Source organism: Hyaena hyaena, unplaced genomic scaffold (assembly GCF_003009895.1).
Source record: "Hyaena hyaena isolate Hyena2069 unplaced genomic scaffold, ASM300989v1 scaffold_0, whole genome shotgun sequence".
Taxonomy (NCBI): domain Eukaryota; kingdom Metazoa; phylum Chordata; class Mammalia; order Carnivora; family Hyaenidae; genus Hyaena; species Hyaena hyaena.
The window spans coordinates 8,535,036-8,667,779 of NW_024080632.1; the positions used below are offsets into that span (position 1 = coordinate 8,535,036).

The following is a 132,744-nucleotide window of genomic DNA, read 5'->3' on the forward strand; positions in this document are numbered from 1 at the left end:
ATATTACCCAAATCCATCGAGGTTTCTCTCGAGTCGCTTTCCCATTGAGAGCTTGATTCTGCTTTGAGAAAGAGGATGATGTCATTGTTCGGAATTAAAGGCATCAGAAGATACCCGCTGGCATACATTAATGTTTGGAGAGAAGCTAAGCTGTGTGCATGTAACAACGTTTCAACATGGAGTCACCCCGGCTGGTAAACTTCTGTGAGGGCTGAAGGTTCACAAAGACTTAGGTGCAATGCTGGTTTTTGAGGAGTAGGGCACAATACCACGGCAACACTGAGGGAAAAATCTTTTGGCAGAGGCCATGGGTCCCCCACCACCATCCTCCTGCCCTTCCTGAATTTCACTCAGGAGATAGATTACCAATGGGGCTGCAGGTCTCCCTCAGACCTTCTGAAAGACTTTAGTCCACAGCTTTGCCTTCTTCTGGTTTCCCACTTGGCACAATTTGTGGTGTTTGGGAAGGTCCATGGGAGAAAATTCCAGAGTAATTCTTTGTAAGTTCAAAAATGACGATGATGCTCATTTGACCTTTAGGGATGAGGCATTGTTCTAACCACACTCCAGGACTCATCCTTACTCCAGAAGACTGACCCAGGATGCCTTTTGCCTTTCCAATTCCATTGGGGAGCTCCTCATTGCCTTCCCTAAAGAAGAAAGCCAAAATGGCGCCCTAGCCACTCACACTAGTGTCCTGTGGTCCAATGAGTGGGTTCTGGAAGTAGGCAGCCTTGGGTCGAGTTCTGATTATGCTGACCACTGACCATACAAGCGTCGATCAGGTCACTTAGGTCTCAGAATCCGTTTCTACAACTCTGCAACAGGCATGATGATGACAATCGTACCCATATCCCCACGTCTGCTGTCAAGGTTAAGTGAGATACTGTACATCAGGGCTCATTCCCTGATTCACACATATCTGCCGTTATAACTGCTATTTTCCACCATCTGTTTCCTGCTTTCATGCTCCATATTGTGTTCTTCCCTTCTTTGCTTTCCTGCCCCAGCTCCCCAGCCCCACGCAGAACCCTTCCTCCCCATGGCTCCATTCCTATCCAGGAACTGTAGGCTTCTCATAGAGCACCTCCCATTCCGTAGACCCTTCCATACTCGCCAAGCCCAGTGCTGAGGTTGCCATGAGGAATAAGCAAAATGGCATTTGGTCTAGCACCTGGCATGTATTACCAGCTTAATAAATGGCTTGCTGAAGCTCCTGACTCTGACACAAATGTCTGACAAGAAATCTGTGGCTATAAAAGGCTGCATTTCCTGAGTCTTCCCACAGCACAACCTCTGTTCTGGAAATTCCGCAATTAAAGACGTGTTTCCCTAGGAGGGGTAACTATGGGATTAAAGGCAAATGCGGGTTTACGCTTGATTACTGATTGTGCAAAGCGGATCAAGCTATATTTAGTCACTGAACCCTTGTATACACAGAGTTTGTTTCTCCGTTCCTACTTACCCTGACGAGTAGCTAAGACTTGGCTTTTAAATCTGCGATAGGAGGAGGCATGGTTGGAGAGAATTGAGAAGTTGGTGACGTGCGAGGGAGAGAAATCATAAAGCAATACACATGTACCGAAAGAGGATGTGGAAACGCTCTAAGGACAGACTTTCCCATTTCACGGTATGGCTGACACTCAAGTGTTTGTTGAATGAACAACTGATTGCTCTCAGAATTATCTCTATACTTTCTCTTTGGCTTTGAACCCGGTGGCTAGATTCTTTCTCAGTGACCGCATTACTCTGTACTCTCCTAGATTTTCTATTCGGGTATTCATGTTTGTTTCCTCCAGATTTCCCCATGTGTTCTAGGCTCCCAAGAGCAAAGGAGACTGTGTGTCCTGTTTACTTCGGTGAACTCAGCCTGCTACACCATGATTATCATATATATAGTTGGGACTCATTCAACATTTGTCCAATAGAATATTCAACTTGTTCCGTCACCAACTTACGTCTGTTTTCTTCTCCCGTATGCCACCTTGGTACCAGACCTTCCAAATCCACCCTCCTTGCCTGCGACCTCTCAAGTCGAGAATGCATTGGCTTAAAAGTGAACAATGCTCCTCTGCAAAGGTTTCCAACGTCCTCTTTGAAAGATTCCGCTTGCTCTTATAACTCCATCTTTGGTCGTACACATAATCTCAAGAGTCTGCGATCCCGTTGCTGACTTAGATGTGTGATCTGCTTTGTTTCATGAGTTTATGATTTATGGGAAGCTTGCATCCACTTTCTCTCAAGAACAAGAAAAGAGGACGATAGCAGTTTCTTTGGAAATATATGTTTTCCCTGCCCAGATCTCCGGGGACTCCACGTCCCCACTCACCAACCCCCTCCTGTTTTGCTTGCTTGCTTGTTTGTTGTTTTTGCTTTTGTTTTGTTTTTTGGTACTTTATGCGAGTACTTTTCCTGCAAAGCCCTGACAACCTGACCAGGTGAGGGATTGCCCAGATGAGGCGCAACTTTGGCGAGGCTGCTGGTGGGAATCCGCTCATCACCAATCTGGAATTTACACATTCATCTGCTCATCCAGCAGATGTTGAGGGAGCATCCACTCTGGGCCAGGACTGGGTCACGGCCCCTGTCCTGTCACCGCTCACCGGCTGGGGGCGAAGGCAGACAGTGAAAGGAGTAATGACGACACATGGGACGGCACAAGGTCTGAGAGCTCGGCTGTTATACCGATGCCCCGCCATGCAGCACGTCTTACAGTTGTGTTGACTTGGGTTTTCTCTCCGGTGAAGTGGGAGCATCACAGGGCTTATTTGGCAGAGCCATCACGAGGAGTTTTAGAGTTTTCACTGGGAAAGCGCTCAGAAGAGCACCTGGCAGGTTCACCTGTGAGCTCACGTGGCATGTTTACACATCCCCATTTTACAGATGCAGACACTGAGGCTCAGAGCCCTTCAACCGTGGGCCTTGAGTTCCGAAGGCCTCAAAGAGCATGGAGGGGTCTGAGAGATAGATCTCCATGACCTGTCCTATGGGATACAAGCCTGAGAGCTTTAGGCTCCCAGATTGTGCCCCAACACCTGACCGCCCGGGGCCAGACGTGCGGAAGCTGCTTCAGGGCACCCTGGCCAGGAACTTTGGAAAAAGTCCAATCTGGCCCAAGAGGCAAAAAAGAACTACACAGAGGCTAAATTCAACACCAGCTATGGGGTTTTTCTTCTTCTTCTCCCTCCAACCCCCCTCCTGCTGAGCTCTCTTAACTCTGAAAAACCAGAAACCCCATTTGCTAATAATAGGTTTTCTTGTATGATTCCTGGATTCAAGGTAGGTAAGAAATAGGAGAGAGATAAATGATTCAGAGTCCCCAAACGCAGGCATTTGGCCTGCGGTTTGGAGAGGGTTTCACGCTGTGAGGGAGACCTCAGAGCCCAGCCAAACCTGAAGCCTTCATGCAGTCTGGCAAGACCGCAAGTGCCATTTATGTGAAAGCACGGGCAGAAGCCTCCCGTCTCCAGTGCCAGCTGGGACCCCAGCCGTGGAAATATTGAGAACAGGTCTCATCTTCCTGCTCGCTCGCTCACGCCTGCTGCGCCCTGGTGAAGCAACCAGGCACGCAGAGGGTCCAGTGCCTTCGGTCCCCTGTGACCCTTTCAGCTCTGAAGGGGAAGGTGGAGAAGAAGAAACAGAAGAAGGAAGGAAGGTAGGAAGGAAGGAAAAAAGAAAGGAAGGAAGGAGTAAGAAATGGGAGGAAGGGAGAAAGAAAGGAAGGAAGAAAAAAAGGAAGGAAGGAAGGAAGGAAGGAAGGAAGGAAGGGAGAAAGGAAGGAAGGAAGGAAGGAAAGAAGGAAGGAAGGAAAGAAGGAAAAAAGAAAGAAAAAGAAAAAAAGGAAGGAAGGAAACAAGAAAGAAAGAGAAAAGAACCCCGCCCCCAAACTCAACTCTATGATGACCCAGAAGCTCTCCTTCCAAATATTGAAATTTGAGGCAAAAATAAACACCCAGCTCAGGGACGGGCTGTCACGAATTAAAAGAGTACATGCATCTGGCAGATTATTGAGCTACTACTGAACTGATTGTTGAAATGTTTCCAGTATAATGTTGGGTTAAAAAACAAGAAGGCAGAACTTTGGGTGAGCTCAACCCCATAAAGAAAATAAATACAGGTGGGGAAACATGGCCCAAAGGAACTACCCGCAAGCCATCACTCAGGAACATATGCCTTTGGGGGTGAGGAGTCTTCGTGGTGGCTTTATTTACCACTGATTTGATGAAGCTCGAGGCCGGCCCTTCTCCTGGCAGAAACATTCTGGAAGTAGATCCCTGCAATGATGGAATTAACTCTAAGTCTTAGCAATACAGCAGTACGGATCGCAGCCCTGCGGGAGGGGTCTAGGTAAGAAGGACGTGCCTGTGGAGGCTCCCTTTTCTGTTTCGCACAGAAAGACGTGCCTGACGCAAATGAGCACAAATTCCTTTATCAAAGTACTTCCCAATACACGTTACACAGAATGCAAATTCTGGAGATGCTCCCTCCACAAGGGCAAATCCACACGAACATTTGGAAATCACCTGGACTCCCTGCTGTTTCCCACTCGTGAAGGCTCACCAGGTGCATTGGTGATTAAAGGCCCTGACAAGTCCTGCATGGAGGCATATTTACTTGGCCGAGCCCAACTTGTCACAGATTCTTGGATCACACGCCCCTTTATTTCCTGTCATCCCTATGATTCTTCTGTGGGACTGGGGTCCCAGGAAAGAGCCATGGGAAGTGAACTGTGTTCGACTGCAAAATGACCACAGTCTTTCCCCTTCTCCAGTACCCACGCACTGTGACTGCAGCCAAGCACCAGATTATGTCCCCATCCGTGAATCCAGGCAGGCCTTTTGACTTGCTTTGGCCAATAAAATAAAACAGAAGGGACCGGGTGGTCGTTCTGGGCCTAGGCGTCAGGAGACCTGGCATACTTTCACTTCCTCTTAGAACGAACATGACCGCCACCACCACGGGAGTGAGCTCGAGCTCTCTGCGGGCAAGGGTTCCCAGTGGGGGTCCCTTGGACAAGCCAGCGCCCAGCCAACGCCGCAGCTGACCGCAAGCACATTTGTGAGTCCCGCTTGGACCAGAAGAACTGCCCGGCTGAACCTGACTCACAAGTTCATTGGAAGGACAAGGAGCTAAGGAGGTGGTGGTTTTGATAGCCACTAAATCTGGGAGTAGCTTGTCCTGAGCAAGAGCTGGCACACGTGTGTGTGTGTGCGCACACACACGCGTATAACAGGGATCGCCTTGAATTAAGTATATTTTTCTAAAAGTTAACAATCTGCAACTTTTCGGTTTTACTGTTTGTAAGGAATAATGATTCTAATGCACCGGCGTATGTCACTCAGGCTGGGAGATGGAGAACCGCACCGACAGAAGGATTTGGGCCGGATCTTTGCTTTCTCAAGGAAGGAAAAAAAAAAAAAAAGCCCTGCTCTCTGTGCACACTGCCCATAACGCTGTCTTCCCAAATCTCATCTCATTCAACAGGCTTCTTTTCTGCTTCTGGCTTCACGGAAAACTACGCTGTCTGCCCAGATGGGAGATTCACTTTGCTTTGTCTGCGGTTGCAGGGAAAGACGGAAAGGTGCAGGCGCAGATGAAAGTGAGGGTTTGCTAAGAACAGGGACTGAGGCTGGGGGCAGGGGCTGGGGCAGGGGAGGGGCTGGGTGTGGGAAAAGAGGCTTTCCAGGGCTGTGCAGAGCTGGGGTGAGCAGCCCAGAGCCGGCCAGTTGCAGCAACTGAGATCTGGGAGGCACATATGTTAAGAGGCCAAGGGCCTTGCCAGTGACCTGGTTGTTGATGGAGCGGCTCTTGAGCACAGCCCTGCCATCTTGTAAAAACGGTTTTATTTGTTCTTTTTTGTGAGAGTCCTGGGAAGCGATCATTAAAGGCACAGAGCCCAGGCAGTCAGCGCAGGTCTGGGAGTGTGCGCCTGTGTGTGCGCCTGCCCGGCCTCCCTCTGGCATACCTCCCCCGCCCCCACTTTTACAAGGGCCAACTGAGTTGCAAGGTTAAAGTCAGAGGGGACCAATTGGTGTTGTGGGGCTTTTTTACAAAGTGCAAAGGATCAAAGTAATTAGCAAAGGGCGAGAGACCAGGCCCGTCAGAGAGAGAAGCCAGCCACCCAACGCCTTCCGCACACGGCGCTCCCCGTCCCCAGGCCCACAGCTAACGCCTCGTTTGAGGGCCAGGAAAGGGTACTTTGCGGGGTGTGGGGTGCTGGACGGGGTTCCTTTGCTCTCAGGCAGGAAGCGCACCCAGAAGGAGCCAAGTCGGAGCCTGGAGAGCTTTGGGGGATCTCTAGGCGGCCTAAGATATTTGTTTCGGGCGGAGTCACCCCTGGCTAGAGCCAGACTTGGAGAACAGGGTGAGAGTAATGGACTCTTCCAGAACACTTCCAAAGCTTATCCTCTGTGATGACGCCAGGCCAAGACTCCCCGGGTCGAGCAAGGCGTGGCCCAGGGGATTCTTTTAAGTCGTCTACATACAAGGCTTTAAATTATATAGAATTACTCAGTGAATCGCTCCCTTCCTCCCTGCCTTCCTGCCCACCTCCCTCCCCCTCTCTCTGTGATTCTGCCAAGAAGAGTCTCTTTTGGATGCTGGCGAGCTGCAGTAGACAGACGAATGACCCTGAAAGCTGTCCCCACCTGTGACTGTGTCCCCTCTCCTGGCAGAAAGGACTCTGCAGGTGTGATCAGGGCTAAGGTCCTTGAGAAGAGGTGGGGCCATTCTAGTCACAGGAGTCCTTGAAATCCCAGAAGCTGCCTTGGCTGCAGAGAAAGAACTAGGAAGATGGGAGTGTGACAAGGCTCCGGTGACCCTGTGGCCGGTCCCGAGAAGTAGGGGTGACACCTGTTGGGACAGGACAGAGGCCTCCTGGAGGTAAGAGCAGCCCCCAGTGACAGCCAGCAAGGAAACAGACACTTTGGTCCTGCAAGGGTCCGGAACTGAATTTTGCCAGCACCCAAATGAGGGATTTGGGATTCTCCCCAGGGCTTCTAGAAGGGAACACAATCCTGCTCCAGTGGGACCTCTGACCCGCAGATCTGTAACATAATATGTTGTTTTAAATGATTGTATTTGTGATAATTAACACTTACTCCCTTTTTTGACTTACACACACACACAAATTAGCGAGCGCGTGCAAGAAGCCCTCCCACTCAGCGCTTCCGGAAGGGCGTAAAGACTCCGTTAAGATGTAATAGCATTGCAAGGTGTCCGTCGCACTTATTTCTAGAAAATAAATAGGAAGGAAAAAAACGCGGTTGTCACAAGCAACCGGGTAAGGCTTTGCAGCGCGGGGATGACGGCCAGACTTTGGAACCAAGCAGAACTGATTTTCACCCTTGGCTCTGCCCCCTTCACGCGGTGGGCCCTGAGTGAAGTACCTTGACTTCTCTGAGCCTGTTTCCTCAGCTATGAAAAAGGAGCTCCTGGGAAAGCCGTCCCTGGGCCGCAGTGCAGATGGAAACACCGTATCATTTGTAGACAGCACAGCTAGTGAAGTGCAGGAAACAATATGGTCCATTATTGTTACTCTTAGCCGCCCTCCCAGCAGGCAGTCGGTTCGCTTATTATTGCCTGTGATCTCTGACTCTGGCACTGCAGGGCTGCCCTGAGGGGGCCTTCTGGGCAGGGCTGGGGCAGACAGTGTCCAGACTCACCAGGCCTGAGCTGGTCCCTGTCACCCTGACACACGGAGAAAAGCAGAGAGGAAGGAACCCGCAGGCTGGTATGAGGCTGGGCGGCCACGCCTGCACGCAGACCCTCTTCTCCACCTAAGAGGCTCTGGCCCTTTTCAAGGACGGGGACTGAAGACACAACATACCCAGGCTGGGAACAGAGTAGTGCAAGGCTTCTCAGCCCTGACCAGGGAGGTGGCGTGTTAGGGGCATTTGTGTCCCGGGGGGCAACTTGGGGGAAGGGAAAAAAAAAGGCAGAAAAAGAAAGGGCTTTGTTCTTCGCATTGTGGGCTGTGCTTAAACAAAGTGTGGCTTGGAGGGCAGACAGGCTGGGGTTAGGGTGCCCGGTTCTGCCAGTTCCTCGCTGTGTGGCCTTGGACAAGTGGCTTCCTGTCTCTAATGACAACCACAGAATGCTCATTGAACCCCGGCTTCGTGCCGGGCTCTGTTCTAAGCAGATACAAATATTAGATAATTTAATCCTCACGACAACTCACTGGAGTAGGTATGATTGTTATCACCATTTTACACATGACAAGACAGAGGCACAGAGAGATTCTGCACCTTGCCCAGAGTCACACAGCTACTACGGGGCAGATCCAGGATTCCATCCAAGGCAGTTTATACTTTGCTTGTATGTGGGGATATATTATTTTCAAGACTTGTGGATTTGCTGTTGACTGTTTAAATCTTTAATGGCTATGCTTTCTTTTTTCAAAATTCTTAAGTTTATTTCTTTATTTTGAGGCAGAGAAAGAGAGAGAGAGAGAGCATGAGTAGGGTAGGGACAGAGAGAGAGGGAGAGAGAATTCCCAGTAGGCTCCACCCCAACATTGCGCAGAGCCCGACGCGGGGCTCGAACTCACAACTGTAAGATCATGACCTGAGCCCAAATCAAGAGTCAGATGCTGAACCCACTGGGCCACCCAGGCGCCCCTAAGGGCTATGCCTTCTTACCTCAATTTTTTAGATTCCAAATGTACTCATAAGAGTCTGAGGTCACACAGGGGTGCTTCTATCATTACGAGACTGGCTACGGACCCAGGTATCCTGACTTGATAGAGAGCACATCTCTTCCTCTGTTCGTTAAGCCGGCACACACTTATTTGACGCCTACTGCATACCCCATTCCGCGCATATATGATGTGCCTGCTGTGGCACCTCTGCCCTGACCCAAGCCCCGATCCTCCGCCCCATCCCACGCCCACCCGTGTGCCCAGGAAGCCAGGCCCTTCGCGGAGGAGAACTGCCGGGAGGCTTCCCCCGCGTTCGGGGCCCGGTCCGCAAGCCGCGGCGCCGCTGGGAGCCGAGCTTTCCGCCGGAGCACCCTCCTCGTTCCCGGGCGCCCGCCAGACTTCGGGGTCTTCTGCTAAAAGGGCGGACCCCAGCCGGGCAAGGGTCCTGGGCTTACGTGCTGTCATAGAAGGAATCGTACAGACGTGGGGCGCTGGAGGCTCCGACTGCGCCTGCGCATGCGCGCGCGCGCGCGTGGTGGGGGGCGGTTCCCAGAGAAGATTCTGCCCAGGAACCTCCGAGAGGCGGGAGCGCCTGCAGGGCCGAGGGGCGTGGCTCCAAGCCCCAGACACTCCGGGACACGACGGTGACGTCACCGGCGGCTCTCGCCTCCGCTCCTGCTGCGCATGCCTCGCTCTACCCCTCCGCAGGTGAGACTCTCTGACTTCTGCTTCCGGGTCCCGCCTTGCCAAAGAAAGGCCATCGGTGGGTCGGAGCCAATACGGAGGGTGTCAAGGTTGACTCGCAGCTCGGCCACCTCACTCAGTGGGGGACTTCGGGCTTGTTCCTTGGTGCCCCCGAGCCTCAGTCTTTGCACCTGTGAAATGGGCATCCTGAGGGAGTTCTGTTCGCTGCTGAGTGTCTCTGAAGAAGATCCTATGCTCCTTGGGTTGCCTGACACTCTGAATCCTTCCCTTCCCTGGCTGTGGGTCCCCCGGACCACCTAATCCTCACCAGGCTGACTCTCCTCAGCCCTTCGTTCTCTTCCCCGATCCCTGTCCTTTTGTGCCACCTGCTTCTCCTGTGCCCCTGCTCGTGGCTTGCTCTGCCTCCCTGGGCCTTCCCCCACCACTCCCCTCAACATGTGGGGGCTCACGGTGTCCCCCACCGCCCTGCCTGCCCATCTTAGCGTGCATTGCCTCTCTCTGCCCAGAATATTTCCCTGCCCTAATCGCTGCCTCATGACCGAAATGCAAAATCTTGCCTAGCCTTCAAGGCCCCGATGAAATGATTTTTCTTTCGAGAAGATTTCCTGTGGTCCTGTCCCCGCTGTGGTTTTCGTGGCGTCTTCTAAGCACCTACGAAGGATAATCACGGCAGTGAGGACGACGGTAAGAGCAAGGGGGTGTGCTCGGCTGTGCCAGTGGCCTCCCCGGAGCCGTGTTCTTCGCCCGGCCACTCTGTCCTCCCCTCTGGGTCTAACGGCAGCCGTGGGACTCACTTTGACCAACGGAATAGTAGCAAATTCAATGAGTAGAAGCCTGAGAGAGCGCCCAGGCCTTTCTTCCCACGGACCGTCTGGGGCTCCTGTGATTGCTTGGGCTAGCCCGCTACAGGATAAGACAGGTCTGTCTCCTCTCTAAGGAGAGGAGTTAGTTATTCCAGCCCGGGGCACCCCCGATCGGCCAACGTGAGTCAACTACGAGACGTGTGGGTGCACCCCAGTTGAGGTCAGAAGAAGCACAGAGCATACCCAGCAGAAATACCCAGCTGACTCCAGGACGCAGGAGTAATCATAAATGATTATATCTTGGGGATGCTTTGTTACACAGCAATAGCTAACTGATACAATCATCACCACTCAGCCCTTCCTGTGTGCCAGAACACCCTCTGGAATACACTATAAACATGATCTGATTGGTCCTCACCTGAACTGGGCATGATTCCCATTTTCAAGATGAGGACACTGAGGCTCAGAGAGCTTGTCCCTTCTCTAAGCCAGTGGCCCTAGCACGTGGCTCCATACCTTTCCTGGGAGCCTGATCCTGGCTTCCCTACTTTCTGCTGATGTGGCTCAGGGCAAGTGTCTTTTGCTTTTTGGGCCTCCTGTTTCCTAATCTCGGAAGCAAATATGATTACAGTTATCACGGTTATGGCTTGGTGCAATGTTGCGATACCAAGATTGATACAATGTTTACAAATTACCAAGATTGATGCAATGTTTGCAAATTGTGGAGATGAGTCAAAGTATTAGATACTCTGTTTCTCTTTCTGTTCTTTTTTGTTGTTGTCTGATAACCTGATATTTTTAGAGCTGTCATCTCCTCCCAAAGCTTGGAGGTGAAGTCTCCTTCACCTCCTTGAAGACGGGGTCCATGTCTAACTCTTCCGGGTCCCCCACCACGGTGCCTTGCCCACAGATCTGCTTCCATAAATACATACTATAAGTCTATTTTAACTCCTTTCGCTGGAAAATTAATAGTGAACTTAGTGCCCTCCGAAGAGGACATGGGAAAATTATGAAACATAGCTTAGTGTGACGGCTTTGAGTTAGACTCTGATAAGAACTTCTAGGGATGGAGGGGAAGCCATGGGGTTTTTTTGTTTTTGTTTCGGTTTGGTTTGGTTTTTGCAAAGGAGGTGTCCCACCTAGAGCCCTCTGAGCAAGTCTGTAAGCTCTGGAGTAGGCATAATTTTGAATCTATTTAGAGACAAGGGGGTGGTACCCAGAACGTGACCCCTGCGTGCCCTTGCCTGCTTCAGGGATCCTTGTGAGACTCGGGGAGAAAGCAGACAGAGCTCCTGCCTGTTTCCTTGCACTATTTTTCTCTGCAGCTGTCTCTGCATTTCAGAGTTCACATCTCTGCCAGGGACTCTATTTTGGGATTTGTGGGAACAGGCGGGTTTCGGCAAATAGGAAGCTCTTGAAATCTCAGCGAGCCTGTTCCCCCGGGGGCCTCCCAGCCTACTCTGAGGGCAGGAGAGGTCCAGGGGGGGTGCCCGGGGGCCCCCCCGACATGTGCAGACTGGAGAGAGGACGGCCCTTTCCCAGCAAAGCCCCTCATCCGATGCAATCAGCGATCAGCGATCAGTGCTCCGTTGTGCTGGGAGGGCCAAGATGGGGCTCCCGGGCAGGGCGCCCGCAAGCCTGCAGACGCAGGGCCTCATTTAGGTGCAAACCGACACCGAATGCCCCCACATCCCCTCTGTCTTTGCACATGGAGAGGAGTGGCAGGTGGAGAGCTGCCCTCTGTCTGGCTCAGAGGAGCCCTGGGGCCTAGGCCTTAGCGTTGCGCAGGGGACTATGTGGCGGTAGGTAGGTGGGCGTGCACGTCCCTGTGTCCGTGTATTTGAAGATGTATCTTTGCAGGGGCTCAGAGCAGCGCATTCGCGTGGGCCGGCCTCGTGCGTATCTGCATTTTCCAAGCCCTGAGCGTGCGTCTGTTGATTTGTACATGTGTGTGCCTTGTGCCTGTGTGTCTGCCTGCATCATATTCTAGAAGCCCTCATCTTTAAATTTGGTTTACCTTTTACTTATTTTTGAGAGGCAGAGACAGAGCATGATGTGGAGAGGGGCAGAGACAGGGAGACACAGACTGGGAAGCAGGCTCCAGGCTCTGAGCTGTCAGCACAGAGCCCGACGTGGGACCCGAACCCATGATCCTGAGATCATGACCTGAGCCCAGCTGACGTCGGAGGCTTAACGACTGAGCCTCCACGCCTTCCTTATCTTTAAAATTTTAATTTGCCCGATTTGCATTTATAATATCTGTTCATTGTTTATGATAGCTAGACACTGCAGAGAAGCAACATATACACACATATATGTATATAAAAGCTACAAGTAGATCAGACAACACACACACATAAATTTGGTTATATATAACATAATATACAATAATTATATCTAATTCATATGTATGACAATACTATATAATTTATACAATGATGCATGAACCCGCCACCCAGAGAAAAACCCTGTTCATGAATTGTATATATATTTTTAGTCTTTTCCTATTCACATAGATGTCCTAAAGTGTAAGCTCCATGACAGCAAGAATGGTGTTAGTATTAGTTACCGCTGTATATTTTATATCTTTCAAATACACACACACGCATACATATATAGATACCACACATACAGAACGTATGCCAATATATTATCATGATTGACTCTATGACGGAAAGTTTACATACATATGTATTACACGCGAATGACTGTTTGGACATATTTCAAAATCTACCAAAGTAAATTTGCTAGAGTGATGTTCAAATATTCAATGTATAAAATTTCTCAAAGTAGAGCCATGATCGGCCAACAGTTCTATACTCTATTTTTAATCTTTAACATTTTTTTTAATGTTTATTTATTTCTGAGCGAGAGACAGAGAGAGACAGAGCACAGATGGGGAGGGGCGGAAAGACAGGGAGACGCAGAATCCGAAGCAGGCTCCAGGCTCCGAGCTGTCAGCACAGAGCCCGATGCGGGGCTCGAACTCAGGAGCCGTGAGATCACGACCTGAGCCGAAGTCGGAGGCTTTACTGACTGAGCCGCCCAGGCGCCCCGCCATAAATAGTTTTTGAATGAACAAACCGGCAATCCCATCAGCCCCGCTCTAGAGAGACAGACGGCCTCCGACTCAGAATCCACCTCCTTCTGGGTTGCAGAATCTCAGATGCACTCGCGAGGGTAGGAAGAGATGAGGAATGGAACGCCCCGCGGAGGACCCCTTGCTGCCGACGTGGGGGACAGAGTAGGTCTCCGGCACGAGCTCCCTGTCCAGGCATCTGCCCCTGGGCTGGTCCATCAGGGAGGGAGGGTGAGGAAGGGAGACTCCAGGTGCGACCTCCTAGCTCCTGCTGCCATCCATCAACGGCCTCCTAATGAGATAACAGCCCTAATGTGTGAACATTGATTTCTGGGGTGACAGCAAAGGGGGATGATTTACATTCAACGTCCCATCGGTGATGCACCATTGATCTCCATGGGCACTGAAACATTTACTAGGGAGCGCAGGACTCGAAGGTCCCCAGCCAGGAGGGAGGTGGCCAAGTGACCGGTGGCTTAGAGATTCAGGATGTGAAGCATCTTTCCTGAGGAAGAAAAGCCCAGAAAGCAGATGAGGCAGCCCAGGAATGTTCTGGAGCCAGGAACTCACCCTGAACTCCAGGCCAGAGAGGGTAATGCCAACCTGAGCCTGAGTGTGAGCCTCAGTTCTTGGAGCAGGCGCCATAGGACACCTCCTCAGCGAAGCCTTCCTGGACCACCCTAATTACAATAGCCACCGACACTCTGTGTCAGATCATCCTCCTAGCTCTCTCTCTTTTTAAAAATTTTACATAAATCAGGCTTTATTTTAAATAAATAAGACACCCCAGGCACCAGGCCATTGCCAGTCTGGTCTTTGTCAAGGGAGATTCGCTTTCTCTAGGATTTCATATAAATGGAATCACGTAGTGCATCCTGTTCTGTCTTTGACTCAGCACGACGTTTCGAGATGTCCCCGGGTTGTGAGGGTTTCGCGTTTGGCTTGGGTTCTGCGTTTGGTCCAGGTTATTGCTGAGTTTGGTCCATATTCTGTGGTGTGAATTAATGTGATCTCTTTATCCACTCACCACTTGATGGGCACTCGGGGACCACTATGAATAAAGCGGCCGTGAACCTCCATGTCCGGGCCCTTGTGCGGACACGCATTTTCCATTTCTCTTGGGTAGAAACCTGGGGAGAGCCTGCTGGCTTGTCTGGTAAACGCGCCTTTATAAGGAATTGCCAAGCTGGTTCGTAAAGTTAGCTTTCCCGTTGGACGTTCCTGATCTGCACCTGCTGACGGTCTCCATTACCTCGCCTCCTCGTCTACGCTGGCACCGCCGCGTGTTGGGCTCTCTGCAGAGCACTTACTCTGACTCCCTCATCTCTGGGTATGTGTGCATGCGCCTGCTTCCCTCCCTGGACTCCAAGCCCCCTGAGAGCAGGGACGTGCCTCCTGACTCTCGTCACTGCATCTGCACGTTCTGCTTGGTGCAGGGGAGGCACCTGCTGATTTTGTACAACGAGCGATAAACCCCTCCGGGCTGGCGTTCCTCGGAGCATCCGGAAGTGCCCTCAGCTCCAGAAGCCAAGGTGTCTCTCGTCGACTTTGCCAACACACTCTCCCCGGGGGGAGGAGATACTTCTTGCCCTGGGCGGTGGCCGTTTCACCCAGCGCTCCCTCCCGAGTCTCCAAATCCGGGATACAAAGGGCGCCCACCCCAGCCGAAAAAATCCCTTGGCTTCCCATCTCTTTCGCCTTGCAGCCCAGCCTCCTGAACCTGCCAATGGGGTTCTATGACCTTGATCTTTGCCCTTGACCTGTTGTATCTCGCCACTCTGCTCCCTTCCCTCGTGGAATCTACGCTTGTTAGAATGTGTCATGGTTTTCTTTTTCTCTGCATCTCTGGGCCTTTGTATAAATGGCTCCCTTCCCCTAAAACTCTGTCTGGCACTGAGAGGATCTGGAAAGGGAGAAAGAAAAAAATGGTATTAACAGCAACCAGTTGAAATTCAAAACACCAACTGAGCCCTGTTCTAGGTATTTACATGTACTGATAAGAGAAAAAAAATCATACATATAACAGTAACTATCATTTGCTTTACATATTTTCTTCCTTATCCAAATGCTCTTGACCCATTTTATAAATTAGGAAACAGACGCACAGAGAGGCAAAGACACTTTCTCAAAATCCACAGCTCACAAGGGAGAGAGCTGAACTTTGCACGCAGCTCTGTCTAGAACCGAGGCCGGACTGTGCCCAACAGATAGACATACTGTCCCCATGTTGCAGGTGAGGTCAGCAGGTTCAAGGGGAGGAGGCGTCCTCCCCAAGGTCACATAGCCCGTGAGTGGCAGTCAGAATCAGAGCCCTGGTTTGACCCTCCACCCCTCCTGGCCTCCCCACTTTCTAGTGTGCCCCATACTCTTCCAACCAATGGTTGGCCCCTGCCCTGGGTATCACCCTGCAGGCCTCTCCCCTCCTGAGAAGGAAGGAGTCGGCACCCTCAGGGTCTGTCCCGGAAGGACACGGTCCACCTACGTCCAGGCAAATGACAACCGAAGTCCCCTCAGCCCTACCTGAGAGGCTGGCTGCCCCGCCCCGGGCTCCACCCCCACAGGAGAGCACGGATCTCTTCACGGGAAAGTCCGCTCACCAAAGGGAAGGTCAGCTCTCAGCTGGGCCAGAGCCCTGGGAAGGCTGGTGGGTAACTTGTTTGCAGTTCATGGTCCCTCTGGGTCCTGAGGTCAGGCCCCTCCAGGTGTCTCAAAGCCAGACCTTCTGTCTCTGAATAAACAGAATGTGGAAAACCACACACACACACACACACACACACACACACACACACACACACAGGCACACACACACACATGCATGCTTGTGCCGAAGTATCCTCTCTGCCGCCCCTTTACATAAATGCAATACACAGACACACCTATAGATTCATATACTTCCCCCGGAGCTCCGTGTAATATACCTACAAGGGTATCTGCACACATACACTGTTCCGCATGACACAGCTTAAAGTGCACCTGCACGCCCGTGCACCAGATGCACGCTCTTACCTAATGCTCACTCACACGTAATGCACGCTCACACTCCTACCTAGTGCACACTCACACGCTCACACACTTGCACAGGTAATGGAGCAAGGCATAAAAGCATATGCGTATTTGCACAAACATTCCCAGACATGCATGCAAACTCACACTCATGCTCTCCACCTAGACATGCATGTTGCACACCTACATCCACATGTGTACAAATACTCCCACACATCTATGCTTGTACAATATGCATCTGAAAACCTTCATATACCCCACATAGGCGGACACACACATGTGTATCCACATGCACACACACGCACACACGTCTGTCCTCAGACACACATGCACGTTGGTCCCATGCAGATGTACACGTATGTCATCTACAGGACTGCACAGAGGCACAGCCCCCGCATACAGAAATGTGCGCATTTCTGCCCATGAACCCCAATATACAGAAACTTGCACACGTGTGCACACCCATATGCCATACGTACACACATATCTACACACGCACACGACTCGGAACCTTTCTGGACCTGATCCTTTCTACACACCATCGTCCTTGCCGAAACTCTCATTTCCTGCTTGGAACAGCCTACTGAAATGTCCCATCACGACACACTTCATTTTCAGAAGACACTTGATACCCTTTGGAGACGTGCAGAGGGGCCGGGGTAGGGGAGTGCGGGGCGTGGCCGGTATGCATTCAGCAGCCTCCAGTGAGTCGGGTAAATGCCTCATTTATTTGCAGGCCTAATCACACCTCCTCCCAGGGCTTTTCATCTCTTGCCCAGAAATTCTCTCTCCCTCTCTGTCCTTACACTGTACATTATTTATCTCTGTGCTTTAAAGGCCTTTAGGGGCGCCTGGGGGCTCAGTCGGTTATACAACCGACTTCAGCTCACGTCATGATCTCCCAGCTCGTGAGTTCAAGCCCCATGTCGGGCTCTGTGCTGACAGCTCAGAGCCTGGAGCCTTCTTCTCATTCTGTGTCTCCCTCTGTCTGCTCCTCCCCACCCCCCCCAAATAAATAAACATAAAAGAAATAAAGGCCAACACCTTTGCCCTGTATTAGAGTCTCCTGGAGACTGAGCTCCCAGAGGGCGGAAGCAGGTCTAAATTGCTTTGTCCTCCCTGTGGCCGGGCTGCGTGGTCCCCAGTACTGCAGGTGCTTAATACAAGCAAATTGAAATGACTGCTGTTTTGATGCTACCGTGTATGAGCATGGAGGATTGGTGTCCAGATGTCCATCAACCCTTAATCCAGCAAGCTGGCCAACCAGCATCTTCCCGGAGGTGGCAAGATACCTTATTTCGTGGACTCTAACATCCCACCACCAATGGATCTGCCATTACTTCATATCTCACTAGGGAAGGGGAGGCAACACTGTCATTCAATTTATTTATTTTGAGAGAGAGAGAGAGAGAGAGCATGAGCAGCGGAGGGGCAGAGAGAGAAAGAGGGAGGGAGAGAGAATCCCAAGTGGGTTCTGTGCTGCCAGCACAGACCCCGATGCAGGGCTCGATCCCATGAACAGTGAGATCATGACCTGAGCCGTAGTTGGACACTTAACTGACTGAGCCACCCAGGTGTCCCATCGGGTGCATTTTTTAAAGGCCCAGGTGGTTCTGTGGTGTGTCAGGGTTTAGGATTATGGAGGGATATCCAATGGGTACAAAATGCTTAGTAAAATTAGTAAAAATACACAATGTCGTTATTTGTTTCGCCAGTATTTTGCTTCTCCTCTTCCACCCCCCAAATTCCTGCACTCAGAACACGTTAGTGACAAACAGATTCAGCACGAGAACATGTTAATTAGAGCTGGGATCTGAACCCAGGCCTATCTGGCTCCCTTCTCTCCCCTCCCCTCCCTTCCACTCCTCTCCCTTCCCCTTCTCTTCTTTTCCTTTCCGAACTATTACAAGCGAATAAAATCATAGGGAAAAATGTAGGATACCATGTTTCCAACACTCAGCGTTTCCCAGTTCATTATTCATCCAATCAACAAATATTTATTAAGCACCTGCTCTGTGTAGACTCACAGAGCTGTAGATCGACCAGATAGTGTTGGCTTCACAGAACTTCCATTTTATCATATTTGCTTTAGATGTCCACCCCCCTGCCCCTAGAACGACATCACTACTAACATAACAACACAAAGCTCCTCATTAGCCCTCCCTTCTCCTCTTTCCCTCCTATCCAGCTGGGACATCAAAACTGCCCCAAATGTTGCGATTATTAACCCAAAGATTTATCACGCATTTATTCATTGATGCCTTAGAGCATTACTTTGTAGGTTTTCGAGCTTTTTATACATAGTGTCATTATATAAGTATATCTATAATACATACATTGTACAATGTATATATTTCACTCACTATTTTGTTCTGCCATCTTCCAGGTCAACGCATGTAGCTTTTTGGTTCCACTGTGTGGAACCTATTTAATTATAGGATGCCGTAACTGTGGGTTTAACCGTTCTCTTCCTGAGGGACTCCAACATTGTTTGCACGTTTCTAATATAAGCAACGCCACAGTAGATATCCTCGTATGCATCCACTGGTACCTGTGCATAGAGTCTCGTGGGTCAATGCTTAAGAGTATGATTGCTGAGTTGTGATCCGCAAACTTCGGCTTTACAGGCTAAATCTAGATTGCCCTTCACCTTGGGTGGAAATCAAGCTACTCTCCCAGTGGCAGACTACCTGTCGCTCACCCACACTTGTTTTTCGATTTCTGTCAAGCAGATGGGGGGGTGGCGGGCGGGAAGATCTGGAGGGAAGAAAGTCTCTCTGGTTATAATTAACACTTGCTTGATTATTAGTGAGAACAGCCATCTTTGCCAACCTTTATTGGCTATTTGGATTTCTTTTGCTGTGAAATGCTTGTGCTTATCCTAGTTCTTATCTAAAAAGCAGTTTATTTAATGTATCATTAGGTCAGAGCTCTTGACCATTCCACCGGCCAGCTTCTCCGACTGAGAAAAACAAATGCGTTGGAAAAAGGGAGGCAGAGGCAGAGAACTTCTTCCTCCAAGGGCTGAGAAAAAAGCTCTTATTGACTGGCTTCTATCACTCATCTGATTAAAGGTACCACTTACTTCCACATGCTTAGAGCTGGGGCCGGAGCCATTCATAAAACTCATATTGAACGATCGGCTTTCACAAAGTTTGCCTTAATGTTTTTGCACCGTATTGATCCGTGGGGGGAACTATAAAAATTGACACCAGAGTAAACTTTGAAAGATGGCTCTCGCTCAGCCGAACTGGGATCAATGCAGATCGACCGGGACGATGAGGGAGGCGAAGAAACAGCCCCTGCTCCATTAGCTGCTCCCCGCTCGACCAGCAAATCTCTTCTGGATCTTTCCCGGCTGTGCTTAGGGATGCAAACGCAGATGCAGTGCTGGTCGGGGGACGTGGAGGAGAAGGTCTTCATCCTGAGGGGAGCGATGCCTGTGTTCTTAGTCGTTGTCCCTTAGAAACCTCTTTCCCCCTGTGGTGGTAGTTATGCGTGAAGAAGCCATGGGGAGGAAGGAGGAAAATAAGCATTTACTGAGCACATGCTATGTCCCAGGTCTCTGCGGCGGACTCTTTGCAGACCCTAAGGAAGCAGTGAAGCTTAGCTCCATAACTGCCCTTGACAGGGGCTCCCAGGTGCCTCTGTCAGTTAAGTGTCTAACTCTCGATTTTGGCTCAGGTCATGATCTCACCGGTTGGTTTGTGGGTTCGAGCCCCACGTCCGGCTCTGCACTGACAGCGTGGAGCCTGCTTGGGATTCCTTCTCCCTTTGTCTCTCTTTGCCCCTCCCCACTTGCACACTTGCTCTCTCTCTCTCACTCTCTCTCTCTCAAAATAAATAAACTTAAAAAAATTGTTTTGCAACTGTCAGATGACCTCAGACAGATGCGCGTGGTCAGAGACACTAAGAACATCACGGGGCAAGAGAAGAGGGCAGTGGCTGCCTTGAGCCTATTTCTGGGCCACCGGCCAAGTATATGGCAAGGAATATTCCACCCTGGACATGGGCGGAGGTTTGGAGTAGGGGGGGTTCGAGGCGTGTGTGCAGGAGGGAGCTTCCTGGGTGCTAATGGATGCCACGTGAGCAGAAACACCCCACGGTTAAGAGAGCGTTTATTATCTCCATCTCTCCCACCAGAAAATTTATGACCCTTTCCAGTTCTGACTTGAAAGCTCACAGCCCAGGACCAGCAGCGATCACTTCCCGGCGCCTCCCTTTTCTAGTTCTTTATTTATTTTTTTCCCTTTCTCTAGGGGCCGGGGCATTTGCTTTCTTCAAATACCTTTGCTTCAGTGGAAACTGAGAGAACACCCCCACCTCGGGGGGCTGGGTGGGTCGTCACTTACTGGGGAGATTCCGGGGGCTGAAGGCTCCTCCCACCCCACACCGTAAATAACCTTACTCCCTCCCCACCCCACAAATCACTCCAGATTTTTGGAGTAAATAGTAATTGCTGTGTTTTCCCCCTGTGGGCATAGCTGAGGGTATATGTATGAGCGTCTGTGTGCTTCACTTAATTTTTTTTTTTTTTTGAGCCTTGTAAAAAGCATTTTCTGTCCCACCCACCAATTCTAAACACTCTTTTAAAGGGATTACCGCTCTTTGCCTCTGGAGTCAGGGGCTTGGAAAAGCACTTGTAGGTTGGAGATTTACTGCTGCTCCAGGGAGCCCAGAGATGGACTGGCTCAGTTCAGGGCTGGAGGAATGTTCTTCTATTGTTTTGCTTCGGGGACAGACCCTAGGACACTCTTAATGTCCTCTGTTCTCTGCCCATCCCCCCTGCCCCATCTCTGGCCTGGGTTATTCTTCAAGATGATGCTAGTAGCCTCCTCGCTGGTTCCCCTCACTGGTTGTTCAGCCCTGTTCCTTCTAATCTAATGACCTTTCTGAGCCTCTGGTCTGACCGTCGTACAATGCTAGTCATTACTTCTGGTTCCTGCCTTCAAGCCTTCTGGAGTTCTCCTGTCTCTGAGTTCCTCCTCCCAAGCAGATCTGGGGACAGGGGTTTGGATGCAGGTATTTTATCTGAGAGATGCTAGCAGGGAAGCGGAGGGGGCAGGATGGTGCATCAGAGAAAGGAAGGGAGGCAGAGGTGGTTACTCCTGTGGGCTCCTGGGGCTCAGTCCCCCCGGGGGAAGCTGGGGGGAGGAGGCGGTCTGTGTAGAACACGTCTCTGGCCACAGAATTTTCCTTTCCCTGATTTGTTTCGAGTCGTCTCCAAGGGCGTTCGCTCCTCTGCCCTTCTGGGTTGCGCCTGTGCCTGGCCGAGCTAGCCTTTGCAGCTTTGAAAGATGCACAGCACAGACAGGGCGATGCCTGGTGGACGCGGGGTGCAGAGGCTGGCTCCCCGGGCCAGGGGGTGGGGCAGGACCTCCACCTGCCGCATCTCGAGTCACTTTTACAATAAAGCCCAAACTCCTTAATGTGACTCAAAGCCTCTTCAAGATCTGACCCTGTCGGAAGTTTCAAGCCTCATTTCTTTCTCCAGCTTTCTTGCCATCTAGAACCTTCCATTCTGGCAGCATTGAGCTCTCCTTATACCCCAAACACTTATACCCCCAAGTGTTTGAGACCTCTGTGTTGTTCCTGCTGCCCCTTCTGTCTGGGCATCCTTCCCAATCGTCTCCACCTTCAGGAAGGCTCTCCTTGGGTCTGGATTCAGTCTGAACTCCAGGAAGCCCTTCCTGATCTCTCTGGGTTGGAGCTGCCTCTCTTTTGGTTTGCTCCACTATGCACTGTCCACACTTTTACCACAAGAATTGTTCGTTTAAAATGTACACAGGGGGTGCCTGGGGGGCTCAGTCGGTTGAGCGTCCGGCCCTTGATTTCAGCTCAGGTCATGATCTCAGGGTCATGGGATCAAGCCCCACATCAGGCTCTGCACTGAGCATGGAGCCTGCTTGGGGTTCTCCCTCTCTCTCTCTCTCTCTCTCCTCTGCCCTGCTCACACACACACTCTCTCTCTTTCTAAAATGAAATAAAGACATCAAATGTACACCAGTGCTTAATTGTCTGTCCCCTCCACCAGAGTCAAGTCCTAGGGGATGGGACTGGTGCTGTATGCAACAAAACTTAGTAGGTACTCAATAAATGTTGAATAAACGGATGGGCTGAAACGGGTCATTCTGCATAAAAGGCCCTTTGCGTGGGCTTTCCTCTTTCCCAGCCAGGACACAAATCCTTCACCCGTGGTCTCAATGCACCTCCTGTCTGGGTGGAGAATAACGCTGGGGTACAGTGGTAACGCTGGGGTACAGTGGTAACACTGGGGTACAGTGGCAAATGCAGGGAGGTTGGGGTCAGAAGGCCTGAGCCTCAGAACTTTCTGGAATGAGAACTTGCCACTTCCCCTTTGCAGTGGTCTGGAGGGGGCCAGTAGACTTGACTGGACCCTCATTCCACCATGGCTTTCCTTCTTCTCCGACAGCAGAAGCGAGAGCTGCTGGGTGATTACTCGGTCCCATGTGTCCCCACCATGTTTCCCTCCTCGGGAACACTGACCTGCACGGCCCCCACTGATGGCTCCCGTGCCCTGCGGGCTCCGGGCGGGCTCAACCAAAGGAGAGCATTGGCGGGACATCAGAAATGGATGCCGTTAGGGTGTGTGTTCCCCTGACTCCGCTGTGGCGGGATTGCTGTGGGGGTGGGGATCATGGCTCCTATTAACTGCCCCTTCCCAGAGCCACGCCCCTCCTGCCTTGTGACAACCTCTCTTCTGGCCCCAGAGTGATAACGGCACCCCACTTTGCTAGCCTTATGGGACGGCAGCATTCCTTGTGAGCTCCTCAGCCTTTCTCCACCCCTGTAAATAGCCCTTTATTTACCTGTGCTCAAATTACCCCAGGTGAGGGTCCCATCTCCTTCCCACCACGATCCAGCCAGTGGTCCAGGTGGTAACTGTTGAGTACGTAGGAATGACCCACGAGAGGGAGGCCGCTTGCCATCACACGGACTCCCGGGCCCGCTCTAGCACTGAAATACTCCCGGGGAACCGACACGTCTCCCGGGGGAAGACGGAGGAGACGAGGGCACACAGAGCAGTGTGGTGCGCCGGTGAGGAGCTTGGGCTCGGAGTCAGACAGACTGCGGTTTCCACATCTGTGCGGGGTGGATAACTATCTCAGTGGCAGGGCTCCGGGGAGGACAGCGTGTGCGTGCAACACACGCAGCGTATCTTCAGGTGGAAGAGACTCATTATGAGACACACAGGACGGCCGCTCCGCTCCCTGCGCCATCTGCCACGTTATGGTTGTAGATGTCCTTGCATGTCTGTCTGCCAGTCTTTCCAATGAAAAGCTCCATGAAGGTGGGGTTTCTGCCTTATAAACTTCCTTTTTAAAAGTGTTTATTTATTTATCTTGGGAGACTGAGAGAGTGCGTGAGCAGGGGGGTGGTGGGCAGAGAGAGAGGGAGAAAGAGAATCCCAAGCAGGCTCTGCACTGTCAGCACAGAGCCCGACACGGGGCTTGATCTCACCAACCGTGAGATCATGACCTGAGCCATGATCAAGAGTTGAACGGTCAACCCACTGAGCTGCCTCGGTGCACCACCTGCCGTGTATACTTCTATAATGTCCTCAATGCCAAGCTCAGGGCTGGGCAAACCAGAGACGATGGCTGGAAGGAAACCAACTTGTACTGGGAATCGGTATTATTCTCATTTTGAAGATAAAATATAGAGACTTGAATGATCGGTGAGCTTAACGGGGCCACACAGCTTGAATTCAGAGCTGATTTGAATGGATGGACCCCGCCGTCTTCCTGTGCTGCTTCACACGGAGGTGATGCTTTGTCCTTGCTGACGCTTTGTTCCCTCTGTTAAGGACAGAGACACCAGTGATAAAAGTCTTCATCAGGTTATGTGATACTGTAAGCAACAGAAACCCATTCTGGCTCCCATGTGCACAGAAATGGTTTTAGCGTTAAGAGAAACAAGTCTTGCCCAAAGGAGCAGAACCAGATGTCAGAAGGGACAGAGCTTATCAAGGGCAGGATCTGACTAGTAGGGAGCAATGGACAGTGTTCCCAGGAGCTGCTTTGAAAGTAAAAAAACTCCACTAGGATCTAGTCTGTGAGTAACTCTGCAGAAAATTCGGATTCTGGGGAGGAAATGTCTGATTGGCTCAGCTGGTGTCACATGGCCTCTTGGCCGAAGACAGGGAGGGATTGATGGACTTTGAGACCACATGCAATGGAGGTGGGTAGGGGTGGTTTCCAGAAGGGAAAACCAGGGAGGGGCCGGAGATGAGAAGGAAAGGAAATAGATACGAGATTAGCCCCAAACAGCTGATGCCCACTGCAGCGATAGTATCAGTTGTTTTCCCACAATGGTTACAATTTACTGGGTCTTTCCATGTGTTACAGGGATGCTGTGTACAGTTGTGCAGCCTGTGTCCTGCTCAAGGCCATTTGGCCTAGGCAGCACAGGGCTGCTAAGTCCCAGCCTAGTCTCTGCTAGCCAAATGGCTGCGTCTACCCAGAGGAAAGGATCTCTTTCGTAATGTGCAAAAATACACCAGGCACTTTGTATAAAACATCACATTTAATCCTCTTAACGACTCTAAAAGGCAGATTAAAGTTGGTAACAAATCCTTTGCTTCTCCTCCCACCGAGGAGCTGGTCTAATCCTTGGAGAACGGGATTCATACTCTTTGCATCATTGAGGTCTCTTTCCCCACCCCTTGAATCTGGAATCGCCCCAGTGACTTGCTGATCAACAAAGTGGTGGAGATAAATGTCCTAGGATTTCTAAGACTAGACCAGAGGACCCTTGCTGCCTTTTTTCTGGGTTTCTTGGACCCCTGCGCCACTGTACACAGGGTCCGACGATCACATTCTCTTGATCAGTTGCAGAGCTCGGATTCAGGGGAGGGAGGAAAGCCATGACCGCTTCCTGGGAAGAGGGTCAAACCGTGTGTGTGCTTCTCCAAAATACCAAAACATGAGATGAATTCATTCAACCAATATTTATCTGTTGAGCACCTGCTCTGTACCAGACCCTCACAGAAGCCCTGGGGAATATGGTGATGAGCAAAACAGAAAAGGTTTCCTCATACCGGTCAGAGTCTGCATTCTGGCTTGGATAAATGGATTCGTGAACTGGAAAGAAAAGTTAAAAAATGTCTGGTCTACACCTTTCAACCTGATGCATATGCCCCATAAAATCATCTCGCTGTGATATAAGATCTGATTCACCCTTTCTGGGTTAATTACTTAATCATTCATCCTCTGCATTCATCCTTGATAACATTTGAGAAATTTCGAAGTCGCAAGAGGTAGTTTTCTGTTTCCTTCTTTCCGTGAGATGCCCTGCACGTTGCCTGGCTTAGGAGCAGAGTGCTGCCTGTAGCTCTCACAGTTGACTCAGGTCCCCTGTCACCTCACTGTGGACCGAGGAACCTGCTTAGTGGGCCTGTCGGAGAAGGAGGACATGAGTGGGGATGAGTCAGATGGAGTTGCATCATCGTGACTCAGGCCAGCCAGCGTCCACACTGGGACTGAGCTGCAAGCTTCAGGATTCGTATGGGGAGGTTACTTCAGGCCCGAGGGCTGGGGCTGGGTAGCCCTGAGGAATTTCACACGTGGTGCAACCACAGCCCGGGTTCTGTTCTGGAATAACACATGTAAGTGGCGAGGTAAACTCCTGAGTCACAGAGCTGATCTGAGCTCTTTCTTCCCGGGTGCCTAAGAGAGGAGCAAAGCCCAGACTTCAGCGCCATCAACAAGGTTACATGACAAAGTCAACAGTTTGAACTGGGAGCCAAAGGCTGATTCACGCAGGCGGCTGCCTTTCCTTGCCTGAGTCAGGCGTAAAGGATTAAGTGTGCTATTTTGGGGAGTTCTTAAGTGCTCCCGCGGAGGGTTTCCAGCAGAAGTGTGTGGGTTCCCATTAACTCCCCGACACACCTTTCAAGATAGAGTCCATTTATTTTTTATTTCCATTATTGGGCAACCAAGCAATTACTATTTATTGCGATCTAACTCTGAGCCCCCCCAGATGCATTTTGTATTTATCACTTAGGTTTATTTTTCTCCAGATGTGTTCTGCAGAACACGAACTTTCTAGCATGCTTCATAGGTGGGCGGGGCGAGGAGGTGGGGAGGGGTGGTGATGTGCCTAAAAATAGAAAATTCCCATCAGTACATGCAAAGTACAGGGGTAGGGGAATACTTGGTTACATTTTCTTTGACAGATTCCTGTACTCTAGAACTTTTAAGGTTTCCAAGATGCTCATATGCATTTAAAATCTCTAAAAGGAATGTAGATGATAAATTCCCCCCCAAACTCGTTTTGGGCCACAAGACCCCCCCTCTTGTAGAGCAAAGGAATTGTGTTTTGACAAAGGTGCTTTGAGAATGACTGTCCTTGAATTACCAACTTAGAAAAATTCTTTCAAATTATGGGTGAACGATTCACCAGAGAGCTTGTTAAAAATGCAAATTCCCACCCCAGATGTTAAAATTGGGTAGGTCTTGGGTGAGGCTCGGAAATATTCATTTAATAAACTGCTCAGGCGATTCTGATATGGGTGATTCATGACGCCCACTGGGCGCTGAGAAGTGACTTGTCGCAAAACGCGTTTTTGTAGAGTTGGAGACTGGCCTGGAGTCCCTGTTGCGAAAAAAGAAATTTGCCCATCATCTGTTGAGGCACGCCGGGCCTCATATGCATCAGAGATTTCCATAACTAGCGATTAAGTGTTCAGTGGTGGTATCGAATTCATGGATAGATAAGGAAAAAAAATAGATGCATAAATTAATGAATATATGCCCCTTATTCTAGGCCCTTATACCTCTTTTGATGCAACCCAAGAGCATCAAATTTGCTTTGGTCAGTTCCTCTGATGACAAAGAAAACTGAGATCCTGAGAAGTTCAGTAATGTGTTCAAGGCCACACAGTGAGTTAAGGTAGAATCATCGTTGTAAGTCGGCTGTTTCCCATCACAGATGCCAGGATCCCCATTCCAGAGCCAACCTTGGACTCCAGAGCCAGATTGGATTATGTTTCTTGGATCTTTTGCTTATTAACTGGGCGGTATTGATCCACCCCCAAGACGTCTCTGGGCCTCAAGTGAAAAGTGAAGAAAATAATAAGTCGCTTTGTCACATTGTTGAAAGTAGTAAATGAGATAAAGTATGTATACCCTTGGCATGGTGCCCAGCATGTGGTAAGCCCTTTATAAGTATTGACTACTACCAGTAATAATATTGATAACCACGAATGGTATGTAAAAGAGGCAACCAATACATGTTGAGAAGGAAAACGAATCCCTTTTGTGAGATAACAATGCAACGCTGAGAAATTCGTAAGGTTTGGCTTTTCTTGTGTGTCCAGATATGCATCTAGACACAGAACTCACTGGAATTCACCTTATCCAGCATCCAACCCTCGGTAGAGATGCACTGTGAGAAAGCCCCGGCAGCCCCATCTACTCTCAGCTTATCACCTCTGCTGACGGTGAACTCACCACCTCATGAACCAGCCCAGTCACTTCCTAGAAAAATAACAGTGCTTTTGAGTGTTGACCAAGCGTCAGAGCTTCCAGAAGCTGTTCCTCCAGAAAAGAGCTCTGCAATCAGATGAGCCTGGGTGATGTCATACGTTCTACCCGCTTCCCTTCCTTATAGATACGTATAATGCCTATTGTCATGTCCAAAGCTCTGAGAAGTCCTGCAGTTGAAAAAAAAATTTTTTTTGTGGACCCCAAGGCTCTCTCCCTATCCATTTGACCAAAAAAACCCTACAGACAGCCTGTTGAGCTTTGATTTTTCGCCCCTGTGGAATCACTTTGAGGACTTCTTCTATGTTAGAAAGCAGTTCCTAAGTGATTTTTTTTCTTTTTTCTTTCTTTTCTTTTTTTTTTTTTTTTTTTGTAATCATGCTGATATTAGTCCAGGATCATTGGAGTCGAAATACTACTGTTGTCCCTTCTGAACACATACCTCCCACACCCAGGGCGGCAGCTGGCACACACAGGTGTAGGTGGACTGGTGGGTCACAGCTGGTGTGGATTCCCACCGGCTTGTGTCTGAATGATACTGCTTGCGAAATGTCGTGACTATCGCTTCTGCCAACCGCTCCTTATTTCCCGAGCCAGGCCGCTCTCAAAACCCACCACACCCCTTCCCTTGTTGCCGTAGATCAGCGTCGCAGTGCCTGAGCCCTCCTCTTCTCCACGGGCCCCTCCACTCAGCTCAGATCCTGGATCTTCTGCTCTCCCCTTGCTTCTCAGGCTGGCCAGTGACTTCAGTTTCTCTCTCCTGTCCCCTGAAAAAAAAAAAAAAAAAAACGTGCCTGGCAGGAGAGGTTGGTGGTAAGCCAGAAGGCCGGGCATGGGGCTGATGCTCCCACGTTACTATTTGACCTTGAGATTCAAGCCTGCGTGAGCGCATACACAGGCACGCACACCCTGGCCAAACTCCCCCCAAAGCAGATACCCAACCCTCTCGCCCCTTCCCTGTTGCAGCGGGGGACTCCCTCGCCCACACGAGGCGAAGCCACTTAGAGAATTTCCAGAGCCCTTGCTTGGGGAGGGGAGGAAGGTTAAAAGTGTACATGTAGCATTCTTTCTGGGCTCCACTCAGAAGCCGTCGGGGCAAAGGGAGTGGGGTTTCTGGTTTCAAAGGGAGCCCGGGAAAAGCTGCTGCTTCTCCTTGCAGCCCCTCTTAGGAAAATGGAGAGCTTTATTTTTTTTCTTGGGCAAAGCAGAGCCGTAAATCACCAGTGCTCCTCCGATGCGGGAGCGAGGGCGGGATTAGGGCTGTTGGGTTGGATTTGTTTGAGTGTCTTTTGGTCTTCATCGCCCTCCCCCTTCGAGAACATCAGCCTGTAAGTTCCCATCCCCTAGAGAACACAGCGAAGGCATCACGTTAAATATTTAGAACAGGAAAACCACCTCACGCTGCTGGATGGGAAAAGCAATCTCCGGAAACGGCGCTCGTGTGGCCCCCCCTTCTCTCCCTGGACCCCATATGTGAGAAGACACCCTTTTGATACCCAGCGTGTCACCCCAAACTCCTCCTGAGAAAAGAGAGAGACTTGGCAGGCTCGCTGGTGAAGGCTTGGCTGGGAGAGGGTTTCTCTTTGGAGCAAGGTTTTGTAGGCCAGGGATAATCGATAAAATACATTTTTAATAGCCTTTTTTCTTGTGAGTAAGGTGGTTATGGGGCGCATTGAAGGGAGAAGAACACGGTCTGCCAAGTCATCTGCGAAAGCACCACCCACGTCCAGGTGCCTGTTTGTGTTGAAATGCAACCCTGTTTGTGTTGAAATGCAACCCAGGGTACCCCCCTATGCAGAATCTTCTGTGGCTCCCTATTGCCTCGGGAAGAAAGGTCAGGTGGCCGCACAGGGAACAGAAGACACCTCAGAACTTGGCTCGAGTTTGTGTCTCCCTTTTTCCTCATCAAAATTCTCATCCCTTCCCTTACTATCCATGCATTTTCATATCTTGCTTCCTTTTTTATACTTGCCGTTCTCTGTGGCTAGAGCGATATGTGCTTCGTCATCCCTTCGTATTCCTGGAAGGGTCTGGCCTGACTGGTATTAGTTTAGAATACTTTAGCAGTAAATAGCAATAACCAGTAAAGAAGACGCCTCACCTTGTGTAACTGAGATGTCGAGTTACACAGGGGCTTCAAGTAAGGCTGGATCCAGCAGCTCAAGCAAAGGCAGGAAGGGCTCAGTTTCTCCCCACTCGGTGTGGGAGACACCACATGACAACCTCGCAGTCACTCTTAGATCTCCCTTAACTGCAGTAGAGCAAGTCTAGACCTCATATATTCCTCCCTTCCCCCATACCCCTCAAGAGAAAAGAGTTTCCCTCTAGGTAACTCCTGTACAAGTCTTCGGACTCATTCTTTCAGTGGCCCAGACTAGTTCTTGTGTCCATCTCTGAACCAATGACTGGGACTGAGGGCATCATATCTACTTGCCTTTATACATGTCATTCTCTCTATATGAAATTCTTTTTGTGGAACTCCTATTCAACCCTCAAAACCTGGCTCAGATGTCCCATAACGCTGTTAGGCTTCGCATTCCATTCCAACCTCTCCCGGGTGAGTGAGTGGCTCTTTTTACCGTGTTGCCAACTCACTCTGTTTCTTTTTCTTTGTGCACCCATCCCATTGCCTTGTGGTTGTGTGTTAAAAATTTGTGACTTCCCCTGTGAGTTCTTCTAGGATCTGACCACACGGTATCTATCAATAGCCCGTATGTTGACTCACATGCTGTCAGGCCTACAGAAGGTCTAGAAATACCTGTTGAATGAACGTATGTACAATGTGCATGGACATCTGCTGTCATCACATGTTGCTTTCGTGTCACCAGGCAAGGTAGAGGTTCTTGAACTCTGAGAATCAGCTTTGGCTCGGAGCTTGAGTTGATCTTAAGATATGACACTTCCCTGTCAAGCCCCACCTCATTTTTGCAACACACACACATACACACGCACACACACACACGCCCATCCGCACACATACACACGCACACACACCCCTCTCCAGGATCATCTTAGGATACACTCAGTCCTGAAAACATAATCCCAGGCAGGTTCTAAACATGGATGGAATGTAGGTCAGACTCTCGGCAGGATGCAGGTGGGTGCCCCCAAATAGGGTAATTTAGGGAGGGTTTAATAGAGGGGCATTTGCGGAGGTGTGACTGGCTTACAAAAGTGTGAAGCATGCCAGGATTAGCAACCTCAGGAGGCTGTTACAACCTCGAAGGAACCAGGAGAAGAGACAGACTGGCGTCTCATAGGAGCAGGGGCTCTGGAAAGAGGGAGACAGACAAATCCCAGCATCTAGGAGGGAGGAATCCAGGGAATAAACGCCCGATCTCATTCTTCTCCTGCCGGGGGCTTCCGTTGCCCAAACTCAAGCCAACACGAGGGAACCAGGGACCAGCCTCCCAGGACAGACAGCAGAGCGCAGAAGGGTGCACGGGCACATGGAAGGTGTCCGCAATATGAGATCTTGGAAAATGAAGCAGTGATTAGTAGGGGCGACAGGGTTTCCTATATCTGCTAAAATGGCCTCATTGCTTCTTTTCAGATCAGGGAAGGGTGCAGACTGTCTACCTTAGTTTCAACTGGATATTTGACAAGGGTTTTCATAACATGTTTTTGGAAAAGGTGGCTAAGGGTGGGCCACACGTCCGAACCGATCCATGGGCTCCCTCGCAGATTGGATAATGATGATCCAATGGCAGTGGCGGAAAAAATCAGAGACTGTCAGAAGGATGGACGTGAGCCCGGATCACAGGCTCCGTCTGCAGGCTCCCATCTGCTGGTGGTACCAGTGCATTGGTTGAAAAGAGAATACAGCTGTTCACGATACTTCCCAGTGACCAAAGGTCGGGAGAACTCGCTAACAGTCTGGAGGACAGACCGGAACGGCAAGTGGCTGCAATGATGAGCTGAGTTCAGTGAAGCTGAGTGAGGTCTCAATGCTCACAATGCGAAATGCAAAAATCCAATGCCAAGGAGGGTTTTTAAGGGATGAGAACAGTTGGCCGGGTGAACAGGACAAAGGTGGCCGAGTTCATCCAGGTTGGAGGACCTGTCGTGAGCAAAAGAGTGTCGATGTGAAGCAACCCACAAGTGTGCTGTGTCTTGGCTGCTAAGGGGGGGTCTCAAGAGGCAGGAAGTGAGGAGAGGTAAGGCAAGAGAGTCGGAAAATGCCCTGCCCGAGCAGAGCTTCCTGAACAGCACCAGGCTCACCCTGGAGGAGATTGGAATTCATGCACAAGTTTTTAGCAGGTGCATAAATAGACCAGATTATTTATTTATTCCCTCATGCATAGACGTGTGCACTTACTTATTTTGTTTTGTTTTAGTCAGTTAAGTGGCGCAGTTTTACATCCGTAAAGTTGGATCACGAGGATTTTCGAGCGTGCAGAAAAAATCGAAAGGTTTATGCAATGAACACCCACATACCCACTTCCCGGATGCGACTGTTGGCTTTATCTCACACCCTTCCCTTCTTCTGTACTTCTCATCACCCACCAACCCACCTTATTTCTCTGTTACACCTCAGTGGAAGTTGCAGACATTGGGACACTGGTCTCCTAAATCCATCTGTTTTCGTAGACTTACCTATGGCTCTTGCTTTGGTAACATGGGCTTGATTTCAAGTATGAAATCCCTACCTGTCACACTCAGTGAGTAGATCCAAACCAGGCCATCAGAGCCAGTGTCTGTATCTACCATCAAATGACATCTGATTGGAGCCAGTCAAGAGTTTTCAGCAGAGGACTGAGGTACAGGTGAGGGATGGGTTGGCAGATAGAGCCTTAATAAAGGAATGAGGCATCCGCACAGGTACCTGGGCAGGGCCAAGTTGGAGGGACCTCAGGACTATGCAGAAAGGATGCTGAAAAACAAGCAAGTTTTTCCATTGACCCACCGCCCCATGGCCATTGAGAAACTGGACTCAGAGAAATCTTTGAAGACAGCAGAGCTTTTCGAAGGACCCTGTGTCTTCTGGTGTTCCTTAGGTCCTTGACTCAGCCCAGGGCACTGGGAGGAACGAGGCAGGGCTCTGAGTCACAGGTCAGTGCTAACAAACTTCCTGAGCATGCTGAAGAGGATGAGATAAAGTCCGGGAAAGCTCATCACAGAAATGCTAGAAAACCACAGTGGAAGAAGTGAGGGCTTCACGTTAGCACTTGGGACTGGAGTCCTCATACATCTGTGTTTGGCTCCGTGATCAAACCCAAACCAGTGTCCCCAGTTTACTCATTTGTGCACGTATGGAAAACTCCAAAGTGCTCATTTCTTTTTATATGAGCCCCAGTGTCTCAAGGCATAAGGGACTTTCTTTGGGACACACGGGAATTTAGATAGGGCTCCTATAAAGCTCTCTTAGCAATGAGTTGGGCCACATAGTACATCATCTGCCATCAGTACTTGATTAAGTGGCAACGTAGTAGGGTCCCAGTCAATGAATAAAGATCAGCTAATTGGGGGGAAAAGCAATTAGCTCATTCTTGAATTAGTATTCCTTTTCCCTGTTAACTATTGATGTTGATATGCGCGCGCGAGTGTGTGTGTGTGTGTGTGTGTGGTGGGGTATCTTTTCTGATCTAGGATACAGCTACCTTGCTCAATGATAAATAAAACTGTGTCTGAATTTCCACGGCCAGTTTTGCATCACGTAGTGAGTGTGACCAGACACAGAGCCGACAGAACGTTAAGATGCTAACCTTGTAATCAACGTGTAAATTCTCACGTCAACATGGCGGGGGAGAATGGAACTCAAGGAGACAGAAGAATCTCAAGGAAGAAGGTCATTAGTTTCCTTCCTAGGCTGGCCTTCATCGTAGAATGTAATTTGGCTAATGGAGTTTTGTGTTTTTCATTAAATTACATGGGCATTAAAAAGATCTCTAAAACAGTAGAAATATTCCAGGGAGTTAATTACTCTTGGAGTTTACTCAGCCACCCTTGCCCTGTTCAGGAAAACCCCGTAGATTTTCTGTGACGTGAATGAGGAAAATGAGACCTTCTGTATCATGGTAGGACCTGTGATCGGGCCTTTGAAATGTACTTCGAAGATGAGGTTTGGAAGACTCTTAGGAAAATGTCTTTCTTAACACTTTTAGAGATGTGTCTGAAACGCAGACACACTGGAATAATTTGATTTTATTTTTACCTAGAGGGAACCCATGTGCTCCAGGGAGAAGGAAAACACTGAAGAAAGTATAGTGGCCATCGATCATTTCTTTATTCTTTTACTCCAGAAGTATATTTTGAGATCCCATTGAACCTGCAAACAAAGTTTTTCCTGGAAGTGAAGGAACGCTCCTCTGTCATTCTTACGAAGCCAGGCTCTTCTGATATCAAGATAGTTTGCGGGGGGTTGGGGGAAGCCACCTGGGTGACTCAGTCTGTGAAGCATCTGACTCTTGATCTCAGTTCAGGTCATGGTCTTATGGTTGATAAAATCGAGCCCTCTGTCGGGCTCTGTGCTGTCAGCAAGAAGCCTGCCTGGATTCTCTCTCTTCCTCTCTCTTTTCACCTCTCTCCCTCCCTCTCTCTCTTTCTCTCAAAATAAATAAACAAACGTTAAAAAAAATTGTTTGAGGTCCTGAAGGAACTCAACCTTTTCCCTAATGAGGACTTGAGGTGCGCGGCTAAGTGTCCCTGAATTATACCCAGTAATGGACCAATGGAGCACTTCCTGTCCCCATCCATTTTTAGACAGTGGGTTTGATCTACAACAGATTTGCTCTGACTCTGCCCTGCGGAGATCCAATTTGATGAGTCATTAATAGATGTTTAATAGATGATCCAAAAACACAGCCAAATCAGTCTGAAATCCCCACACACTGTGCCTTGCCCCCTGGAGATTTCCTTATTAAAGCCCCGGAAAAACCTTGTAGTGAGATGTTTGTTTAACGTGGTTAATCATGATGTCTCAAACATGCTGAACACACACGTACCCCCCCCACACAAACCTTTTTCTTTTTTTCCTGAAGAAGGCAGTTAGGATGCTCAACTGTATACACCAGTAACCAGCGAATGTATCAGGAAAAAACAAATCACAGCTATTCAGGAATTTCCAAACACAGGGTCCGTCACATCAATTGATATTCCGTGCCTGCAAAGCTTAGCATGTCCAACGTCATGGGTATCACATCCTGGTTGTTGGGTGTTTGGCATTTGTTAATGCTTTTGGATCCTTCCAAAGAGGAGGGCAAAGTCCAGGACAAAAAAAAAAAAAACTTTAAAAATTCAAGATGAGCAGAGCCATAGTCATGAGGGACAGCTAGCATTTACTGGGTGGGTATCGCAGGCCAGGCGCTATTCTCGATAATTCACATGTGTTGGATCACTTAATTCCTTAAACAGTCTGACGAAGTGGGTGGGGATTGTTACCATCTCTGTTTTAGAAATGGGGAAACGGAGTCACAGAGAGATTAAACCACTTCAGGGACCCTCAGTTAATGAGTGACGACTAGGCTGGAGTTGCAACCAGACACTCTGGTTCCAGACCATGTGCTTTTAATTCTTGTTTCTTCTGGCTTGTTTTTAGAACAACCACCGATGGTTCTGAGGGATTACTGTGTGTCAGGCACCATGCTAAGCACTTGACAAGCATTGTCTCATGCACATACCTGGTTCAGAGAGGCTTAGCCTCTTCTCCAAAGTTGCATTGTTACATGAGTGGTGGAGCTAGTATTCTGATTCAAGTCTAGAGAACTCTGGAGTCAACATTCTTAACTGAGCTGTGAAAAGGAAATAAAATGGTAGATGTCTTGAGGAAGGCAGGGTCTGAGTCACTATAAGGAAGACTTTTCTAATAACCAAGGTTGTCCCTCAGTGGAATACCTGCATGCCAAGGTAAGAGCTGCTCATGGCTTGGCAGTGTTCAAGTAGGGAGGGCTGATCGTCTGCCAAGTTTGTTGTATCAGGATCCCTAATCCCTGGGGAATAGTCACTTGGAAACCTTTGACCTAAGATCATATAACTGTGGGAGGATCCTTTGATAGGATGGAGGATGACAGAAATTCTGGTCATCAGAGATTGAGAGTTATGCTAGGAAATAGTACATACTTTTTGGATTCATGGGTAAAACTTTAGTATTGCATATGGTTACCTTATTCATTTGTTTATTCATTCACTTATTAGTGACCATTTATTGGGTACCTTCTGAGTGTCAAGCCCTATGAAAATCTCTGGTGAAAATCTTGTAGAGTTTACAACCTAGTGATGGAGTCTGATTTTTTTTTAAGATTTTTATTTTCAAATAATCTCTACACCCAACACAAGGTTTGCACTTACAATCCAGAGATCAAGAGTTGCGTGCTCTACCGACTGAGCCAGCCAGCCACCCCTGAACACTGAATTTTATAATGGAACAAGTAAGCAAAACAAATAAATCATTGGCAAATGCTAGAAAAGCTACAAAGAAAGAAAAGGAATCCAGTGATGGAGAAACGCAAGACACAGGGGACAACTTGTTCGGGTTGTCAGGGAAAGACTCCTTGGAAGTGACATTTAAAGCTGAGGTTTGAATTATGAGACGGAGCCAGCCATGGGAAGATCTGGAGGAAGAGCATCCCACAGGAGGGAAGAGCTTAGGCAGGGCTACATGCAGGAAAATCTTGCTCTAGCAATTGACCGCGGGCCAGTGAGATTGGAGTCACCATAGAGGACCGCTTGTGTGAGATGGTGAAGAAGTAGTTTGTACACCAACCAAGAGAGTTGATGTCAATAACAATGGAACACCATTCAAGGGTTTTAGAGGAGTGCAATGTTATAGCATTTAGGTTTCTAGAATATACCTATGGCTGATGGGTCAAGAATAGATGAGAAGGGAGCAAGAGAAGAACAAGCAGTTCAGGAAGGAGAATGTGACAGTCACTTAAATGGGACATGGTGCCAGTGGTGGCTTAGAGCAGAGTAATGGTCATGGAGAGGAAGGCATGGCAATAACGTGATGTATATGTGTATGCATTTTTATATTGGAGGTAGAGTAAACATGACTTGTGGATGGATTGGAGGACACTGGGATAGATTATAGGGAAAGGAAAAAGCAAGAGATCAAGGGTGACGCCCAGACTTCTGGCTAGATGATAGTATTGTTCACCAGGATACAGGAAAGCCCTTTGGTGAATATTTTTGGCCTGTAATTGCCAGTACTTTTGACTTGATTGCCAAATTCTTGGCCCAGAGACTATTGGGAAGAGCAACATTTATTTATCTGTAATAACTGGATCCAAAGGAACACAGGCCAAGGATGGCACACCGAGCTCTTGTGAACAGTGAAGAGCTGACAGTCATTGGGGGTCCACAGTCACCCCCCTAGACGAGGCAACTTAACACACACGCATCCTCCTAAATCGTCAGGGCTCTGTCAATTACCGATGGTAAACCGCACGCTGGATCTTGACCAATCCCGGGCTCCCACAAAAGCCAACAATTAAAAGGTGTATCCTCGGCGGATGACCCACCACTCCAGAGACCCTGCTGTCCCTGGGGCTTGTCTAACAGCTTTCAAGAGTATGCCCCGGCTCTCTCTAGCTCCCGAAAACCTGGCCCAGGCCCTAGGAAGTGCTTCAATAATGGATGATCACCAATAAACAGCCAGTGATTTGCTGGAAATTATGAGCAATAAATAATTGAGAAGTAGGGAGCCTGACCAGAGGTACCCTAGCCTCCTGCTGATTCTTCTTAATGCATTTTCTTGATGGAGTTCCCTGCAGTGTAGGGTGCAGACAAATCCACGGTCCCCAGAAGATGCTGACCAGCAGGCTCGGAGAGTTATAAATATACGGGCCTCTCGGCATTTTACTGCATGGTAACATCAGCCAACTGCATGGTGAGGACGGGGGCTGGCAGCAGCCTCTACTTAACCCACCTGGACCCCACTGGCCATGGTGTGATGCACAATCGGCCCCAGTGGGCAGCCAACCTCTGAGACCCTGAGAAAGGCTGCACATGATGAGTTTAGGGAGAGATGAGAGGGACTGAGTCATCCCTGAAAAGGACAGGAGGGATGTTTTGATGATCTCAATTGCCCAGATCATAAAGAATTCAAGCTATGTTCTCCCATCAGGCGTCAAACCCTCCTTTCTCCTATAGGTCAGACACACTAAGGTGCCCCAGGCACTTCTCATAACCCCTGCTGTTCCGATCTGGTGTGGGCCACAGTCACAATCACCATGGTAATAGCCTCAAGCAGCACCCTACTCTCCCAGGCTCAATATAAGAGCCAGAGAAGATCTGCCCTGGGTGAATCACAGTGCGTCTCTCTTCTGTGCGAAGCCCTCCAGTGGAGTTGGAATGAAGGGTCAAAGTCCTTCCTGGCCTTTGTTCCCACCACACTAGGCTCCCTGCTCTTCCTTCTCCCTGGAGGGCTCTTCCTCCAGGTATCAACATGGCTTTTTACGTCCCTTTATTCAGCCCATTGTTCTTTTTTTAAGCTTATTTGGAGAGAGAGAGGGAGAGCAAGAGAGAGAGAAGAGAGAGAGAGAGAGAGAGAGCACAAGCTGGGGAGGGGTCCAGAGAGAGGGGGATGGAGAACCCAAACGGGTCTGCACTGACAGCACAGAACCCCATGCGGGGCTCAAACTCACAAACCATGAGTTAATGACCTGAGCCAAAGCTGGACACTTGACTGACTGAGCCACCCAGGTGGCCCTCAGTTCTTTGTTCAAATATCACTTCCCTGGGGAGGTGTTTTTCAACCACTGTGGTTAACACTGAGTTCTCCCCCTGGCTTGCACACATGCCGTACAGAGTGGGCAACCTCTTCTGATTTTATTTTTCCATCAGGGCTTACCCACCCCCCCCGCCCATCTCTTTCAGTTTTCGATCGCTGCTGTAAATTACTGTGGGTTTAGCAGTTCAAAAAACACAGATTTATTGTCTCACGGTTTTGCAGTTCAAAAATGTGGCACAGGTCTGTGGTTGGATACAATCGAGGTGTGGCCAGGACTGCGTGCCTTCTGAGGGATGCAGGGGAGTGGCTGTTCCCTTGTCTTTCCCACAAAGGCATCTTCCCTGGCTCCTGGTCCCTCCTCTATCCTCAAAGTCACAGTGCTGTGCCTCTCCGCCCACACTTCTGTGGTCACATTTCCCTCAGAGCTCTTTTCTTTCCTGCCTCTGCTTTCTGTTTTTAAGGACCCTGTTGAGTACATTGGCCCCACCTACCTAGACCCTCAAGACTAATCTCCCTATTCTAGGGGCGCCTGGGAGGCTCAGTCGGTCAAGCATCCGACTTCGGCTCAGGTCATGATCTCGTGGTTCATGAGTTCAAGCCCAGCATCGGGCTCTGTGCTGACAGCTCAGAGCCTGGAGACTGCTTTAGATTCTGTCTCCCACCCTCTCTGCCCTTCCCCAAGCATGCACTGTCTCTCTCTCTCTCCCCCCCAAATATAAATATTTTTAAAAATCATTTTAAGGGGCACCTGGGTGGCTTAGTCAGTTAAGCGTCCGACTTTGGCTCAGGTCATGATGTCGTGGTTCATGAGTTTAAGCCCAGCATCGGACTCTGTGCTAACAGCTCAGAGCCTGGAGCCTGGTTCAGATTCTGTGTCTCCCTCTCTCTCTGCCCCTCCCCTGTTCACACTGTCTCTGTCTCTCTCTCTCAAAAATAAACATTAAAAATTTTTTTTAAAAAAAAGAATAATCTCCGTATTCTAAGGTAAGATGCTTAGCAAATGCAACTCCATCTGCAGCCTTCATCTGCCTGTTGTCACAGAGCCGAGCACGTTCAGATTCCAGACGTTAGCACATGGACACCTTTGGGAGCTACTGTTGGGCCCATTACACCATCCAATGGTCAACTTTGATGATTTTGATTACTGCCTGTCCCTGACATGTAGAATGTAAGCTTCAGGAGGACAGGACATCATTGTCAGATTGGTTCATTGCATTATCCCCACGGAGTGCCTATAACACTGTCTGACAGAGCAGTTGCTCAAAAAATACTTAACTTTTGAACAAATGCATGAACACATGGTGCTCTGGGATCATTCTCTGCCCTCCTCCACTCACCTTTGGGTCTTGAGGAGGTGACCTGAGTGCCCTGTGTGCATGCTGTCCCCCATTTGGAATGTTCTTTTGCCTGTCCTGTAAGTTTTTAACTGAGGCATCCTCAACATCTCACACTTCGGCTCCCTTCCGCGCTGTGTTCCGATTCTCTCAGAAAGAGATTGCTCTGTCCTTTGTATTCTTCCGGCACCTTCTGTATTCTTGAATTTTGTGTCTTCTTTTTTGGAATGCTATAGGGATACTTCCATGACATCTTTTGATGTTGCATCTTTGTAGTCTTTATCCAGCATATAGCAAGTGCTCGAGATTTCCTTTCATCAGGTGCCTTTACTTACTTTAGTGGAAAGGGCCAGATTTAGTGGAGAGGAACTCAGGATCTAGAATGCAGTCGTGTTGGGGCAGGAGGCTCTGGAGACAGTGTATATTACATTTTGGGAAGTAATAATAATAAAAATGCTTTGAGTGCTTACGAGGCAGGAACTGTGTCGAGTCTTTTACATGCATTATCTTATTTGATTCTTACAACAAAGCTACCTCGATGCCAACGTCCATGCTTTTAACCACGGGCCTAAATGCTTAGGACAGTTGGAAACAGAAATAAGTCATGTTACAACAGCCAGAGACAGAGGCTGTGCGTCTAGTGCATATACATCTATACGGTCATTTATAAAGAGAGTAGCAGGTGAAATGCCGAAGAGGAAGAGAAGAAAGGGGAAAAAAGTAGGAGTGAGAGATCCAGTAAGCAGGAAGTAATGGGTGTTCCCAGCACAAGGTGACATTTCCTACGGTGGTGCTTCTGTTGAATCCAATGTAACCTGGGCATCGATCTCTGGGTCTGGACCTTAGTGAGGCTGATGGGATTAGATAGGACTGATCCTTGGGATGAGGAACTCGACTCAAAGTCAGGAAGGGACGAGGGGACGCCAGACGTGTGGGGAAGTTCGGTGGAGGGAATCTTGTGAGGAGGAGACTTCTCTGAGTCTTGCAATGGCCATGGAACTTTTGGTTCACGTCCGCGTGAGCCCGGGGGCTTTCTAGAGCCTGACCCCAAGGGCTGAGGGAGGTGCCCAGCAGTGGGGATCTTGGCCTGCCCACCCCCATGGAAGTGGGGTGGGCTAATTTTATATGTTCTGGGTGTCGAGCCTGCTCCGTATGTTGAGTTGGGGATTGAGGATCAGAGAGCATTTGTGTAGGATGAATTCTGTGCACATCTTCCAATCCACGTTCACCCTTCTCCGCTCAGCTTTTTGCCCTGAGAAATGTCCTTCTGCACTTCTGGAAATGTCTTCAGCGATCTCCTGGTTTCTGTCTGCATTTGGCCAACAGGAGTGCTGGCAGATCAGAGAGAGGCAGGTGCGGGAAGGGGAGAAAGGTCAGAGTGTTTCATTCTCCCACTCTCTTCTTGCTGGCTCATCTCACACCTCTGATCCTTCGACCAAAGGCTGCAGCTCCCACTGGGTGGCCCTCTGGGCACAGCCAGGTTGTGACCTGCTCCCTTCAGGTCTGGGCTTGGTGATGTCCCCTGGTGACTCGTCCCCTTCCTTCCCAGGCTCTGCCCCTTGCTATTTTCCCCACCTCCCACACACATCTTTGTGGAGAGGCTCTTCATTAAATTCTTCCCAAACTATCCTGACCCAAGTGTGTCCTTTGTTTCTTGCCAAGACCCTGACAGATACCACACGACTTACCCAAGATCGCATGAAGGAATCAGGCTAGAGTTCTAGCCCCTCCACCCTGTTAGATAAGTGGCCCTCTGGCCAAGTGGGTCTCAGTGGGCACTGCCTCTCTTTCCTAGGAAAGCACTTTGGGGGGGTCTCTGGCATCAAGTGGGCCAGAGAGAAAGAGGGGAGAATCCATGGATCATGCCAGAATGGCCACAGTGTCTGCTTTGAGCCACGCTGGAAGAGAAAAATGGGAAATTACCCAGCCCTAGGACCTGGGAAGGCGTCAACTTTCAGAAAGTCAACAGGCAAAAAGCTAATGCTGACAGGGCAGGCATTATATGGACAAGAGCTGGTTAGATCCGCATAACAATCCTACAAGGAACTTAATGTCTTAACAACATTGATTACAATGCATCCTGTGCCCAGAGTCTTTTATTTATTTATTTATTTTTATTTTTTTTACAAATAGTTTATTGTCAAATTAGTTTCCACATAACACCCAGTGCTCATCCCCACAAGTGCCCTCCTCCATGCCCATCCCCCCTCCCCCCCACATCCATCAGTCCTCAGTTTTTGTCAGCATTCAAGAGTCTCTCATGGTTTGCCTCTCTCCCTTTCCCCCACCATTTCCGCCCTTCTTCTCCCCCTTGTTCCTCCGTCAAGTTCCTCCTAATCCTCCTATACGTGCAAACATATGATATTTGTCCTTCTCTGCCTGACTTATTTCGCTCAGCATAACACCCTCAAGGTCCATCCATGTTGCTACACATGGCCAGATTTCATCGTTTCTCATTGCCATGTAGTATTCCATGGTATAGATAAACCACATCTTCTTGATCCATTCATCTGTTGATGGACACTTAGGCTCTTTCCATGTTTTGGCTATTGTGGAGAGTGCTGCTATGAACATTGGGGTACATGTGCTCCTATGCATCAGCATTTCTGTATCCCTTGGGTAAATTCCTAGCAGTGCTATTGCTGGGTCCTAGGGGAGTTCTAGTGTTAGTTTCCTTAGGAACCTCCACACTGTTTTCCAGAGGGGCTGTACCAGTTTACATTCCCACCAACAGTGTAAGAGGGTGCCCGTTTCTCCACATCCTCACCAGCATCTAGAGTTCTCTGATTTGCTCATTTTAGCCAGCCCAGAGTCTTTTAAATGAGCATTTATACATCAATAAAATAGGTTTTATTCTATTATTTGCTACTGAAGAAACTCCTCCTCATTAATTGTGTTATAGTTGTTTTCTGTATTATCATCCTCATTTGTGTTATTTTTATACCCAGACCATACATCAGGCCTAGGGCATTATTGTCTCGTAAGACTCCCTTGGAAGGAAGCCTGGTGAGGAGAGGTGTTTCTCCGTGATGTAAGCTCTATGCAGGCTGAAGCCATGCGTGACCCATTCTCATTATGTAGCATCATGTCTCAGTGTGGTTCCTGGTACACAGTAGACTCAGTAATGAAGCCTTCATTGAATGGATGGAGGAAGGGATGAGGGAAGGAAGGAGGGAGGGAATGGAGGAAATAGGAAAGGAAGGGGAAGGGAGGAAGGAAGGAAGGAATAAAGGAAAGGGAAGGAAGGAAGGGATGAAAGAAAGAAGGAAGGAAATTGTGAGATCATGGACTTTGGAAGACCAAGGCCAACCCCAGCATTTTCAGCTTAGTTTTCTGAATTCAGGCTCCTCATCTGAAAAAGGGGGCTGACAGCAGTGCCTGTCCCACAGGCTCCTTGTGTCGTGTGTAAAGTGCCTGACTGTGCCAGGCACAAAGTAGGTGCTCAGTAAATGCTGGTTCCCCATTCTGCCTTACCACTGCTTACCACTGCTTACCAGTGCTCTACCAGTGCTCACTGAGCAGGAAGGAATCGGTTCATTGCCTCCAGATACTTCCCTCTAGGTCATTGCCTATGATAGGCATGAACATGGCCCCAAGTGGCTACGGTAGGGAAGCAGGGTACGGGCTGAGGTTTAAGGAGATTCATGACCTTGACTGTTCTCTGCAGCCTGATTTATGGAGCAGTGCCGTTACTTGGATGAGAGGCAGACAGTGCGAATGAGAGGCCTGAAGATAGCCTTAATCCCCAAATGGTAGAAAGAGACACTCTGGAGTCCAGGACGTGTTTGATTAAATACATCAGGAGGGTCATGATTCTCCCAAACAGAATCCCATCTGCTGTCAGTCCTCTACTGGCATGTCTGAAGCAGGAATGAAATATTTTCTTCAAAATCCTTGGCTGATTTACTCAAAAAAGAAAAAAATACCCAAAACTGAAAGCCTGGCCTCGGACTATTACAGTCATGTCATTGATCCAATCCCAGCACAGAGGGGTAAGAGGTGTGGGGAAGGGATATCCTGTCTCTTTTGGGTGGTTGAAGGGATGTGGGCAGACTCGATGTGAGTGGCCTGCGAGGGCCCTGGCTTCCGGGTGGGGTGGGGAGAAATGGAAGAGGATTTGCTATTTGCCTCTTTCCTTGTGGATGAGCAGTCTTAGAGCCTCTGGGGACAGTGAGAAGTCGCTCTGTTGCATAATCCACCATGCTCGGCGGCTCCCACGTCCTGTGTTCTTGCCGTCCAGGCTGTGAGAACCTAGAACTCAGAACGTCCAGTGAGGATAATGGGATTCCGCATAAGCCAGAGGCAGCTGGGATTCCAGCCTGCGTCTGATGGAGCAGTGGGTGGGGAGGAATGGTGGAGGGGATTCTGACTTCCTAAGTTTCGGACCTGCCTCTGCTTGCCCTCCCTCTCGGACCAGCTTCTATGAAAGCATTTGCCTCCTGGAGGCTTAATTCTTTGTGATCTTCCCCGTTGGTTTTCTGGGATGGCTCTTTCTTAGCAGAAGGCAGAATGGTGATTTGGAGTCCAGCTGCAGAACAAACATGGACATCTTCCCAACATCCAGATGCAGGATCCTCCCGCTGCACTGGTGTTCTGAACTCTGGCACATAGTAGGTCCAGTTGGCACACAGTGGGTCCAGTTGGGTAGGTTTCCTTACACGCCTCAGGCTTTCCAAGCTTGGCTCACGGTGCTGCAAGACGTCTGACCATTTTCTGCCTGGTAGACTGGAATTCATCCTAGGAGCCAGTTAAAGCATCACCTCCATGGGGAAGCCCGATGTGTCTTTCTGTTTCCCTGATTTTTGGTTGTTCCCATTCCTACCAAACCAGGGCTGTTATGGACCGAATTGTGCCTCCCCAGAAACTCATATGTTGAGATCCTTCCCTCCCCCTTCCTTCAGAATGTGACGGTATTTCGAGACGGCTTCTTCAAACAGGTGATACGTTAACATGTGGCCATTAGGGTGAGCCCTGATCCAAGATGAAGAGATTAGGGCCCAACACACACAGAAGCATAATCGAGGGACGACCTGGGGAGAAGATGGCCATCCACCAGTCAACGAAGGAGGCTTCCTAAGGGACCAGGGCTGCCCACACCTTGACCTCAGACTTCCAGCCTTCAGAGCTCTGAATTGATCAATTTCTGTTGTCTGAGCTGCCTAGCCTGTAGGGATTTGTCATGGTGGCTCGAGCTGACTCGTTCGAGGGCTCAGCAAACTCTTTTTTTGTAAAGGGGGCAAGTAGTGAATATTTTCAGCTTCATCGCCATATGGTGTCTGTTGCAATGACTCAGCTCGACCACAGCCTTGTGAAAGCAGACAGTATGTTGGCGAGTGGGCTTGGCACTGTTCCCGTGACACTTGACTTCCAGAGCAGGCAGGTGCTTGGACCTGTCCTCCCTGCCCCCACCCCGGGGAACACCTTGCTGACCCCTGGGTGAGCTGAGAGTCCCATGAGACCAGGGTCTACGACCACTTTATTTTCACTGTATTTCTAAGTGTGGAGAAGAGGGTGGGGCACACGGTCGGTGTTCAGTTGATACGTATATGCACACATATAGGTATATATCTATATCTATTTTGTATTAATTGTTTAAACTTTTTGTATTGGAATAATTATAGAAGTTGCAAAATTACTACAAAGAGTTCCATGCACCCTTTACAGTGTCAGCATCACATCAACTTGTATATACATGTTAAAGCCAGAAAGCCTTGCTCTGCCAATTTCCAGTTGTGCACCCTGGGCATGTCACTTAATTCCTTGGAGCCTCAGTTTCCTCAGCTATAAAACCGTGTTAATAATCAAACCGATCCACTGGGCAGCAAGGATTTGAATAGAAAACACATACAAAGAATTTAGCACAGCGTTCAGGACTCGGTAAGTGCTCAATAAATGCTGATGAGGACAAGTATTTAGCGTTTCACTTAGCATTGATTTCCTGATATTTTGAGACCCAAACACACCGCTCCGAGATGTAGACATCAGGCCTCCAGGTGATGCTGGGGAGATCAGCTTAAGATTTTTTTCTAGGAAGATCCCTTGGTGTTGGGGTAGAAGAATTCCTTCCTTCTGGGAGATGGAACTGAGGACTTTCTGATGAGTAGGGGCAGATGGAATGGCTCTGAGAAGCATGGAGCAGGGACTAGAGAGGAAGGCCCACCAATGCACCTTATATCACATTTCTGAAACAACCTATTAAGGACCAAGACACAGTCCAACCCATGACTTTTCTTGCTCAAATGGAATCAAGTATTTACCATGTGTCACTCCCAGCTCTGGCCACCCTCAGAAAGGCCTTGGGGCGTGTGCGTGGCTCAGTCGGTTGAGCGACCGACTTTGGCTCAGGTTATGATCTCACAGTTCGTGGGTTTGAGCCCTGCATCAGGCTCTGTGCTTGACACTAGCTCAGAGCCTGGAGTTTGCTTTGGATTCTGTGTCTCCCTCTCTCTCTGACCCTCCACTGCTCACATTCTCTCTCTCTCTCTCTCTCTCTCTCAGAAATAAATAAAACATTGAAAAAAGAAAGAAAGGAGTTCCTTTATGAGTTGGCTAACCCTTGGCATGAATGGGGAACACTGTGGTTCCTACCATAGGGGTAGAAGCACGACCCCATTCTACAAAGCCTTTTCTCCCTGTCCCTCTTGGGAACTCACCAGAACACTGGTGCATGTCTCCCCTTGGCATTTGCACGCCTCCCTCGCAGGGCCTGAGCACACTCATATGGGGAAGCAGTTAGGAACAGACATGGTGGGGCTTGGTGGGGGGGATACTTCCTGAGTCTGAATTCCAAGTAAACACATCATCCACTGTGGGATCTACTGCTGACTTTACCAAATTAGAACAGAGGCTGTTAACCAGCCCTGATTCTGTCCCAAGGGGGACGCTCGGCTGGGGAACCAACCGAAACTGGTTATTGCACCTTGGGGGGGGGTACTTCTCGCGTCTGGTGGGTAGGGGCCAGGGTCGCTGCTCAAGAAGGCCCCCGTGGCCAAGAATTATCCATCCCCAGTGTCAACAGTGCCGGCTTTGAGAAACTCTGTTCTAGAAGCTTCTAGAAGCTTCTGTTTCATCATCTGTCAATTGCAAGTTAGTGCCTACTCGGGGAAGCTGAAACAAGTGAGAGAAAAGCCAAGAGACAGAGCAGGGCATGCCATATTGTGAAGCACTTGGGAGAAATCTCCTTCTTCCAGTGTTTAGGCAAAGATTTAGGAACGTAAAACCGCTCTTGGGGCCAGATTTGGCAGCCCCCACGGTAGCCTGAGGTGGGAACGGAGGCCCTCAGAGGAAAGACCATTTTGTTATTGTCTCTCTTCCAGCTCATCGGCCAGCCCCCCCGCCCCCCCCCCCTTCGCCACGCTCAGAGACTGGATGCAAAAGCCATTATTAAAAAATGAACATGAGTTGTTTTTTCCCCTTTTTGATCAAATAATCCAGTTTGCTGCCTCAGACAAATCATTATTCATATGGAACCTGCCCGCGCCGTCCCTGGGGAGGAAGGCCAAATTGATTTAACATCTAATCCGGTTTGTACCTTCTGCTAACCCAGTGGTATGCTGCTAACTTCACCCTCGCAGGATGAGGAGGAAGGGGTGGGAGGGAGCCGGGCAGAGGGAGGCGGGAGGAAATTAACCCAAGGCGTAGTCTCAGAGCAGTGCTGCCAGAGAGAGAGCTGGCCATGCGGCACCCAATCCCGCTACCCTCCTCAGCGGTAATTTTCCTCCTTTCTCCCGCTGACTTTAATATTAACACCGTCATACAGAGGACAGCCGCCTCTCCGTGTGGAGCGGGATCCCCGAGCACGCCCTGTATGACACACAGCACGGCCCCCATCATCAGCTGGGGAAGCTGGAATGCAGGGAGGTAGAAGACCACATGGGAACACATAGAAAGTTCTGGAACCAGGACTCCATGTCAGTTCTGTCGGCCTCCGGAGCCGACATAACAGCAGGCTCCCGAGGGTAGGAAGGTGTTCGGGAGAGTTTTACAGTTTTTCTTCTTCCATAAAAGTCATCTGAGTGATAGTGTGGGCATCTCAGTGTTGCCTCTGGGTGGTGGTTGAAGAAGGTCAGCTGACCCATTTCTGGATTTTCTGCTCCTCGCCCCGAAGCCTACCTGTTCTCTCTCTGGGCCTCCGGTGGAGGTGGGTGAAGCGAAAACAGTTTCCGAAGGCCTCTGGAGGGGACGGTGGCATCCTAGGTCACTGGGCAGGGTCCTCTGTGTTCTTCCTTTACATAGTGACATGTGCTTTTTCTAAATTTATTTTTAATTTAAAAAAATGTTTAATTTTTATTATTTCAAAAAAATTTTAAGTTTCTTTATTTATTTTGAGAGAGATCATGCATGCGAGTGAGCAGGGGAGGGGCAGATAGGGAGAGAGAGAGAATATCAAGCAGGTTCTGTAATCAGCACAGACCCGGATGCGGGTCCCGAACCCATGAACCATGAGATCATGACCTGAGCTGAAATCAAGAGTTGGACGCTTAACCCAGGTGGCCCCAGGGTGGCACGGTCTAGGCGGTCACCCTGAGCCAGTCAGTGGCAGATTCGGGATTTGACTCCGGGTCTTTCTGGCTCCCAGCTGGGATGCTCTCTCTCTGGGGTGGCATCGCTCCCCTTCCCCGGTGCTCTGTGCCTTCTCCGGCTCCTCATCAAAACCTGCTCTTAGGAAGTGGCCTCGGGTGTGTGCGGGGACACTGCCTTTCAAGTGCACATGGGAAGTAGCTTGAGGTGAGCTTGCAGGGAAGAGATGGGAAGGGTAGGGAGATGCAGTGAGCACAGGGGTGTGTGTGTGCTGTCCTCAGACACGGGAAGGGAAGAGAGGAGGGAGGGAGAGAGAAGAAGGGAGGACGGAATGGAGGGTGAAATAATGAGGGGAGGGAGAGAGGGTGGAGACAAGGAGAGAGAAGAGAAGACAGGGAAGGAAAAAGAAGAGATGTTTTCATAAGGCTTTGTGACAAGGGCCGACGTAGCATGGATAGGAGTCCGGGCACCAGAGTGAACCAGGGAACCCGGCGTCGCCCAGCCCTCCAGGGGGCTGGCAGCTTTGTGAGGACCAAGAAACGGTTCTGGTGCAAAGTGGGCATTTTCATGGTGGACTCCAGCACCCCCCCCCCAACCCCCCGGCTGTGCGTGACCAGCCCTCAGGACCTTGCCAATGGCCTACGTCATCACAGTGGATACACAGATTATTCTCCATGAGCGCGTGTGAGGGACTCTCTGGGGGATTCTGGGATGAACTGAGGGGCACTAAACTGGGGGACCCCAAGCTGTGCAGGTGGGAAACACAGGGACAGTGGCATTTGAGGATTGACATCTGTGGACCTAATTCCCCCAGCGCTGTTACACGCCAGCCCCTCCCGTGCATGTTGGATTATCACCCCTCTCTCGGCCTCAGAGAGTTCGAAGACGTGGGCACCGCGAGGGCCCTGAAGGAGCCAAAGCTCTGCAAAGACTGGCACCGACAAGCAGCCGGGCTCTCGGTGTGGGCGCCTGGGGAGGGCTGAGTGTGTGCGCCCTTCTCTACACACGGTGGTGTTTCCGTGCGCTTCTGGGTGTGTGTTTTGTGTTTCTCTGCGTCTCTGTATGTGTCGGCTTTCCGTGCGTGGCTGTGTATTTGTGCGTGTGCGCGCGTGTGCGTTGGTGTGTGTTTCCGTGGCGGTCTGGGTTCCTGTTTGAGCTTCTGCCTGGGCCTGGGTGCGTCTCCGTATCGGTGCCGTCGTGTCTGTGCGCACCTGTGTTCCTTCATGCTCTTGTGGTTGTGTTTCTTGGTGCGTCCGTGTTCCGTCCGTGTGTGAGTGTGTTTCGGCTCGCGGTTCCGCGGCGGGCGGGCGGCTGTTGTTCAGTGGAGGCCGCAGACAGAGAGGCGGCGGGGGTGGGAAGACGTGCCCGGGAAGAGGCGGCCGCTGTGCCATGTGGACGAGGGGGCCGGCCGCGTCCTGGACCCCGGGGACCCGAGGCTTCCCCCACCCCATCCTCTGAGTTCAGAGCTGTCTTCCAAGAGGCTCCTCCCCATCGCCTCCCCAGGGCGACGCCGGCTGCGCTGTGACCTTGGCCTCCTCTCCTTGCTGCTGCCTGTCCGCCCCGAGTTCAGGGGCCGCATGGCGAGGCCCCAGGGACCACCCCACACGTGTGGTCCATGCCCCTCCCAGCCTCCCGCCCTTGGGCCCTTGAATATTCAAACAGGAGGACCGTGCTGCAGGCCCGGCCAGTCCAGCAACGGAGGGGACGAAGCGGAGGGTGGGTCGCACCATATGGAAACTGTCCCCTGAGCTCTTGGTGGATGGGCCCCCGACACCAGCCTGAATTGCGCAGCAAAACCCGCCAATGCCGGCTGGTGTGTCACCGGCCGTTTGAGGCGGCAGATGGGCCCCCTGACCCCTGACACAGCCCCGGAGCGCAGGCTCTGGGAGGGGACCGACTGGAGTTGACAGGGACCCACTCTCTGAGCGGAGTGCCTTTTGCAAAGAAAGCAAGAACCACTTGCAGCACGATGTTTCCCCATCTGCCTCGGTAGCCACAGGCCTGGAAGGTCCCTGACAGGGTCCAAAGGAGACTTGAGGCTGCCCTCTTGGCGTGTGACGTGGCCGCCCACTCCGTCGCTGACCTTAGCTTGAGAGGCCGTTTGTGGACAAAGATATGCCGGAATGGGCCCGTGCCGCCCGCCTGCCCACCGGCGGCCATAGCCAGGGTCACAGTGGCAGGAGAAGTGCACTGGCTGGATCTGGGCTCGTCCCAAAGTGGACCTTGAGTAAAGGATTTGGGGCCAAGTGGTTTATTTGGAGGGGGGACCCCAGGAGACAGGGGTGGGGGATGGGAGAGAGATAGGAAGGAGAAGAGCCAATAATAGGTGCATCAGCGAGCAGGTGACTGCTGAGGGCCTCTGGGAGGCTATGGAGCACCCCAGCCAGGGCACTGGCCAGTCACTTCCCACTGGTTCCCATTCATCGTGGGCTCAGCTGGGGGTGCTGCTGAGCAGGTACTGGGGAAAGGCAGAGAGAATCTGATGCTTGAGGTCAGAAGCCCTTGGCACACGGGGCACTGTCCCCTAAAGCTGCAAGTGGCCTCGCTGTGGCCAAGGGGCCGTGGAAGGAGACTGCTGGTGTTGGCTACATGGACGAACAGGGTCACCGTGAGCTGACCCACCTCGTGCATTTGGTTTCTTGTTTTCTGTCCTCTGGAAACACCCCAACTTGTCCTGACCTCAGGGCCTTTGCACTTGCTATTCGCTGTGACTGTGACACCCTTCCCAGCTCTGGGCCTCGTCTCGGAGAGAATTTCACATCCTCCCCCACCCCCACGTAGGCCTCCGTCTGCAGTAGGATTTCTCTACTCCATTTGGGGTCAGGCGATTCTCTGTGACGGGGGCTGCCCTGTGCACAGAGCATGTTATGTCATAAAGTCCATTAGTCTGTTTGGGCTGTTATAACCCAATGGCAAAGACTGGGTGGCTCATACACAACAGGAATTTATTTCTTTCCGTTCTGGGGGCCCGAAGCCCAAGATCCGCACGCCAGTCGTGTGGGGTTTTGGTGAGGCCCTCTTCCAGCCGCAGACGGCCATGCTGTCTCATGTGGCAGTAGGGACACTAATCTCATTCCCAAGGGCTCCACCCTCGTGACCTCGTCACCTCCCCAGAGCCCCTCCTCCGAATCCCATCACATCGGGTGTTAGAAGGTCAACACTGGCATTTCAGGGGACGCAAACCTTCGGTCTGTCACACGCAGTTAGAGCTCACCCTCGTTCGGAAGCGTGCTCAGGTCCTAGTGCGTTACTTCATTTGATTCTTACGTGCCCTGCGTGTGATGGGTAAGATCATCTTTCTACAATTACAGCCAAAAAGCCAAGTTTAGAGATCACCAGTTGCTCCCCCACAGATTGAATGAACGAATTTAAGAGATGGCCCCATGGCAGATCTGATGACCTATTGATTCACTTACATCAGGGGGTCGACAAACCTTTTCTGCAAAGGGCAAAGAGTGAGTAAATATTTTAGGCGCAATGGAGATTATTATGTATGGACTGATAGAACCATTTTAAATGGATACATTTAAAACTGTAAAAACCATTCTTTGTTTGCTGCTTGTGAGGGTGGGGGGGCGGGGCACCAGGCAGGATATGGTGACTCTTGGGTCCCCGTCTCCCTGCTCCTGACCTAAGCATAGGCAGTTAAGAGAGCTGATTGTGCACGAGGAGGCACTCAGTAAGGATTTGGAAATAAAGATGGATACCAGATTTAAAAATAAGGGCATAGCATCCTTGTATATAATGGGGCCCGTGCTGCTCCCTCCAACCTCCCTATTTCTTTGTTTTTTTCTTAATGTTTATTTTTGAGAGAGAGCAAGAGCATGAGCACGAGCAGGGGAGGGGCGGAGAAAGAGGGAGACACAGAATCCGAAGCAGGCTCCAGGCTCTGAGCTGTCAGCACAGAGCCGGACACGGGGCTCGAACCCACACACTGCGAGATCATGACCTGAGCCGACATCCAATGCTTAATCCACTGAGCCCCCCAGGCGCTCCCAACCTGTCCATTTCTCATCTTCTCACCCCTCCCCAGAACTTTCCGTGTTCTGACTTTGAACTGAACAAACAGGCAGGCTGGGGCCAGGAAGGGTGGCTTCGGGTCCCAGTGCCGTGTGTGCCTGTGTGTGCTGGGGGCAGGGGGGGAGAGCTGGCGGGCATTGCTCCCACCAGACCTTAAGGGGCACACCCTTCCCCCATGCTGGCAAACTCAGTCCACCGGTAACATAATTTGCGTTTAGATGCCTTCTGTCTTTCCCCGGGTCCGCTCTTTGGCAATTGATGTTCTAGGATTACAATGGGGCTGGAGGCATTTGCAAGGGAAGGTGCCCATTTTATTTGTGGCCTCAGGATGCCAAGGACACTCAGGAAGAGGACCTGTGGATGCCAGAGCCCACTGGATCAACATTGCTGTTTATGTAAACTTCAATCCCATGCCAGCACCCAAGGCAGATGGAGACCCAAGGGGCTTCCCTGATTTGCCACCTTTCGGGACTCCAGAGCCAGCTAGATGTTTCCCGGTCTATTCTGACTGTAGATGGGGTCACTGTGTGGGCAAAAGCCACTCAGGGCCAGCAACCCCTGGGCGAGGTGGTCACCAGAGGAATGATGTTCTTCCCCCCACCTTCCTTGGGACATCCTGGTATAACTAAAAGCCAGGCAAGTGTCAAAAACCTGGCTCCCCGGTGCCACATGGATCCCTGGCTTCAGAGCCATGGGGGGCAAGGACCAGACCTCTCTTCTCGCTCTCCCGGTCCTATAAAATGGCACCAAACACAGTCTCGTAGTGGGTGTTCTTTTCCCGCTGGACAACTGCCGTTTTGACCGTTTTCCGATTCTGATCAGCGCAGACCCTCCACTGAGTTTTGGCTACAGATGAGCTTAATTAACTCGAGGATGGAGTGGTTTAAAGCCTGCCCGATGGCCCTGGGGCTAAGGGTGGCAAGAGACGGGGAGAAGAGTCTGGGTTTTCCGACTCCGACTTCAGTGCCCTTTCCGCTGGAGGAAGAAGTATGCCTGACGTTTGCTTGCCTTCCAAGGCTGTGATGAGGGTTCAAGGGGTGTGCCAGCAGGCTGGGCAGTTCCGAGTCATGTCCAAGGATGTCATAAAAGTGTACAGGGGCAGAAGAGGGGCTAAGAGACGCTGGAGCCTCGCCGCCTTGGTTCACCTTTGGGCTCCACCCAGACTAGCTGGGTGAGCTTGGATGAGTGAATTAACTTCTCTGTGCGTCACCGTGAGCATCTGCAAAAGGGATGATAATGGCAGCCTGCCTTCCAGGGTTACAAGGGTTAAATGAACACGTAAAGCCAGGCACACGACATTCTGTGCATATTGTCCCTGCTGCTGTTATTACTCTTCATCAAGCGGGGATTTCTTGAGTGACTGAAGCTAACACTCACCCTGCAGAGGCCAGGCCTGGATGTCCCCGTCACAGGCAGAGGAGGAAGTAGATCGCGACCCCCACCCCCCAAATGCTAAGCTTTTCCTCTCCTGTGCTCTCGACCGTCCCTAGGAAGCCCCAAAGGCCTGGCATCTTGTCCGGGCACAAAAATCTCAGCACAAGAATCCGAAACTCAAAAACTTCTAACAGTGAGGGGCGCCGGGGTGGCTTGGTTGGTTAGGCATCTGAGTCTTGGTTCCGGCTCAGGTTATGATCTCATGGTTTGTGAGTTCGAGCCCCCCCGCTCTCTCCCTCCCTCTGCTCCTCCCCTGCTCGTGCTCACTCTTCCTCTCTGTCTCTCTCTCTCAAAACAAATGAATAAACTTTGAAAAATTATTAAAAATATTCTAACAGTCAGAGTATATTTCTATGTAATAAGCTGCCATTGCTCAGCCTACTTAAGGATGGTTTCCTCCCCATTCAGTCATACTGCAAAAGAACTTGGCATCTGAGGCCATCCAGGTTTTCTAGAAGGAACCAGAGGGTGGCGGAGAGAGTAAGAGAGGACGCTCCGAGCTAGGACTCACTGAGCTCACGTGGGCTGAAGGTCTCGCCAGTGCCCATTGGGAGAAAAGGCAGTAGGTGTGCCTGCCTTGTCTCAAAAGGGCAGGATTCCACTCAGCAGCCCCACGGCCTGCCCGTCATACGCCCAGATCATTCTGTACCATTGGCATCTAGGTTTGAACAACTACATCAGGCTTTTCATTGACTCCAGGTCACTTTCCCAGGTTACATTTTCGCTGGCAGGTGAATGATTGCTCGAGGAAATCAATGATCACGTAGGCATACAGAGGCTGCGAGAGGCTTGTGCGGGGGAGGATGGAAAGGAGCCTGTGACAACCGATCTGGAAACTGCCATGCGGAAAGAAAGCAGAAGTAACCTAACTGTCCAACCACAGGGGATTGGTGTAGGGATCGTTTTAGTCCGTGTGTTGTAATATGTGCTCTGAATGCTCCAATGAAGGTATCAGGCGGTAAGGTCATCCTGGGGCATCCCAACCCTATGCCCTGGTGTGACTGCATGTGTTATTTCACATGCCGACTGTCAGCCACTCATGATTCTCCTTCCTCCCTCTCCTCTGTTCTGTATTGCAAGGAGCTGATCCCTACACACCATGTGTGCTTGGTTTCCTGTCTCCGTTGGTTTCCAGTTAGTTTCAGCCAATGGCAGTCGCTGGTGAGACACTGGGTGGTGGGAATTGGGGAGGAGCCAGGGTATCTGTCCATCATGCTTTGGGAGGCATCTCTGGGAGGTGCTGGCCCCTTCTTCTAGGTAATTCCAACCCCCGCCCCCCAACAGCCTCTCCCTCTGTGCTCCCAGGTCCCTCCAGGAAGGAAGGAAGACCAGGGGAAGAGGAGTGAGCAGCCTATTGCAGGTTGGGTTGTCCGGGGAATAGACTCAGACAGAATTCAGCATAAGAGTATTTATCAAGGTTTTCCTACAAGAACCCACGCCTGTCGGAGAAGCGGTGTACTTCTTTCCAGGGAATTGGACACTGCCTCGAGGGGTTGGTAAGAGGAAAGGCATTTTAGTAGGAGACCAAATAAAAATGCTGGATCGTAGCATGAGCCAAATCTGAGACCCGTCTACACGACCGAGCTTTGTTGAGTGTTGAGCCAAATTCTATGTGAATGAACCAGGGCTGCGACTGGCTGCTAGTGGAGGGAAGCCCCAGTTAACAGTGGTGTTAAAAAGAACGAATGAGGGGCGCCTGGGTGGCTCCGTCGGTGAAGCGTCCGACTTTGGATCGGGTCATGATCTCGTGGTTTGTGGATTTGAGCCCCACGTCGGGCTCTGTGCTGACAGTTTGGAGCCTGGAGCCTGCTTTAGATCCTGTGTCTCCCTCTCTCTCTGCCTTTCCCCTGCTCATGATCTGCCTCTCTCTGTCTCAAAAATAAAAATTAAAAAAACAAGAATGAATGAGATACAGAAGAAGAGGTGTGGGCACTATAATGTCAGGGACTCAGGCTCCTTTTGTCTTTTTACTCCTCCGGACACGTCCCTTATTCACAGGTGCATCTCATGTTCAATATGGTGGTATCTGTGTTCCATGTTGGGAACAGCATGAAGGAAAGGAAAAGAAATGGGTCTCGGAGGCTGCTACTGGTCACTTCCCTTTACGGTGCAGTGACCAAAACTTAAGTCATATGACCACATTTAGTCGCAGAGGAGGCTAGAAAGTGTGACATTTATGCAAGGAAGTTGTGTGCATATGTGAAACTTAGAGTACAGCACTATTCAAGAAGGTGAAAATGGATTTTATTTTATTTTTTTAATGTTTTTTATTTATTTCTGAGAGAGAGAGACAGTGTGAGCAGGGGAGGGTCAGAAAGAGAGGGAGACACAGAATCCAAAACAGGCTTCAGGCTCTGAGCGAGCTTTCAGCACAGAGCCCGATGCAGGACTCGAACCCATGAATAGAGAGATCATGACCTAAGCCAAAGTCAGATGCTTAACCAAGTGAGCCACCCAGGCAGCCCATGAAAATGAGTTTTAGAAAGCAGCTAACAATCTCTGCTGTGGTACAGGCATATCGTATGCACCGTCTAACTCAGTTCTCCTGATAATCCTAAAAAGTGAATTATTCCCATTACGTGGATAAGCAAATGGGACCCAGAAGCACCAAACTGATACCACTGATTATTAACAGCACTCAGTTTTCAGCCTCCTTTCTCAAGGTCTCTGTTAGCTACAGGCAATGTATTCAACTCATTGGGGGTTATTTTTTCCCTTTCTTTAGAGTTTCAAAAACAATATGTAGGCAAGACAGCCCGGCCCTCCTGGCTGACCTTGCTCGTTCTCCACAGCACTCCAGCTTTGTAAGAACTTGGAGCTCTGTTTGTTTTGCAATTATCATGGGTTAAGGGCCCTCTGACATTTTCACAGCGGGGAGAGGGAGCCCCAAATCCTCGCCCCTCCCCTTGATTCTTTGATTGTCATTTCCTCTACCTTTAAAAGAAAAATGTGTAATGGCCATCACTTAGGCATCTTTCCAAAGCACTTGAACTACATTAACGCAAAGGGCCATGGGAGGAAACAGCCCCACACGTCACATGCCGAGTTACGAAGCGAAAAAGAGTAGTCAGTGCTCCCTTTATTGAGATCCTTTGGGTGAACAGGACCTCACAGGCACATGAACTGTGGTTATGACCCATTCTCCAGAACCCAGGGCCAAACAGTATCAAAGTTGTTAATGAGATCTGGCCCCATTAGGCTCATGTAAACATTTGTAATAAATCTTCAAAGCCTCTGTTAAATGTGTGTGTATGTGTGTGTGTGTGTGTGTGTGTGTGTGTGTGTGTGTGAGAATGAGAATGTGAGCAGCTGAAGGAGACTAATCACATCCCCTTTCACATCTGTCCCTCATGGGACGGATCTGGGAAAGGTATTGGTCTAAATTAGGGGTGGAAGGCAACAAAGGTAGTGTCGTCACTTGCTGAGTGAAAGATCAACCTGTCTGTTGCTTTTGTAGGATGAGCATTCTCTCAGCTTCCTTTGGTGACGGCACCTCATTTTTTTCACGGGGGGACTACCTCACGTGCTGCTCAGTCTGTGTGGTTTGGGCAAGGCGGACTCTCTTCCCTGGACTTCGGCTAATAGGCATCACACATTCCGCTGCTTATAGTGCTGTGATTCAAGTTCAATAAGATTCGGTTCTGGAACTGTGGCTGCAACCGTAGGGAAAGGGCGTGAAGCAGGACCACGTCCCCCTGGGTGCTGATGGTCCCCGTGCTTACTAGCACTTCCTCCTTCAAGCACTTGAGACCCTCTACCTGAGGGTCTCAGACCTTGCGGGGGGGCAGACAGAAGTGCGTGGTGTTAACGCCCCTGGGAGCAGCCCTCAGCCAATCAGGGACGGGTGTTGGAAAGTCAGTACATCATCTCCCCTGTCCCTGGAATGGGACATGCGTTCAGTACTCTCCCCCCGAAGTCCCCAGTGAGGTGTGGTCTCTGTGGTGTCGTGTGGGTCCGTCCCACTGAGACTGAACATTGATTACCTACAGTGACAACCTGCTTATTAATGGCCCTCCCTTCCTTTCCTTCTCCTTTCCGAGTTTCCAAGGGTGGCTTCCCAAATAAACCATTTCCTCTTGAATCCAGCCTCAGAGAGAGAGAGAGAGAGAGAGAGAGAGCCACCTTGACACAATCAGGTGAGACCCTTCCTGAGAATGCAGTCAGCACAGAAGAGGTAGTGCAGAGAAAGAGAGGGAGAGATGCATTCTGGATGGTTCTGGGTGGTATCCTATTGGGCACCTGTATCCAACCATGCCTGAAGGCTGAATTACCCTTGGATGTGCCCGAAGAAGAGGCATGTAAGAACAAAGAGTCTGAGGTCTTTGTTGTGATTCGTGTCATTTTTCCTTTCCATGCTTTTCTGTATGGCTCAAGTATCTAGCCCCACTTACTGACAAAGACCAGTGACATGGGCACTTATAGAGTCTAGTGACATGAATTGATCCCAAGGTCTGTTGGCCCTTATATCTGAGAGAGTTAAAGCCACCACGGTGGCAGATAGTTCAAATCCTTCACTGCGGTTTCATGCAAATAACCTTCTGGCAGCTTCCTTTTCACTGCTGTGCTCTTGTCTGCCAGCCGAGCTGAGGCCGGGGCATCCCCCAGGAGATGTTAGCTCATCTCCCTTATCTGCTTGACTGACTGTCGTCTTGACACATCACTGAGCTGGTGATGAAGCCCTTAATTAGTACATGTCTCCAGGGCTCGCGATTTGCCACCTCTTATTCCATGGGCCCTCCCTGCACCTCTCTCTTTCCCTGTCTCTTTCCCACGTCCAAAGACAAACCCCCACCTGCTCCCTAGCAATGCTGTTCCTTTGACTCTCTGCACCTCGCCTCGCTCGTTTCCTCCCAAGTCGCACAGTCATGGCCATCGGTGCTCGCTGCAGACCAGGTCTGAAGGCGCACCTCTTGTGGGGCTCTCCCGTCGCATCCCCCCAGCTCCCCTCTGAGATGGCAACTGGTATGGGCGATATACGGGCCTAGAGAAGTGCACTTACGGGTTGTGGCCACAGGCAAGGCCTGGTTCGAGTCACAGCTCAGTCACTTACAAGCTGTGTGAGTTATTTCACCTTTTTATCTTTCACTGTCCTGCAACACAAGGCTGAGAATACGGACTTCTTACTTTTTTATGGCTGAATAATATTCTATCGTGTGTGTGTGTGTGTGTGTGTGTGTGTATGTGTGTGCATGTGTAGAGGTACACATGTACGTGCATATGTAGATATGGGGATTAGTTGTAAACAAGAAGGAAACCTTGTCATTTGCAAAAAAAAAAAAAAAATGGCGGACCTCATAGAATCTGGGAGTAGAATGATAGTTACCAGAGGCTACAGGTCGGGGAAGACAGGAAGGTGTCGGTCAAAGGACACAGACTTCCAGTTATGAGTATGTCCTCATCAGAAGTACTGGTGGAGACCTGGCTTCTTTGAATGATTCCTAATTTCCAAAAAAGAAAAAAAAAAAGTCTGTTTTCTTTGTATGCTGTTGGCAGTGGGGGAGTCACATGAAAAGTAGAATTGTAATAAGCACTATCTCATTCACGTAAAAGGGCCAGTAAATGAGATAAGTCATATAAAAAAGTTTGCACAAGGAGTTCATGTAGTAAATGCTCAGTAAATGCTCGTTATAATGATTGTAGTATCAGGTTCTGCTGTCGAATGGGTCGTACTTTGTAAATCGTAAACTACCTTTTAATTTATTAATAAATACATTAACAAATATTTATTAAGTGTCAACTAAGGGCTAACCAGAGAGGATTCTGGAATATGTACGTTGGACCAAGTCCCCGTGCTCAAGGTACTTATGTTCTAATGCAGAACTACCCAATAGAATGTTCTGCAGTGATGGAAATGTTCTCTGTGTGCCCTGTCCAATATGGTAGCCACAAGCCCCTGTGATGACTGAGCTGTTGGAATGTTGCTAGTGTAAGCAAAGATGTGGACTTTACATTTTTATTTGATTTTAATTAATTTTAGTTAAATTTACACTACCCACACTTGGCCAGTGGCTACTGTATTAGATAGTACAAGTCTAGTGGATGGAAATAGATAATCATTTGTGAGTTAAAACCTCATACTGAATTTAGTAGCTGATGAATCATCAATGGCCTCTCGAGTATCCACTGAGTGCTAAGCATGGAGGGTTCAGTGTTAGGTAAGTTGGACAAAATGCCAGCTCTAAACATAGGATATTTAAGCTAAATCCCAAATGGGATGGGCATAGTTTTGTCTTGTGATGCTCATGTCCTGTGATGAGCCAGAGGAAAGCATTCCAGACAGAAGGGTCAGCAAACATAAAGGCCGTGAGATAAGAACCAGCCTGGGATGCAAGAGGAACATTACAAAAGGCAAGAGAGGGGGAACCAGAGGAAGAGTTGGCGTGAACATGGCGTGATACCAGAACGGACAGGGACAGATCATGGCAAGGCTTCTGGATTCTCCCGGGGCTCTGTGGGAATCCACTGGGAGCTCTGGATGGGGGTTGACATGATGGGAATAATCTGCGTGAAAAGTCCCTTGGCTGCTCTATCAATTCATGGACTGTACCAAAACTAGTGTAGACAGAGATCAACAGTTAAGAGGTTGTTAGAGTCATCAAGGTAAGAGATAATGGCAGAGACTGGCACGCTTACGAAATACTCCGTACGCTGTCCATTATGAAGCAAGCGTTTGGAAGAGAACTATGGTTATTTTGGAGGCTACCAGCTTCCCAAGATGAAAACAGTAGTTTGCTGTAGCCAGCCAATCTCTCAAAGTGTAGTGTTCATGATACAGATCTTGAGTTCAAGGGCTCCTAGAGTCAAGTTAGACAGAGGCTCCTTCTTTAAGGCATCCTAGCCTAACTGGGGAGAGCAGTCCAATGCGCTGCAAACAGCCGAGCAGACCCCAAGCTAGGGCGTGACCAGTGGCTGGAAGACGAGCGGCCTGCGTGAGAGCCCGCGAGCTCAAAGAAAAGAAGATGCCAAGAAACACATTGCACGATTCAGCTCCCACAAGAACCCTCCTTTTGGAAACGATCGCTTTTCCCATTTGGAAAGCATTGATGCATCTTCCAGAAGAAGATGGAGCCTGAGCACACACAGATGGGCAGCCCTGCCATTTCCTCGAGGGGAGGAGGAGAGGAGCATGGAGGTGTCCCAAACCCAATGAACGGAGAGGACGTTTTCTGTGGGCAGAGGGTGGGGGCACACTGGGAACGGGCACTGGAGGTCATTACATCTCTTGAGTTAAGGAGCCATCTGTAGTGTGAAATGCCACATCCTGTCACGGGGAGACTAAAATGGCCAGGAGTTGCACCCCAGCCCTCTACTCCACGCCAACCACCGCCATCTTGGGCTCTCCCATGTCCGGGAACAAGAAGGCTTTCCCTGTGACACTGGCCAAATACACAATATGGACAAATAAGAGGAGAAAACAAAGGAGAGACCGTTCGGCTGCAACAGGACTCTGGGGAATGATAAACCCTCGTTTTGCTGCACTCGACCTCCATTAATGACCCTGCGGGTGCTGCGTTTTTGTTTCTCGCCACCCCTGGCCGTGAACGGAACAGGAAGACTTCTCCTCTGGTTCCCACACTGAGATGATGTCACCCCAAACCAGGTGTAGATGGTGTGACTCCGGGCAAACAAGATTTGCAGCATCTTCTACTCTTAGCAGCTACCTTGGAAAATGGGGAGGCATCCAATCCGCCTTACAAGTCTGCTGTAAAGGCCAAAGGAGGTGTGGATGTAAGAAGTTGAACGCAGTGCTGGCACACGGTGGGCTCCATAAGAATTGGGTGCTCTACGCGTTATGCGCATTAAAACATCGGAGGAGCAAATACTCTATCAGGGACCAGAGCAATGCCTGCCACGTTCCAGGCCATGGGGCATGGGGCCCTCAACTGAATGATTAGAGTTGCCTAAAGAACCATCTTTCAAGGGTGATGCATGTTCAGAGGAGAGAGCTGGGTCCCGGAGAACTGGCTAAGCTAATGGGGGCAGCCTTTCCTTTGTGCAAGGCCTTCTTAGCCGGAGTCACACAGATCTGGGCTTGAACCACAGCTCACCCATTTAGCATCTGGATAGCCTTGACCGACCTCCATTCTCAAGATTCCTGGTGCTAAAATGGGGGAGAGTAACCCAGCCTGCTTGTAGTGCTGTGACTTCCTCTTAATCTGGTGCTTGACAGAGCCAAGTACAGCACTGGCTGCCTCAGTCATTGTTATTCATATAAAATCCACATTGCAATAACAGAAGTATTAACATCAATAATACTAGTGAAGCCCGTAAAGTATTTATTTAGTCAGCGTTGATGCAGCTTGGTGCAAGATCCAAAAGTAAGGGATACTTGAGTAAAAGACTACTACCAGCTCTATGCATCCATCCACTGAAAAATAGTTACTTATTCTCCTGCTGTGTGCCACCCACTGGTCAAGGAACTGGGGACACGGCAGTAAGTAAGTGTGACGGGCAATATCCCTGGCCCCCTGGAATGTCACAACGGGAATATTCAGGAAATGAAGTAATAGATAAACCATTATGCATATAAATGTTGAACATATCAGGCAGTGAATAGTTCTAAGGGAAAAAAAACTGCAAGGTTAAAGGAAAGAGTGATGGGAGCCGCCTGGGCGGCTCAGTCGGTTAAGCGTCCGACTTCGGCTCAGGTCATGATCTCGCGGTTCTTAAGTTCGAACCCCGCGTTGGGCCCTGTGCTGACAGCTCGGAGCCTGGAGCCTGTTTCGGATTCTCTATCTCCCTCTCTCTCTGTCCCTCCCCTGCTCACACTGTGTCTCTCTTTCTCTCTCTCTGTCTCAAAAATATTTTAAAAACTATTTTTTTTAAAAAAAGAAAGAGTGATGGACATAAACAGGACATGAGCAGGCGGTCAGGAGAGGTCTTTCTGGTAAGGTGACATTTGAGCAGAGACCTGGGGGAAGTGGGGGAGTGGCCTTGTAGATATCTGAGGGGAAACACACTCCTGGCAGAGAGAACAGCGAGTGCAAAGGCCCTGAGGCTGGAGGAAAAGGAATGGAAACCGAGATGGGCAGAGGACGTCCGGACAAGCCCTCCCATGGCACGGTGCACGCCGCAGAGCGGGGCGCACAACCCCTTGTTTCCAGGGTCAGTCTCAGAGGCTGCGTGAGAGCGCCGTGTGCCTGAGCCGTGGCGCTGAGCAGACTGTGTGCTCATTTTCATACGACTGAGGGATTCCAACCAGCGGGTCTTCTGGGCCCCCTGCAAGGCACACCCGAGACATCTGCTAGAAATGGTCATGTCGAGACGGAAGGCGCCGGAACCCTGGCCACAGCCGCTGGCACGCGGCCTTTCTGCGAGGCGTGTTAGGCAGATCCTCGGAAGGGTTCCTTCTCCGTGGCTTCCCGGGGACAAGATGCCAACCACTCCCTGGGCTCACTCCCTGGGCTACATCATCTGTGACGTCTGCGACCAGACAGCCCCAATTAGCAGCCTTCTGCTGCCCAGATGGTTCGGGGGACACAGGAAGACGGAGGGGTCAGCAGCTTGGGTGGCTTTCCTGGAGTACAAGCCTTTCCTCTGCTCGGCAGGCGAAGGCTGAAGCCGGCCAGCGGGTAACTGCTTCCATCCCCAGCACCGCGACACAGCACCTTCCAGAAGCTGGGAATTCCCTTCCAGACCCAAAGGTCTGAGATGTGCAGAAAAGGGTAATTGGATGTAATGTGTCCCTGCCTCATGCGAAGGGCGCTCCAAGGGGTTTGGGGCCCAGAAGCACAGGGATGTACTCGATCGGATTCAGTACAGCTGGGCAGCTGCGTTCCTAAGTCATGTCCCACTGAAGGCTCTTAGAGACAGCTTCGCAAGGTGACAGGGCTGAGTGGCCCGAGCATCTGCACAGCGCCGGCCGCTGTGCTGAGATATTTGCACATGGGGCTTCCTGAATGTTCACAAGAGACTTTGGAAGGAGTTACGCATCACGATGACTTCTTCTGCTGAGAAGGACGTTGAGACCAGATTGGTTAAGTAACGCCCTGTAAGTCCCATGTCTGTTGGAGACAGAGTCAGGACTTGAACTTCAGGGTTCCGAACACAGAGCCCATAACCCTTATACAGTCCCACATGGCTCCCTAGTCTCTCTGTCTCATCCACATAGACTCGGGGATAATAAACCTCATGTAAAGGGCAAGATGCTAATTGCTGTTGGCTTTACCAACCATGTGGTCTCTGCCAAGGCTATACTGCTCTGTCGTAGGGCAACAAGAGCCACTGACAATCGGGAGATGGATGTGTGTCTGTATTGCAACAGAACTTCATCTACAAAGGTAGCCAGAAGACCATAGTTTGCCCTGATGGAGATGGTCACCCACTGGGTCTTCCGTGGAACTTACCATGACACCCTTCATGGGTACGCAGTTCCAGGACTGACTAAGCATCTCCACGATGTCACCCAAGAACCCAGATTCAGTTCACAATTTGCTCAGCTGTCCTTGGTAATACTGGCTTCCCATTCTCATTCTTATTGCCTCCTGGTTACAAAGTGGCTGCAGCAGCTTTATGTACGATATCCCCACACTACAGGAAGTAGGGGCAGAGGCTGTGTAACCACTGCATAAAGTTTTGCCTTTCTTTTTTTTCCACCAGAAGGGGACTCCTCCTGTGTGCACCAGGCTTCCTTTTTCACTTCACTGGCCAGCCCTGAGTTCTGCATTCACCCCAACATCAATCCCTGGAAAATAGGGAGCATACACCTGTTATACTCAGCTCTGAGGCTCAGGGAGGGTTCCATAGTCCCTCCAAATCTAGGGATCACCAACCATCCCAGATGCTGACAAGGAAGAAGGAGGGGGAGGCTTTGGGGTAAGTGACAGCATCTATTTCACCCAGTCATTTTCAGGAGGGATTCATGGAGATCCATGCTCCACAAACACCTCGGAACTTGTGCTAAGCCTCTGAGGTATGAGGCGTTGTAAGAGCCTGTCACTCACTCTTAATACCCAGCATGAGCAGAGCAGGGAGCAGGCGTGAGCCCCAGAGCAGATGGGAGGCTTGCTGGGGAAGAGGGGGTGGGGAGACAGGTGTGAAAGGGAAGGGGGATGTAGCCCCCAGGTCGGGCCCCCTCCCAGGCAGCAACATTCCTGCGGTTTCAAAGCACCGGGACCTCAATGCTGAAACCACAGAGGGCGGGCCCCAGAAGCCCCTTAGACATGATCTTCCCGACCTTGAATGGCTTCGGGCCTCACTTCCAAACAAGGTCTTCTGCTGCAAGAAGCTGAATGCGGGGAAACCAGAAGTGCTTGTGGGCTAAATGAAGCCTACAGCACTCATGCATTCCCTACACTGGGACGGCAACCCAGACCCACTTCCCAGTGCGGGGCACCCAGAGCGAGATGTGTTAGAGACATTCTTCTCTGTTTCGATAAAGGTGTTTTGAGATCTCAAGATGGAAAAAAACATGAGATGTGAATTAAACACGCGCCATTCCTTTGTGCACTCATTCATTGCTTTTTTGGACGCCTGCTCTGTGCCCAGAAGTATTCTAATTGGTGTGGATCCCTCTGTGAAAACAATAGGTAAAAAATCCCCCCTTCTCTGTAAAGCCTACTTTCTGGTGAAGAAAACAGGCAGTAAGATAAATAAGAAAACTTTATAGCAATTTCCTTGCGCGAGGCATTTAACTTCTCTTAACCCATTTTCACTACCAAAAAAGTTTCTTTTTTTTTTAAAAAATTTTTTTAATGTTTTTTTAAAATTTATTTCTAGGAGAGAGAGAGAGAGACAGCATGAGCAGGGGAGGGCCAGAGAGAGAGGGAGTCACAGACTGAAACAGGCTCCAGGCTCTGAGCTGGCAGTCAGCACAGAGCCCGACGCGGGGCTCGAACCCACGAACCGCGAGATCGTGACCTAAGTGAAAGTCGGACACTCAACCGACTAAGCCACCCAGGCGCCCCTACCAAAACAGTTTCTTGTTACCCGCTGCTTATTATGGCTGATTTTATGCGTCCACTTGACCGGGCCATGGTGTCCAGATATGAGGGTGATGTTTCAATAAGATTAATGTTTTCATTGGTGGGCTGTAATGTGGGTGGGCCACACCTAATCAGTCGAAAGCCTTCCTAGACCAAAAACTGCCCGCCTCCAAACAAGAAGGTATTCTGCAGGACTTGAACTGTGACAGCAGCCCTTCCCTGGGTCTCCAGCTGGCCAAATCACCCTGAAGATTAGGGGCGCGGCCGTTTCATAGCACAGAGGTCTGAAGCAAGCCCTATACACATCCTGCTGGTTTTCTTTCTGTTGGGAACCCTGGCTAATATACTAATATATGGACATCGTGCAAAGGACTTCACAGCGACTGTTTGTATTTCACGCTCATACGACCCCGTGGGGTGGGTCTTCTCTGACATCCCAGTTTATAGTTGAGCCACACAAGTCTCCGAAAGGCTGAGTAAACTGCCAAGGCTACACTGTGGGCAAGCAGCAGGGTCAGGGTTAGAACCCAGGGCTAGGTGACATCATGGTCTATACCCGAAACTCAACACGGCCACTCGGGCCCAGCAACCACATGCTGCGGCCGCGTCACAGACTTACCGAGGGTTCCCGTGGGCAAAAATGTAGAATCCTCTCCTCTGACCCGCTGGGAAATGTCTCTGATTCTAAGAGTCAGACTGAACGGAAAGCCAGTGAGTCAAAAGCTATTCTGTTTTGGCCAAAAAAAAAAAAAAAAAATCCCGTGATTTAGTTCTGCTGAAGGTGTGCACTGCCACGTGCTTCCCGTGGTTTTGTGAAGAACATGGCCTTGGGGATGGGACGGCCCCGGTTCAAATCCTGGCTTTCCCATGTCCTGGCTGTGTGATCCCGGCCAACTTCCTTAACCACTCGGAACTTCAGTTTTCTCCCGGTGACTCACAGTAACTGTCCTCCTCCCGGGAGCTACGGTGATGCTTAACTACAGTGGCCCCTGTGAAGCTCTGATCATAGTTCACGGTAACACATGCTTCATGAACATCAGCTGTTGTTTGAGGGGAAGCAGAGATGGATCCAGGTTTTACGGTGTGTGTGTGTGTGTGTGTGTGCGCGCGCGCGCGTGTGTATGTGAGGTGGGGGTGCAGGGTAATGGAAGGGCCCCGAAGCCTGAGGTCTGTAACTCAGTCGGTCCGTTGCCTGTGGCCACAATATCTCTTCAACCTCACCCAGCACCCCGAGTGGCAACTGTCTTATCCCAGGGCTTTTCCAAAGGCCCCTCGATTATTTTCCTGCCCGTGGCCGTCTGGGGCCGTCGTGGTGAGATGATGCTTAGATAATGAAACTGCTGCCAGCTCCTTCTCTGCAAAGAGATGTCAGTGGCCTCCTCCCTTGGGGCCCCCAGAGCACACACAGCACCTGTGATCTCCTCACCCACCTAGAACGGCTCTCCCATCCAGGAATTCGACAGGCTTATGAAATAATTCCTGAAGGGACAGGGTTGGGCTGGAGGCTGAGTTTTGTTTTTTTGTTTTCTTCTAAGAGGTGGTTTCAATTTGGTAATATTGTTCTCACAGGACATAGGGGTGTGTCCTTTTTCACGGCATTCTCGACAGGGAGTGGGGCGGAGAAGTAAAAGGCAAATCGGAGAACACTCTCGTTCCCTGATGCTCCTGATGATTGTAGTTATTTATGAGTGATTGGTTGCAGTTTGGCGTGTTTGTATCCCTCCCCTCTCAGCTGACCCTCACCAAAGTCTTGCGACATCAGCTAGGCTGGGGGTGGCAGTCCTGTGTCACTGGTGGGGCAGCTGAGGTCCGCAGGGCTCAGGGGCCTTCCGTAAGTTTCACGGGGTGACACGCAAACAGAATGCACATCTCTTCATGACAAATCTTATGCATTTTCCATTAAATCACAGAGATCTTTGGGATGGCTGGGTATTTTTACCTCCATTTTACAGATGAGAAAACTGAGTCCTGGAAAAGTGAAGTGACTTGTCTAAGATTATCATCACCATCACCATGACCATCATCATCACCATGGTCATCCCCACCGCCACCACTTGAATTATAACAACAATTATTGTTAATAATAGTAGATGGAGGCTAGGTCTATTGGCTTTAAGTACGTGAATTGGTTTATTCCTTATAGGAATTCTGTGAGACGGCTACTACCATTATTCCCATTTTATGGGTAAGGAAACCGAGGCACAGAGAACTTAATATACTCCCTATGGGGTGGCAGAGCTGGGATTCCTACCTAGCAGCCCGACTGTGGAGTAACGCTTACCCACTCTATTGAGCTGGGATGTGTCGAGCTGCTATTTGAAGAGCCTGGGTTTCCAGATTTCCAGCCCAGGGTATTTTCTACCTCTTCACTGGGTTCACCTTCTCCTTCCTCGTGGTACTGCTTCTGCACTCAACGGAACCCCTCGCCTGCCCCTCTGCCCATCTCACCTCTTGCAAAGTGAGCACCCATTTGGCTAGGCGAGCACGTTCCTGCCCATTGGCTTACCAAACAACCCTACCACGCACCAGCTATTTGGCCTTAGGTGAGCTGTTGAACGTGTGCACCGTGGTGCCTTTGTCTGTAAAATGAAGAAAACGATGGTAACTAGCTCCTTTGGTGTTGCCTGTATCACGAGAAAGGAAGTGGATAAAACCAATGTGTCGGCACCAGGCATGGAGAAAGTGCTTGTTATGCACTCAATCAGATATCCAGAAGTGGGGATTTAAAGAATAAGAACGTGTTGGGGTGCCTGAGGGACTCCGTTGGTTAAAGCGTCTGACTTTGGCTCAGGTTATGGTCTCACGGTTCGTGGGTTCGAGCCCCACGTCAGGCTCTGTGCCGACAGCTCAGAGCCCGGAGCCTGTTTCAGATTCTGTGTCTCCCTCTCTCTCTGCTCCCTGTCCCCCCACTCACACTCTGTCTCTCTGTCTCTTAAAAATAAATAAACATTAAAAAGCTTTTTTTAAAAGAAATCATTTTTATTACCTAAATGGATTTATGCTCTGTATGAGTTTGCTAAGGCTGCTGTAACAAAATAGCCACAGCCTGGGTGGCCTAGACATACACTGGCTTTCTCCCAGCTCTGGAGAGTCTGGGAATCCAAGATCAAGTATCAGCAAGGTGGGCTTCTTCTGTGGCCCCTCTTCCTGGCTCGTGGATGGCCTTCCTCCCCCTGTGGCCTTACGTGGCCTTCCCTCTGTGTGTGCCTCTGTTCTAATCACCTCTTCTGATAAGGACACCCATCTTCTTGGATTAGGTTGCATCTTCCCTTACCTCCTTAAAGACATTACTTCCAAATGCACTTAGATTCTGAGGTGCTTGGGGTCAGTACTTCAACATAGGAATTTGAAAGGGCGAGGACGCAACTCGACCCATAACATGTTCCAAAGAAGTATCACAGCGTAATCGGATGGCGCCATGCACCAGCATCACCGTATGCGGAAGCTGCTGTCACTTGTCATACGTAGAAGCACCTAGTGCAGTGCCTGTGGGCTGTTCCCTATTGTTGAATAGCTGACAGGCTGGTAGCGTAACAGATGCGGTGAAGACAGAATATTTTATAACATTCTAAGTAGATGCTGGCAATTGTGAAGGGCTCTGAGCCTGAACTTCCTCTCCTTCGGCAGCAGGGAGATCACCCGTTCTCGAAAGGCACCGAAGACACGTCAGCACTCACCCAAACGTTCCACTCCATCCAATTTGAGGGACTGAAGGGGAAAGAAGGTAACTTTCTCAATATGTGATTTTAGCGTTGTTTTATTAAAACCCCCTACAACCGTCTCCTCTCCCACTGATGGCTTCCGTTCCGCACCTCAGAAAACACTGGCCTGCCCTCAGGACAAAGCCACACAGTCACTGGGACACATGGTCTCTCTCTAGCCACATCCTTGGCCTCTCTTCCCAGCACCTTGCACTTCAATTTGTCCCGTCCTTCCCCATGTCTTCACATATCCCTCTATGTCTGCCAGGGACATCTACCTCCCTCCTGACAGACTGGCGAACTCCTCTTCATCCCTCAGGACCCGTCCAAGAATGTCCCTGGGAAATGGGCAAGTCGAAAAAGTAAAATACCAGCTAGCACTTGTACTACAATTTCATATGAAAGGGGAAAAAATACAAATGTTCTTCCGGAAACCATACACAAGAACTTATTTAAAAAGTGATAGGAAGATGGTGATTTATTTTGTTTTCGCTTATCTGCGGTTTCTGATATTTTGACGGCTGACATGTATTCTTCTGTAATCGTAATAAAAAGTTACTTTTGATGTTTTAAGAGAGCAAGCGTCTTCATGTTTTCTCCGAGGGACTCCTTGCCAATATCACCCTGCTCCTCAAGATGCGTGTGTGCGTGCGCCTGCGTGCCCACACATGCCCCAAGCAGGCAGAGACAGCCACCTTCTGCTAACTTTATATTTTGCACAGAACTCTGTTATTTTATTAATCATGTCGCTGTGACATTATCTACTTACTTACCTCCTTCCCACCCCAGTCTGCAAGGCAGGATCATTTAGATGTTAAGATCGTGGATCCTGGAGCCCCAACTCCCCCAGCTTGAATTCTGGACCCACTGCTTTGTCCATTTCATGACTGAGCATGAGGCACAGACCCTGTGTCAGGCACTTGTGCTGGATACAAGGGTGTCCAGACCAGACAATGGCCCACACATTCGTGGAATGACCAAGACAGTCACCAGTGTGTATAATAAATTCACAAACTCAATAAGATATTAGAAGGTATAGATCTCCTACAAAAATGACAGTGTGGAGCGCAGGGAGAGAGACTAAGCGTGGGAGAATGTGTGAGGGGGAGGCATTGCAGAGAAGGGAGCTGTCAGGGGGTGCTTGCTGGCTCAGTTGGCTCAGCATCTGACTCTTGATCTCAGCTCTGGTCTTGATCTCAGGGTCTTAAGTTCAAGCCCCACATTGGATTCCTTGCTGGGTGTGGAGGCTACTTTAAAAAAAAAACAAAAAACTTTCGAGTAAGAATCTGCAAACACTGAGGGTGTTATCCATGCAGGTCACTGGTGGAAAAGTATTCCAGGTACAGGGAAGAGCCAGTGCAAAAAGACAGAAACAGGAATATGCCTGGTGCTGTGGACTGAATTGTGACTCCAAACTTATCTATCGAACCCCTAGCCCCCAATGTGACTGGGTAAGGTGAGAGGGCCTGTAAGGAGGTAATGAAGGTCAAATGAGGTCCTAAGAGAGGACCCTGGGCTTCTAGGACTGGTGGACTTGGAGGAGGAGGAAGGGAGCCCAGAGGTGTGCACCAGATGGGGGGCAGGGCCCTGTGGGCTATTGCGAGGTTCTGCGTTCACTCCAAAGGACCTGGGGAGCCATGGCAGGGCTTTGAGCTGAAGAGTGACCCACTCTGAACTACGCTTCGGAAGCATCCCTCTAGTTGCCCAGCTGAGAATAAATCAGAGAGAGAAAAATATAGAAGCAGGAAGGGAAGACAGTCAGAAGCCGGTGAAATGACTCAGGGGGCTGACGGTGGCTCGGGCCGGCGTGGAGGGGAGAGCAGCTGTCAGGTCCCTAATGGATGGGGCGTGGGGGCGGGGGAGAGAGGAACGTCAGGGATGAGTCCAGCGTTTATGAGATGAGCAGTCGCAGGAGGCAGCCGCTGTCCCAGGAGTTGGGAAGGCTGTCACTCGGCCATTCTTCCTTGGGCAATGTTGTCCCAGGGGACACTGGGGCGGGTTTGGGGTGCCATGAATGAGGAGGCGTTACTGGAGTCCGGCGACTAGAGGCCAGGAATGCTGTTAAACATACTTGCGCAGGACTGCCCCCCTTCTGCAATGACGAAGGATGGCCCAGCCCGAAGTCAGCGGTCTTGAAGAGGAGGAACTCTTGTATATTACGCAGAGTGGGGTTGAGCGGGGAGTGAGACATGTCACAGACAAGATCAGGAGTTCAGACTTGGACATATTAATTTCCCTTCCTGGCTCTCTGTATACTGGACGGGTGATATTAGCACATCATTTGACCTCTCTGGACCTCAGTTTTCTTATCTATAAAATGGGGATACATTTTCCACTTACCTTGTAGGGGTATAAATGTAAAGCACTTGGGATGTTACCTAACACAGGGTAAGTTTTCAATACATCTTCTCCATGATTATTGGAAGGTACAGGGTGCCTTATGCGTTGTGAACCCCCAGCACCAAGAACAGCCCTGGCATGCAGTAGGCACTCAATGAATGCTTGTTGAGTGAAACATCAAACTGATCACAGGTTTCTGTCTGACTATACATGGGTTTTCTCCAGGGCCCACTCCAGCTGGAAATGAAAGGTGAATATTGAAAGTCAGGTTTGGGGTCACCTGGGTGGCTTAGTCGGTTAAGCGGCCAACTTCGGCTCAGGTCATGATTTCACGGTTTGTGGGTTCGAGCTCTGCATCGGGCTCTGTGCTGACAGCTAGCTCAGAGCCTGGAGCCTGCTTCGGATTCTGTGTTTCCCTCTCTCTGACCCTCCCCTGCTCATGCTGTCTCTCTCTCTCTCTCTCAAAAATAAATAAAACATTTTAAAAAATTAAAAAAAAAAAAAGGTCAGGTGTGTTGGCTTATTTGCCCAGAGCCTGGGTAAGGACGTGCAAAATAAAGTTTCAGTTGAAACTTACTAGCAGGTAAGCATAAAGGCCAAAGGGCCAAGTATTGCCAAACCCTCCCTGTCCGTTCAGACAGGCTTTCCAAGAACCTCCCACTGGATCTCCCTGAAGCCTGGGCTTTGTTTTTTTTTTGTTTTTTGTTTTGTTTTTTGATGCAATTTCATTTATTTATGATTTTATAATTTATAATTCAAGTGGTTTTACACGTCAAATTTTGTTAACTTATTAGTTAACAGACAAAAGTTTTATTAGGTCCAACCCAGAAAGAGATCACACAATCTTTCAATCGTGAAGCATGCAATGTTAAGCTGTTCCTTGTTACTGGAGCTCATGGGTTTGTTTTTGCCCAGAGACCTGAGAGAGTTTCTCTTAAACTCCAATCCCTCCTACTTGGCCAATGTCTGCAGCCCGCTATGGTCCCCCTGTCCCCCCACCTGGTAATGCATAAGGATGTTTTCACATGCCCCAAACTTCAACGTGATGATGTATGACTATGCACCAAACACAGGGAGTGTGGGGATCTCTCATGAGCCAAGCCAACAAAATCCCTGACCTCATGTTGCTTGCATTCCAAAGGTTTGTGTCTATTAGGATGCCTTCAAGTACAAGCAGCAAAGTTGACTCAAACTTGTGTGTGTGCGATACTTAAAATGTTCATATACATATGCATCTGTAAGACATAAAATCTGGCAGAACCGATTACCCAGAGGTAGAGCAATCCCAACATTGGCTCATTCAGTGGCTCAAACTAATTATCAAAAGCCCTGATATTACTTACTATTGTATTCCTGACAGCTAGCACTGTGCTGGACGGAGAGGAGCTCAAAGAATGTTTGCTAAAAAAAAAAAATGGGAAGAAAGAGTAGATTTGATTCCAGCTTGGCACCTTCTTAGTCTTATAAGATGGTGGGCATATTTCTTAGCATCCCACTGGGACATGATAATGTCCAGGTAAAACAGATGATTTTTTCCTGTGTTGGGATTTTTTTCATATTTTGTTTTGAATTATTTCATGTAAACAAGTATAGACATAGACATACGTATGGCTTTATTTAATTGTATGTAACTTACACATAATGTACATAGTAGGTTTAAAGAACAGTAAAATTAATGGTCCTGTAACTTACTGGTCAGCATATGAAAAATGACTTAAACTACTGACTCTTTCTGTGTGTTCACCTCCAATCAGATTCCTCTCCCTTCTCGCTCACTCCAGAGAATTAGTCATTAATCTGAGTGTTGTATCACTGCTTCATGGTTATCCTTTCTATATTCCTTTGTAAAAGCAAGGCAACATTCCCGTGGGCACACAGGATTTCCCTCATGTTTCATTGGGCAGAACAGGGTCATATGCCTGTCCACTAATTGATCACAGGCAAGGGATTGGGGTTGGTTATCATCTGCTTGAGTTAATCAGGATTTTTAGTTTCTTAGTCTTGAGGGGGAAATTCCAAAGGGTATATTGAAGATTAAATCAGAACACATATGTTACCCCATCACGATGTTCAGTTACTCAATTATCCAGAGCTATTTCTTAGAATCTGTAGGTCAGCTAATCTGCCAATTGCTATCCTGAACTTAGACACACACACACACACACACACTCACAGGGAACTCTGGAATTGGATGGTCCTGAGTATATATGTCCCAGCTCAATAATCAGGCATTTTTTGACCCTCTTTGCCCCCATTGCATTGACATGTAGGCACCCCGAATACAATGATGAGATAAAAACAGAATCCTGTCCAGTGAGGAGAATAACCATTATCCAAAGGCTCCTACAACTAAATACAAAATCATAATTCTCACCAACCCAAGTAGGGCACGTTACGTGCTGTGAAAGCCCGTGATGGGTGCTCTGTGGAGGGCTCCCCTGTAAAGTGATCAAACTGGGACCCGAAGGAAGACTGGGCATTGACTGGCCAGCAGCTGTGGGGTGGAGCTGGCCCATAGGCCACACGAGAAGCGATCGTTCTATTTGCAGGAATTTTGTAAGCTGTTCATTCAGCAGAATCATGAATAAGAATTAAATTACACATGCATACAATTAAATATGCTGTATTAAAACAAGTATAAGTTCTCAAAACTCATCACTTCCCAATTACCGTATTACATCTGTGCCCCAGGATCTGTGTGCCTGTTCCTGCGATAAGGTGGGAACGTGCCCTAGTGATGAGATGAGCGAGGATGCCTTTCTTTCCCGGCTCTGTGTTTAGGGACGTCACGCGTAGCTTGACATTGGCCATGGCGGCCATATTTATACCAAGAAATTGCCAAGTGCTACAGATAAGGTTTTGTTTTTGTCTCTGCCTCCCTCCCCCATTATTAAACGTTTACCAGTATGCCACTGGGCCAAGAGTCTAAGGAAAACCTTCTAGGCAGCAGGGACAGCTTGTGAAAAGACCTCGTGATGGAGAATAACGCCACATTTTTGAGAAATTGAAATAAGGTCACGGAGAATATGAAGAATCTCTGCTTCGAAGGATTTAATGGACTAAATGAAATGACCTGCGTAAAAAAAAAAAAAAACCCATTTAACACAGCCCCTAGCAAATACTACGTCCTCAATGATTGTAGTTAATTTTTCTAAACGTTCACCAGAGCTCAGTTTCTTCAAACGGTGGCTTGTGTTATGTCCAGCAGCTTGAACAGCGTGGTGGCTGCTGGTGCTGGCTGCCCGCCCAGAGCCCACCCAACACGGAGATCCTGCTCCATCCGTAATATTTGTGATCTCAGGCTCCGGGGAACCAGGGACAGCCACCTCACTCAGTGCTGACTAATGTGGCATAAGCTGAAGGTCTCTGAAAAAGCTTGCCGTTTGCTCATTCTTTCTGGAATGTTCCCCCAGACCTGGAATGTGGACGTGCAGCTTGAAGGCACAAGAGGTGTTTTGCATTCATGGGGCTGCAAGCACGAAAATCAAGGGAGGAGAAGTGGAAGACCCTGGGTCGGTGAGCTACTCAAATTGCCCTGGACATTTTTAGCCGTTAGCTTTGAGATCCCCCATCTAAGCCGCTGAAGCTGGACGTTCTGTTACTTGCAGCTAAACACGATCCTACCGGACCCAAGTGGGTTTTCCAGTCGTATAGTATGAAAAGCAATACGGCACTAAGAGGTCAGAAGTCTCTGGAAGCTTGCTGCGGAAAGTATGGGCGGGAGCAAACAAGATCAACACCATGTGGGAGTTTGTTACCCAGGTCCTCAGGCGTCTCCCTCCCCTCCAATTCCTCGCCTCCCAATCAAATATACCTTAAACAAGATCTCCCAACATTTCATTAGGAGATTCTCACGAAGCAGTTAGGTTTTGCATTTGAAGGCACCTGCCTGAAGATACCCTAATGATACAAAGCCAGAACCTACCACGTTAGCAGATTCTTTCGACACTATCCTGGAGCCTCTCCCAGGCCTCAGAAGGCAGTCGGCATTTGTTCTGAGCAGCCTTCCAAAGCGATCTCCAGATTACCCAACACCCAGCGCCCGGGCCTAAATATCCATGCCTTGATAAACACACTCAGGCCCTTTAAAGTTCAAACTCTGTGTTGGGTCCTGACCTCTGAGATGTGTACACACAGTGATGCACCTTCCAGATAACATCTCTTGGAATCTGCTTACCAGCCGGGTTTCAAGCGGCCAGAGTTAATGAATGCTCGCCTTGTCTATAATTCAGCAGGAGAGCTTTCGCAGAGCCCCCAGACGCAGCTAAGAATAGGCAGGTTCTTTCTCGTCTTCGAGAGTGCCAGCATCAGAAATAAGCTTCCCGTTTCTCTCCTTCCTCCTCCAGACTCCACTTTATAGAGGCTCCCCGGGTTGGCGCACCTTGGCACGGGCCCAAGAAATACCCTTGTTGGTTGGAATGGGTTCAAGCTCTTGGCCAATCTCTTCCTTGTACTATTCCTTGCCAGACTAGTTCAATCTTGGGTCATCCATGTTTGAGTTTCTTGATTAACCCCAAGTCTCCCAGGGAAAGGAAGAGACAACACGCTTTGTAAGAGCAACAGCATCGTGGGCCAAGCCAGCCTGAGCTTTTCTTCTCTCCCCACCCAGGCTCTTCCTGAACATGGACTGTTCTGCACTCCGCCTCGGCCCCTGCCTGCCCCCCAGACCGAAGGAGAGTCTGGAGACCAGGAGCCTCACAAGGGAGCAGAGACCAAAATCAAAGCACAGCATAGATTCTCCCCAGCTGTGTCATGGGGACTAAGTGATCCGACCCATCCTAGCCTCGCGGTCCCTGTCTGTGACACAGGGGAGAGGGATGCCCGCGGACAGCTTGTGCCAAGAACTTCGCCCACACCCACTGGAGCGTGTCCGGAGAGGGCAGGGTTTTTGCTCGTGCGGGCTGTGGTCGTGTCTCCAGAACCTAGAACAGTGCCTGGCCTGGTGACGTTACTCGATATAGGTTGTTAGGATAATTGACCCTCACAATAGTCCTCTGAGGTGGGTTCTAGAACTCCCCCATTTTGCAGATGTGGACATTGAGGTTTAGAGTGTTTATATCTACTGCCCAAGGTCCCATAGCCCAGATGGGGCAGTGCCGAGATTAGAACACACACCCTCCTGGCTCCGAAGCCAACTCCATGCACCCCACTGAGCTGTAGACAACTAGATAATTGACCGGATGCATGTACACATTTCATACATCATGGGTGGGAAGGGCTGCTCCCTCTTCCTCTTGACCTCCCCGCCCCACTCTGCCTTCTGCCCCCCACACTCCCCGAAACTTGACTTCATGATGGAGAACAATATCGTGAAGGCAAAAAAAAAAATCCCTGGGTGTGGCTTCTTCAGGTCCCACTGGTGATGGAAGGCAGGACTTCAAACGCAAGGAAGTGTGGAAATGGGCATATTCGTCTCCAGGACATCCCAAGGACTTGGCCTTTTTGCCCAAGAACTTAGTCTGCTCCGATCCAACCTTGACTCTTCCATCAGAGGTGAGTTCTGGCTTCACGCTCACATGTTACGTATGATCTTTTTGAAAGTGTGCTCCGTAGGCTAGCTGCTTGTTGGAATCCAGATACCTGTGTCCTGCCCCCACCTCGCTGAGTCCAAATCTCTGGGGGGGTGGGACACGGGGTGGGGGGCAACCAGCTCCCCAAGTGGCCCTCGGGAGCACCAAAGTCTGGAAATCCCTGGCATAGGCCTTGGGCACGTGGGGAGAAAGGACAGCTGCTGGGACACCCATCTTCTCCTGCCCTTGGACCTTGGTACTCATGGCTCTTGGGTCTTCAGACCTTGGACTCAGATCCAGGTATACACCGCCCACCCAATTCTCAGGCCTAGGGGCCTGGACTGAATGACACAACCTTCTCTCCTGGGCCTCCAGCTTGCAGACAGCAGACGGTGGGATTTATCAGCTTCCGGTTCTGTAAATCTCTTTTCAGATCTCTGTCTGTCACGTGTACTGCTTCCTGTACCTGTTTATATCTGTACCGATACCTGTATACGTATAACTATGCCTATAACTGTATCTGGATCTACGTATATCTATTCCTATATGGTATGTATGCCATCGAAATCTCTATATGCCCATACCTATCTATACCTACTCACACCTATACTTACACCTGTTGATATCTATACTAGACCTACGTTTATACCTACATCTATACCATCTATGTCTATGGCTTTATCTATATACCCTATAAGTTCTGTTCCTCTGGAGAACCTTAACCCTCACACACACACACACACACACACACACACTCACACACACACACACTCACACTCATACATGTTTATCTTGATATTCTATGTCTACTCGTCCATCCATGTTTCCGAGGTCTTTCCCAAATCAGTTGTCCGATGATCTCAGTTTTCCTTGGTGGCTCTGCGCATGTTCCTGAACCTCTCTGAGCCTCTGGGGCTGTAAACGTGGGATAATAACCGTGCTTTCTCCGCTGCAGGGGTGGTGAGCTAATTAAGGGGCGGCCACTTTCTTTGAAAACTTGAGGGCGGTCCAAATAGTACAGTTATTACGATCATTTATCACAGGCAGGGTGGCAGTTTCTGGGGCCCCTGAGACGCCCAGGCCCGGGTGTCCCGAGCTCTTCTAACGCATATACACGAGTCCATTCTACAGTGGGGCAAACTGACTCGCTCTGAACTTCAGCAGCACGGCAGAGTCAATGAGGAGCAGTTGAAGGCATCAAACAAGATTCTTGGCGCCTTTCCAGTTCTGCATGTAAATCTACTTGCCTTTGTGGAAGGAACGCAGGGAAATGGTCCGAAAAACTTGAGGACCGTTGCTCGCGGAAGCTCCAAGTACTGCCTCTTCCTCAGAGGCACTCTGCTGCTTTCAGGCACTAATGGGACCGAATGACTTCATGCAGTTGACTCTGGATTCTTCACTTGTACCAGTTTAGAGAGACAATGGCTTGCTTTCAATGCCTTATTCCCAGAGCTTTGCCCAGACACCCAGCACATAGTAGGTGCTCAATAAATGTGCGCCAAATAGGTGAATAAATGATGAAACCGATGAGTGAACAAAAGAACAGATAAAGGCCTCCGTGGGACACAGGGTGGGCACTGTGCACCTTGTATGCCCCAGTCCACACCCATTGTGGATGTTAACTGGTCCCTGTGGTCTTTCCCTACGAGTCCAGATGCAGCCTCTAGGCTTGAGACAACTACCTGCTGATTTACTCACCAGCTCTCAACTGAGGGTGTCCAATGCACCAGGCACTGCTCTAGATGCAGTGCGATGCAGCCTTGGATAAAAAGCCAGCCCTGCCCTCAAGCTGCTTACGTTCTCCCCGAGCTGACAGAAGAAACGAAACCCACTTGCCACCCAGGTCTTCCTGGAGCGGCCAGACGAGGGGTCCTATCTGAAATACTTTTTCCCCAGAGGTCAAGCGTTGCCATTTTATCTCCATGACGGGCACGCCATGCCCCCATGTCTGAGTGTCTGTCTGATCAACTGCTGAGTCTATGGAGTGTGCCTCCTACTGTACTTAGAATCCGGTCACCTGTCTGCATTGTACTTCCTGGTCAGAACATCACTAGTGCTCACTGGGCAATAGCCCGGCCCCTGCCAACCCTCACCTCATTATCCACACAGAGACCTTAGCTCGGGGCCTGACACTCGAGCACTGATAAGCCCTGTTTAGTGCTTTGGACACCAGTGGGCCAATACGCAGTAACCCGATGTAAGAGTTCCCCACTTACGAATGAGACCAGCACGTTCACGGGCTAAACTGGAAACCCTCCAGGCAGATCCTGGAGTCAGATTCCCAACATCCAAGGCCACTCTCCACCCTTTTCGTGCTGTCTTCACTTTGCCCATGCCCTGTCCGTGCCTCCGTCTCCCGATCTGCTGAACAGAAATAAAAGTCATACTGACCTTACAGGCTGATTGCAAAGTTTACGCGCATTAATATATGTAAAAGGTTGAGAGCGGTGTGAAGCACGGAGTCGTAAGCACTATATATAAGTGTCATCCATTATTGATGTGTTTATCTGGCAAAGTGTTGCGAGGGAATTAAATAAGACAAAGTACATTAAGTGCGGGATGTAGCGCTCTTGCGTCTAGATGCAATGGCTATTTTCCCTGATCAGGCCGGTTAGTGTTTGTTTTTAACGAAGTACTCACACACGGGGTATTCTGAGTACTCTTGCGCACAAGGTGCAAACTCCGTGGGGACATGCGGAATTTTCCTCTGTGTACTCAAGCCGATGCCCACCTCTGGAGTTCTCTCCCTATTAACCGCAAGAAGGATGTTGCTTCATGCTCATCCCCCCCAAGCCTGCCAGATAGTGAGGCTTTGTCTCTGTGCTCACGGGCGTCTGGTCCCTGATGGGTCTCTCCCTGCAGTGGGGAAAGGACCCTGGTAGCTGACCACCTACAGCTGCTGGAAGATAAATTCGGGCACCTCCTCCCCTCCCCCACAACCTTCACCCCCCCTCCCCCACAACCTTCCCCCCTCCCCCGACTATCCTTAAGCCCTCTGTCAGTGTCTGTTAGATTTTTCATTGAAGAAAAAAAAAACCCTACTTCCTAAAATGTTCAAAAGTCTTTCCTCAGTTTGTTATTAAAGCAATTATCTAGCATAACACACCGAAATCGCAAAAGGTATTCTAATGGGAAACAAATGCTCCAGACAAGCAACTGACTGGACTCAGAATCTTTATTGAAAAATGAGGGGAAGGCGATGGTGGGGGGGCGGGGGGGGCAGGGGAGGAAAGATTTTCCACCTGGCCTTGGACAGTACATCAAACGGCCGTCAAAAGGATGCTATTTATAATCATTATTGCTCTGTCTTTGGAGTCCTGTCAGTCTGACCGTTCCTTCCTTCCCTCCCCACTCCCCGCTCCCCACCTCTGCACGCAGCCTGGTTCACGTGGCTGCCATCTTTTAGAGCTGGGTGGCCAGGCAATGCGTCCTGGAGAGATCGCATGCGGGTTGAGGTCCACGTGCCAGCCAGCCGGCTTTCCACGTGTCTCCTTGCGCTCCCAACATCTTTACCAACTCATTTCAACTTCCCCCTACGTAACTTTTGACAACAAAACTCAACACCTAGAAGAGATGCTGAGCCGCCCCGATGTCCAGGGGAAGTGAGTTTTCTGAGGATGTGGACTAAAGTACAGCAAGTGCCACGGGGGAAAAAAACGCTGCGGGGAAGATAGAGTCATTCCACAAACATTTACCTGGCACCTATGACATTCCTGTTGCTATGCCCGGCACTGGGGAAATGGGGGTGAAAATAAAAGTGCCACAGAGCTCTTTTCGAGGGTTAACCCTCATGGAGAAGGTAGATGTAATCTTTGAGCCAGCTCCCATCGAGTGGCTAGTGCTGCCTAGAACCGTGGCGTGAGAAGACTCGAAATTCAAAAGAAAACAACTCTGTGATTGATTACGGATGCCTGCCGTAGACACAACAGAAAGGAGTGACCGCACTCTCTGTATTTGACCAAGCTGTCCAGGGCTGCTCCTCGTAAACTCGAATGTGCATGCAAATTAATTGGGATCCTGTTAAATTGCAGATTCTGATTCAGTAGGTCCGGGGCAGGACCCAAGAGTCTGCATTTCTTTGTTTTTTTTTTTTTTCTTCACCGTTTATTCATTTCCAAGAGACAGAGAGAACAGAGAGTGAGAGCAGGGGAGGGACAGAGAGAGAGGGAGACACAGAATCCGAAGGAGGCTCCAGGCTCTGAGCTGTCAGCACGGCACCCGACGTGAGGCTCGAACTCACTGACCGTGAGATCATGACCGGAGCCGAAGTCAGATGCTTAACTGAGCCACCCAGGCGCCCCGAGAGTCTGCATTTCTAACCTTCTGCCAGGGGATGTTGATGGTTCTGGTCAATGAACCACATCTAGGAGTGGCAAACGTCTAGTGAAAGACACCAGCGCAAACACCGCATTCCCATATCAGTCATTCCCACGGTCAAATACTCTTGTCTACATCACTGAACCAGGGAACAAGCACTTCCTAGGTATATTCTGAAAGGGCAAGTCAGCATCTGGTCTGTAAGATTCCCCAAATTGGAGGCGGTGGTCTAGCCAGCTCAGGCCTTGGACAGGCAGCTTCCACGGATTGGCTGAGAACAAAGGAAGGCTCCTGGGCTCAGATCCCCAACCAGAAGTTCAGATGTTTTTCCAAACCAACTCCAGGGCTTTCCACGCATCTCTTGGGGCCTCCGAGGTGCTCCGTCCAAGGCTCCAGAAGGTTACATTCCTGGGTGAGCCATTGGGCCCCACCGCCTCCTCCTTGGCCGAACAGATGATCACTTCAAAGGTCTTCTTTCTTGTGGTATTTTAGTACCTCTGACCTTGGCCAGGAAACATCAACCCAGAGGCGTATGAAAGTGAAAAAGAAAAGGGGAAACGAAGTTCGCCGACTCCCCCACTCCCGGCCACACAAGCTTTGCCAAAGCTCTTGGGCCTAAGTTTGAGTTCAGATGAAGATCCAGTGGGACCTTGCAGGGTCAGTTACCCCTGGATTTAATTCTGCACTTGAACCCTATTGTTCTTGGAGGAGCAGAGGGCACGTACCAGGTAGATAATGTGCTATTTTAAATACTGCAGTGGCTCAAAGAAAGTCTTCTAGCTGTGCAGTGAGTGGAGCAACAGTGTACAGGAAATCCTTTCTTGGCGATAAGCGAATCCTCCCCTGGGCATGGATGGATAGGGAAGAGGTAAGAGCAGAGGACTTAGAAATCTGACTTTTGGAATTCACCACTTATGCGCTGCATCTCCTATTCTCTCCTGCTCATGCGCTGCAGCTGGTCTATACTGCCCAGCTCTCTGTTCCTCTAAGCCCATTCCTACCCCAGTGCCTTTGCACCTGCTATTTCTGCTTAGGAGGGTCCTCCACAAATCTTCATGTGGCCTCTCATCATTTGATTTATCCCTCCTATATCACCTCTTCAGAGAAGTCTTACCTGACCACACGGGCTAAAGGAGCCCTCCCCCCACCCTGGGCATTCTTTAGCACATTGCCCTAAACTAATTTGTTTCTCGGCACTCAGCTCAATCTGGAATAGAACTGTAGCTTTTTGTTTATTTGTTTGTACACTACTGGTCCCTATTTTCCTGTAGAATATAAGCTCTGTGAGTTTAGGTTTTTGTCTTCTGTTCACAGGTACATCTCCATACACCTTGAAGAGTTCCTGACACATAGAAGGTACACAGTATGTATTCATTATTGCTCCCGAATAAATGATCTCTGGGCCCTAGTGATCGATTTGGGGGCGCTGACATGATAAGGCCAACACGAGGGCTCAGAGCTCTTCATAGAAATGATCTCAGCTCTTGAGTTAATGGAAAGGAATGCTACTTTCCACTGACTCAACTGGAAAGATGTGGGTGCTGAGCTCTTAGAATTTATCCTACCTATTGGGTGGAGGAAGCCTGTGCAAGGGATGGGTTAGCCCCTGACCACAAAGCACGAGCCGTGCTTCAAACCAGGAAGATCTACCTTTGGCCTTTTCAGTTACAGGGACGATAACATCACCTGCTTGCTCCCTCCTCCTACCCCACAACCCCCCACAAAGCTTAAGCCGATCTCCATTTCTATTGTGCAACACTGACAGAATCTTGGGCACTACCTGCTGGACTGGGGGAAGATGAGGTTGAGCAGCCCCTCCCCACCCCCTAGCTATGGGACGTCGCCATTGGTCAGATGATGGTCCCTCCAAAAATATGTCCACCCAGCATCTGGAAATGTGACATTTGGGAACAGGTCTTTGCAGATGTAATTAAGTCAGGATCTTGTAATAAGATCACCCTGGATGATCTGGGTGGGCCCCAAATCCAAAGACAAGAGCCCTTATGAGAGAGGGATGAGGGAGGCTGGAGATGGACCGAGAAGGCCACGTGAGGCCGAAGCATAGACGGAAGGCACGCGGCCGGCAGCCGTGAAAGGCTCGGAACCCTCAGAAGCTGGAAGAGGCAAGGAACGGATTCTTCCTCCAAAGCTTTCAGAGGATGTCCGGCTCTACCTACACTTCCGTTTCTGCCCAGTGACACTGACTTCAGACTTCCGGGCTCCAAAACTCTGAGCAAACAAATCTCTGTTGCTCCAGGCCATCAGGTCGATGGCAGGTTCTTCCAGCAAAACCACAGGCAGTAGTACAGACCTCCGGACTCTTTTCAGCCTCAATTTCCTTTTTAGGAAAATCAGAATAAGAATGCCTGCTTCGGGGGTGCCTGGGTGGCTTAGTCGGTTAAGCGTCCGACTTTCACTTAGGTCATGATCTCGCGGTTTGTGGGTTCAAGCCCGCGTCGGGCTCTGTGCTGACTGCCAGCTCGGAGCCTGGAGCCTGTTTCAGTCTGTGACTCCCTCTCTCTCTGACCCTCCCCCGCTCACGCTGTCTCTCTCTCTCTCTCCTAGAAATAAATGAAAACATTAAAAAAAAATTAAAAAAAAAAAAAAAGAATGCCTGCTTTATTTCGATCAAAGAAGAGATCAAGTGAAGTCAAGTTCTTCTGCGCCCCCAGCCCCAGCTCCCTTACCCACTGGCTGTGTGTGTGGCCTTGAGCAGCCAGTGTCTCCTGGGAGCCACAGTTAGTGTATTCTTGAGAGAAAGAGAGACAGAGGATGAGTGGGGGAGGGGCAGAGAGAGAGGGAGACACAGAATCCAAAGAAGGCTCCAGGCTCCGAGCTGTCAGCACAGAGCCGGACGCGGGGCTCGAACCCACGAACTGTGAGATCATGACCTGAGCCGAAGTCGGACACTGGACCGATCGAGCCACCCAGGCACCCGTCCCTGTCATTTCGAGATCAGTGCTTTGTCAGATGTCACGATTGTTTACCAAGGTGGCTGAACACGATTCCTCAGAGAGATGGTTAAACGCAGACTCCTGGCCTCTGCCAGATGCTCCTTCATGAAGATTCGGGAAGCAGGGCTGGGGGCGTGGGGTTCCAACAAGCAGAGCTGCCTGTGGGAGCCACTCTTTTACATCCACATTTGTATTACTTGCACTTATGAAACAGTTGCTGAAATGTGCCAGATACGTGCTGCCCGGTGTGCCCTTCTGAGCATCCGCGCCTGGACCCCCTCCCCATTCCCGGCATCGACGGCCAAGTGCACCGGAGGGGTCAGCCGGAGACAGCCTCTCCCCAAGGGTGCGTCCCACAGGGACCATTTTCAGGAAGTCAGTGAGAGTTTTCTTCAACTCCCACAAACCCTGTGATGTGGTGTTCCCTGTCGGGCGAGTCGGAGGGAACACATGTGAGGCATCAATGGCATAAAAAGCAATGGGATCCATAAATCTCGGGCATGTTGTCTGCTTCCTTAATTCTACTTGTGGAACCGCGGCCAGGGCCAGACATCACAGCCAGACCCGCAAGCCGCCCCATCTGCCTTCGAAGGCCATTTGCTGGAAGGGAGGTTCGCGTTTGGAAAAGCTTCACATTTCTTAACCTTTTTTTTTTTTTTTTTTAATGGAAGAAGCAAGAACTTGAGAAGTTAAAAGACGGCGTCTAACATTCTTGCCCGTGACCTTGGGAAGTACAGGTCACGGGCGATGCTGAGCATGGTGGTAGAAAGCCCAAGTGTGTTCCCAAGGCAAACAGTTTTGGAAGGAAGCTGGCCCCTGAATGCAGATTCTGCCTCCGTGTCGAAGATACTTGATTTCTGGCTCAATTAACAAGAGAATAAAATATTTCTGGTATCCACGTCTTTAACTGATAAAGAACAACTAAGTGAACACTGAACAGGCCCCCTGTCTCAGGAACAATAGGAAGTTTCCAGTCTCCTAGCCCTGTGTCACTCATTTACATGCCAGATTTCTGGAAAGTTTTGAGTTTGTTAAAAAACAAACAAACAAACAAAAAACAAACCAAAAAATGGCTCAACTATGCTCCAGGCACGGGGCCTGAGAGGGACCAATCAGGGCTGATGAAAACCCCAGCCTCAGAATTGGATTAAGTTTATGGGCTCTGGCTCCGACCAACCGTCTCTGAGTCCCGTCTGTTTCACCGCCTGCGTAACGGCACCTCCATTTCCCAATCTGTAAAATGGGCACAGCGACGTGACCTCTGAGTTTGCACTGCTGTGAGCAGTAATTAATCAGCCCGGAAGAGCATTTGAAAAGGGCCAGCGTAGCATGCACTCAGCTCTCGAGGCGCGTTTGCTAGTAGTACGATCTTGTGAAGCTCTCCTGGTTTTACCGAAGGTAAAGTGGGGCACAATCTGTCTGGTTCAGGGGAGTGTGACCAGGCATAGAGGAGACAGCACAGGTGATGTGTGTGAAGCGGTGCCTGGGACCCAGCACAGGTGCTCTGTCAGAGTCAGGCGTACGTTTTCCCGCGGGTGGGTAGGAGTTCCGCTTGCAAATGTTGTGTGTGTGTGTGTGTGTGTGTGTGTGTGTGTGTTTTGTTTTTTGTGCTTTTTTGTGTTTTTGTTTGTTTGTTTGCTTTGTTTTGGAAGGAGCAGGGCATATCGCCCAGTTGCTCACGAGTAAAAAGGAAAGCACTCTCTGCCCTGGATAGAAAAACACTGCGCTGGGTAATCAGCGCTGCAGGGTGGCCGTGTGCCTGCCATGGGCAGAGAAGGACATGGCACAGTGGAATCTGTGGTGAGCTCGCAGTCCAGAGCCCTGGGCCACACTCTCCATGTCAGGCCCTGTCCTCCCCGGGCCGCGGGGACACAGTGAGTCGTTGTCACCGTGCCAGGCTGCACTTTGCGCTGGACGCAGTGTCCATCAGCATTGTGTACTCGTTCTCTCGTAACAGGCTGTCCTCGGCCTTCTCAAGTGACGATTTAATGCTTCAAGCCTCTAAGACGGGGGCCTCAGCTGGCGGGGGGTCAGGCACGGAACTAGACACAGCAAGGTATTAAGGGAACGAGAGCATTTGTTCTGCCCATTCTGAGAGTCTCCTTGGTTTCTTTAGGGGTCTGGTGCCAACAGCTGGCTGGGAAACAGAAGTTTCCGATTATTTCCAGGGCTGCAGGAAGGTGTTTCCTTGAGCAACACTGCAAATGATTCTTTCCGCACATGGGGCGCCCACTGGGAACACAGCCGTGAATGAACCAGGCAAAGCACCCTGTCCTCTTAGAGCTGAACAGGAGGATTAGGAAGAAATGAAATGGTGTTTGTCACTTCTCCTGGTCCCGGCTTTTCTCTAACTGGAGGCGCGGAGCAGAGGGTCTGTGGATGGTTGCTCCTGTTGCGCACTGCACAACCGCAGGGGCAACAAATCACTCTGAACACTGTCAAGCCCCCCCCCCCCCCCCAGAGGTGTGCAGTGCTCAGCCTGTTGGACCGTAACCTGCAGCCCTGGGGAATGGGGAGGGTGACAGTGTTTGGTTTAAACTTCGATGGAAAGCAAAAGTGTCAAGTGAAAAAAAAAATACATACAAGAAACGCCGTTACTAACGGGCCCTACTCCTCCCCTGCCTGGGTTGGTCTGAATATCTAACACGTGCAAGAACATCCGTCATCTACCGGGAAGGGACAACGCTTCATACTTGGCATGAGTTTTTAAAATATATTACCTCACTGAGGACCAGCGCATCGGGTTTGGAAGCGCCAGATGCTGTAACAAATATGCCGCATCGGCCCAGCGGCCCCACGCAAAGCAGATTTGTTTCTCACTCACACAAGGGTCGGATCAGGTATTCCTGGCAGTTTTTAATCCACCCAAAGTCCTTCCGCCTTTGCGGTTCTGCCACGGCATGGAGCCTCACTACATCCCGAATCCATCCATCAGAGAGGGAAAGCGAGGGGCGCCTGGGTGGCTTAGTCGGTTAAGCGTCCGACTTTTGCTTAGGTCATGATCTCGCGGTTCATGGGTTCGAGGCCCGCTTGGGGCTCTGTGCTGACTGCCAGCTCAGAGCCTGGAGCCTGTTTCAGTCTGTGACTCCCTCTCTCTCTGACCCTCCTCTGCTCACGCTGTCTCTCTCTCTCTTAGAAATAAATAAAAATATTAAAAAAAAAAAAAAGAAAGGGTTGTGATCTCACAGTTCATAGGCTCGAGCCCCACGTCCGGCTCTGGGCTGACAGCTTGGAGCCTGGAGCCTGCTTCTGATTCTATGTCTTCCTCTCTCTCTGTCCCTCCCCCGCTCATTCTCTGTCTCAAAAATAAACAAACATTAGAAAATTTCTTTAAAAAAAGAGACATTAACCAACTGAGCCTTCCAGGAGCCCCCGGGGAAGATTCTTATAACCTAATGGCCAAAACTTAGACTCATGGACTCTCTTAGGATGAGAACTTCACTCCTTCTCCACACTTCTCACCTTCATTAACTCCTCTGTACCACTCGCCCTAACTACATGCATGAGTTTCTCACCTGAATAATCTAATGCCCAGACCTTTCCATTGGGTGATATTTACTAGAGTATGGTGCTACTCTCCCCATGTGAGCTCCCCTTGTACCCCCTTGTCTCCATATGCTACGAAGGTAGTCATAAGCTATCATGATAAGAAGAGTGTCAGGTTCTACGGGGTGGCCTTCACTAGATTCCTTCCTTCCTTTGTTGCTTCCTTCCTCTCTCTCTCTCTCTTCCTTCCTTCCTTCCTTCCTTCCTTCCTTCCTTCCTTCCTTCCTTCCTTCCTTCCTTCCTCTCTCTCTCTTTCTTTCTAATTCTTGTTCTGTTTCTTCCTTATCCCAGATGAGGAAGCAAGTCTGGCGGGAACTTGTCATTAGGATAGAGGATTAAGAAGGCTCATTTATGTCCCAAGCGCCAGTCAAGCTCTACCAGAAAGTTCAGTGGTTGGTGTCATTGGGTCTTGGCTCCGTTATTAATTACTATTGTGTATTAATGAAGCAGCACCCTTGTTTCCTACTTGCTGTGTGGCCAGCGTCCTCTGGAAGAAACCATTTGGGGAGGAGAGATCAATGCCGATGCATTGCGGCCTCAGGCTTGATACTGTTCTCCCCCATGGGAAACTTCACCCTCACCTTTAATAAGCACCTATGACGTGTAAGGTACTTCATAGTGCTGCTCCCATGCACTCATCACAAAATCCCCCTGCAGTTTCCGTTACCTCCATTTTACAGATGAGGAAGCAGAGATGCAGGGAGGTAGACTATCTTTCCCAACCTCGTGAGGTCAGAAGAGGCAGCAGTTCCAAAACTAGCTTCCGGGTTCCAGCCATTCATTTCACCTCTCGGCTACAGCCTACCCCTATTCTCTCATTTCCCCCTTGTTCCATCCTTTTCTGCCTTTATATATTTTCTAGTTCATTGAATCTTACTTAATCATTCCTGTTTTTATTGTCCTTTTTAAAATAACCCCGTTAAATTCTTACCAGAACAATAAACAAATTAATAGCCCCATATAATTGTCTGTAGATTTTCATCTCTTCCTCCACGGGACACCAAGTTCTTTGAATTCCATGACTGGATCTCTGCTTTTGTAACCGCAGAATGTTCTTCCCTTGACTTGCCAGTCTTCAATCCATTCTGGAGGACGGAATGCAGTCCCATCCCCTCCCTCTCCAGAGCCAGCCAGCAAACTGGAATTCTCTTCCCTGGTGGAACAGTCCCTGGTCTCTTGAGCAATCTCTGTCTGGACAAGGATAGGTTTTGTTTGATCTGTCTGGGTGATCTTGGGAGACTAATGAAGCCAAGCTGGGCCAGCGGATTTGGTCAGCATCTGGGTCTGTGGTCCCATGTGGTATTTAGCACATGATTCCAAAGGAGCTGTGTCTGTTTTCATTTTGTGATGGCACCTGACCTTCTGGAATATCACAAGCCCTGACGTCTTCACACTATCACTCCTAGGGGATGGTCTCAAGTCATTGTCTCCCCGTGTGTTTAGTCTCGGTAGCTCAAAATATTGACTTAATATTGTTCAAGAAGTCTTTTTAACATGCATTAATTCATTTGACTTTCACAATAACCCCTTGAGCTAGAAACTAATAGTATCTGCCTATCTACAGGTGAGAAAACCCACACACTTAACCGGGGTGGTTGACTTTCTCAAGGTCACACCGTAGTAAGTGTTGGGGCTCAAATCCAGATAGTTCAGTCCCAGAGCCTGTCTTTGTAACCACCCCACCAAATGGAGACTACCAAAACGTAGTAACATCCATCCCTGCTTAGAAGGCAGCCTGGAAATGTTAAATTGACCACGTGGAAGGCACAAGTGACCATGTCCAGGGGCATCCTTGGCCAGTCTAGTGCTCCTTTGAAATAAAAGGTGAAGAGTTGGTTGCGCATTGTAGTACTATGAGCTAAGCTCACTTGGGGCTGATTTCCGGAACTCTCAGTTTCTGGGTGTGGCACCATCATTCAAGCTATCATTCTCCCTTCTAATGGCCAACTTAACTGAGTCATTCTCCCCCATTGATTGACCCTGGGAGGCCATATTGTATAATATGAGTCCAACCACCCACAGTCCCTGGTGTTTGATCAGAAATAAACCCTTCAAGCCGGCTAAGCCAAAAGCATTTCTTGCCTAGGAATCTGGACTTGAGGTTGAGAGAGACAGAGTTACTCTATTTCAGTGTCAGAGTCTGCTGACGGCCATCTTTAATCACCGTATTGTTGGGGGGAAAGAGCCAATAAACTAAAGGGCAGGGAAGAGAAAAATACGTAAGTCATGTTTCTCTCGCTCCTCATTCCTGCCCCTTCCCCCAAACCCACTGCATCTTTGCCTTTGGGGTGTGAGATAGAACTGTATTCTTCCCTTACAGTGTCTTCTGGATTCCATGACTTTCAACGCAAAACACATATGCTCTGTTCCCTCCACCCAGAACATAGTGTCCCAAATTTTCTGCACTGGTGGCTCTTCCTTTAAATCATCTTCTATTTTTTATTTATTTATTTTTTTTTAAACATTTTTTTTAAATTTTTTATTTCTAGGAGAGAGAGAGAGAGACAGCGTGAGCAGAGGAGGTTCAGAGAGAGAGGGAGTCACAGACTGAAACAGGCTCCAGGCTCTGAGCTGGCAGTCAGCACAGAGCCCGACGCGGGGCTCGGACCCACGAACCGCGAGATCATGACCTAAGCGAAAGTCGGATGCTTAACCGACTAAGCCACCCAGGCGCCCCTAAATCATCTTTTAAAATGTTGTCTTTAATTCATATGATGTTATTGGCACACTTCAGGGCATACTAAATGGATGAATCAAGGAAATCTGACGACTCTCTGGTGTCACTTGGAGAAAATGCATTCCGTCTCTGAACCTCAGTTTCCCCAACTGCGAAATGAAGCACAGAGGACAAGGGGCTACAGAAGACCAAAAGTAAAAGGTGCAAGGTGTCTGGCACATAGGAGGCACTCTGTGAATGGTGGCCACTCCGGGAGGTGGTGACAGACCCGGACACCCATCCATCGTTTGAGCATTCCCAATGATGGGCATTGGAATTCTGCCTCAGGTCACATGCCCTCTCTAGGTTTTCCCTCACCACCCCCAGCAGAGTGAGACTGTGGAAAAGGAGTAATCCGAAATTAGATTTGCTGCTATGATTCCTAAATCAGAATCCATTTTCATTGCATGTGTCTCTATGCCCTGAGCAGTGCAGCTGTGTAGGAGATTAAACACGGACAGATCTGTCTCCGAAAGAAGAGAGAATTTCCTGCACTGATCTGTCAAGATATCTGCTTTCCCATCATCTGTCTGGGTTGGATCCCAGATGCCCCCTCTCACTGGCCACCTCCCTTGCAATAACCAGAGATAATATTAAGCATTGACTCTTGGAACTGAGAAGAGAGATGGAAACACAGAAATGTCAAGATCCCCAGGGGTTTTGAAAAATAAATATAATTCTCTCCCCACTCCCTGTGCCACATGCTGGTGATAGGTACCCAGTACTTATTTGTCCACTGTGCTGGCAGCTCTGCGAGGAGATAACAGTGGAAGAAAACAGATCACGGACATGGAACATATTGCTGGGGTAGGCGGGGGGTGGGGAGGGAGGGTCTTTAGGATTCATAACTCAAAAAATAATAAGTGAAAAAACATTATCTCTTGAGCATCTCCTATGAAAGCCCCATCACTATTTCATAATAAATTTTTAAAATAAAAAAAAAATGTGAGTAGGCTTCATCCCAACGCCAGGCTTGAACTCACAACCCTGAGCTGAGATCAAGAGTCTAATGCTTAACTGACTGAGCTGCCCAGGTGCCCCTATTTTCTTTTTTTTAAAAATTAATTAATTAATTTCTTTTTAAACCATTTATTGTCAAGTTGGTTTCCATATAACACCCAGTGCTCATCCGCACAAGTGCCCTCCTCCATGCCCGTCACTCCCCTTCCCCTCCCCCCACCCCCATCAGTCCTCAGTTTGTTCTCGGAAGGCATCTCGATCCAACTGTGCAAACTGAAAAAGTTCCCATGGATTGTGAAGGATTGGCACAAAGTGAGGCGTTAAAATAATTTAGACATTGAGGCCATTTGCAACAAAAACGAAACGGGGGGAGATGGCTTTAAAAAGAACCACACTGTGTCAGTTACTGCCGTGTCAGACATTAGTGGAAGCAATATAAGTAACTGAACCCATATTGAGGCCACGTTCACGACCTTCTTCTTTAATCAGCCGGCTCTTCTCTCATGGGTGATTGGAGCTGAACCTTACGGTGCTGGGGTGGCCAAGACATCAGACTGGAGTTACCTAGTAGCATGTTACATACTTTGGGGCAAGTAAATTTCATTTGGGACTCAGGTTACCAATCTGGGAAAGGGGGCAGTAGCTCTGTAGATAGGGAGGTGCCTATTTGGTTCATATGTCTGGACTATTCCACCCGCAGCAGACAGTGCTAATCTACCTTGTTTTTCTTTCCTGTTTATCCAGATATAGTTTCAGGATCCACTTCAGCCCAGAGTTTCAGGCAGCCCCCACCAGCGGGTCAAAGATAGACTTTGAGAAGTTTTTCTGTCATTCCCACACCAGGGGACCTTAAAGGTCATTATATCGTACAAGCACTATATTCATGTAGGGCAAGTGTGATGGCGCCCATCACCCTAAGTAAGTTTGTAGAAGGAATGTTTACTCTCTTGCCTTCAGCCAAACTCTGAGCGGCTTTCAAAAGAACAGCATTAAGGGTTAAGGCTTCCAAATAATAAACTAAACTCAAGTTTCTTTTAAAAAATGGTTGAATCCCTCGACCATAAAAGCTTCACAGAAACAACGGCGAACGAACTGGGGATGACCTCAAAGTGATTCAGAGGACTGCTCCAAGTTATCAGCAAAATCTGCCCTAAAAATGTAAGAAAAGGAAACTTCATCGGATTATGTGAGGTCGCTTTATGAACCCAAGCGCAGTCCTTACCCGCTTGGTGATGACTCATTTTTCTTTGAGATTGTGCCCCATAAAAGCATTTGCCTGCCTCTCAGAGGTCCCTGGAATGAACATGTGAAATCATAATTAGGCCTGAGAAGGTTTTTATACCAACATCCTGGGAGCAGTAAACTCCATCTTGAACTTGGTTCATCTGCTCAGGCCGACATGAAGGGGAACAACATTTCCCCAAAGTTCTTCCACTTTGGGCAAAGAGAAACTGGCCACAGAAGAAAATATGGACCTGACCCCCATTTGTGTGCTGATGTTAGCAGACATAGCTGTGCCTGGCCTCAGGGGCATCACAATACATCTATGAGGGGCTCCTGGGCGGCTCAGTCGGTCAAGCGTCCAACTTCAGCTCAGGTCGGGATCTCGCGGTTCATGAGTTCAAGTCCTGTGTTGGGCTCTGTGCTGACAGCTCGGAGCCTGGAGCCTGCTTCAGATTCTATGTCTTCCTCTCTCTCTGCCCCTTCCCTGTTGAAGCTCTCTCTCTCTCAAAAATAAATAAACATTAAAATTAAAAAAGAAATACATCTATGAGCTTTTTTCTCCACCAACCCCAGTATTAAAGGTAATGAAAGTAGAGCCCCATAGAAGGAAGTTGTCTGGTCCTAGTCCTTGGGGACACAGGCCATGAAATGACAGTGATGATGATGATGATGATGATGATGGAGAAGATAGATCAGCAGTGGTTTTCCCATTATTAAGCGCCTGCTGCATACCACGTGAGTGCTTGCCTGGTCACCTCACTTTTAGTGTTTATGTATACCATTATGCCAATTTTAAAGCTATGGGAAATGAGTCTTGGAGAGATTAACTTGCTAAAATCTTGAGGCTGGCGGCTGTACGAGTGAGGATTTGAACCCCAACCCTTTCTCTTAATCACTCACTTTGCTATACTGTCTCTCATCCACTCACTCAACGTTGATTTACTGAGGACTTAGTAGTTTGTGCACACCATTTCTGATTCTGAGGACACGGCAGGGAACGAGACAGAGAAGGCCCTACTCTTATGTGACATACGTGTTCATCAAAGAAGACAGAATAAAGAAAAAAATGAACTCAATGACTTCAGAAAGCAATAAGGACTCCAGAATAAAGACAAGAGTGACATGTAATGTGGAGTAATGGAAGGAGGAAGGACAATTGAATTGGGTGCTGAGGAAGGCTCCTCAGAGGAGGACACATTGAGAACTGAACATAGCAAGTTGTTCTCATATAAGGATCTCAGGGAGGATCAGAGCAGACATGTGCAAAGGCCCTGAGGCAGAAATCACCTTGGTATGTTTAGGGAAAAATCAAGGCAAATAGAGTGGCTAGGGATAAAGGAAGTGATTCTTCCAGTAGTAGATGAAATTGAAGAGGTGAGCAGGGGTTAGTTCCCTAGACTACCTCTAGCATTTGACACAGAACTTGGCACCTATGAGATGGTCAATACCTAGGTAACTTCTCCTTTTCATTTATACTGGTTCCTGACCAGACTTTCTCTTTACCATGAGGAATGTGTTTCCATATTTCTTCTTGCTCACAAAGCAGCTCGGGCTGGGAAATTCATGAGTTATGGTAAAAGGACTGGAAAGAATTTTCCAAAAGAGGCTCAGCTGAACTCATTCACAAACCAAACATTCCTTGAACGCCTACTGGGTTTCTTCCCTACGTCACTACGACTCCATGTTGCCATTTGGAAGGTAAAATCGGTCCTGTTACTCCTCAGAGCTAAGGAAGCCCAGTCCTACCCATGAGTCACCCTGGGCTCAGGCAAGAAGTTCGAAGCTACGCATGGATTATAAACATGCATGAGTCACTAGATTAGTAGTTGAGGAGGTCAGTTGGAGAGTCTCCCAGACCTTGGTTGAAATCCTTCATCTGCCCCTTTCTAGCTAAATTATCCTGGGCCAGCCACTACATCTTTCTAAGCCTTGATTTCCTCATCTGTATTATGGGGATGATAATGATATCTTCCTGATGAGTGGACACATGCCCTCTTAGGTTACGTATGGTCTATTCTGCCAAGCCTGGCATAGAGTGGGTGTCGCCAAGATGGGAGGCATTATTGTTATTAATTATTACATAAATTGCAAAATTAATTATTACAGATAAAAATGATCTAAATAATAATTTTCCCTTGTCAAGGAATCTGGAGTAATTATTCGTCCTGTAGAGTGCAGCCCGAGTGCTTCGAAAGAAGAATGCATTGGCATTAGAAGCCATGAATCCCAGCTTCTAGTTCCAGCTTGGATCCCTACTTGCTGAGTTATCTTAGGCAGGTTGTGTCTCCCATCTGGGCTCTGGGTTCCGTAGTTTGTATCTCAGAGGCAACAAGACCTCTTACCCATAGAGCAGAGTATCAGAGCAGGCAAGAGCTGTGTTTCCCGAAGCCTGCAAGGCCTTCCCTGGCAGAGCCAAGACCCGTGCACTAAACCTCACACCTTGATCCTGTGTCTACGGGCACATGTATGGCTGCCACGTGGGGATGACTATATCAAAACAAGGTTTGCTTTGCCCCCCGGGGTCAGCCTCACTTCTGAAAATCAAGCAGCTGCCCGAGTCTGGGTCCAGGCATCGTGGGAGCGAAGCGTGTACTCACATTCCGCAGTGATTATGTCCAGGGATGAATGAACCAGCTCCTTGATGGGGAGGAAGTTCCTACAGGGTGGGGTGACCTTCCCAGCAATGCGTTTGACAGCCCAAGGGAACAGATTCAGAGAGGAAGGGAAGAGAGGAGGAAGGGAAGGGGGAATCAAGGCTATTGAAGCACAGGAACATCTTCTCGAGTCTGCAGAAAACATGTGAGGCTGTAACAACAAGAGGTTGCATAAGCATGTTGGGAAAAAAAGAAGACAATCAGAGAATGGAAAATCCCAAAGTCCAAAGTACGAGGAAACTCGTACTTTGTCTATCTTAGCCTCAGGCAGATTACTGGTTATTGAATCCACTCGGCACCTAATAAATAGTCAAGAATGACAGGTTAAATGGGTTGCAGGAGACAGGTAGGATTGGAACTGCGGGGAAGAAAGTATTTCAGGAAGGACCTCAAAGATCCTCATGAGAGACTGAGCTAGGAAGTGCTGGGGGGTGGAGTAGTCAGCGGAGGCTCTGCCAGTCCATTTCCTGGGAATTTTAACGACTCGGTGGAATACAGGCTGGTTTCTCCCTCGTGCTGTATGCCCAGCACCAGCTGGCCACAGGCTCTGCTCCACACAGTCACTCCAGGACCCAGGCTGATGTCAGCACTGACATCTATTACCTGCATCTTCTACCACGTGAGTTCTTGAAGGTCCCCGGAGTAGAGGTCCCCAGAGGAGAACTCACACATGCTCTTTGGTGCTTTGACATGGAAATGATACAGGGGTCTTCTGTGCACCTCCCCCACCCCCAACTCCAGCGGACAGAGCTGGAGATCTGATTCCACCGGACTCTGGGGGGCTGGAAAATGTAATGAGCTCAGATCACAAGTATCTGGGAGCCACAAATGGCTCTGCCTCGTGGCAATGGTTAGAACAACCCACTGAAGTAGCAAACACATTCTAAGTGAGGTAGAGAAGGATTAAATATTTGTAGCTTTGCCATGGACAATGCCTCTCCAATCACATACAAAAGATCCCTCTGCAGTGTCCTAAAATTTGTCAAGAACACAGGAAAAGATGTCTCCATTATTTTTTTTTATCCTTACAGTGTCGAAGTTATTAGGAAGCCACTCCACCATCTTGGCTCTTGGGCTCTTCTCAACAATATATGAATGAATTCAGGTATCTGCATAGAAGGGCAGACACTCTAAACATACCTAGAACTGAGTCTAGGTCATAGCACCACTGTATTTGTCAAAGCCCTTAATCTCTATTTCTATATTTATTCCTTCAATTTCTATTTACTGAGTATCTACCATGCACTGGCCCATTAGGCGAGGATGATACAAAGGGAATCCATTGATACGATTCTTGTCATCATTAAGCTTTCAGACTAGTGGATCAAACTTGCATTCAATGGATAATAAAGCAAGAAAGACAGATGTTAGACTATAAGGGAAAATTCCTGGACTTTGGAGTTGCAAAAGGCAGTGAGTCTCCTTCCTCAAAGCCATCAAACACAATACAGATATTTCCCTGTATCCCTCAGAGTTTTCCAAAATATGTGGGGATGGGAGTGACAGGACAGCTAACAGAAGGTCCAGTCTCCTGACTACCAGGCAGATTCCCCACTTCTAGAGCGATACCTGCTAGACTCAAACTACCCATAAATCACCCTAGAGATCTTTGATAGCACCCAAGTTCAAGACCATTGACCTCAAGAAAAAAATGACTCTATAATTATTGGAAGCCACTGGGCATGGTAATCAGATTTAGGGAATAAGAATAAATAAAATAGGGGCGCCTAGATGGCTCACTAGATTGAGCAGCTCACTCTTGGTTTCAGCTCAGGTCATGATCTCACAGTTCATGGGATCCAACTCCATGCCAGACTCTGTGCTGACAGCGTGGAGCTTGCTTGGGATTCTCTCTCTCCCTGCCCCCTCCATGCTCCTTTCTCGTGCTCACTCTCTCTCAAAATAAATAAACAACTTAAAAAAAAAAAAGAATAAAATATACCATACCTCACTGAACAGAGATGGGCATTAAAGGTAATCATGGATATCCCAGACTTTCCAACATATGATCACTTCGATGGCAGATTGTATTTTGTAAGAATAGCTGCAATACCGCCCCAGGCTCCTCAGTTATTCTTACTATATGACTTTGACCATCCTCCCACTGAAAGGAGGTGGTGAGATCCTTCCGTGTGAACCTGGGAGTGCGTGTGATGGTAGATAGTAGTGAAATGGCGCCGTCTGACTTCTGAGAATAGGTCACAGAGGACAACACAGCTCTGCCTGCTTCTCCAGGGACATCTACTTTCGGAGCCCAGCCACCATGCTGTGCAGAAGCCCAAGGAGCTTCATGGCAAAGTCACACACAGTCTTCCCAGCTGAGAGCCCAAGCTCCTGGAGCTAGCTTCTATGCTGTGAGGGAGCCCATACTCTGTTCCCACCCAGAAAGACTGTGGGGAGAAGCCATATGCATGCGTTCTGGCCAAGAGTCCAGCCGAGGTCCCTGAAAATAGCCAGCACCAACCACCAGGCATGGAAATAAAGATGCTTCTAGATCCTTCTAGCCCCCAGCTGTCACATAACGCTTAGCTCTGACTCTTTCCTGATAAAGCCCAGGCATCCTGGAACCGAGACAGCCAATTCCCACATGGCCCTGCCTGAATCCCAGAAGGACAACGTGGCAGTGTTACACCACTCAGACTTAGGGCGATTTGTTCTACAGCAGTAGTAAGTGGAACAGCTTCTCGGTATAGCTGAATCAGCTAAATATTTAGCCAAATGATAACATTTTGGTTACCAGAGCATTATAGGTAGGTGACTGACTGTTGGCTAAGACACTCTCATGCCAGGATTGGCATGTTAAGTTGAAAGTTGATTGGTCTTCAGCAGAAAAGTCTTTCCGATTTTGCTATATGCAAGGGCAGCGTTGCCTGAAAGATCGCCCCATAATGTTCTGTGGCCTGAATTTCCCCCAAGATGCTGTAATGCGGAGTTTAGGTCCTATTCAGGGTGATATGCTTAATTTCAGAGTTGGTGCGCATCTGTTTGCATAACATCTTCGGGTAACTGGTCTTCTTATTTCTAGGTGTCTCTGGGTAAGTCTTGCATCTATTTACAAAGTCTTCTTGTGTTTCTCCAGAGCTGAGCTGCCTTATTAATACTGGCACTGAATTATTACTCATGTTATTTGCTGTCCTTCATTTCAGATCCCACTCTCTGGGAGAATTCTAATTCCTGTCCTAGGGATGTCAGACTCAGGCTCGTGGCCTGCCTTGGCCAATGGCGTATAGACAGAAGTGCCAGGTGCCATTTCAGAGAGGCAGCTCTCAGATCCTTTAAGAACCACTGAGTGGTAACACCATGTTCTTTTTATTCCCCTCTACCATTAGTCCATGAAGACCCAAAGTATTATTTATTTCATAACCCTCAGTCCCCAAATAAGGAAGACACAGCCAACACACAATGGATGTATCGTGTGAGGCAGAACTAAATCTCAGTTGTAAAGCTCTGGGATCGGGGGCATTTCTCAAGGCAGTATAACTTAACCTAAATTGATTGGTGCACCGTCAGTGCCTCATTCCTGAGACAACAGTGATGTTAATACCAAGAGTGAGCTTCCGGGAGCTTCCAAAGCAGACACTTGGCTAGTGTCCGTATGGGTCCTTTGTTCCTGGCTATCTCCCCCAAGCTATGCCCATGTTGAGCTCCAGAAGAAAAATAAGGAGAATATCTTTCACCTCTACCTAGTGCCACATCTTGTCACCTGGGGCCCAAAGCAGATTATTTGTGCTTCACAGATCACAAAAGATCCCACAGATTTGCCTCTATCCCTTCCGTCCCAAGGATTCAGAAATAGAGCCCAAGGAGCTGTTCTGGGAAACCAGGCTTTCTGACATCTGACAGTCTTTCAACTTTTCGCTGACATGTTCTACTTCCTCATCAAAATTCCCTTTCTTCTATGCAAATCAAGATATGCAAAGTCACTCCTATGGGCTTGCACCCTATCACTTTTCCAGATGCTCCCAGACATTATCTGAGTCCCAGGTTAGTTGAGACAAGATCCTATCTCTCCCTCAAGAGCAGTCTCTAGCTCTCTTCCCAAATACCCTTGCAGGTAGCTCCCTGGCTTTCCATGATAAGGTTCCCAAATCAAGGAGACAGATGCCTCTCCTATTATCCTATATGAGTGGCAAAATTCATACCCACTCAGCTAATTCCACTCCTCTCTTTTTCTTTTTCTTAGTATTTAGCATCATCTGACATTATTTGTTTGCACTCTGTGACTTCTGCCAGAATGTTTGTGTTTATTTTTTGCTCTATTACTAGCATCTTGAATAATGCGTGGTATACAGTGTGTACTCAATAGGTTTGAATAAAATAAAGAAAGTCCTATAGATTTAAAATAATATTGTTGACAAAGCCTTGGGTTTTCAGAGAGGAATCTGTGGAGGACTCAGCCTCCACGTGGACTGTTTATTTAGATCCTTCAAGTTACAGGTGCCTCAGAGCAACTCGGGTTCTATTTGCTGCTTCAGGCTCAGGGTTGGAGGGAAGATTTTATATGAAAAACAGGTTCAACTTAAAAGGAGTTTGGAAATCATGGATATGGGCCAAATCGGTCATTGAATGGATGCATAGACTGAGGTCTAGCAAGGTGAGAATTGTTTACCAGAGCACTTAGCCAATGAATGATAGAGTCAGGCCCAGAATACAGTTCATGTGTTGACTTACTTGACATCATTGGCATAAAAATTTGGGCAAGATCACATATTAGGCCTTCTTCTTCCATGAACTCGGAGTCAGAACTCTGATATGAAGTGGAGTTCAAGGACAGGAGTGGCTCCTTGTTAATAAATCCTCCCTTGTGAAATCGAGGTGTTAAATTCCGAGGTCAGACCCTTGACAGCTGGAAATGTCCACAAAGCTGATTTCATGCACATGTGCATCTACTTACATGGTGTCTAAGTATTGTGGAAGGCAAAGTCTGTCCAACTGTGGCCAACTCTTAGTAGATGGTCAGCCACTTGTGGTGTGCAGTCCTCGTATCAGTGAGAGCTTCCTCTCCTAAAAGTAAGAACCACGCAGAAGGGTACTGATGTCAAAAAGGAGACTGAGAAAGGGAACCCCCAGGGCTGGTCGATTCAACAGTTTAATGGCATTGTCAGACTAGCTCGTGTGCTATGTATCCCTGCTGACATTTTCCAGCAAGTTGGTCTGTCTTGGTCGGGCTTCCTCACCACCCCAAGATGGCTCCCAGCTCGTGAAGAGTAGAGGCATAAAAGGGAACATTTCTTTCCTTGTGTCCCCCCTTCTGAGCAAGGTGCAGTTACCCAGAAGCCCCATGCTGAACTTCTGTCTACGTGCCCATGCTGACACCAATCTGCATGACTCATTCCCTGATGGTCTTGCTGCTGGAGGGTGGGTAACCAAAATCAGAATTGTGTCAGCGTCATAATTGGTTTTTCATGTCAACTTGGCTAATAAACATGAATCTAAGTGTGCTGTGAAGGTATTTTGTAGATGGGGCTAATCTGTACAATCAATTGCTTTATGGAAGGATTATCCTCGGTAATCTGGGTGGGCCTCATCTAATCAGTTGAAAGATCTTCCGAACAAATGTGAGCTTTTCCTAAGAAGGGATTCTGCCTCAAGACTGCATCCTCAGTTCATGCTGGGCTGGTCTGTCCCCTAGAGATATTGCAGGTGCAATAATGTGTCTATATCTTATGAGGGTCTATAATCTCATGAGCCAACTCCTTAAGCTTTCTCTTTCTTTATTTCTCTCTAATTAAACTGCTTAATGAGTCTATTTCACATTCTCTATCTATCTATCTACCTATCTATTTGTCTAACTATCTATAGGTAGTCATCTATATAGATCTATACATAGATCTACAAATAGATAGATAGTCATATATGTGTGAATGTATAATATATATTATATTTCATACAGTTGGCCATTTAACAACATGGCGCTTAGTAACACCAACTCCTACACAATTGAAAATCCACCTATAACTTTTGACTCCCCCCGCAAATTCAACTACTAATAGCCCACTATTGAACAGAAACATTATAGACAGCATGAACAGTTGATTAGCACACATTTTTTGTTATATGTATTATATACTGCCTTCTACAACAAAGGAAACTAGAGAAAAGAAAACATTATTAAGAAAATCATAAGGAAAACACATTTATAGTCCTGTAATGTATTTATCAAAAAAAAAATCTGTGTGAAAGTGGGCTTGTACGGTTCAGGCCTCATTATTCAAGCTTCAACACATATTATATAACATCTTTGAGTATTATATAACATATCCCATATATGTAGAATATATATATTCTACCCACCTGTTCCCTCTATTATTATCCTGACTGATATACTTAGCTTGGAAGAAACTGGGGAATGGCTACTGGGTAGATAATCAACATTCCTTTTTTTTAAACAAAGGGGGAAATTTTTTGAGAACACAACATTCTTTTATTTATTTAGCAAATACTTTGAGCATTCACTTTCACATTTATTTGCATATATTTTTGAGTACTTTCTAGGTACTTGAGAGATATTTCTGAACAAAACAGAGAAAAAATCCTGCCCTCTTCTAAATGAGCTTATTCTGATATATGCTTTTATGTCGTCCTAAAATTTTCCTTCATAGTGCTTATCATAATCCATTCATACAGTATTTTCCAATAAAAAAAAGTATGAGTCTACACCCAGACCTTAAGCTTTTTTTTTTTTTTTAAATCAAACTTCAAGAGGCATAAGGCAAATTAAATACCAGAGTAGATGTGGTAGACTGCTAGCGCTCACACACACATGTCTCTCCTCTTCTTTCTGAGCATGCGGGAGAATGGTACTTTCTCTAATCCCCTTGAAGTAGGTGGGGCCTTTTGACTAGTTCTGTCCCCCATTCATAAGATGGAAGGAGCTTGGATCAATAAGTCACTTCATAGACAGCAGCTGGCCTGGAAAGTTGTCCAACCTGATATAGGACTTGCATGAGTGAGAAAGAAAACTTTTCTGTGTTATGGAACTGAGGTTCTGGGGTTTATGTGTTACTGCAGCATAGCATAACCCATCCTGACTAATATGTTAGAATTTCAGACCCAGCCTGGCGGCCAATAGGCACCATGTTGATTTCATTCACCAAGTATCGTCAGTGCCTAGCTCATTACCTGAAACAAACTAAATGCTCAGTAGGTACTTTTAAAAATAACACTATAAAACCCCATCCATTAAAAGATATATAAGACAATGTACACCTTAATGGGTAAGTGATCTTGTATGTGAGCTTGATTTAAAAAACAGACAAACATAACAAAACCCTTTCTGACTTTCCTGTCAACCTAAACAAATTGTCATGGATGAAGACAATACAATTCACGAAGACATGAGTCATCAGCTAGCGACCTGTTGTCATTCAAATTCAAATGAATGACACCCTAATTTCTTCCAGGTATAAGGCACTGGTGGGGCCTCCTTAGTAATTTTAAATTATTCTGTAAAGTGCGGGTTTCTTTTTTTTAATGTTTATTTGTTTTTGAGAGAGAGAGAGACAGAGCATGAGAGGGGGAGGGACAGAGAGAGAGAGGAGACACAGAATCTGAAGTAGGTTCCAGGCTCTGAGCTGTCAGCACAGAGCCCGAGGCAGGGCTCAAACCCACGAACCATGAGATCATGACCTGAGCCGAAGTTGGACGCTTAACCAACTGAGCCACCTAGGCACCCCGGGTCTGCCCTAATTTAAAAGCCAGAAAGCCGAGGCTGGGATTCACAACACAACTTCCATATGTAAAGTCTTTGCTGCCAACAGAGCCCTAGCACTGCTTCCTGCGACGTGCCTGGCACAGACCCTGGGCCAAGGCGCGTGTCTGCAGTAAGTGATGGCTGGTTGAATAAAAGACTGCTACCGTGAAGTCAGCCCAGGAAATGGGGGGTGCCGGTCAAGGGCATCATTGAAGCAGTCTGGGCCAGTGGCTCTCAAAATGTAGTCTCCCAGCCTGCAGCAAAGGCATCACCCAGGAAATTGTTAGAAATGCAAATTCTCAGCTCCCCAGTCCAGACCCATTGGAGCGGGAAGTCTGAGGATGATGTTCAAGTATCTGCATTTTGGGGTGCCTGGGGGGCTCCGTCGGTTAAGCATCTGACGTCAGCTCAGGTCATGATCTCGCAGTTCATGAGTTCGAGTCCTGCAGTGGGCTCTGTGCTGACAGCTCAGCTGCTTTAGATTCTGTGACTCCCTCTCTCTCTGACCCTCCCCTGCTCACACTCTGTCTCTCTCTCTATCTCTCTCTCTCAAAAATAAATGAACATTAAAAAATACCTTTCTAAAAAATAATTTTGACAAGCCTTCCAGGAGATTCTGATGCCCCACAACATTTGGAGAACCTTTGCTCTGAGACCTTGCTCCGGATGCGTCTGTATTACTGGGGAGCAAACGAGGAATCCAGGAGCTCGGATCTTGTCCCGGCCAGATCTCCTGCACAGACTCCCCATTGCGCCAAATCCCCAGAGGATTCGTCTGCAAGTGAAATTGTGAGAAGCCCTGATCTAGATCATTGGTTTTCAAACTTAGCTGCTCCTTTGAATCAGCTGGAGAGTTTTACAACTGGTTGATGCCTGGCCTCTACCTCACAGAGTTTGGGTTGGACATCAGGAATTTTTTACCCCCTCACTGCCCCCCAGATGATTCTACCGTGCAGGATAGTTTGAGAACCAAGGGTCTTCAGGACTCTAAGAAGCCTTCCCAGAGGGGCGGTGTGGAAGCTCAGTCCCGGCCCCCACAGTGGGGTGTTTCGCGGAGGGGAGCAGAGAAAGCCCGAGTGTTTTTGGTGGAACTTCCACCCCTGTGGTTACCTGTCTTCAGTCGGAGAGGGAGGCCCCCCAAATCAAAGGCTGTCAATCCCTCCCTGTCAACAGCCTCAAATTCACTAAAACACTCAAGGCCCGGGTTCAGAAGCAGGGCAGAATGAGGGAGAGGCTTTATTGCATAAAGCCACATTCTCTGCGCTGCATGTTAATTAATTTCAAAGTAGGCCAAGTGATGAGGGAGATCTGGGGCAGGAGCTCGGGTAAGAAAAAGACTTTCAGAGAGTTCCTCCTTGCCTCTTGGAGGGCTTTCCGGCCCGACCCACCCAATCACGATCAGAGAGAAAGGCCAACCTCTGAGCATCACGAACTGCTGAGGCCGGCCAGGGGTGCTGCTGACACGGTACACCGTCCTCTCCATGGTTGGAAAAGAAGAGAGGGGGCCAGTACGAGCACAGAACTCCAGGGTAACCAGTAAGGCCAGAGGCGGTGGGATAGAGGGCTTCCGAGGGGCTCCCCAGAGCGCAAAGGCGAGAAGGTTGCAGAGGGAGTCCTTTTAGGGAAAGAAGGATCTAGAGGCTTCACAGTCGGCCTTCTGGTCTCCCAATGCTGTTTCCAGTCCACCCACTTCCCCACCTCCTCCCCTGATCGTCTGTGACTAATGATTCTGACCCTTCCCCAACCCGATCTGCAATATCTCAGGCCTCTGTCTTAGTCGGCTTCCGGCCATCCGCAGGTCACATGGCTCCGGGCTCAGGAGGGCCAGCCTTGCGGCAGCACACGGCCAAAGAAAGGTTCCCGAAATACCCTCAGGGCTCCTTTTTTTCCCCTGTCTTTCCTTCCTTTCCCTCCCCCCATCTTATTACAATTAATTAACTTAATTGTCGACAATTAATTAACTTAATTGTCGATTTTTCTACTCTGTAGGGTCTCTCTCTTTCCCGGCACTCGCCCAGGGGACCCAAGGAGGCCATGATAAAGTGACCGTAGGGTCTTACTTACATTACCCGAATGAGTTCAACATGTGATGCCTTCTCAAGAGGGACCCTGCCCACATTGTCTTCTCAGAACTACTATGGTGCCGTCTCCCAAATGCTCCTTGAATCCCTCTTGGGGGATGGCCTTAGGAGCCATCTGGATGGGCATTTCAAAGTGAAATAGCAGCAGTATGATGATTATGCTGTTCATTCATTTTTTTTTTTTTAAATTAACAAAATCATGCTTGGAGTGCTTTGGTGATTCAGTGGGTCGAGTGCCTGACTCTCGATTTTGGCTCAGGTCATGGTCTAGGGTCGTGGGGGCAAACCCCATGTCGGGCTCTGCGCCGAGCTTGGAGCCTGCTTAAGATCTTTCTCTCTCTCTCTCTCTCTCTGCCCCTCACTCCTGCTCAGGCTCTCTCTCTCTCTTAAATAAAAATAAAAATAAAACACACACACACACACACACACACACACACACACAAGAAGTCACTCTGTGTCTCAGTTAATAGACCCAGAATTAGTGTAAATAAGCATATCCCCATTTTTTTCCTAATGGTTACCCCTGAGTAATATCCAACTCTTTGCTCCAAGTAAAAACTACCCTGAATTTGCAAATCTGGCCACTGATAAAGAAATTGTTCATTGGGGCTCCTGGGTGGCTCAGTAAGTTAAGCATCTGACTTTGGCTCGGGTGATGATCTCACAGTTCGTGGGTTCGAGCCCTGCCTTGGGCTCTATGCTGACGGCTCAGAACCTGGAGGCTGTTTCAGATTCTGTGTCTCCCTCTCTCTCTGACCCTCCCCTGCTCACGCTGTCTCTCTCTCTCTCAAAAATAAATAAAACATTTAAAAAAATTGTTCAGAAAAACAAATAAAAGCAAGCAAGAATCTAAGGATGACACTCCTATACCACCCCAGATCTGGCCCCCAAACCAAACTTCTAAAAATACCCTGAATAAAGACAGAACTTTCTGGAGACGTGTCCAGCCTCTGGGGAAGAGCTTTTGGCAGGGTCATCCTGACTTGAGGGGACGCACTCTAAAATCACAAGCCTAGAAAAGCATAAAGGGTTTTCTTAGTCACGATCCACGAACTAGGTCCCACTTTCTTTTTTATCTTCCTCGGAGTATCCGGGACAATCCCAGCTCTTAGCAACTCAGATTTTCCAGGCATCTCTCCTCCTCAGGGTAAACAACGAAAGGAACAAGTACATACTTGACTCAATATTATAGGATGTGGTTTTCTTCTCTGTTTTATTTTTCCTCTTTGACTCCTCTCATCTCGTACCTTGAAAGGAAAGACTATTTTAAGGCCAAGGGAAATCAAGTGGACAAGTATTTTCTGCATGCAAGGCCCTGTTTCACATGGTGGGTGGGAATCCCTGGCCACCTAAGATGCTCTTTCTCTTTTTTTTCTCTCCAGAGTGCCAACAGGGTGACACGGATTGGGATACTGTGTTAAGAAGGATTCTGAGGTCCAGATTCAGTGGGAAAAACACATATGGCTTCTTTCTCCTTACACTTAATACGCACTCAAATATTTTGAATGAATAACTGCGGGGAAAAAAAAGGGTGAGTGAATGCATCCGTGAATGATGAGACCCACCACTTGGGCAAGAGGAAATGAATCACATTATGTCCATGCGTTCAAGTGAACTTTCAGAGTCATATCCATCCCAGATGGTCGCCAAAACGCAGTCCCTTCCTCTTTCCACCCAGTGTTGAGAGCCACAGTGTAGGAGGGATCCCCACTGAGATCGTTTATTTCGAAGTGGATTTTGCCCCCTTCTGCTGAAATAGATTGGCTGTACATGAAAGTCAAGGAAAGACTGAGGAATTGCCCCAGGGCTAAGTGCAATGAAAGGCACATGAAAAAAAAAAAAAAAAGAGCCAATGCTTCTGAACTAGATCCCTGGCTACGCCCACAGCGTTGTATGGAAATTGAATGGCACCTGAGAACTATCTGGTAACAATTTACCGATGTTATTTTTTTTCGATATTGATGGTTATATTTTGGTTATATTGGGAAATGCCTTTGATTGTAGGAAATAAACATTAAGTAGTCAGGGCTGAAGAAAATGCTTTACCTTGTCCACACATATAAATGTACATCTTCCCTCTGTTGCCCCCATTTGGAAGACAGGATTCACCCCCGGCAAATATACGCAGAGTTTCCTAATAAACAGTGGCAAAAAAGGGAAAAAAAAGAACATACAAATATGTAAGAGAACTGAATGAATATATTTAGGTCCAGCTTCATGTCCTTGGTGGTTTGTGTTAAAAAATTTTCCAGCTCCCATGAAATGTGCTCCGAAAAGAGTGTATTTCTTGTAATATTTTTAAAAAACTTTTTTAATACTTATTTATTTTTGAGAGAGATAGAGAGGGAGACAGAGCAGAAGAGGGGGAGGGTCACAGAAAGAGACGGAGCACAGAATCCAAAGCAGGCTCCAGGCTCCAAGATGTCAGCACAGAGCCTGACGCGGGGCTCGAACCCACGAACCATGAGATCATGACCTGAGCTGGTCAGATGCTTAACTGACTGAGCTACCCAGGTGCCCTGAAAGTGTACTTTTTAGATGGCCATCAAATACTGCTGCAAGAGAACAGACTTAGAATATTATGAGTTGCTACATCCTGGGGCAGTCGTAGAGATTTCATGACTTTGACCCTAGAGAGAGCAAGAATCCCATGCATGTTTCTAAAATAGTATCTTACCACGGGATACACCTGTCAAAGCTCCTGATTCCTTGAAAGATGTGCTTTAAAAAAATACCCCAGTGGAAGAAACGTTCTCAGCTTATAGTTCTCAGGGTCCAGTTTGTATAAGAAGATTTTGGTGTCCAAATAACTGAACGGATGCCGGAAAACCCAAGACTTTCATTTGAGTTGAAGAGAGGGATTTATTAGACCACTAGATTAAAATTCCTGTATTTAAGACATATTTCACAAACACTTAATGGGGTTTTCCCACCCGTTAAGAGCAAACCAAGGGCACAGTGTTCCGTTTTAATAGGGGGCAGTAACTTCATTTCATTTATAGACTAAACTGACAGAGGAAAAAAGTACACATATATATGAGTGGTTCTCGCCAGAGAAAACATGACTTAATGCAAGGGCTCAGGCGACGTATAAGAAATAAAGGCCTGTCTGTATCCTTGGCAATTTCTTTTCCTCTTTCTGTTTTGGGGAGGGGGATGGTGGTTTGGAAGAAAAAAAGTCCTGTGGTTGGTATCCAATGAAGTTAACACTTCTGGGGCAGGACCTCTATTACATGCAAACATCATGAATTATAATTAGAGAACAGCGTATTTACACATGAAGGTACACAGGGTCAAGCAGAAAATTCTGCCAAGAATCTCAGCCTTTGGCTGGGAACTATTGGCAATTGGCATAAGCAAAATGGTCCTGGAATGGGACAGAGCCCGGAGGAACACTGAGGTCTAGTTTTAAATCCATGTGACATTTAACAAACACACATCGAGAGATTCGTCACAAAAAATCCATGAAGATGTATCATGTCGATAAAGAGGTCTCAAAAGAGGGCCACGTCTGTCTCATAGAATTCAGGACATTTAAGCTGTCAGTATAGGTATAAAGTGAGTCCATCCCTTTCTCGGGGGAATTTGGAAATGTCTGTATTAAAACCTTTAATAATGTGAGTATCCCTCTCTAGTAGGACATCCTAAAGAAAGAACTAAAGAATATTCCAGAACAAGACGTGCAAGGGTGTTTGTTGCAATGCTGTCTCCCAAGTGTAAAATATTGATCTCAATGTTCATTGATAGGAAATTGGGTAAATCAATTACAGCAAATCCATAAATGGGACACCATCGAGCCTTTGAAGAGCATGACATATATTTATATGTATTGACTTGGAAAGATGGCCCCAATATATTAAATTAAAATGGCAGGATATTAAGAAATGCACAAGATGATCTTATTTACTGTTAAGGAAAAAAATGAATGTGTGCCTGTGCGTGCGTGCATGCGTATTTTTAAAAGGAGACTAATACAGGACTTAACCTCGGTGAGTAGAATCACCAGAACACATCCAGTTGCTAAGGGTGTCATATTTCTATATTGTCTGGATTTGTAAACAAATATAGATCACACTTTTATGAGAAAAGGCTCTGAAGGTATTTCCGGGATGGTGTTATCTCAGAGAGCTGATCTCATCGTCAGGTAGTCCCCCAGTCCCCCAGCATCTCGGTGGCTATCTTCCACGCTGTTATGTAAGGACGTTCCTTTCTTCCTGGGCTGCTGATGAGCACGAGGTGAGATAATGTTTTGCACAAAGCCTGGCCTAATTCTTGGCACGCATGGCCGTTCAGTTCAAGAAAAGAGTGGGTACCTTGTCTATTGAATAGCTACAAAGCACATCGTCCGAACTTGAGGCACAAATGGCTTTCATCAAGGGGAGGCAGTGACATGCCCACTCTGTATCCCACTCGCTGCTTGGCCCTGCGGGGAGGTAAGAAAGCCAGATGATGTGTTATCTCTACCCAAAGTGCTTGCCCTCTAGCTGGCAGATGAATAACTGTGATTGGTGACGGGACTACAGCACCTACTATGTGCTGGGCACTGGTCGGGCTCTTGAATGTGCTAAGTCACTGAATCATTAAAATCACTACTGATTAGTGATGGACTAATCTTATTATACCCATTTTGCAGATAAGGAAATCAAGGTACAGATAAGGCATGAGGACTGGATCAGGTCACCCAGCAGCTGAGAAATCAGAACTCGCTTCTGAGACTGAGCTCTTGCCCACCAAGATACACCGGTGGCAAATAATTTAGGGTGAGGTCAAGGCTAGAGAGTAGGGTTGAGAGAAAGGGGGTGCCTTTGGGTGGCGAAGAGTCAGCCAGCAAAGCCTTAGAAAAGACCAGATGCTCGGGATGTCCTGGAGGGCTTGTTGGAACCCCGACGACTACACTCTTCCCCAGAGCTTGTGACTGGGGAGGGCCAACGTGGTGCCTGAGGACCTGCATTTCTAACAAGCTCCCAGGACCCCACTTGGAGCCCCCAGACCCTTGGGAGCAAGGTCAAGGCAGGACAGAAACCGTGCAGCCCCCTCCCTATTTCCTATTGAACCAAATGTCAACTCATAGAGCAGTTTTAAAGAAATGTGGGTAAAGACACTTGCCTACAACTACAACCTTACTGCCCTTTCATTTTCACTTCTGAGCGCTGCAGCATTCTAGAAGTATCTTTCAGGGGCACCAAGGTGGCTCAGTGTGTTAAGCATCCGACTCTTGATTTTGGCTCAGGTTATGATCTCATGGTTTGGGAGTCCGAGCTCCGCGTCAGGCTCTGTGCTGATAGTGTGGAGCCCACCTAGAATCCCCTCACTCCCTACCCCTCCCCCACTTTTACTGTTCCTGTCTCTCTCAAAATAAATAAATAAGCCTAAAAAAACCTAAGGGGCACCTGGGTGACTCAGTTGGTTAAGCATGTGACTTCCGCTCAGCTCATGATCTCACAATTCGTGGGAGTTGAGCCCTGCGATGGGCTCTGTGCTGATGGCTCAGGGCCTGGAGCCTGCTTCCGATTCTTTGTCTCCCTCTCTCTGCCCTTCCCCCGCTCATGCTCTGTCTCTCTCTCAAAAGTGAATAAACATTAAAAAAATTTTTAGGTTAAAAAAATAAACATTAAAAAAAAAAGTGTCTTTTTACTGTTGATTGATAAAAAGAATTCCATTCTTTCTTAGAGTCTTTCAAAGGGCATCACTGAGGATCACTCACCTGATATTCCCATAGACCCTTGCCCAGCCTTCTCCCTTCCTTTCCAACTTGTATACACGGGGACCCCTCCCCTCCTAACTATCTCCACAAAGCCCTCTCATCAGCTGTTGGAGACATCCTGCTGCCTTCCTTCCTATTTGCCTCCAAAGTTCTGTATCCATAAAGCTCAAAGGAGTAAGGCAGCAAGAAAAACACCGAGGAAGGGGGTGCCTGGGTGACTCAGTCAGTTAAGCGTCCAGCTTCAGCTCAGGTCATGATCTTGTGGTTCATGGGTTCAAGTCGCGTGTCGGGCTCTGTGGTGACAGCTCGGAGCCTGGAGCCTGCTTTGGATTCTGTGTCTCCCTCTCTCTCTGCCCCTCCCCTGCTTGTGTGCTATCTGTCTGTCTCTCCCTCAAAAATAAATAAGCATTAAAAAAACATTAAAAAAAGAACAACGCCGAGGAAGTCTCAATCCTTGTGATTTTGGCCGTTCTGCTGCTAAAAAAGACTCCCAGTAATGAAGCCAGGAGATGCATGTTTCCTATTTTGTGTCAGTTGATTTTATTAGATAATCCTACCCTGATCATTTATTTCTACAAGACCGACCCTAGGTTGATTTCGGGGGGGGGGATGGGGGTTGCTGTAGTATTTCGAGATTGGGACAGGGCAGGATGAACTCTACCAAATTCCAGAATAAAAGAATTAACAAGTCTCCATCGCAGTATAAATGTCAATGAAAGGCAATTCCACAAAAGTTAAAGCGAATGTTAAAGCACAACTTCCAGTAATTCCAATTAGTTAAAATAAATGTAGTCTGAGATTTGATATCAAGTTGAAAAATCTGAATGCTGCCGCCATGTTGTGCCTGATCGAATGTCCTTGAATCATAACATTCTGAAGGGGGAAAGTGGTGCCAATTTTCTCGATGATTTTTTTGAGGAGTCCAGAAAGTTAAGTTCATAGTTTCCCACTCTGTTCCCAAGGAATGCTTTTATTGTTTCAAATATCAATGGGAAAGTGACCCACTTATTCAAGCTGTGGATCTTTCATGCTCTTTAACCAGGCTGACCTTTCTTTAATATGTTATACATTGGAGTTTGGATATAAGACTTCCCTTGAGGAAAGATTAATACTGCTACAAACAGACTGAAGACAACTGACGAGAGGTCATTTCAATTGTAAAAACAGACCTTTCTCCTTGTGGGACTCAATAAAACTATTTTCAATCTTAATGAAAAAAAATCGGCCATAAACATTTTTATTTTTCTGGACTCAACTCTTGTAAAGTTAAAAAAAAATGATTACTGTCATCGCACGAAACTATGGCGTTGTATCTTTGGGGTTTATAGGCCAGTGGTAAGCTCTCTACTGCCCCACCTCCATGTCAGCAGCCCCCACAAATCCACAGTCCACTGGCCCCTGTTGAGGGAACCAAGGATGATGTTTGTCTTCTCTTATGTCTATTCCAAAGATTAAAAACAAAGCTTTCGTGTCCATAGTTCTCTGAATATATTATGACTGAAGCATCACGAGTGAATCCATGTATATCAGTGGCTCTCTAACCTCATGGTGCAGCCAAAGCTCCTGGGAGCTTCTAAAATATCTAGATTCCCAGCACTCGGTCCAGATGTCCTAAATCAGAAGCTCTAGGGGTTAAGTTCTGGGCACATTTAAGGGGCAGCAGCACGAACGCGGCTTTCCCACCCTTTATCGTGAAATCAGACCACAGGCAATAGCACGGAGTGAAGATGGATGCTCAGAGTCTGAAAAGTAGGTCCCACGCATGACCCACTTAGGCACCAACAGGGAGGCATGTCGGGGGGCCCAGGAGCTACAGGGAAAGCCCTCGCCCTTCATGTATAGTTCTTGTCAGTGTGAATGTTGTTCCTTGAGCACCATCTTGGTTTTCTCACTTCATACCATATGCTGCCCCTCAAATAAGCCTCGTGGGGAGAGAGGTCATGGTCTCCTGAAGCAGCATGTCCTATGTGTGCTCATCAGAGGCAACGCCCACTAGGAAATGGAATTCTGCGGTCAAGCTCCGCACATGCTACCAACACTGATCCCCACTTTAAAAGCCGCCATGCACTTGGGTTCTGAAGCCTCTTGCAATAAAGAAATGTGTTCCGCGAGCACTCTCCACCCCTATTCCACGATGCAACCCTCATACCCACTGGAAGAACACCCATTGGCAAAGACCGATCCAGCCTGGGAATGGCTGGACATCAAGTCCAATGTCTTCTGATCGCTGTCCCCCTTAAAGCACTCAGTGAGGGAGCGCCGAGTCCAGGCTGAGTGCAGGGACAGGAAAGACATGGGTTGACTGAGGGGATTTAGAAGACTGATAGTAATCAGAGAACTTGAGTGTGATTTGCTTATGTTGTTCCCGAAAGCACGTCAGCCAGGCTGGTGGTCCAACGTCCTAATTAGCTAATGGGTCGAGGAGGGTTTTATCTGTTTAGAAAGGAGGACTTATTGGATCAGCACTCCAAGATACTCGGATTTTTTTTTTTTAACTTGCCATTTTCCTCTAAGATTGTGATCCTCAAACGTTAGTGTGCCAAAAATCCCCTGGAGGGCGACCCCCACAAGCGTCTGATGCAGGAAGTCTGGGGTATGACTTGAGAGCCGGCTTTGCTAGCGAGTTCCTGAGTGATGAGGGTGTTGCTGGTCTGGGGACCCCATGCAGAGAGGCACTATTCTAGAAGGTGGAGAAGAACCCCACGAGAGAGGAATAGAATGAGACATGCTGGGTGAAGAGGGGACAGAGCAGAAAGAAAGGAGAAGATGTAAATGAGAAACGGAGGGAGACACACACACACACACACACACACATACACATACACACACGGGGCTGTTTTGAACAAATGTGACACGCTTACCAAGGTGTCAGAACCGGAATGTGGGCAAAGGACCCGTGGCGGCTGAGCCTCTGGTGTTCTTCGGAGACCTACTGTACGTATAGCTGGACCCTTTCCATCCATACTCTTCGTGGACCTGCCTGGGTTGTGAGTTTCCCAGCCTCCGCTTGGTGACACCAGCTGATCTGGAAGCAAATCCGGGCCCAGCGAAACGGGACAGCCCTGAGAAAGTAGAGCAGAGTTCTCCAGTGACCTCTGTTCCCCCTCACGCCCGCCTCCCTCCCTGTCTTGCTGATCCTCGATCTCCTTCTCCATTCTCCCTCTGACCCAGAAGAACTGCCAACTTGGGCTGGAACCAACCCTCTCACTCCAGTGCTGGCCTGGACACGTCCTCCAGGCGACGGGGGCCCAAGACTCCTGAGGGCTCCACATTGAGGCCACGCTAGTCCCCAACCCCCAGATCAGGCAGGCGTGTGGGATCCGGAGGGTCGGAGGAGGGGCTGCCGATGACATTCACATGCCGTTCCTGGGGCCCCCTTCCCCCAAGGACATGCGCATCATCAGAACCTGGGGCCACCTCCACGTGAGGAATTCCAAGTGGGTGGAGAGGTCCCGGGGCTTGGCTGTGTCACCTCGCTCAGAAGAGGCACGCAATGGCCCCTGGAGATGGACGGTGTTGTAGCGACGGGCGGTAAACAGGCTGAGGAACTGCGGGCTCAGCCTGGGAAGCAGGCAGGCATGGCAGTGCCTCTCTCCCCTGGAGGTGCGAGAAATCCTCGCTATAAATCAAGGAAATTAAATAGAGTGCAGGGCTTAGGGGCATTGCTCAAACCCCTAATCCGGATCCCAGGTTGCTGAAAAGGCCGCCACGCCCAGCAGTTCTGAAAGGGGAAAACTGTTTCACAGGTTTTGCCCTCCCGGGAGCCCGGCGGGGGGACCGGACCTGGTGGGACTTCAACACCGAGAGGGGCCCCGGGGTCCCAGGGCAGAGGGGTGGCAGAATCCGAGAGGGTTTCAGAGACCCTTCTCTCTTACGGCTTCCTCTTTCCAGGCAGAGAAACTGAGACCAGATGAGAAGAAGGAACTTGTACTGAGATGTAGGAATTCGTCAGCGGAATCCACAGGCCAATACAATTTCAACTCCAGGCGTCACCTGGCCTGGCGACCGGCAACAATTCCCCAGTGGTTTGCTTTCCGAATCCTGAGACTGCAGATACGTGGTGACCGAGGAAAGTGCTAAAGTTTTAAAGATACATCTTGCGCGCCTGGGTGGCTCAGTTGGTTAGGCGTCCGACATCAGCTCAGATCATGATTTCGAGGTTCGTGGGTTCGAGCCCTGCGTCGGGCTCTGTGCGGACAGCTCAGGGCCTGGAGCCTGCTTCAGATTCTGTGCTTCCCTCTTTCTCTGCCCCTCCCCTGCTCATGCTCTCTCTCTCTCAAAAATAAATAAAGATTAAAAAAAATTTTTTTAAAGAAATGCAGAAGGCAGAGCCCACACCGGAGAATCTTGAGTCAGATGGTCAGGGCCTGAGAATCTGCAACCTTAGTGAGCTCTCTCAGGTGGCCCTGATGAGCGGGCTGGGAGACACGTTCAGAAAAACATGGCCAGCTGGGTCCTGGGCTGGGAGGCAAGAAGTTGTGGGGAGGCTGGCAGGCATCTCACACAGGGAGAGCGGCGGGGGCGTCCCCAGCACGATAGCCCTTGGAGCCGTGTTTCCGTGTCCTGGGAAGGGACAGAGACTGGGTAAGCAGGAGTGAGTGTGGTAAAGGCTGCAGACGACATCGGAAAATCACCCGCAACCCAGCAACCCTCCAGTCCCAGCCCCCCCATATTAGAATGGTGACCACGGGGACAGAGCTTGCCTACAGATGCTTGGCTTGCTGGCATCCGTTTGTAATCTCACCATGCAATTGCAGAGCCCGAACACAGACCGGAGGGTTTGAGAGACTAGGAAATGAAGACACAGAGGATGAACCGGGCTCGGATGGGTGGAGGATCTTTCTAGGGGTGCAAATAGGTCTATAGGAGGGGAAGCTGGGCTGCTTGAAGAGCTCTTGATTCTGGAGACCGGCTGCTTTTCCAAGAACCTCGAAGACAAGTTCTAGGATTTCCAGTTCCTGGCAAGGGAATGTTGGTGCTCACAAACAAAGTCGCATGACCCGCTCTACCCACATGCACCTGCGTCAGGATTCAGGATCCTGATACTTGGTGATCCTGTTGTAGTTGCAGTAGTCAAAAAGATCTCACTCACTCACATCCCACTGAATGGTTACCCTTCAGTATACAGTCGGTGCTCAGTAAATGCTTGCTGTGTCCTCTTGGGGCCCAAATAATTTAATTTTCCTTTTTTCTCTCACACTATTTTTTTAATGTTCATTTATTTATTTTGAGAGAGAGAGAGAGAGAGAGAGAGAGAGGGAGAGCACTCCTGAGTGGGGAAGGGGCAGAGAGAGAGGGAGAGAGAGAATCCTAAGCAGGCTGTGTGTGCTGTCAGTGCAGAGCCGACGTGGGGCTCACACTTATGAATGGTGAGATCATGACCTAAGCCGAAATCAAGAGTCAGACACCTAACTAGCTGAGCGACTCAGGCACCCCCATCTTACAGTCCTTTAGCACAGATGGCAATCAAGGCAAATACAGCTGAACTTTGAACAACGTGAGGGTTAGGGGCATAGACCCACCAAGTGGTCAAACATTTCATGTAACTTTTGACTCTTCCAAAACCTAAATATACTAACAGCCTACTGTTGATCAGAAACCTTACTAATAATATAGTCACTTAACACACATCTTGCATGTTACACTATATTCTTTTTTTTTTTTAAATGTTTTTTTATTTATTTCTGAGAGAGAGAGAGAGAGAGCGTGAGCAGGGGAGGGTCAGAGAGAGAGTGTGACACAGATTCTGAAGCAGGCTCCAGGCTCTGAGCCGTCAGCACAGAGGGGCTCAAACTTGTGAACCGTGAGATCATGATCTGAGGTGAAGTCGGATGCTTAACTGACTGAGCCACCCAGACGCCCCTACGTTGTATTCTTAGAATCAAGTAAGCCAGACAAGAATGCAAACTGGTGCAGCCACTCTGGAAATACAGCATGGGGGTTCCTCCAAAAGTAAAAATAGAACTACCCTACGACCCAGCAATTGCACTACTAGGTATTTATCCTAAAGATACAGATTGCTGTTCGAAGGAGCACATGCACCCCAATGTTTATAGCAGCGCTATTGACAATAGTCAAAGTATGAAAAGGGCCCAAATGTCCATCGATGGATGAATGGATAAAGAGGATGTGGTATATAATACACACACACACACACACACACACACACACACACACACAATGGAGTATTACTCGGCAATCAAAAAGAATGAAATTTTGCATTTGCAACAACGTGGATGGAACTGAAGTGTATTATGCTAAGGCGAAATTAGTTAACCAGAGGAAAAGACAAATATCATATGACTTCACTCATATGTGGAATTTAAGATACAAAACAGATGAAGATAAGGGAAGGGAAACCAAAATAAGATAAAAACAGAGAGGAGGGGACAAACCATAAGAGACTCTTAAATACAGAGAACAATCTGAGGGTTGCTGGAGGGGTTGTGGGGGGGGTGGGCTAAGTGGGTGAGAGGGACATTAAGGAAGACACCTGTTGGGATGAGCACTGGGTGGTATACGTAGGGGATAAACCACTGGATTCTACCCCTGAAATCATTACTGCACTACATGCTAACTAACTTGGATGTAAATTAAAATTAAATAAATAAATACATACATACATAAAAGTAATGAGGAAGAGAACACATTTATAACACTGTACTACATTTATTGAAAAACAGCCATGTGTAAGTGGACACACACTGTTCAAACTCATATTGCTCAAGGGTAAACTGTAGCTACAGTGAGGCTACCATATGTGGACACCTTCTGCATTAAACAGGCTACGTTCATTGAAAAGAATCTTCAAGAGCATCCCCGTGGCACTCGTGAAACAATTCATGTGTAGTTCACGGGAGCTCTGCATTCGTAAAATGTTGTACCCATTTTAGAGATGTGGAAACAAAGGCTCAAGAAGGGCAAGTGATTATTCCCCCCAAATTGTGGCGTTGGTGAGTAGAAGAGGTAGGATTTGAAGAGTATGGCTAACGACCACGCCACAACCCTCGTGAGTTTCAGAATATTCTTGTACGTCTAAGAAGCTCTCCAGGCAATGTCAATGGACATTCAAGTCGGAGAACTGGTACATAAGGAATCTTTTTTTCTAACTCTAAACGAGGGAACAAAGGAACAGAGAGGTTTATCAGCTTGTCTGGGATTGCGCAGAGAGTGGTCGTAGGTCCGCCGCTATCTCTGGGGCTCGAGCCTCCAAATCTGCAAGTTAAGAAACCCCCAGGTCACTCCAGAATCTGAGAACTAACCTCAGAGAATTACATAGTGCTTTCCTCTTCCCGCACCCCTACATCGGGTACCTGAGTCCTTCTGGTTTGTCTGCCACTAACTTGACAGGTGCCCTGCCTTGTACCTCTTGGTCATTAAGCTGTTTAAGTTTTTAAAAGTCACAAGTCAACCACGAACACATTTATTGTAAGACTTCAAACACTATAGAACTTTATAGATGGTTAAAAAGTGAAAGCCGTTTTCTTCTGACCCTCCTCCCACCCCGCCCCAAATCCAGACCACCCTCAATTACCGTTAACTGTTTGGTGTGTAACTCTGCAGACATTTAGAATTCTTATTTAATTACATATATGCACGTATACACTCGGAAGATAATTCAAAACAGGAATGGAACTATATTATTATTATACTGTGGCACGACCCTTAATGGGATAGAGTTGTACATCTCTGTGTGTGGCATGATTTTCAGGACGTAGAAATACAGTTTGTTCTCACTCATGGCTAAAGAGTGTTCTGCTTCTGCAAGTGTCTTAATTGCTTTAGGCACCAATTGATAAAGATTTCCGTAGCCTCCGAGTTTTCACTGTTACAAACGTGTGACCCTCAACATCCTTACAGGCACACGTTTTTGAACCTGTGTCTGTCTGAAAAGTTGACCGCCTCGAATAGGCAACACTATTTTACTCTTTCCTATTCCAGCCAGACTTTTCTATGTGGATGGGGAAATGAACACAGAATGACAGCCACCTGTTACTGTTGCTGTTTTTGCTTTGTGCCTGCTTCGGGGAAGGGGAGGGTGGAAAACAGAAAAAAAAAAGGATGTTTTTCTCTCTTCTTTCCTTCTTTCTTTCCCAAGGTGGGAAGGTTCTCCTGGATGCCAATTTGAGCTTTGCGACGGAAACTGTGGGGTGGTGTTCTCCACGCCATTCCTCGAGGGACGGAAGGAGTGGCAGTCTGTCCGCAGGGACAAGGGAAGCTGGGGACTCGCTCCAGGTTGAACATGGCGTGTGAGTCACGACAGAGCTTGGGGTAGCTGCACTCTGGCTCGCTATTTATTGCTGGGGACTATTTTTGGAGGTCTCTCTCCTCCCCGGGTGACTTCCGTAGAGGCACGCACTGCCACCCCCCTCCCCCGCCTCCCCAGCTCTCTGTGACTCAATCACATACTCATCCCGAGTCATCAGAGAATGGAAACCATGAGCAAAGCCTGGCTCGCACCCAGGGAGTGACAGAACACGTCCAGAAAATCAGGGATTCCCTACCCTGCCAAGGAAACGCGAGTGGAGACAGCTGATTCTCCACGGCGGGGAGGGAGATGTTGTAAGGCTCCCGGCCGCCGGGGTTGGCAGCCGTGCGTGTTGTTTTGGAAAACCGCACATCGAAGCGACTGCGCCTTGCTTCACAGCAAGAAGGGCAGCCGTGGGAATGTGCCATGCAACAGCGGCGACCCGTAACCTCAAGTCTCACCGGGGTCCTCCTCTTTTTTACAGATAGTATTTAAAACCCATCTTGTCCTGGGGCAGCCGGGTGGCTCCGTCGGTTAAACTTCCAACTCTCAGGCCACCATCTCGTGGCTTCATGGGTTCGAGCCCCACATCGAGCTCTGTGCTGACCGCTCGGAGCCTGCTTGGGGTTCTTTCTGCCTCTCTGGCTGCCCCTCCCCTGCTCACACTGCCCCGTCCCTCTCAAAATAAATAAGCTTAAATATAGATAGATAGACAGATAGATACAGATATAGATATCCCCAACTAATAATACTAGCTATTTTTTTGGTGTTGTTATTAAACCGCTATTCCGTTTGGGGCACTGCGCTAGACTTTATTCCCTCTAATCCTTAGGACAACCCTTCTGATAGACACGATTATGATCTTTATTATACATTGAAGAAACAGAGACCTAGACTTGCCCAGTGAAGAGAGGCTGGATCCCAGGCAGAACAGAATAAAAGATCCCAACGACCATTCACCCAAGCAACAGATGCTTCTGGCTTCAAAGTTTGTATTTCTTGCCCGCTGCTGTGTTATATAGAACTTCACACGTTAGTAGCTAAAACTGTAGACATGTCTAATCTCACAGGGTCTGAAGGTCAGCAATCTGGGGGTGGCTTGGTGGGGGCTTTGGGCTCAGGGTCTCTCACTCAATGGGGAAACCCACCTCCAAGCTCACTCATGTGGCTGTAAGCAAGAGGCTTAGCGAGGGAGAGAGAGAGAGAAGTTGCAACCTCCTTCATTAGCTAGTGTGGGGAGCTACACACTGTCCCTCCTGCCACACCCCGCTGGTCACACACACCTCCCCCTAGTGGGAGGGACAAGGATCCTACCTAGAAGCGTAGGGTCTCCCAGGGCCATCTTGGATGCCGGCTGCCACGTAGCGGTGCATGTCTTCGCTGGAAAATCTTCAAGCGGTTCGTGTAATACAACACACCAAAGGCCTAGGCTCCTTTGTGTATTTCTGCTCTCCGCCCGCCACTCAGACCAAACTCAGATGCATAACACAGAAGGGAGTAGCTCTCACCAAAGCGTGAGGGGGGCGGATTCTGCCTCAATTCTGCACGAGAATACCACCCAACCAACCTTGCGAGAGCCAACTGTCTGTCCCACAACTGAGCGGGTGGCGCAATCTTCTCCCTCATCCTCTGGAACCCAGGACGCTGGCCTGCATGCTCACCTCTGCCCGCACGTCAGAATCAACCGTCCACCCTGCTTGACCTTGCTGTGTCCCAGAAGGCTGGGGCATGCAGAACACGTGACCCGTGTTCCTTTGTCATCGGCTTTCAGTGGAGTTTGGCCAATGGGAAACACCCTTAGCAGATTGAGGGCACCGAGAGGGAGCGGCGTCAGGGTGTCAGTGCCCGTGTTATCTTTGCTTCGGCATCGTGATTCCCAGAAAGGGTTGCCGCCTTCCAGGTCTAAACCTCTTCTGGGTGCCTCTCCCCAGGAAGCTCCACTTCCTCTCACTGCTCCTCTGTTCCAGGGTTAGATACAACTTTCTGCTTCTGGAAGCTTCCAAGTCCTTTAACAGCCCTCTCTGGCTCTTTTAATCTGCTGCACACCTCTGTAAATAACTCCTTGAGAAATGTCTCTGACTTCGGGGCTTCCTGGCTGGCTCAGTCGGTTAAGCATCCCACTTCGACTCAGGTCATGGTCTCACGATGCATGAGGTCGAGCCCCACGTCGGGCTCTGTGCTGACAGCTCAGAGCCTGGAGCCTGCTTCAGATTCTGTGTCTCTCTCTCTTTCTCTTTACTCCTCTGCTCATGCTCTTATCTCTCAAAAACTAAATAAACGTTAAAAAAAATTTAAAAAAAATAGAAATGTCTCTGACTTTAACCATCTCAATGGAATTCTTTTCTTTCGGGAAGAAGACTCCAAAGAGAATGAATTGATCCCTGTGACCCGCACGCCTTGGCTTCTTCACACGTTGAGACAATCCTCGGGCCGTGCGTACACACAGAGAAGGGCACAGGGCTCGTTTTAGTCAGCACAGGATTTGAGAAATCCTGAGAGACACATTAGGAAAGATGAGTACTTTGGATTTATGTGGCCATGACTACCACATCTTAACACTGGTGCCCTTTTGAATCATCAAGAATTTTCTACATGTTTAATGTGGAATGCATGACTGTGTGCTCTCCACGGTTTCCCAGAGGATAGTTACCTGGGGCCCTGAGACTCGGGGAATTTGAGAATGTCTTTCCACAAAATACCCCTAGCAAATCAATCACAGTGTGCTATTTGGGTTATCTAATGCCGTGTCTGACCTCCTCTTTATTGTACTTAAAAAAATGAAAACACGTATTCGTTTTTGAGAGTGAGAGAGAGACAGAGCGTGAGCAGGGGAGGGGCAGAGAGAGGGGGAGACACAGAATCCGAAGCAGGCTCCAGGCTCTGAGCTGTCAGTGCAGAGCCCAACGCAGGGCTCGAACCCATGGACATGAGCTGAAGTCAGACGCTTAACCGCCTGACCTACCCAGGAGCCCCGACTCTTTATTGTACTTTTTTAAAAAAAGAATCTTTATTGTTTTTTGTTTTTTGCTTTTTTTTTTTTTTCTGGGGAAAGACAGACGAATCAATCCAGGTTTTAAAAGTTCCTTTCCTTGGGGCGCCTGGGTGGCTCAGTTGGTTAAGTGTCCGACTTCGGCTCAGGTCATGATCTCGCGGTTTGTGAGTTTGAGCCCCACGTCAGGTTCTGTGCTGATGGTTTAGAGCCTGGAGCCTGCTTCGGATTCTGTGTCCCCGTCTCTCTCTGCCCCTCCCCCACTTGCACTCCGTCTCTCTCCCTGTCTCAAAAATAAACATTAAAGAGCCAATTTTTTTAATAAAAAAAAATAATAAAAGCTCCTCTCCTCCTGTGAAGCAATGCAATGGTCCTCTATTCCTCCTTGGTTGTGGAAGAGAAGAAAGACAGCAAAGATGGACACGATTATGAAAACCTTGCAGCCCTATGCATTCATTCACCCATTGGCTCATTCATTCTGAAACCCTTACCCTGGGTCAAAGAAGGTCCTGAGGACGCAGAAATAAATCAGACAGGGCTGCTTCCGTCGAGAAGCTCACAATCTAAAGAAGTTCAGCAGACAGAGGGGTGGGTGCCTGGATAGGTCAGTCAGGCGTCTGATTCTTGATGTCAGCTCAGATCTCATCTCAGGGTCATGGGTTCAAGCCCTGCGTCGGGCTCCACCCTGGGCGTGAAGCCTACTTAAAAATAAAAATCAAAACGAAAGAAATTCAGCACAAAAGTCAAAAGAGTCCAGAGAGGGTCACGCTGAGGGAGCAGGGCTGTTCCTCGTGTTCCACAGAGAGCAGATTACTTGATTGGGATAAATCTGTGCGCATTTGAGAAGCCGTTTCCCAGGCAGGCTCTTTGGACGAGGGGAGAATGAGGAAGGGGAACAAACGCCTGGAGAAAAACCTTCTAATTAAACTCTACCTCCAGGTTAAGGGGAAAAAATGTTTTTAATAAAGGGGTGGGGAGATGCTCTCGCTTTCCCACTTTGAACCATCCTCTCTCTGAAGGAGCTCCTAGGCGTTTGCCACAGAGCCCGGGGCCATAGTTTCCGTCACCAGCTATTGGGTCGCGCTTTTGACGGACAAATGATGTTCGCCCCTGTGATTCCCATACACCTTCAACGCCACGGGTCCACGGCTGCGCAGGAGGTAGACAGGCCCCTGGGCTGGGGCCGTTTGTGTCTGCGGGGAGGTTCTGCTAAGTCTTCCTTGTCATTTGAAAGATCCAATGGAACGATGCTTGCGCTTTATTACGGACTGGAGACATTTGGAGTTAGTCACCAGAAGGTGTATACGGTTTCATCTCTCTGTCTCTTCCTCCGTCTCCTCCCTCTCTCCCCCCACCCTCTGTCTCTCTCTTACACACACACACACACACACACACACATTTTTGTACATATATACACATACATGTTTAGGACACATTTGGAAGGGCAGAAGAAAGTAAACATTTTCAAGTTAAATTACAAATTAGCCATTTTTATTTTCTTCATTGTGTTTACATGTATATATTTTTTCGAATTTGTTTTCTCTTCTCCTCCTCCAAAATGATCAAACTTCCCATGGTAGGGTGGGGAAGGAACACTGGGTTGAAGGCATTTGAATAGGTTCTTATATTACAGGACTTATCAGAGCCTTTACTGTTCGAACATTCATTGGGACTACGAATTATCCACTAATGTATAATAATGTAGTTGACATTTACTGAGTATTCCAGGCTCTGTTTGGAAACTTTTGCAAATGTCGAACCTTTGTCTTTGCTACCATTTAGGGAACACTTGCTCTATGCCAGGGTCTCCCATCAAAGCTCCTTATATCTGCCTCATAGGCAGATATGATCCTTTCAATTACTTCCCAGAGAAGATGCTGTCACTCCTCGCATTACACAGATCAAGGAAAGTGAGTGGAAAGAACCAGAAAGGTTCAAAAACTCTTGTTTTAGTTCACAAGTGAACTAAACTTGGTGAATTGTGAGTTCAAGATTTAAGCAGAATTGGCTTGTGAATATGATTTTTAAATAGTCTAGAAAAACGACTAGGGAATTAATTCCCAAGAAACTAATTTGTAGGACTAAAGGGAAGGGATGGGTAAAACTTACGAGAATTTGGCAACCACCTACCACATCTTCTGGAAGCCAAGTTCTGTAGCCAAAGTGGCCAGACATGGGTATAGTTGACATGAAGTGAAAAGCATCAGACCCAGAGCAAAGGGCATGAGAGGGATTTTGTAAGTGTATGTGCGTATGTATGTATCTCCTTTATAATTTTTAAATTCTAAGATGTCTTTCATTTCAATACTAATTGATGTCAGCTCTCAGCGCGTGTGGGATACATGCTGCCAAAGGTTAGATTCATGTACTTATTGTTTATTTTCATATGCTCCCTGATCTCAGAAATCAGGTGAGTGTGTGCCCCTTGCCATCAAGAAAATACGTAGGACAGATGATCTTTGCAAGAATGAGCGGCGGAATATCCCCCATTTCCTCGGCATTTCCCATGTTGGCCACATTGACTATTTAGTCCTTTAGTAATAATGAAAATGAAATTGACAAATCTTTAAAAAGAAAGTAGTTGCCTTAGAAAAAAAAAAATCTTTCTGCGTTACACGCTTTCTCTCCTTGTACTCTGTACGATCCCACAGAGGTGGAGAGCTGGAAACCTCCATGCCTGTGGGGAGGCGTTGGCGTTTTCCCTACAGATGACCCACTTTACAGATGAGAAAAAGAGGAATCGAATCAAATCCAATTTAGAATTCCTGACCCCTGTGTGTTAGCAAAGGTCTTTGGTTGCGTAACAACCGCTTCATGACCCCAGGGGGGCAGTGCATGGAGAGGGAGATAGGGGAGAAGCGACCTGTCAGAAATCCCCCAACGAGAGGGGCGCCTGGGTGTCTCAGTCAGTCGGTTAAGTGTCCAACTTCGGTTCAGGTCATGATCTCACTGTTGTGGGTTCGAGCCCCGTGTCAGCCTCTGTGCTGACAGCTCAGAGCCTGGAACCTGCTTTGGATTCTGTGTCTCCCTCTCTCTCTGCCCCTCCTCTGCTCATGCTGTCTCTCTCTGAGATAAATAAAAACATTAAAAAATAATTTTTTTGAAAAAAGAAAGAAATCCCCAAATGAGAAGGGCAAAGCCTCTCGGGAGGAGGTGCTAGATATGAGGGAACTTGAAGGAGGGGCGCCTGGGGGCCTCGGTCCTTTAAGCTGACTCTTGATTTGGGCTCAGGTCATGATCCCAGGGTCGTGGGGTCCAGCCCTGCGTCTGGCTCCGTGCTGAGCATGGAACCAGCTTAAGATTCTCTCTCTCTAAACAAAGGAAACTCGAGGGAACACCCACAACCAGCCGTTTGAGATCCCCCGTCTCTTCTGAACACAACTCAGCCCCACTTGCTTCCCCCTTCTGACGGTCGCCTTGCTCACTCACTTGCCTGCACATCTTCCCTCCCCTCCCAGAATCTTCTCCCCAACTACTTCAGCCTGTCCTGTTTCCTATGGCCTAAGCTTTGCCCCGGGCTTGTCCCAGGGCTGCCTGCCTGTCCCCAGATACCACCGTCACTTCCGCTCAGCGCTCTCCAACCCCAGTTCAGGAAGAAAGGGCACCACAGGGCCCCTCCCATCTCCGTCTCCACCGAGTAACACCACAGGCCAGGGCCCCTTGTGGGATCAGTCCCACTCCCGGCAGGTCCCCTTGTATAAAATGCGGCTGGTCTAGGAGGGGGAGGGGGCTGAAGGCTGGCCGGTTCCTGCACTGTGGCTGCCGCTGTCACTGACCTATCTCGGACACTCTGCGTCCTCCCTGGACACTCCCTCCTCGAGTCCACACTCTCCCGTCTTCGTGCCTATCGACCCCATTCACTTGGTTATTTCTTCTTTCATGCATTCATTCAACAACTGAACATTGATTCTCTGACAGTTCTAAGCACTCGGGACAGAGCAGGAGGCAAAACAGCCAGCAGTGCCATTACAGTGACACTGAAAAAAATACATAAGTAAATGATGCAGCGTGTCCGGTAGAGTTGAACAAAGCCAGTGAATGCAGCGGGAGGGTTAGGGAGGTTGTCATTTTAAATGGGGCGGTCAGAATCGTCCTCCAAGAGAGGCCATTTGAGCCAAGAGTTGGGAGGAAGGAGCATCGCATGTAGCTATCCTGGAGAGGAGTGTCCCAGGGAGAAGAAACAGCCAGTGCAAAGGCCCTGGGGTAGAAACCATGCCCTGTTTGTGTGAGGAACAGCAAGGAGCCCCGTATGTCTGGAGGGGAGGGAAGGGGACACATCAGAGATGAAATACAGAGAGAACAGCAGGTGTAAGGCAAATGACGATGCAGAGCCTTCGGGTCAGAGGAAAGGCTTTGATGCTCATACTCCGGTCTGATAAAAAAGACTATTTCACCAAAACGCTCAGAAACCCCCTTTGTACATTAGGGACGTGCTGGAAGAAGAAAGAGCTACAGTAACCTCTCACTCTGAGGAGAAGGGCTGATGTCACGATGCACACAAAACACACAGGAAGCCTCAGATGCACTCGCACACATATGTGCACATACGCACGCACACGCGTGAACACACACACACATGCACACATCCTTTTCCAGAAACGGGAGTGATGTAAATAGAGGAACGGCGGCCGTGGCAGCCGGGAGCCTTGGGGTGATGTCGAGGGAAGCCTGGGCACTAATGCTAATGAATTCTGATGATCTGGAGCGGTCATTAAACTAATAAGCCCATCTCCAAATTAGCACAGCGGCTGTGGCCAGAGAACATTTAATCAAGCCGCCTTCATTATTCTAGACACGGCGCGCTGGGCGAAAGTGACTGCGGGAGACGGGCTGGGGGACCCTTATCTGATGATTTTATCACTTGCCTGCCGGAGCGTGAAGCAATCGGTGTGATGAACTTGCTCTGTTGGTTTTTTCCCTGCCAGAAGGGTGATGCCAGGCACGGGAGAGCCTTCCCATCCTCCCTACTGACCTGATACCCCTCTTTAAAAAAAAAATCTCATGGTGGAATCATTATTTGCTATTTTGAGCTTATTCTTCAAGGGCACTTATTGGGTGCCCACCTTCTGAAGACGGTTTCTTCCCCGCCGGCCTTTCCTCCCCTAGAATTGATCCCCCCTTTCTTCGCACCCCAGACCCTGGAAACCTCCAGGCAGTTCCACACCGCACAGAGGACAGCAGGTGCCCCCGGGAGCTTCCTGATCCCTCTCTTGAAACATTTAGTCAAATCCTTCTTGGTCACCTGTCTCCTTGATCCCTAAAGCATCCTCCCCGCTGCCCCCCCCCCCCACTTTCTGGACACTTAGTATTACCAGCTGTGGTCTCATCAGATCAGGGTGACCAACTGGTCCCAGATTTCTCAGGAATTTGCTAGTTTTTGCCTTGAAAGTCCCACCTCCGGGGAAAAACCTCTTGGCCCCTGAGAAACTGGGACAGCTTGTCACCACGTCAAAGACTGGCCACCATTCTGTCTCCTGTTGGGTTTCTGTTTCCCATGTGTGATTTGGCTCTATGTCTAATTTCCATTGTTGGTAAAGGATGAAATGCTAACAGTTCCTGGTAAGCAGCACTCGGGCGTTCTCCCTCCCTCCCTCTCTCTCTAACTCTCTCCTTGTGTGTGTGTGTGTGTGTGTGTGTGTGTGTCTTCCTCTCTTTCTCCTCCCTTGACCTTTTTCCTTCTGTCTGACCCTCTCTCTATCTGTTCCTCTCACCAAGAGGATTAAATGAGCTATGCCCAATGCCTGTTTTCGATAATATCCAATTCATTGTCATTGTTACTGGAAGATTCCACAAGGATTGCTGCATCCAACACTCTGATTTTTAAGAAGAATTCAAGTTGGCTTTCCCAAGTGCATGGGGTGTGAGATGGCGGTGGAGGACGGATTCCCAGCTGGAGGGGCTGATGTGCCCTCGTTTGAACATGGAAACTGGGCTTCAAGAGATTAGCAGCATGTCTAAGAGGCCCTGGGGCTCTTGCTTGGTGGCCTCTGGCCTGGTACCCTGGCCTGCCCAGCACGCAAGCTCCCTTCTCCATCACCGCTCTCCATGGCCTTAGGTGAGCCGTTCAACTTCGCTTTTTGCTCATTACAAAAAAAAAAAAAAAAAAAGAATAATCCCTGCATTTGCTTCCTCACAGGAAGACTCAGGATGGAATGAACAAACAGACCGGAGAGCCTTTCTGGAGAGGGAAAGAAAGTGCTGAAATCTGATGATCACTGCGCTTACCCTCGGGGTAGTTCCTTTTCTCTGCCTCGGACAGAAATGGAGAGGGTGTGTGTGAATGCATGCGCGTGTTTTTCCTTCTGCTGAACGATCCCTCGCACCCTTGGTTCTCAAAGGCAGTGGCCCCATGGAGGCACAGGAAGGCTAAATGGAGTGGTAATCCTCCAAAAAAGAAAAAGAAAAAGAAAAAAACCTCGAAGCTAACAGCTGTCCTTACCTTTGCAAACACTTCGGTCTGGCCCGGGGAGGTCTCCTGCCTGCAAGATCAAAGAGTCGGTCCACTGAGCTGCAGAAACACGGCAGGAAAGGAATTAAGTACATAAACACATCATTTGACGCTGATGGAGTGGTTGACAGAGACCTCGCTGTGGGTGGGTTAATTGATCAATATTTGCGGAATTCTTATATTAGTTGCCGTCCTGCGTCTTCAAAAGATGTCATTCTTGTTGCGGAGGTAGAGGAGAACGCCTTTAGAAAGCCAAGGTTCCAGTCCGGACACGTGGTGGTTTATTCCTTTTTTAAAAAATTTTATTTATTTGTGTGTGGGGGGGGGAGGGGTGTGAGGTGCAGAGGGAGGGAGAGAGAGAGAGGGAAACAGAGAATCTCAAGCAGGCTCCACACTGTCAGCACAGAGCCCGACAGGGGGCTTGAACTCACGAATGGTGAGATCCTGATTGGAGCCCAAACCAGGAGTTGAATGCTGAGCCGACTGAGCCACCCAGGCGCCCCTATTCCCTTTCTGAAATGAGAACGCCAGGTCTCACCGAGTGAGCGTTCACAGGCACCGGGCGTGGGGTGTGCGTTATTTCATTCAATCCTCGCATCGCTCTGGGGGAGACTCGGCGAGGCTGGGTGGTCTACCTGCTGGAAGCCAGGCTTTTGTGCACACGTTCTTGACCTCTACACTGTGCTGCTTCCCTTCCCCTGACTATCAATCAGGATGCACTAGAGAGGCACTCTGCGATCGTTAACGTGCCCACAGATCACCTAGGGGACCTTGTCAAGATGCAGATCCTGATTCAGCAGGTCCACGGGGGGCCCAAGATGCTGCATCTCTGACAAGCCCCAGGCGGCGCTTGATGCAGCTTGCCTGCAGGTCACTCTGTAAGTGTGAAGGGGTTACATTATGCTGCAGTAACAAACGGCCCCCACATCTCGGCAGGTTACAATGATATTCATGCCACGTGTTCCTCACGGGTCTGATTCATGCCACGCTCCTTTTAAGAGCAAGGATCATGGAGAGGCTAGCATTTGGAATACAACGCTCACAAAAGAGGAGGAAAAGATCTTGGGTGGGGGGAGGGGATGCACACCAGCAGGTAAATGCTCCAGGCAGGAAGGGATGCTTCTCACCTCTGTTCGTATAGCTCATTGGCTAGATTTGGTTACATGATCCCACCCAATCACAAGGAAAGCAGGGATTGTCGAAGGCATTGGGAGAGACAGAGTGTGGGGAGTATTTGGTGAGCATCACTAAGACTATCTTAACCTACCTATGGAATCACCATGAAGTGTTTAACCAGAACTTTTTTTTTTTTTTGAGAGAGAGAGAGAGTGCAAGCAGGGGAGGGGCAGAGAGGAGGGGTGGGGACAGAATCCGAAGTAGGCTTCAGGCTCTGAGCTGTCAGCACAGAGCCTGACACGGGGCTCAAACTCACAAACTGTGAGATCATGACTTGAGCCGAAGTCAGATGCTTAATGGACTGAGCCACGCAGACCCCCCTTGAATCAGAACTTCTCAGCAGCCAACACGGAGTGAGGTGTAGAAGAGGTATTCAGAAGCTCCTGGCTCTCCCTTTCCTGTGGACCCTGGCTACTTCAACAATGGAAAGGGAAATATTTGAATGACAGCTCACGCCTGCACACAAAGACCACGTCAAAAGTTTTGCAACTTTAAACTATGCGGTGATCACAAACAAGTTTTTCTGAGTTATGCAAAATTTCAATTGCACAAGACTTTCCAAAATAAAACTATTGTGTAAGCAGGGAGCATCAGTGCTTTACAGAGATCATTCTGGGGGCACGGTTTTGATTACTGCTTTTTCTTAGTTTCTGCTTACAATTGGCTGTATCTTGGGTTTCACACAGTACGACTTTTTCTCAGGCTATAATATTCTACAATGTATTTAACCAATCAATATTGGTTTAAAATTTTTTTTAATGTTTTATTTATTTCTGAGAGAGAGAGGGAGCGTGAGCAGGGGAGGTCAGAGAGAGGGGGAGATACAGAATCTGAAGCAGGCTCCAGGCTCCGAGCTGTCAGCACAGAGCCTGACGCGGGGCTCGAACCCAGGAACCGTGAGATCATGACCTGAGCCAAAGTCGGACGCTTAACCGACTGAGCCACCCAGGTGCCCCTAACCAATCAATATTGTTGATTATTTCCTTTGTTTCTGCTTTTTTTTTTTTTTTTTTTGCTATTATTTCAGTGGTACAATGAATAGGTTGGTAACCCAAATGGGCCGCACATCTCCTTTTATTTCTCTAGAAAAAACGCCCACAAGAGGAAGCATTCAGGGAACGCGAATACTTTTAAGGGTTTTGATGTACAGCGTCAAATGCTATCATAAAGCTATATTGTTTCAGAATACTACCAACACTGTATGTACATCCGTTACCGCCAACTCTCACAAGAATGGTAAATAGGCTTTGATCGTAAATTGGGGAGTAAAATAAGTCACCGCGATTATAGCTTGTGTTTATAGCTTTGGTAATGGATAGGTATGAATATTGAAGAAAAATACTCATTAGTGAATTTTTCACACTCTATCATATATTAATCCATAGCCCTGTCACATTTTATTTTCCTTTTGGGATTTAGAAGTTGGCTTATTCTCTGATGACTTTATGGAAGAGAGCTCATAACCCTTTGCTTAACACATATGGAGGTAAAATCCTTTATGATGTTTCTCTTGTGTTTTAGTTGTCTTTTGAAAGATAAATAAAGAAACATGACTGAAGGAGGTCCGAAGTGGTGTTCATTTGGACGGGAACCATTTGACAATATGTATCCAAAACTTTGAAAACTTGATATGTCTTGATGAAGCCATTCTACTTCTGGGAATTTTACCGAAGGAAATCCACATGACTGTTGAACGATATTTAAGTACCTAGTTATTCATTGTGGTGTTGTGAATGAGAGTTAAATGGGTGAGACGTTCCTAATCTTTTTCCCTCTGTGTTTCTCCTTTTCTGTTTTCGTAAATGTCACTTCTTAGCTACTATACTAAGAGAGACAAACATGTCGTTTTAATATTCTTCCAGGATTTTCTTTTTTGCCTGATTAAAAATGGATATATAAATAAATAGATAAGTGGACAGGTGAATAGATGGATGGGTAGATATTTTAGATAGATAGATCATAGAGAGACGATTTTTAGATGGATCATGGATGGAAGGATGGAAGGATAGATAGACAGACAGACAGATGGACAGATAGATAGATCAGAGAGAAAGAGAGATTAATCTCTTTGATCCACTGGGTCTCTACATTAAATGTACATCAAAATCCCTTGCAAGGCTTTAACTCACGCAAGTCCGGGCTCCTCCCCCAGAGGGGGAAGGAATGACTCAGTTGGGCTGGGTGGGGCCCAGACTGAAGGAAAGATGAGGAGGGGCTGGACTGGGAACGGGAGCCAAGGACCAAAGAAAAACCACGGAGCACTGAGTCACCGCCCAGGCAAGAGCTAGACTGCAGAATTACCAAGTTCCTGCCTAACTCAGAAAAAGCCCGCGCTCCTGAGTCTGGCCCTGAGGCGCCTTCTGGTCCAGCATGGAGTCTGAGCTCACCTGTTCCCAAGCCCCCCCAGCCCCAAAGAACCAGGACTGCTGGCCCTAGTGGGAGGCCAGATCCCTCCCTAGGGCCTTTGGTGTCACTGTTCCCTGGACTGGGACACTTTTATCTGGCGCATAGCTATCTCTCCTGAGTGAACAGTTCAAAAGCCTTGTCCCCTAAGAAGCATGCCTCTTCTCTTCGTCATAGCCCCAGGGACCAGGTATGACTCAGGCACCTTTGAGCTCTCTCCTCCATCCCTCCCCATGGCTCAGCCCTCTCCGCACCTTTCTCACTCACCAGAACCCCTTGGCCTCCTCATCCCCTGCTGTAAGTTGTCAGTGATTCAGATCCCTCGAGGCCACCCCCCCATGCGACGTGGGGATGGGGAAGCACCACCTCCAAGCATGGCTGCCCGTCCCTCTGACCCGTTCCTTCCGCGCTCTGCCGAGAGGGTGTCTGTCTCCCTTCACCGTT

At 48.7% G+C, this 132,744-nt stretch overlaps 1 long non-coding RNA gene across 1 annotated transcript; it reads left to right on the forward strand.

Moving 5' to 3' along the window:
• Positions 1 to 6,593: 6,593 nt before the first annotated feature.
• On the forward strand, positions 6,594 to 82,860 carry LOC120244975. Its single transcript, XR_005531679.1, has 4 exons — positions 6,594 to 6,882; positions 77,028 to 77,170; positions 82,263 to 82,372; positions 82,819 to 82,860. It is a non-coding gene; the product is annotated as an uncharacterized LOC120244975 (long non-coding RNA).
• Positions 82,861 to 132,744: the final 49,884 nt, after the last annotated feature.